The sequence below is a fragment of the Oryctolagus cuniculus genome, chromosome X, assembly GCF_051225735.1.
Source record: "Oryctolagus cuniculus isolate XC-2025 breed Fujian yellow rabbit chromosome X, ASM5122573v1, whole genome shotgun sequence".
Classification (NCBI taxonomy): Eukaryota; Metazoa; Chordata; class Mammalia; order Lagomorpha; family Leporidae; genus Oryctolagus; species Oryctolagus cuniculus.
Window position 1 is genome coordinate 88,743,997 of NC_142888.1, and position 144,179 is coordinate 88,888,175.

General features: G+C 43.3%; 4 protein-coding genes and 1 long non-coding RNA gene across 12 annotated transcripts; 3 read left to right on the forward strand and 2 right to left on the reverse strand.

Moving 5' to 3' along the window:
* Nucleotides 1-17,797: 17,797 nt before the first annotated feature.
* Nucleotides 17,798-57,639, reverse strand: FAM199X (family with sequence similarity 199, X-linked). Of its 4 annotated transcripts, none has more exons than XM_089324497.1 (6): nt 57,502-57,639; nt 37,231-37,450; nt 27,966-28,115; nt 27,564-27,725; nt 25,464-25,730; nt 17,798-24,181 (listed from the first exon to the last, which is right to left on the reverse strand). In XM_089324497.1, exons 3-6 carry the CDS (start codon nt 27,981-27,983, stop codon nt 24,011-24,013), a joined length of 618 nt encoding a protein of 205 aa, XP_089180623.1. In that variant the 5' UTR covers nt 27,984-28,115; nt 37,231-37,450; nt 57,502-57,639; the 3' UTR covers nt 17,798-24,010. The 4 variants fall into 4 exon arrangements, with proteins under 4 accessions (XP_089180623.1, XP_008271046.1, XP_002720215.1 ...); XM_008272824.5 differs by lacking the exon at nt 57,502-57,639 and adding an exon at nt 46,982-47,479 and having other exon boundaries at nt 25,593-25,730; XM_002720169.6 differs by lacking the exon at nt 57,502-57,639 and adding an exon at nt 46,982-47,479.
* Nucleotides 57,640-57,798: 159 nt separating this feature from the next.
* Nucleotides 57,799-81,575, forward strand: LOC149119698 (uncharacterized). Of its 5 annotated transcripts, none has more exons than XR_016228127.1 (6): nt 57,799-57,928; nt 58,417-58,550; nt 59,487-59,614; nt 62,056-62,174; nt 80,530-80,706; nt 80,834-81,571. It is a non-coding gene; the product is annotated as an uncharacterized LOC149119698 (long non-coding RNA). The 5 variants fall into 5 exon arrangements; XR_016228125.1 differs by having other exon boundaries at nt 57,803-57,934; XR_016228128.1 differs by lacking the exon at nt 62,056-62,174 and having other exon boundaries at nt 80,834-81,575.
* A 7,255-nt stretch (nt 81,576-88,830) lies between these two features.
* ZCCHC18 (zinc finger CCHC-type containing 18) lies at nt 88,831-91,249 on the reverse strand. The gene is given in 4 exon segments (XM_008272826.5): nt 88,831-89,120; nt 89,122-89,396; nt 89,398-89,748; nt 89,750-91,249. Coding segments are annotated over 4 exon segments (1,146 nt in total). The 5' UTR covers nt 90,128-91,249; the 3' UTR covers nt 88,831-88,978.
* A 522-nt stretch (nt 91,250-91,771) lies between these two features.
* Nucleotides 91,772-101,859, forward strand: SLC25A53 (solute carrier family 25 member 53). Its single transcript, XM_008272827.5, has 2 exons — nt 91,772-91,926; nt 99,391-101,859. Exon 2 carries the CDS (start codon nt 99,422-99,424, stop codon nt 100,337-100,339), a length of 918 nt encoding a protein of 305 aa, XP_008271049.3. The 5' UTR covers nt 91,772-91,926; nt 99,391-99,421; the 3' UTR covers nt 100,340-101,859.
* A 14,313-nt stretch (nt 101,860-116,172) lies between these two features.
* TMSB15C (thymosin beta 15C) lies at nt 116,173-118,975 on the forward strand. The gene is made up of 3 exons (XM_002720187.6): nt 116,173-116,237; nt 117,643-117,755; nt 118,534-118,975. Exons 2-3 carry the CDS (start codon nt 117,656-117,658, stop codon nt 118,569-118,571), a joined length of 138 nt encoding a protein of 45 aa, XP_002720233.1. The 5' UTR covers nt 116,173-116,237; nt 117,643-117,655; the 3' UTR covers nt 118,572-118,975.
* The last annotated feature ends 25,204 nt before the right edge of the window (nt 118,976-144,179 follow it).

Genomic DNA, 144,179 nt, shown 5'->3' on the forward strand with positions numbered 1-144,179 from the left:
ATCCCTAATATTGGTGTAGGCAGCACCTAAACCCTGGAGAAGTATTAAAGTAATGGCTAGAAGACATCATGAATGAGGCAAGCTAATTTTGCTGCAAGGGTGTTAGATATTAGCATTGTCTCCTAGTGCCCAAGCTATCAGGGCATCCATTTAATCCGTTATAAGCCACAGAGACACATTCTTTGCTATGGTTTGATTATGTCCCCTCAAAGCTCATGTGTGGAAAAACTGGTTCCCAATACAACCTTTGGAAGGTGATTGGATCATGACAGCTCTGTCTTCATGAATGGATCAGTTCATTTATTGTTTTTGGATTTTTAAAAAAAATATTTATTTATTTGAAAGCTAGAGTGACAGAGAGAAGGAGAGACACAAAGGGAGGTCTTCCATGCGCTGGTTCACTCCCCGGATGACTGCAATGGCCAGAACTGGGTTGACCCAAAACCAGGAGCCAGGAGATTCTTCCAGGTCTCCTACATGGGTGCAGGGCCCAAAGCAGTTGGGCCATCTTCTACTGCTTTCTCAGGTCATATCAGAGACCTGGATTGGAAGTGGAGTGGCTGGGACTCAAATTGGCGCTCATATGGGATGCCAACACTGCAGGCAGCGGCTTTACCTGTTGAGCTACAGCGCCAGCACCTCATTTATTGTTTTAATGGATTAATGAGTTATCCTAGGAGCAGCTCTATTATAAAAAAAAAAAAAGAGCTCCCTCTGACAGGCTTGCTCCATCTCACCACATGATGCCCTTTGCCATGTGATGATGCAGCAAGAAGACCCTCACTAGATGCTGAGCAGATGCCTGTGCCATGCCCTTGGACCTCCCTGAGTTGCTGGTGTCCCTGGCCTGCAGGTAAGGGGGCCTGATTGTCATGGATTTTGAAAATCCAGGACATGGGGGCTGTAAGACAGTGCAGCATAGAGCTGTGTGGTGGTGAAATGCAGGTGGTGCACAGGACTGCTCAGCGGAGTCATCGGTAGTGGGAAGGTATGCAGGCAGGCCCTTTGGTGCCTGTCGCATAGCACAATGACACTGTAGTAGGAGGAACACGTGGCCAGCAGGTGGTTGGGTTACGCCCTGCTGAAATCATATTTGCCCCTGGTTCTCCAGCGTCTCAAGCAACACCTCTGCTCAGCCTCTGAGGAAATCTGACAGAGCTGCACCTTCTGTCAGGGTCATCTCCCTTGTTTAGCAGGGCTATATATGGAGAAAACCACGTATCATACGAAATGTGTAATTAAAGCCACGTAAGTCAAAGCCCATGATACACAGTGGAAAAGTACACTGATAAACTGGCCTAAATGACAACTGTTTCTATCTACATTCATTTGCTCTGTACGTACAAAGTGCCGTGGAAAGAGCTGTGTGATGTCTGAGAAGCTCTGAAAAGCAGCACTTGTTGTAAGCACTGTTATCGTTTACAGATTCTCTGTTTAGAATCAATAAGAAGAAAAGGCCTGAAAGCTATAAGCTGGTGCGAATCACTTTAGATTCAGTAACTCCTTGTAGTTATGTGTTTCTTTCCCATTTGTATCTTAGTCACTGTAGCTTCTTGGACAGAATATGTAAATAATCTTTACCTATTTTACACATTCATCTTTCTTCCCCCTGCCCTTCACCGAACTTAGCATCCCTAAATTTATCGTGATAGAAAACTTTGGAAAGAGTTGCTCGAAACTGCAGAGAAAAAAGTAGCTAGTATAGACAGATCCTGAGAACAAAATAGAGCAGGCACGTAATTTTATAAGGTTATTTCATTATCTTTTTTTTAAACCCACTGCTTTCTTTTTTTATTTTTTTTAACTTTTATTTAGTAAATATAAATTTCCAAAGTACAGTTTATGGATTACAATGTCTTTCCCCCCCCCGCCCATAACTTCCCTTCCACTCGCACCCCTCCCATCTCCCACTCCCTCTCCCATTCCATTCACATCAAGATTCATTTTCAATTCTCTTTATATACAGAAGATTGATTTAGTATATATTAAGTAATGATTTCATCAGTTTTCACCCACACAGAAACACAAAGTGTAAAATACTGTTTGAGTACTAGTTATAGCATTACTTCACATTGGAGAACACATTAAGGACAGATCCCACATGAGGACTAAGTACACAGTGACTCCTATTGTTGACTTAACAATTTGACACTCTTGTTTATGGCGTCAGTAATCTCCCTAGGCTCTAGTCATGAGTTGCCAAGGCTATGGAAGCCTTTTGAGTTTGCCGACTTCGATCTTATTCCGACAGGGTCATGGTCAAAGTGGAAGTTCTCTCCTCCCTTCAGAGAAAGGTACCTCCTTCTTTGATGACTGGTTCTTTCCACTGGGATCTCACGGAGATCTTTCATTTAGTTTTTTTTTTTTTCCCCCCAGAGTGTCTTGGCTTTCCATGCCTGAAATACTCTCATGGGCTTTTCAGCAGGATCCGCATGCCTTAAGGGCTGATTCTGAGGCCAGAGTGCTGTTTAGGACATCTGCCATTCTATGGGTCTGCTGTGTATCTCACTTCCCATGTTGGATCATTCTCTCCCTTTTTGATTCTATCAGTTAGTATCAGCAGACACTAGTCTTGTTTCTGTGATCCCTTTGACTCTTAGTCCTATCATTATGATCAGTTGTGAACTGAAACTGATCACTTGGACTAGTGAGATGGCATTGGTACATGCCACCTTGATGGGATTGTACTGGAATCCCCTGGCACATTTCTAACTCCACCATTTGGGGCAAGTCCGATTGAGCATGTCCCAAATTGTACATCTCCTCCCTCTCTTATTCCCACTCTTATATTTAACAGGGATCACTTTTCAGTTAAATTTAAACACCTAAGAATAATTGTGTGTTAATTACAGAGTTCAACCAACAGTACTAGAACAAAAAAAAATATTAAAAGGGATAAAGTATTAAATTGTACATCAACAGTCAGGACAAGGGCTGATCAAGTCACTGTTTCTCATAGTGTCCATTTCACTTCAACAGGTTTCCCCTTTGGTGCTCAGTTAGTTGTCGCTGATCAGGGAGAACATATGATATTTGTCCCTTTGGGTCTGGCTTAATTCACTCAGCATAATGTTTTCCAGATTCCTCCATTTTGTTGCAAATGACCAGATTTCACTGCTTTCTATCAAGATTTTAGAATATTGGCCTCAGAGGACACTCGCTCCATCTCCCCTTTACAGATGAACAAAATGGAGTCGAAGATGGAGGTGAGTTCCCCAGCTCCCAGAGAGTCAAGCCTTGCCTTCCTTCTTCCTTTCCTCTCTCCCTCTTCATTTGCCTTAAGCTAACCCTTTTGGGTTGCTTTGTCATTCCCCCAAACTTAGGGAAACCCCATTCTTTGCATTTACTGATTCAGTCATACTTACTCTCCGAATCCTTCCCCTGCCATATCTATTGATTCTGCTTTGGCAATATTTTCCAGATCGATCCGTGCCTTCCTAACTCCTACCAGAGCAATCAAGTTCAGGCACTCATTGCCTCTCCCCTGAATTATTGGCACAGCCTCCTGACTCTTCCCTACCACCAGTTTCTGTGTTGCAAGCCCCATCTCCACTGCCAGCCTCCAGAGTTGGAAGACTAACAGCCCTGAAGCCAAGTCATTCTATCACTCTTTCTTGAAAGCTGTCAGAGGCTCCCTATAGTGGGCAACATAAAGTCTCATCTCCTTGAGTTAGTCCTCACTTACTTATCCAGCCCCACCTCCTTTACTCTCCTGATTGTTCCACATGTGCCAAACTAGAGCACTAGCCTATTGCCAAGTATTCCCATATTTCCCCTTATCCTTACTGTCATGATTAATCTTTCTAAAGATGAGCCTAAATGTTCCTTCTGCCATATAACACATTAAAAGTTTTCTTTCTTTCCTCTTTAGTGGCCCTTAATTATAATCCATCTTGGGAAATATATGATTCTTACATTCTTCCTACTCATACTGTAAGCTTCTTGACAACATGAGCCATCTGCGTTATCTCTGATTCAAGCAAAAGTCGTAGTTTAGAATGCAGCCCCTGGAGCAGAGCTGTGCAGTGGAAAAATACTGCGAGCTACATGCGCCTATGTAATTTCAAATTTTCGGTTAGTCACATCAGAAAAATAAAAAGAATTGGGTAATTTAAATATGCCTGCATTTTAATTCATATCAAAATAGAATCATTTCAACATGTAATTGTATTAAAACATTGCTATGTTTTATATTCTTTCATACAAAGTCGTTGAAGCCAACTGTTTTCTAAGTGTACAGTACATATTAATTAGGAGTAGCCACATTTTAATTGTTCAATAGCCCTGTGTGACTAATGGCTAGTGGTTATCACATTAGACAGTGAAGGGCAAGGGTTTTGCTGTTAGGATTCAAATCCTAGTTTTATAACTTTAAGCCGCCTAATCTATACTAATTGATTGCACCCTTGTGACTTGCTGTATCTCTAAGAGTGGGAACAATAATAGTACCAACCTCATACAGTTATAGTGAAGATTAAATGAGAAAATGTGAGTGGAGAGTTTTGCATGCAATTCAGCACATAAGAATGATAATCCTTATTTTTAGTACCATCTTGGTAGATTCTGGAAGGTCTAGAGAATATCCACAGTTGGCAATTAATGCACATTTATTGAATTGAACTGAATTCTGTTCAGAGTTCCTCAAATAGTCAAGGGATTAAAAATAATATTTATGAAAAATTAGCCTGAAAGTATAACATGTATTAAGGTACAAAATCAGAGTGAAATATGTTTGTCTTTTCAATGCAGCCTCTCTTCTCTCGATCTCTCTCTGGCCCCTGACTTGGAAGGACATTCACTTCATTGGTTCTCAACCTTGACCATATACTAGAATCATCTTGGAAATTTTCAAAACTACCACTGTATGGGTCCACTCTCCAATGATTCTGATCTATTTCTTATTGGGCAGAACTTGGCCATTGTTGGTTGTCTAGAAGGTTCTGAGATGATGCTAATATACAGCTGAGGCTAAGAAACACTGGCCCAGATCAACTTACTCGGAGCCATGTTTCTCAGAGTGTTCCAAAGACTACCTGCATCAGAATCATCCGAGGCACTTGTTCAAAACGCAATCCCGAGTTCCATGGGAAGTGTTTGTTAGTCAAAAGTATATGGGAGTATGAGCTATGAAGAGTCTACCTTTATAACAAGTTGCTCAAATGTTTTTACTTTTCTGGCATTCTGTTTCATGGAATGCTCTTCCAACTGCACATGCTTAGTGAAAGGATGGTCTACTGTCCTTGGTCTCTAGGCTGAAAAAGCCTCTTCTCTACTCAGTATTTTTTACCACCTCCACTCAAACCCCCTTTTGCCAAATACAGCCGCTAGATGGTTGAAATTCAAATTCATTGCTCTTCTCCATTACAGGCCTGATTTTCCTATATCCCTGTCCCAATGCAGCAGGTGGGCTGACATCTATTAAAGATGAGGAGGACGAAATCAGAGAGTGCTTCTGCATCTATGCAGCTGTCTAGTGGCAACCATTACGTCTCTTTCCTCCCAGTCCTTTGTCCTCACATGACTTTCAAAGCCCTTCCTCAAACATGGCTGCCAAATTGCTAGAAATCATCACTCTGACCAATGAGTACCCGATTTGGGATATTTTGTGGTAAATGATTTCTCGAGATCGCAGGCTTTGTAGCAACGACACCCCAAACACATAAACTCAGCTGCAAAACTGTAGTCCAGCTGCACCTCAGTCATGTACATGTGATTCTCAGTGTGGTCTGAGGAAGAAAAGCATCAAAGTCACTTGGAGAAGGATGGTAAAATACAGATTCCTGGACCTGAAGGATCCACAAGCAGGGAGCTTGGAGATCTGAGGTTACTTTTCTTTCTCAGTGGAACTTTGCTAGGGGATGGAAGGGCAAGGAGACCATGTCAGAGTCTATAGAAAAATAAAAAGGGCGATAGTGCCAAAGAAAAGTTCTGATCATCTCACTCTTGTTTACTTATTACTGTCCTGTACCCTTCCAACTAAGACAGGCAGAGCCTATGCGGTGGCAGAAGTGTTGCTGGCTATTCTGACATTGTAATCCAAAGCTTACTAGGAAGTGTGCAAGCTGCTAGGTTGTGCAAGGAGATTTCAAAAGGATTGTAGAGAAGTGGAATTAGAAGACATGTTTATTTGGGTGCAATTTTTTAAAATTCATGTATAGTTTTTTCATAATGTGCATTTTGTGAAGACCCTTCATATGCATGGACAGCAAATATTTTTTGTACAAAACAGTTATCTTTTAATTATGTTTCAATGAATTAATAATAATGAATTAAATAGTTCCATATAATCTTGAGACAATTTGTCTCATCAGGTTATAGTATTGTTTTAAAGAGAAAGTAATGGAATGATATGTTCCCCTTCCTAGAGTACAAGCTTTTAACAGGGATAGTAAGAAATAAATCTTAGGGGCTGGTGTGATGCAGTGGGTTAAGCCACCTCTTGCAATGCCAGTATCCCATATCAGAATTCGAGTCCTGGCTACTCTCCTTCTCATCCAGCACCCTGCTAATGCATCTGGGGAAGCAGTAGAATATGGTCCAAGGGCCCCTGATGTACCCATGTGGGAGACCTGTTTGGAGTTCCAGGCTCCTGGCTTTGGCCTGGCCCAGCCCTAGCCTTGTAGCCATTTAAAGGGAGAACCAGCAGATGGAAGATTCTCTCTCTCTCTCTCTCTCTCTCTCCCTGCTTGTCACTCTGCCTTTCAAATAAAATCTTTAAAAATGAGAGAGAAATAAGCCTTAAATGAAGTATAACGTATGGTAGGATTTCTGTCCCACAGCAGACTGGGGGAGGAAGAGGGGACTACTGAGAGGTTAGGATACATAAGAAGAGATAAAGGAAAATGGTAGTAATTCTGTTGCTATGTCCTATGGGGAACTAGGCCTTAAAGACACTCAATTTTGGGGCCAGCGCTGTGGTGCAGCGGGTTAACAACCTGGCCTGAAGCGCCGGTATCCCATATGGGCGCTGGTTCAAGACCTGGCTGCTCCACTTCCAATCCAGCTCTCTGCTATGGCCTGGGAAAACAGTAGAAGATGGCCCAAGTCCTTGGGCCCCTGCACCCACAAGGGAGACCTGGAAGGAGCTCCTGGCTCCTGGCTCCTGATTGGTGCAGCTCTGGCCATTGCAGCCAGTTGGGGAGTGAACCAACGGATGGAAGACCTCTCTCCCTCTCTCTGCCTCTCCTCTCTCTGTGTAACTCTGAATTTCAAATAAATAATAAATAAATCTTTTTAAAAAAAGACACTCAATTTCTGTTTCTCTCTGGAAACAACCCGCTTACAGCATCTCTAGGTTATGTGAGCAGGAGTCCCTGGTCTAAAGAGTATCTTGTTCCTGGGAAGGTGGTGCCCCTGTAAAGGGCTCTGTGGCTACACTGTGGCTCCAGGATTCCAGCTGGGCCTTGGCAAGGACGTAGGGCTTGCTTATCCAATCCACTGGTGGCTGGCCAGATCCATTTGGTAGCCTTGGAAGTTGCCCCCTCCCTTGTCTCATCTCTGTGCGTATTAAGTTAAATCTAGCATTGATCAATGATAGTGTTTGGATGAGAAGGAATTTTTTCATCATGAACACTTTTACCTGGAGGAAGAATAACCACATTGCAACTTGTAAAGCAATGGTTATAGGCAGCCATCCTTGTGTGTTCAGTTAGAATCTCCAAAGTGCCTGATTTGTATGCAGTGCTGTACTCGGGGCTGTCTCTTTGCCCTAGCAGGTTCCTTTGCCAGGAGTGGATGGCTGATTCCTAATCTTGTCTTTCTAGACAAAGCTTACATTTCTCCTCTGCAGTGTTCCTGTTTTACATGACACGTTATCCACTTTCCATCACATTACCTGATTTGACACGTTGTCCACTCTCCATCACATTACCTGATTTATCTTCTTCATAGTGCTTTTGAGCACCTGAAATTATCTCATTTGTTTCCTTTTTCTCTCCCTCTCTCCCTCCTTCCCTTCTTCCTCGTCTGCCTCCCTCACACCATAGAAAATTAACTCCAGGAAGAAAGCTGGTTTCTTCTTTCTTGCTCATTCCTATATCCCCAGTGATCAGCCACTCAAGTAGATGTTGAGTGAGTTGAGAGACACTGGAAAGATAGGAATCTTCAGCCAAATCTTACAGGAGATGCTCAACGGGGCCAACACTGTGGCATAGCTGGTAAAGCTGCCACCTGTGATGCTGACATCCATATAGGCACCAGTCCGAGTCTCGGCTCTTCCACTTCCAATCCAGCTCCCTGCTAATGCACCTGGGAAAGCTGCAGAAGATGGCCCAAGTGCTTGGACCCATGTATCCACGTGGGTGACCGAAAGAAGTTCCTGACTCCTGGATCCTGACTTTGGATCAGCTTGGCTCCAGCTGTTGTGGCCATTTTAGGAGTGAACCAGCAGATGGAAAGCCTCTATCTCTGTCTCTACCTTTCTCTGTAACTCCGTCTTTCAAATTAAAAAAAAAATATTAAAAAACCTTCACTTTTTAAAGTATTTATTTTTAAAGAGTATTTATTATTTAGAAAATGTATTTATTTATTTGAAAGAGTTACAGAGAAAGAGAAGCAGAGGCAGAGAGAGAGATACCTTCCATCTGCTGGTTCACTCCCCAGATGGCTGTAATGGCCAGGACTGGGCCAGGCCAAAGCCGGGAGTCTCATCCAAGTCTCTCACATGGGTGCAGCAGCCCAAGGATTCGGATCATCCTCCACTGGTTTCCAGAATGTAAAGTGCTAAACTACAAAAAGGACGAGGTTAGAGCAAAGGGGCAGTGGAGTGAGGCTTTGGAAGTTCCCAGTGGTGTGTGGGGGATGGTGTGTGAGGGATGGGGTGGGGGGAAGCATGATGGCACAGCAGGTGAAGTCACAGCTTGAGACACTGGCAGTGCATGTGGGAGCATCAGTTCTGGTAACTATGAGTGGGGGTCACGCATTTTGTGGAATGGCATCCCTCATGGTTTGTCTGCTGTGTTTCTCGTGCTTAGACTGGGATCTTGGAGCTTGGTGAAGTTTCACCCCCCTGGGGAAGTGTTCTTCTCACATCATCTCAAAGGACACATCCTATCAACATGGCTTAACACTAATCATGCTAACTTTGATCACCTGGCTATGGTGGTGTTTGCCAGGCGTCCTCATTTTACCCTTATCCTCTTTCCCTCTCCATGCACTATTCTTCCGAAGCAAGTCTCGGTCCACGTTCACAGGGAAGAGGGAAAATTAGGCTCCACCCCTTGTAGAGTGGAATAGCTACATATGCTATTTGGAATTCTTCTAGATAGAATATATGTTTTTCACCCATTATTTATTCAATTATGTCAGTGTAAATGCATGGATTTTTTTATACTTTGGGTTATAACCTGATGCTATGTTGTTTATTTTCTTGCTTACATTTTGCCAGATTTGGACATTTTTTAAGATTTATGTATTTATTTGAAAGGTAGAGTGACAGAGAAAAAAGGAAGGATGGAGGGAGGAGGAGAAAGAGAGATGTTCCATCTGCTTGTTACTCACCAAATACAACAAACAGGGCTAGAGCAGGCTGAAGCCAGGAGCCAGGAACTCCATGCAGGTTTCCCACATGGGTGGCAGTGGCCCAAGTACTTGATCCATCACCTGTTGCCTTCCCAGGTGCATTGGCAGGAAGCTGGACAGCCAGGACTTGACCCAGCATTTGGATATGGGATGTGGTATCCCAAACGACAGCTTAACCTGCTGCACCACAACAGCCCAGTGCATTGGGAACATTTTAAAATATTTATTTATTTGAAAGTCAGGGAGGAAGAGAGGGAGGCAGAGAAAGAGAAAGAGAGAGAGAGAGAGAGAGAGAGGACATTTTCCATCCACTGGATCACTCCCCAAATGGTTGTAAAGGCTGGGGTTCTGCCAAGCCAAAGCCAGGAACCCAAAACTCCACACTGGTCTCCAATGTGGGTAGCAGGGGCCCAAGTAATTGATCAGCATCTGCTGCCTTCCCAGACACATTAGCAGGGAGCTGGATTAGAAGAGGAGCAGCCAGGACTCCAACCATCACTCTGACATGGGACGCTGATGTTGTAAGCAGCTTAAGCTGTGGCACCACAACACTGGCCCCTGTATACCAAAATCTTTAGGTGTTTCTCCCAGTCTCTTTGTGTGACTTGTACAAGCATGCAAGCCTCTGTGTAAACCAGCAGTATGATATAAAGAAACATGATGCAATGGAAAGAACACTAGTCTACAGCTCCAGAGACTTAAATCCTAGTCCTTAAATTGTCATCATCCAGCCCAGTGACCTGAATGAAATATTTAACCTCTTGGCCTCAAGAAAGCCTATATTTCTTTCAAGTTTTAGGGTTCTGTTATCTCAGATGTGATAAACAATTCTGTGAAATCTAACTCAGTATTTCCAAAACCTAAGTGGGAGATTTTTCTCTAGCGTATATGTTATGATAAGAAGTGATAGACTATTTTAATCAATAAGTCACAGTTAACACATCTAAATTAATATCCCCATTCTATGTCATGATATACACCTAACCCCATGATGCTGTTATTGCCCAAAACTTCAGAAACTTGTTTCATTAACCAATGAAATCCCAAGTTTTCAATTCTGTGAATATTTCAATGACAGAATATTTATTTCAAAGTTATCATAAATGATATATGTATAGCTGAATTTAAGTCTCTATATGTGTCATATATATGATTGGACGTAATATTTGAAGGTATTTTAAAGTCTGTGGAAAAAATGGAAGTTTATTTTGGGGCAAAAAGTTTTTTTAAAGGTTTCATTTATTTATTTGAGAGGTAAAGTTACAGACATTGAGAGGGAAAGACAGAGGTCTTCCATCCACCGGTTTACTTCCCAAATGGCTGCAATGGCGGGAGCCGGTCCAAAGCCAAGAGCCAGGAGCTTCTTCAGGATCTCCCATGTGGGTGCAGGGGCCTGAGCACTTGAGCCATCTTCTACTGCTTTTGCTGGCCATATCAGAGAGCTGGATCGGAAGTGGAACAGCCAGGACTAGAACTGGTACCCATATAGGATGCCAGCACCATGGGTGGAGGATTAACCTACAGTGACAGCAGATACTTGAGCACCAGTCCAAAGTTTTGAGAGGCATGCAAACACATGCATATGGTGGCCGGCGCCGTGGCTCACTTGGTTAATCCTCTGCCTGTGGTGCCGGCATCCCATATGGGTGCCGGTTCCAGTCCCAGTTGCTCCTCTTCCAGTCCAGCTCTCTGTTGTGGCCCGGGAGGGCAGTGGAGGATGGCCCAAGTGCTTGGGGCCTGCACCCGCATGGGAGACTAGGAGGAAGCACCTGGCTCCTGGCTTTGCATCAGCACAGCACCGGTCCTGGTGGCCATTTTGGGGGTGAACCAACGGAAAAAGGAAGACCTTTCTCTCTGTCTCTCTCTTTCACTGTCTAACTCTGTCAAATAAAATTAAAAAAGGCATGCATACGAATACATCAAAGACAGTTTTTAGACCATACAAAAAGCCAGTGTCATTGCTTTAACAATCACACTTTATTTACCAAATCCAGCAATTTCCAGCTTTCTCACCCACATTAACCACCAGACATCCTACAAATGACCCTCAGTTGTTTTTTCAAAAACCAAAATTCCTCTAAAAAGTGTTTTTGTCATTAGGGGGAAGGAAATCCATTTGAGAGGTTAATAAAAGATATGAAGTCCTGTCCAGGAAAACACATCAGCAAACAAAAAGATTTGTCAACAATTTTGACCCTTGGACTGATTTAGGAACACAACGAAAACCCAAATATGTGAGAATATGCAGAAGAAAACTTTTGGAGCCAACTATGCATAAGGAAAAAAAATGCAGACTATAATGGGAAAATCACTGCACTGTAGTGTGAATAAGGCCCCTCAAGATTTGGATTTGGATTTGGCTATGTACTAACCAGCTGTGGGCAAAGAAATCTTTCCTCTTGGTATAAACTTTCCATTCAAAAAGGAGCGCAGATCAAAGAAGGAAGTACCTTTCTCCGAAGGGAGGAGAGAACTTCCACTTTGACTATGGCTTTTGTCTAAATAAGATTGGAGTTGGTAAACTCAAGAGGCCTTGGCAGCTCATGACAAGAGCCTAGGGTGATTACTGACGCCATAAACAAGAATGTCAATTGTTAAGTCAACAACAGGAGTCACTGTGCACTTACTCCTCATGTAGAATCTCTGTCCTTAATGTGTTGTACTATGTGAATTAACGGTATAATTAGTACTCAAACAGTACTTTATACTTTTTGTTTCTGTGTGGGTGCAAACTGTTAAAATCTTTACTTAATATATACTAAATTGATCTTCTGTATATAAAGATAATTGAAAATGAATCTGGATGAAGAATGGGATGGGAGAGGGAGTGGGAGATGGGAAGGTTGCGGGTGGGAGGGTGGTTATGGGGGGAAAAAGCCACTATAATCCAAAAGTTTTACTTTGGAAATTTATATTTATTAAATAAAAGCTTAAAAAATCCAATAGTAAAAAAAAAAGGAGGGCAGGAGAAAAATGGATAGTGCTACCTCAATAGTTCTCAGTGTGTTGATCAGCTAAGTACAATTAACATCACATAGGAACTCCTTAAAATGCAAATTATCAGTCCTCACCGCCAGACCTACTGAAACTGAGCTACTGAGAAACTCTGGGGGCAGGGCCTGGGCATCAGCATTTTAGCAAGTCCTCCTGGGGATTCCAATGCACTGCTCAAGTTTGAAAACTACTAAGCTGGATGATCTCTAAAGTTCCTTCAAGATCTCAAATTGTACAGTTTAGTTGCAATGTTAAAACACTGATAAGTTAAAAATACCCTGACTGTTGATGAGCAACTTGATATGTTATCCCTCTTAGTATCTTTTTTGTTTGTTCTACTTAATACTTTTGGTTGAATACTGTAATCAATACACAATTCTTCTTAAGTGCTGAAACTTAACTGAAAAGTGATCACTGTTAAATATAAGAGTGGGAATAAGAGAGGGAAGAGATGTGCAACTCGGGACATGCTCAAGCTGACTTACCTCAAATGGTAGAGTTAGAAACATACCAGGGGATTCCAATTCAATCCCATCAAGGTGGCATGTACCAATGCCATCTCACTAGTCCCAGTGATCAATTTCTGTTCACAATTGATCATAATGATAGGACTAAGAACCAAAGGGATCACATAAACAAGAACAGTGTCTGCAAATAGTAGCTGATAGAATAAAAAAGGGAGAGAATGATCCAACATGCGAAGTGAGATACACAGCAGACCCATAGAATGGCAGATGTCCTAAACAGCACTCTGGCCTCAGAATCAGCCCTTAAGGCATGCGGATCCAGCTGAAAAGCCCATGAGAGTATTTCAGGCATGGAAAGCCAAGACACTCTGGGGAAAAAAAAAAAAAAACAAAAAAACCTAAATGAAAGATCTCCGTGAGATCCCAGTGGAAAGAACCGGTCATCAAAGAAGGAGGTACCTTTCTCTGAAGGGAGGGGAGAACTTCCACTTTGACCATGGCCTTGTCTAAATATGATCAGAGTCGGTGAACTCAGGGGGCTTCCATAGCCTTGGCAGCTCATGACAAGAGCCTAGGGTGATTACTGAGACCATAAACAAGAGTGTCAATTTGTTAAGTCAACAACAGGAGTCACTGTGCACTTACTCCTCATGTAGGATCTTTGTCCTTAGTGTGCTGTACATTGAGATTTAATGCTATAACTAGTACTCAAACAGTATTTTTCACTTTATGTTTCTGTGTGGGAGCAAACTGTTGAAATCTTTACTTAATGTATGCTAAACTGATCTTCTGTATATAAAGAGAAACGAAAATGAATCTTGATGTGAATGGAAGGGGAGAGGGAGAGGGAAAGGGGAGGGTTGCGGGTGGGAGGGACGTTATGGGGGGGAAGCCATTGTAATCCATAAGCTGTACTTTGGAAATTTATATTCATTAAATAAAAGTTTAAAAAAAATACCAAACAAAAATCAATAATGTCAGTTACACCTGTTTAAAAAGATGTGTTAATTTATAAGGGACAACAGGATAATAATCTCTGCTTTTCCTTAGATTTTATTTATTTATTCGAAAATCAGAGTTACACAGAGAGAGGAGAGGCAGAGAGAGAGAGGTCTTCCATCCGATGGTTCACTCCCCAATTAGCCACAATGGCCGGAGCTGCGCCGATCTGAAGCCAGGAAACAGAAGCTTCTTCCGGGTCTCCCACGTGGGTGCAGGGGCCCAAGGACTTGGGCCATCTTCTGCTGCTATCCCAGGCCATAGCAGAGAGCTGGATCGGAAGAGGAGTAGCCGGGACTAGAACCGGTGCCCATATGGGATGCCAGCACTTTAGGCCAGGGCGTTAACCCGCTGCGCCACAGTGCCTGCTCCCTCACATAACTCTTTATACCCAAATGTGGGCCATTTTGGATAAAATGAAAATTCTTAGCCCCGGAGGTAGATGGGGCAGAAAAAACCTGGCTGAACTTAATCTTTTCTTTCTTTCCTTTCTTTCTTCCTTTCTTTCCTTCCTTTCTTTCTTTCTTTCTTTGGACAGGCAAAGTGGACAGTGAGAGAGAGAGACAGAGAGAAAGGTCGTTTTTGCCATTGGTCCACCCTCCAACAGCCGCTGTGGCCTGCGCACCACGCTGATCCGATGGCAGGACCCAGTCCTGGTCTCCCATGGGGTGCAGGGCCCAAGCACCTGGGCCATCCTCCACTGCACTCCCTGGCCACAGCAGAGAGCTGGCCTGGAAGAGGGGCAACCGGGACAGAACCCGGCAGCCCAACCAGGACTAGAACCCGGTGTGCCGGCGCTGCAAGGCGGAGGATTAGCCTAGTGAGCCGCAGCGCCGGCCTCTTTATTTTTTTTTTAAGATTTATTTTATTTATTTGAAAGATAGAGTTACAGAGAGAGGTAGAGACACAGAGAGAGGTCTTCCATCCACTGGTTCACTCCCCAGATGGCTGCAACAGCTGGAGCTGCGCCAATCAGAAGCCAGGAGTCAGGCGCCTCCTCCTGGTCTCCCATGTGGGTGCAGGGGCCCAAGGACTTGGGGCATCCTCCACTGCTTTCCCAGGCCATAGCAGAGAGCTGGATCAGAAGAGAAGCAGCTGGGACTCGAACCGGCACCCATATGGCTTCAGGCATGGGCTTTAACCTGCTGTGCCACAGCACTGGCCTGAACTTAATCTTGAAAAGCTACTATCTCTCCTGCCTGCTACTCAAACTATTCTATGGCTTCAGTCACAAAATAGTGAAGAAAAACAACGGGAGTTTGTTTTTATCTAAAAGCAACAGCTCACTTTCTAGGTAAATGTGCTCAAGACATCACTAAGACTTACAAACCAACATTTGAACCAACTGTTCTATTCTGGTGCTAACAAAATGCAGATGATGGGGTGGGCATTGAAGCATAGCAGGTAAAGCTGCTGCCTAAGATCCTGGCATCCCATATGGGCCCTGGTTCGAGTCTCCCTTTCACAAGCCATAAACGCACCGGTTCACTGCTCCACTTTTTTTTTTTTTTTTTTGACAGGCCGAGTTAGACAGTGAGAGAGAGACAGACAGAGAGAAAGGTCTTCCTTTTCAATTGGTTCACCCCAATTGGCCACTACGGCCTGCGCACTGTGCTGATCCAAAGCCAGGAGCCAGGAGCTTCTCCTGGTCTCCCATCCGGGTGCAGGGCCCAAGCACTTGGGCTATCCTCCACTGCCTTCCCAGGCCACAGCAGAGAGCTGGACTGGAAGAGGAGCAACCGGGACAGAATCCGGCGCCCCAATCAGGACTAGAACCCGGGGTGCTGGTGCTGCAGGTGGAGGATTAGCCTAGTGAGCTGTGGCGCCGGCTTCACTGCTCCACTTTCAATCCAGCTCTCTGCTATGGCCTGAGAAAGCAACAGTGGACAGCCCAAGTGCTTGGGCCCCTGCCCTACCTGGGAGACCAGGAAGAGGCTCCTGGCCCCTGGCTTCCTGCCCAGCCCCAGGTTGTCTCTCTGTGTCTGTTCCTCTCTAACTCTGCCTTTCAAATAAAATAAATAAATCTTAAAAAAATGCAGATGATTTTAATATTAACAAGACTAGCAATTATGATTTTGATTTCAAGTAAGTAGACCAGATATTTGGCATTAAGGAATTTAAGAAATTTAATAAATTCTAGTTGGTAAGGATGTAGACAAACTCTCCTACATTGTTGGTGGGAATGCAAATTACTACAGCCACTATGGAAAATGCTCCTCAAAAAAACAGAAACAGAACTACCAAATGATCCAGCAATCCCATAACCGGATATATATCCAAAGGAATTAAAATCAGTATGTTGAAGAGAGATCTGTAATCCTGTTTGCTGCAGCACTATTCATAATAGGCAAGATGTGGAATCAAATAAGGTGCCCACCAACGGATGTGTGGAGAAATAAAAAGTGGTGTATATACATGATGGGATATTTTCAGCAATAAAAACAAGGAAATTCTGTCATCTGCAACTGGATGAACTGGAGGACATTAAGTGAAATAAGTCAGGCATAGAAAGACAAATATAACATGTTCCCATTTTTAAGTGGAAGCCAAAGTTTATCCTAAAGTAGAGAACTAAATGGTGGGTTCCAAGCCTGGGGAGGGTACAGGGAAGACAGAGACAGAGAGGGTGGCTAATAGGTGCAGGGCAGTTTGATAAGAGAAGTCATTTTGATGTTCTATATCACAATATGGTAACTATGATAACAATTAATTGAATATTTCAATATAACTAGTAGAGGATTTCAAATGCTACCAATACAAAATCACAGATGTCTGAGGAGACAGATCTTTATCCCCACTCCGGTCATTCTACACTGTATAAATTTAAATGGCATATTGCGAACATGTATGCTTACTGTGCACCAATTAAAAATACCTTAACAATAGAGGCTGGCATTGTGGTGCAGCAGGTTCAGATGCAGTCTGTGATGCCAGCATCCCATGTGAGTGTTTGGTCAAGTCCCAGCTGCTCCACTTCCAATCTAGCTCCATGATAATGTACCTGGGAAGGCAGCCATCCACATGGGAGACCCGGATGGAGTTTCTGCCTCCTGGCTTCCGCAGTTGTTACAGCCATTTGAGGAGTGAGCCAGCAGATAGAAGATTGTCTCTCTCTCTCTCTCTCTCCTCCTGTCTTTCCCTCTCTGTGTATAACTCTGCCTTTCAAATAAAATAAATCTTAAAAAATACTAAAAACAAAAAGGAACTATTTTTACTTATGAAGATATGATGATGGTATCATAGTTTTTTATATATATATATAAAGTTTATATATATATATGCCCTTATCTTTTAAAAATCACATACTTGGGCTGGCATTGTGTCCTCTGCCTTTCTAACAATTGCAAGAAAACAAGTTAAACAACTTGGGCTTACTTCTGATCCAGCAGATAACTGGATTTATGTATTTTTCAATGTCATGTTATAAATTCTTATTTGTAAGCATAGTTTTAAAAGCTGGAGTCTTTAAAAATGTATGTATTCAGTTCTGTGTCCCAGCATTGTTGCTTACAATTGCACCAAAGGACAAACTCCCAGAGAAAGCCACAAATCATCAGACCTCTAGAGCAGCACTGTGTAACAGAACTGTCTGTGAAGATGGGACTGTTTTATACCCTATGCCTTACAAAACACTAAGTAGCCTCTAGCTACTCGTGGCTATGGGGCACATGAAGTATCTATCACTCATGGGACTAACGAAAAAATTCTTCCATTTCATTTCTCTTCACTTCTTTTAAATACCCACATGTGACTAGTACCTGCCAAAATGGGTAGTATGACTCCAGAGTATCTAAGAGAAGAAAAACAAACACACATAGTTTTACTTAATATCTAACATTTATTAAAAATTGAAAATTACAGAAAAGCATGAATGTTTGGCTGCATTAAACAAGCTGACTTAACTTACCTCTAATTAATAAATGAAAGCATTTTACTCACAAAACAAATTTTAAGAATAAGGTCTATGCCAAAAAAAAAGCAGCCAAGACATTTCCCAAAGGAGAGAGCAACCAGATCTCCCTCTAGTGGCAAGAGAGAGAGTTGATGCTAAAAAGGCTGAATCGCTCCAGTATGTCTCCTAAAACTGCCCACATTTCCTTTATAATATTTTAACTTAAAATTTTTTTTTAGATAAAAAGGAAAGATAAATCTTACCTTTGGCCAGAAAAAAATCAGATCTAATTTTCACTTACTATGAATGCTAATCTCTCTAGAAGTTTGAACTCTCTGGAAAAAAAAATATTTTGCTAATGATACTTGGCAAATTAGGGTTTTCACCAATCAAAAGTTTAGAGTCCTGGACCCAAACCGTGAGCAAAAAGAAACTCCTCTCTGTTGGGAAATGTTCTGGGATGGAGCACGAAAAGGAGCTGATGTGAAATACAAATGCAAAATATAAAGTAGGACACAGCAGCAGGGTTTGTAAAAACTGAAGACACATCAAAAGAACCAAAAAGAATGGTACTATTACCAGAGTTCCTAATAACCAAAATGACATTTCCCATTCTGCTATTCAGTTTCAAAAGACAGTTCTGCCACATTGATAGTTTTAATTACAACCATACACACTCATTTAGATCTAACTACTGAACTACTTTCAAGTACAAGGAGAAACTCAAAATAGAAATGACTTGTGTGTTATAGCTACTGTTACGCCCTCACAGCTTCAGGAAAATCAGGCTTTATATACACTGTAGTTAAGTACAGAATGTACAGAAGAAAGTTTTATGTACAAAAGTGCATTAATATAGTAATACATTTAGCAGGAATACAGGAAAAAAATCCTGGTTAACTATCTGCTACGTTACAGATTTAAGACTACTTGAAGATTCTCCAAACTAGTCAACTTCCTACTTGCTTTGGTTATGGTATTGATGCTACATGACTAATCTTTGAAACTAAAAAACAAAACAAAAAATATTCCACAAACAATTTGAAATTTTTAACCATCTGTGAAATGCTTCACGTATACTTGTGTTAATTGTTAATAGCTTTTGACAGCAATCTTATTAAATTCCCAACACAAAGATTTAGAATGGATGATACTTATCTAAATCAGGGTGCTCAAATAGGAAATTAAACTGATCTGCTACACAGGAACAGACATCATCCGCTCCATTTCTAAAAGCCTCACCTAGATAACCTAATTCCAAAGTCTCATTTGAAATCCAATAGGTCAGCTACTGTTAAAGAGCGAGCTGTACCACAAAACAAGTCATGGATTCAGGCCACTGTTCTTAGAACAATTCAGAACAGTAAGTGTTAACTTGTCATTTGTACATATTAATTCTATAACTACCTTTACATAGTTAAAATGTATATGCATAATTAGAACAATTCTCCCTTTTTTCACTCCACAAACAAAGAACATAGATTTCCACAGGTTCCAGTGACCACAAAGATTCAACAAAAATTTGACAATACAGAAAGCACTAAATACTGAATTCAGAGAGGACCAAATCAGGTTTTCTCAGTTCAGTATGAATGTCAAATTAAAATTTGTCACCTATAGGATCTAGGCTAAAAGATTAATCATCTTAATTTAAAAATGATTGGAGGGGGAAACTGAAAATAATTTTATTATAGAAGAAAATAGAAAAACTAAATGTTAGTGCATCAACTTAGAGCTTCAGCTCTACCATGAAATTTCCTTACTCCTAACAGCCAGTTACTTAGAGGAATGTTCAGAATTCCTTCTAAGCCTTTTGGAATAAGCTAATTACTTTCCAAAGAAATAAGCATTCTAAGGAGTTATGTTTCACATACTATACTGATAGAGCCTAGTTCAAAATCTCTCTCAGCTAGTTCTCACCCACTTAGCATAATTTAATTTTTAAGATAATATTTATCTTACTTTATCAGACTTAAAAACTAATCCAAAGTTCCCACAGTATGATGGTACTTCAAAAGGTTCATGGAAAAAATGGAATTAAATGTATAAATTTATTTGGTGCTGCTATATAATGTATACCATGAAAAAATTATGCCAGATTTCAAAAGTTTTTGTGCCAAAATAAACTCACACTTTCAATTCCATTTTCCACAAACTTTATGAAGCACCCTCATACATGTGTATACAAATACTTATTTCCTAACAGTCCTCTTCAGGATTAAATCGACTAGTTTAAACGTGTTGAATGTCATGGCACTCAACATCAAAACTATTATTTGAATGCAGCTGGGAATTTTCCTACCAACTATCCCAAACTATAGCTTACTTTCCATCAATTCTAAACAAGCATCCTTCTTGAAGATAAAAGTGCTAAAAGGTAATTCAATAAAAGCAAAGGGGCGAGGAGTGTTTCAGCTATTACACAAGTGAATTCAAAGATTCCCTAAAGTTAATCAGAGAAATCGACTTGCTATATAATCTCTATTCTCAAAGTACTTATGCCTATACCTTGAAAATGATCTTCCCAGGTCACTAAAAGTTAGCTGGGTTTAAAACAAATCACCTTGGTAGCTAGGATCTCTTTCAGGAAAAGTAAAAGTTTTTAAAAAAATCATTAAGCAACATTTTAGATAACTTTTAAGGTTCTTCAATGATCTAGCTAAGCCAAAAATAAGAGTTATACAAATGAAATTTAAGGTTTGAACATTTTTGTTTTGTTTTAGTCCTGTTATTACTGATTGGTTCAACTTAACAACTTTGCTTACTGATCTCCAATACTATGGGCATTTATATAAAACAAATTACAACATTTCGATTATTTTTGAGTTTGGAAAAATCTGATAATTGACAAAAAGTACAGGGTTCACTACTTTTAAGGCACATGAGGCTATACAGAGTGAGCCATCAACGAAAAAGTTTCTACTACAGAACATGAAACAAACAGGATTCTACATTGGTGTACACAAACATTTTTGGCTTAAATACAAAGACATTTAATAATTTTACGATTTTTAAAGCTCATCAGAATCTGGATACCTTATAGCTTCTTGTAATTTTTCCCTTATGAGGGGATTTATACATCTCAAGTTAGCTTTTACAAGTATAAAGAGTCAGTATTTCAGAAGTCAGTTTCCAGGTTTAATTTGGTCTTATCTAATTTACTTAAGGGACAGAGGAACTGGACAAAAGTGCCACAGCCTAACAAAAATGAAACACTAAAAAAGTGCTATTATACTCTACATTCTTGTTGGGACAGAACGAACTAGCCCTTTCTACCCTACTCACATTACACTACACTGCCTTCCTTCGATCAGCTGCAAAACTAGAAAAATACATGCCCTTTTGTTTAGTCCAAGGTTCACACTTTAAAAGCTGTGGTAGGGATCCACTACTACACAATCTCTAATAAAATGTTTCTGGATAAATCAGTGGAGACTTTTCCCATGCCCTCAGTTAACAAGATTTATTTTAAAAGGGAGATACTTATGTCTCCAATGTCAGTTTTCTACAGGTGAGCAGTGACACTGGAACAAATAAGTTTCACCTTTGTATGAACTCATTAGCTAAGGCTTATATTTTTAAAAAATACCGATTTTTAAAATTGAACTCAGAAATACATCAGGTAGAACAAATTATTACTTAGTTCAAGAAAAAGATAATTCAAATGAATTATTTACATGAGGCATCAAAACAGAAGAAGTAATATAGCATGTTGTCAAAGACAATATAACTTTTTGTTTATGTCGTTTTGTGCTGGTTTCTTTTGGGAAGGATAGAGAAATTTTAAACATGTGATTACAAACAAAGTTGAATCTTCTTGGATTATAAGCAGGCCAAGTTGTTTAACCTGCTTTCTTCTGATTGATAGAAATATTTTCAATCTCCTCCAAATCGACTTTATGGGTCACCTCTAGTTTACAAGGCTGCAAAGACAGTGCATCCAGATTTACACAAGCTCTCATGCCACAGTCTATAAGCACTCACATCCTTACAAGCTTTCAAATGTGGCTTTGTGGCACTTTGGTAAACGTGTCCAATAGTGACTTAAGCTAAATCTAAGGTAGTAAGATTATGTGACTGTTGGGAGAGTAGAACTGGTCTTAAGTTACCTCATGACCCTGTTTAGGATTTTCTTTTACTGGTCACCGTCAAGTGAATAGTTCCCAAGTATTAGATAAATGCTGTTCAGTGTTCTCCAAAAGGGGCCTATTTTTCGTGAAGAACAGGTAAAGAGAACAGGCAATTAGTCTGTGGGATTTTGCTTTTGCTACAAGCAGGTAGACAATTCAAACCTATTTGCTCTTCTCTCCATTTGCTCTTCCTAGACTTAGAAGCACAAACAAGGAGGTTGGCCCATTCCATCTTCGGCAGAGTATTCCGAGGCCCATCCCTGAACTCTCACTGAGTCCCCTAAGCTGGTTAAGAGCACCAAAAAGAGGGTAGCAGGGAAGTCAGGACTACTCACACTGAAAGTCATATGCACATACTTGCTTTTATATTAGTCAAATTTTAAATTATTACTTTAGTTGTCTTTAAAAGGTTATAATTGAACCACAGATCTCAGCTAAGCTGCACTGTATTTTCATCTTCACATTTAATGCTTCAAACCTTTAAGGAACCAAGATGAAATCAAAATTTCAAAACATGGAATTGTAAAGGTTTAAGTCTTCATACCAACTGAGAATTAACAATGCAAATCAGGATTATTTTTCTTAATGAGCTACCTGACTACAACACAAAGTTAAAAAGAGTAGAAATCCTACTTACCTCTGGACTATATAGTTTTTAAAAATACTGATTACAACTCTTCCTACAGAAAATGACTCTCTAATGTTATCTACAATAAAAACAATTTATGACAGTTGGAAAGCAGCTTGATTGTCAGTAGTATCACTTTCCATCTTTGAACATGTGAACATTCAATGGCACATGACAGAAGTAAAGGGATCACACTATTTCTGATTTCATAATAGCAATCTCTCTATGCAAACATTTGAAGTAAATTTAGAGTTCTATTAATAACCAACAGGCTACAGTGTTTTCTATATCTTGCTGCTCTGTATATTTCTAGCAATTTGTAGGGAAGTTTAGCAAAACTCTAAGGATTTCCATCAGTTAATGTTGAACAGTAACCTGTTCACATACCAGAAAAAAAGATTTATACCAAATATTTAAAAATTAGAGCTGTGCTGGAAAAAAAAATGACCTACAAAAAGAATCAGAGAGACGGATAGGGAGAGAGGGAGAGAGGGTGAGAGGTGGAGAGGGAGAGGGAGAGGGAGAGGGAGAAAGATATTGGTCTTCTGCTTTTGAGATAATTTTACAGCCTAAAACTTCAGAAAGCAATGGACAAGCAGAATTGGCTTTTTGTCTGATTGCTTTCTCCATTTTAATATTAATTAACATAGCATCAAATCTAAAATTTTAGTTCTTAGTAACAACATGATCTTCTCAGTAGTCAGCACTTATAAAAAATGGAAAACAAAAACAAATTGAACAGGAAAAAGATTAGGGCCTGTTTTCAAACCTTTGAGTTAATGAAAAGAAATAGAACTAAAGCTAAAGAAGGCACTATTGTAAACAGCAATCTACACCTTGCCCACACTTCAAAAGAGACTTCCACCAGGAACTGGGAATTGTGCTATGGCCCTTTAGAAAAAATAAACAAAGAAATCATAATATGAAGAAGGAATCTGAATTGTGAGCTCCAAGTACATACACTGACAAACTACTTGTCAGCAGTACCTTGAAATCCTCTGAACTGTGAAAGTACTAGTATTTGAAAAAGCCCACTTAACCACCACAAAGTTCAAATATTCAAAACATTTACCAAAACCAGTGGTTCTTAAACCAGAGTGTGTCTCGGAATAACCTGGCACTGGTTAAAAACAGCTGGGCCTCTCCCCCTCAGTTTTGCTATTCACTAGATGTGGGGTGGGGCCTAATAGTATGCATTCCTAACAACTTCTCAGGTGGTGATGAAGCTGCAGGCCCCAGGACCACCCACTGAGAACCACTGACCTAATTTATTAATGGTACATCAGCACAGCCCTAACCAGAATTTTGGTCATGATGCATGTAAACCAAGGAGGACACAACACTTCAATGCTTAGAAAGATTGCTGATGAATTCACCCTTATTACATCAAAACATCAACATCTGCTTCATGGTCTTCCTCAGTCACTTTCAAGGACAGCACTTCTTCATTAAGGAAGAGCCCACTGAGCCTCTCCTTCCGGGCCTGCCTCTGCTCTTTCAGCTGCCTCTTGCGGAAGGCCTTCTGCTGTAACTTCCGCTGCTTGGATCTCTTCTGTCAAAATAAAAATTCCTAAATCAGTAAGGTTTAGATCTTGGCAGATCCATGCCAAAATACTTTATGGTTCAAATTCTGATTTTTATGAGCTGTTCAAATTGCTCTGCCGTGTGATCCTTTTTCCAAAAGGTGAACCATTGGCTTAGAAGTAAGATTCTATTCTTACGGTATTTCACCAGTGACTCTTCTGATTAGAAAGGCTTGAAACTTGGTCATTTTGGCTAGTTATGGATAACCAGTCATTTCAAGACTTTTTTTTTTTAAATCAAATTAAGGTACATGGTTGTTAATGCATAGCAAGCAAAAAATTAATACTAGGGGACAATATTGAATGCAAATGTAGATTACTGCCCAAATCTCTAATGTTTATGATATCATGGTACCTTTCATCCAAAATCACCAGCAGTATTACAATGGCTGGGAAAAAAAATCAGTGCCTTTTTCATATTGGGCAAATCCCATCTTAAAAGCCTATTAGAAAGCCAGTGGGTACTGCAATCCTTGTCACTGGTGAACTGACACCAGAAAGGATGACTATAAATCCAGAGAAATCCCTAGGCAACCGACAGAGCTGGCTACATTTCTGTTACTTCATTAAGAACTAAGGATGGAATTCTTGTGTATTTTCAAGTCACCACTGGGTTTCCAAAGACCTTAAGAGATTCTCTGATCATTGTTAAGTTGACCTCTGACTCTGTTGCCACTGCAAGGAACTGAATTCTCCTGCTAAGCCAATGGAGCATTCTAAGCACACGTAGACTTTCTTTTAAGTGCCCAACAATATTTTACAGATTTTTTTCAACCATGAAAGGACTAGACAGAGATTACAGAATGTATTATTACATTTTGAGAAAAGAAGCATTCATGATTAAAATGCTAAGAGAAACATTTAACACACAACAAAAGACACACATGAAAATCGAAAATCGTAGGAGCTAATAGACAGCAACATCAGTAATGTAGTAAGATTTGCTCAGTAGTGAGTTGCAGTCAGTATTGCAAGCTTGAGAATCACTTGTTACTTCCATCAATTTAGCTTATTTAAAACAGACACAAAAATCAGATAAAATCGAATGATACACTTGTGGGTCCAAACAGTATTTCAAAGCACTCAGCTTAGAGTGCTTTGTTTAACAGCAGAGCTTCCTACTTGTTCAATTAAAACCAAACCCACAGGCATCTAGATAGCAGGATTATTTTCACGTTCCAAGAAATTTATATGAAGGAGTACTAATGTTAATATTGAAAGGGAAAGTTTTGTATTGATGAGACATTTTACTTTTGAATCCCGAATCCGCTCTGCTGCACTTGCAGACAGGTTGCTGTCACTGTGTGCTCGACTCATGTTGGCACTGGAGTTTGAAGCAGAGTTTCCAACACTGGACCCACTGCTGCTTGCAGAACTGACCATGCTGGCACTGCTGCTGCTGGCGCTGGCGCTGGCACCGCTCACTCCACTGGTGCTTGCACAACTAAAGTTGCTTCTCTTCCAGGCCTCTCTTGCAGGCCGTTGGCGAGGGCTATGCTCCTTGATATAGTTTCTGACCTTGAGACACATAGACATAAACTTACTAGTGTTGCATCTTCACATTCTGACCTCAACATTCTGGGGAAAGAAGTCATACTGTCTTGAATCTAAAAGACTGTCAAAAGTTCTGCAGATGTGTCAATAAGACAGAAGGGCAAAAGTAATCTTTAAATGTAGACACAAGTACCAGGGGCCGGCATTGTGGAGTAACAGGTTAAGCTTTTACATGTGACACAGGCATCCCATATGAGCACTGGTTCAAGTCCCAGCTGCTTCACTTCCAATCCAGCTCCCTGCTAGCATACCTGGGAAAACAGTGGAAGATGGCCCAAGTGTTTGGGCTCCTGTCACCCATGTAGGAAACCCAGATGGAATTCTAGGCTCCTGACAATAGCCTGGTCCAGCCCCAGCTATGGCAGCCATCTGGGGAGTGAACCAGGGAATGGAAGATTAATATTTCTCTCTCTCTCACTGTGTGTGTATCTGTCTGTCTCTCTAACTCTGCTTTTCAAATATGTAAATCTTCTTTTTTGAAAAAATACAAATGTCAGAAAATTTGCCAATGTTCACCATTCCAGAAAACTTGTTATGGAGTAAGATTTTAAAAGGCTATAAAATATAACCAGTAAATGGAAATGTACTAGCTCTCACATTTTAGGACTGTAAGAAAATAATACTCTGACATAGAAACTAACAGCAAAACAAAATACATGATATTAGGCATTTGTTAAAGATTCCCACTTAAGATGACTGAAATAAATTGCTGATTATATCTAAGATCAGGGTATTTCCTAAATCTTAGCTAGAAGCCAATGATATCTTCTTCAAATGCAGGGCATCAACTTGCAAGACTAATGAAAAATGGACTCGAATGTAGAAAAAGTATACTATGTCCACTGGGAGAAACACTGAAATGAAAGAGATTTTTCATAAATAATGATAAACACAAAACAAATAAGCAATCTAAAAGCAGAATATAGTATTCATTTTAACCATGTAACAGAAAAGAGAGCAGCAAACACTGTATTTAGAATATACCAGAAATGTGGGCTGGCAACGTGGCTTAGTGGGTAAAGCTGCTGCCTGCAGTGCCAGCACCCCAAATGGGCACAGATTTGCATCCTAGCTGCTCCATTTCTGAGCCAACTCCCTGCTAATGGCCTGGGAAAAGCAGTGGAGGATGGCCCAAGTGCTTGGGCCCCTGCTACCCACGTGGGAGACCAGGAAGAAGCTCCTGGGTCCTGGCTTCGGCCTAGACCAGTCCTGGCCATTGCAGCTTTACCTGGAGAGTAAACCAGCAGATAGAAGACCTCTCTCTGTCTCTCTCTCTCTGTAATTCTGACTTCCAAATAAATAAATCTTAAAAACAAAGAATATACCAGAAACGCATGTTTCAGAATAGCAAACGGGAAATTCATTAGGTTTTGTCTTAGGCAGGCTTAATTACTCCCTAAGACTATTCAAAATTCTCAGTTCAGATGTTCACCAAAGTAGAGCTCTTATTAATTAATACTAATTACTATTTTGATTCTGTAAACTCATTTCTTTTACGAAAATATAAACCTCAGCTTAATGACTCCTTAAATGCTGAATTAAGTTTCAAGGCCTATATAATTGACAGGGAGGTTCTAGATTGACACTGACCCAGAAAGGCATTGCCAGGTGAGATCTACATAAACCTATTAAAAAACCATGTGTTCTCAAATTTTACCATCATTTTTCTACCATTTCACAGCACTGACTTTGACCTTAATTATCCATATTTTCACATATGATTTACTTATGATTATCCAAGTCTAGTGGAAGATGGTGTTTTTCAACAGGTATACAATCTGCATTTTCTTTACATACCTGCTTCAGTTTTTCATCGGTGAGACAGTTAAGCTCAATAATAAACTCACTGTCTGTAGGGGAGATTTGAGCAGAAGGATCAATTATTTTAATAATATCAAGTTGCTCTCGAAGTCCCATCTCAGTACTGACTTTACGACTCAGATATTCAATATATTCCACCTATGTGATGGAAAATGACAGCAAACATTAATGCTCAAAACCTCTGAACCTTTAGCACATTGATTACAACATGTTCTATATATCTGAAGTACTTAATGTATTTGTTCCCTGACAAACACTTAAAGCTCAAATTCAGATTCCCTAAGAAAGCCACATTTATCCACTAGCTGTAAATAAGCAATAAACAGCTTTACATTTTTCCCACATACTCCATATGCTTTTAAATGTTGAGGTCTTTACCTGCTCGTCATTTGTCATTGCACTCCAAGGAAGTTCATCTAAATTCCGGTGCTTGTTTTTCTTTTTAGGAAGCAGGCAAGGTGAACTTGGAATACTGGGTATGACATCAGAAAGTACATCACTTCCACTGGCAATGTCACTACCTGGTAACTATAAAAATAAGGATGGTGGAAGTAGGGAAAGTATTTTGAATAAGGCAATATATTTCATACACTAACTAAAAGTTACTTTACTATAAGACTAGTGGTAAATACAGAGTCAGAGGACATTAATGGTGATCTATGACAATTTTATGCAAAGTAGCAACATCATTACACTCTGTGTATAAGTTCACTTCTTCAATGAAAGTTATTTTAATAGCTTAAAATCATAATCAAAAGTTGTTAAAATGCTAACATAAGAGTCAATCACCATTAGTTTTTAATTCATAATGCAAATGTGAATAGGGCCCACATAGCATAATGAGTATAAAGACAAATAAATCATGGTCCTTATCCTGAAGTCTGTCTTAACAACCTCAAGACAACTAAAATAACATAAAATGTGCTGTTAACATAAAGCCAACAACTCTAGAGATCAAAAATATTAAGAGAAAGCATATACAGGAAAAATAAAAGCAAACCTAAGCACATGGAAATCAAAACAGTTTCAAATGACACCAATAGCTAAAAGTGAGGCTTAATTTTATATAGCCTGCTTAAAAAGAGCAGATTTAATTTTTAACAACTTCACTGATGTATATTTGACAAACAAAAGACTGCACATATTTAATGCATACAATTTTATGAGGTTGGATATATGCATATGCATATACCTGCAAAACTATCAGCACAGGAGAGGCTCCAAGATGGCAGAATAGGGAGGGAGCATACTGCTCTAGGCAAGGGGAAGATAGTTAAAAAACAAAAAAGGTGGAGACAGTGCATAGTCAGGAGACAGGGAGAAAACTGCAGTGGAAATTCTATGGAAGAAGAGGGATGTTATATATCTACGTGGAGGATATAGATGTATAGCATGAGCAAGGACACAACACAGACCCCAGCAGCAGAGAGCCTGAGAGAGCACCAGCTTAGGAGAGTGAGGTGAGATCACATTGCAGCAGCCCATGCCACCGGTGATTTAGCCAGAGGGAGAGCCTGGCATGAGTCTGGCCTGGAGCCCTGTGGAAGACAGGGTACCCGCTAAACTAGACGAAAAAGGGGGCATGTTTCTCTCTTCCCATGTCCTCTACAACAGCACCCGATAACTAGCTGAGAGGGCAGGTACCATTTTGGACCTATGTAGCAGCTGTGCCAGCTCTTGTGCGCACACCCAGCAACTTGCTGAGATGAGATGCCATCTTGTCAGTAGCTGTGGCAGCAGCTCGGGTGTGTGCAACTGGCCATCAGTAGGGCTGTGACCAGTGGCTCTTATATACGCGTGTGGTCCAGGGATTTTACCAGAGGGGAAAATCCATGTTCCCCTGGATCACACGTGTATACAAGAGCCACCGGTCACAGCCCCTTCTCGTTTGACCATGGTGCTTTCTCCCCACTGGTGGCCAAGTTATAATCAAACAGCCTGGTACTGGCACAAAAATCGATGTACAGACCAATGAAACAGGATAGAAACTCCAGAAATCAACCTATGAATCTACAACCAACTTATCTTTGACAAAGGAGCTAAAATCAATCCCTGGAGCAAGGACAGTCTCTTCAACAAATGGTGCTGGGAAAACTGGATCTCCATATGCAGAAGTATGAAACAAGACCCCTACCTTTGACCTTACACAAAAATCCACTCAAAATGGATCAAAGATTAAATCTATGACCCGACACCATGAAATTACTAGAGAACATTGGGGAAAATCTGCAAGACACTGGCATAGGCAAAGAGTTCTTGGAAAAGACTCAAGAAGCACAAGCAATCAAAGCCAAAACTGACAAATGGAATTACATCAAGCAGAGAAGCTTCTGTACTGCAAAAGAAACACTCAGCAAAATGAAGAGGCAGTCAACCAACAGAATGGGAAAAAAAATTTGTAAACTACAAAACTGATAAAGGATTAATATCCAAAATCTATAAAAAGCTCAAGAAACTCAACAACAGAACAATTTAGTTAAGAAATGGGCAAAGGGCTTGAACAGGCATTTTTCAAAAGATGAAACTGAAATGGCCAATAGACACATGAAAAAATGCTAAGGATCACTAGCCATCAGGGAAATGCAAATCAAAACTTCAATTAGGTTTCACCTCTTCCCAGTATGCTATAGAATGGCTCACATACAGAAATCAACAAATAATAAATGCTGGTGCAGATGTGGGGAGAAAGGTACCCTAATCCACTGTTAGTAGGAATGTAAACTGGTGTAGCCATTGTGGAAGACAGTATGTGGATACTTCAAAAAGCTAAAAATAGATCTACCATAGGACCCAGCAAACCCACTCCTGGGAATTTACCCAAACCAAAAGAAATCAGCATATGAAAGAGTTATCTGTACCCCCATATTCACTGCAGCTTAATTCACAATAGCTAAGATAGGGAATCAACCCAGATGTCCAGCAACTGAAGACTGGATAAAGAAATTATGGCATATATACACTATAGAATGGTACTCAGCAGTAAAAAAAAAAAAAAGAAATCTTGCTTTTTGCAACAAAACAGACGCAACTGTAAATCATTATACTTAGTGAAATAAGACAAATACCATGTTTCCCCTGATCTGTGGTAACTAACAGAGTATCTAAAATGTAATGTATTGGAGTAAAAATGACATTTTGAGATCTGATGATTACAGCCCTAATCTCTACTGTTGAGGAACAGTGTTTTTTTTCTTCATAGTATCTGTTGAACTCTTTACTTGGTGTAGGGTTAATCTTGTGAGTATAAAGTATACTGAAAATAGATGTTTGTAAAAATTAAGAGTAGGAATAGGAGAGAGAAGAGGATGGGTAGAAGCAAGGGCAGAAGGGAGGGTAGGGTGTAAAGAATCACTATGTTCCTAAATCTGTATACATGAAATACATGAAATTTGTATACCTTAAATAAAATTAAGAAAAACAAAAGAAAAGAAAAAATCGGCACAATCAAGGTGATAAACACAGCCATCACCTTCAAAAGTTAAAACGGATTTCAATTTAAAGCATTCATCACCACATTAATGTAGAGGAAAACATTATGTTTTCCACTGCCTGGAAAAGCAGTAGAAGACGGCCCAAATGCCTGGGTCACTGCACCCACATGTGATGAAGCTCCTGGCCCCTGGCTTTGGCCTGACTCAGCCAGGGGCTGTTGCTGCCATTTGGGGAGTGAATCAGCAGATGGAAGATCTCTGTCTCTCCCTCTCTCTCTCTGTAACTCAAACTTTCAAATAATTAAAATAAATCTGAAAAATAAAACAGGTAACATAAACCCTTAGGCAATGTCAAGCTGCTGAAACGGTTGGATTAAGTTTTACAGGGTAGTGTTTCAGAATGACCAAAGAGGAAAAAAGAAAAGGCACTTAGGTAAGGAAAATAAATTACTAAAATCATAGATTAAAAAAGCAATGAATGAGGTGGAAAACAAGATGATCAAGATATAAAATCAGCACTAGAGATTAGAAAGTTCAACAGAAGAATCAGAAACTGTCATACAACATGTAGAAGTGGGCCAATAACACTTTCTAAGTAGAAATAATTTGATGAAACTACACTTTAGGATAGGTTAGAAAACACAATGGGAACAAAACAGAATAAGAAAATATTGAAATTTGATGGGAAACTCTTGTGATTGGGCTTAGTTTAAGCAAAAATGGAAATAAAAATGGGAAGAAATATAAGCATTTTTGAACAAAAACAATTTTCAAAGCTGTTTGATAACCTAAAGGATATGGGTAATAGGATGTTTAAATCAGAATAACACTGATAACATTTCAGGATCATACTCCCTATCCAGGTTGATATATTTAAAGATCTAAATTTTACAGCAAGATAACTGAAATAATGTTACTGAACTTCTAGTACAAAACCCTCATATTTTTAAAAAAGATTTTTATTTACTTATTTGAGAGGCAGAGTTACAGACAATGAGAGGGAGAAACAGAGAGAAAGGTCTTCCATCCACTCCCCAAATGGTCACAATAGCTGGAGCTGAGCCAATCCGAAAAACCCTCATCTTACACAGAAGAAAAATTAGGTCCAAGGAGGGTCACACAACTAAAGACAGAATCCAAAGACAAGTGCAGTGATTTCAACTACTGCAGTCTGGCCTTTGAGGTAGCTTGTAATGAAGGAACGTCATTTGGGATATGGAGAGTTTGTAGTGATCGTGGGAGAAGCAAGCACAAAGTATCCTTTGAACAGACAACAGTCACTCTTTTTACTATATGCTATAAAACATGTCACAAAGCAGTCTATTTTTTTCATGGAAACACTGTAATTGCAAGTTACATCTCTGACCCAGGACTCAGCATCAGATAACATGTTAGTACTAAATAATAAGGTCATCCAAGTGGAAATGTCAAGTAGTCAATTAGAGATACAGGATGAGCAGCTGCATGGTGGAATTCATTGTATGGACTCCTGTATATTTATGATACCAGCAATTTTTCCAGGTTATAACTGGTAATATATTTCAGGATAAAAATGCTTAATGATTCCCATCTCATATTTTTCATGAACAATATTTGGTATATTTATATTATAATCAGTAATTGTGACACATAGGGAGAATTAAATCAAACCTCTGCCATATTTTCTGCAGGGTGCAGCAGAATTTTATGAGTAAGCTCATTGTTGTAATAGCTGATGTGTAATTTCAGATTGTACCTCTACGTTTCAAGTGTGACAGCTGAATTACTCACTTTTTAAATTTTATAAGCTTTCCTGCTCAGCAATGGAAATAATTTCTCAACCTCTAAGACTAGTCAAATATATCTTCAATAATAAAAGGACTGCAAGCAAAGAAAACTATCAGCAAAGCAAAAGGCTTTAATATTACTTCAAATGCTAAGATGCTCCTTCATTCTAAGGTTAAAAATCTCACCTAATGGAATAGCTAGAATTTCTCTTCCCAGAGAAATCTATGAATCATTTACACTTACTTTAGTTGTAACTAAAACATGTTAAAAAGATAGATTTACGCAGATGCAGTTTTTAATCGCAACAAAGGTAACACACATTTTTAAACTACAAGTAAATGATTTTTAGTCTGTATAAATCCCAATATATAATTTGTAATTATCCTCTTGGATAATTTACTGCTCGTCATTATGAGGTCCCACAAAGACAAGACTGCATTTAAACCTTTCAGCATATTTAAATAGCAAATATCCATGGTAACAGAGTACCCATACTACAATTTCAGAGGTGGGAAAATACATTACTAAAGCAGGACTGATTTTTTGTTCAAAAGTGTAGTCATTCATGTGCATTAACAGTCAGTGGATAGGGATGGCTTTCCACTTGATCTACTCATGAACTAAGTGAAGAATTCAGCAATTACAATTTCAAAATGCCTGCCACCTTGCAGTGTTATATACAATGCAAACTCTAAATAAATCACATAAGTGGAAAAATATTTCTTAGAATTATGAGGACTCCATCTGATTGCACTTTATTAAGATTCATTGTAATCTGATTTTAAATATAAAGTATGCACTTGACATATGAAGCACTGAGAATAAAATGGTACCCACACAAAAAAATGATGACTACTGTCACCTGTAATAGAAAAACAAACTGAAATAGGTGTAAAGAGAGGAATGGTTTCTCAAGTTCTGGTGTATCTAATGGCAGGAATGGTATGTAGCCATTAAAAAATTCATTATGAAGATCATGAAAAACTCTGATATTTAAATGATAAAATCTTACTATAAAATTTTATGCAAAGAGGAAGGACTATTCCCTACCTCTTTCTATGAGGCCAGAATTACTGATACCAAATCTAGACAAAAACAGAATAAAAGAACTATAGACCAATATCATTTACAATATAGATGCAAATATCCTTAACAAAATGCTAGAAAACTGAATCTAGAAGCATATGAAAAGGATTATACACTGTGACCAGTTAGGACTTATTCCAGGAATGCAAGAGTGCTTCAATATATGAAAGCTAATCAATATAATGCATCACAGAATAAAAGAAAAGAAATCACATGATCATCTCAAATTCTCAGAAAAAGCATTTCACAAAATCCCACATCCTTTCATAAAAAAAAATTTCAAACTAGAAATAGAAGGGAAATTCTTTAGCATGATATAAAGCATTTACAAAAAAACTACAGCTAACACTTCAATGGCAGAAGACGGTAAGTTCTCCCACCAGGATCAGGAAAAAGACAAGATGCCCATTTTCACCACTTTCATTCAACACTGTATTGGTGATCTAGCCAAAGCAATTAAATAAGAAATAAAAGTCATCCATATTAGAAGGAAAAGAGGAAAAGTCTCTCTATTCTCAGACAACTTACATATAAAAAAAAATCAGAAAAAGAGGTTATAAAAGCTAACAACAAGCTCCAGCCGTTGCTGCAACTTGTAGAGTGAATCAGTGGATGGAAGACCTCTCTCTCTGCCTCCTTCTCTCTCTGTGTAACTCTGACTTTCAAACAAATAAAGAAATCTTTTTTAAAAAAAGAAAATATATTGCTACAGTTGCCTTAAAAAGAATAAAATACCCAAGAATAAACTTCATCAAGGAAGTATGAGGCCTCTTCAAAGTATACATGGAAAATTCATATTATAAAAAAGCTAAGCATGGATTTCCAATATTTTTGCACCAAAATAAACTTAACCCCATTTCTATGAACTTTCTAAAGTACCTTTGTACAAGGTTTGAACACTGAAAACTGCAAAAGTAACACTGAAAGAATTAAAGAAAACCCAGATAGAGATATTCCCTCCCATCCTCATGTATCAGAGTATTTAGTGTTGCTGTTAAGATAGCAATATTCCCCAAAGTGATCTACAGATTCAATGTAGCCCCCATCAAAATTCCAACTGCCCTTTTTGCAGAAATGGTCAGCCTGATCTTCAAATTCATATGGAATTGTGGGAGATCTCAAAAAACCAAAGCAACCTTTATAAAGAACAAAACAGAATAATTCACATTTCTCAATTTCAAAACTCAGTACAAAGCTATAGTAATTAGAAGTATTATACTAGCATGAGGTCAGACACGTGCACCAATGCAATAGAACTGACAGTCCAGCAATAAATCCATGCATCTATGATCAATTATTTTTAAAGATTTATTTATTGGCCAGCGCCGTGGCTCAACAGGCGCCGGCACACCGGGTTCTAGTCCCGGTCGGGGTGCCGGATTCTGTCCCGGTTGCCTCTCTTCCAGGCCAGCTCTCTGCTGTGGCCCGGGAGTTCAGTGGAGGATGGCCCAGGTCCTTGGGCCCTGCACCCTCATGGGAGACCAGGAGAAGCACCTGGCTCCTGCCTTCGGATCAGCATGGTGCATTAGCCGCAGCGTGCCAGCCACAGCGGCCATTGGAGGGTGAACCAACGTCAAAGGAAGACCTTTCTCTCTGTCTCTGTCTCTCTCACTGTCCACTCTGCCTGTCCAAAAAAAAAAAAAAAAGATTTATTTATTTATTTATTTGAAAGTCAGAGTTACATTGAGAGAGAAGGAGAGGCAGAGAGACTGAGAGGTCTTCCATCTGCTGGTTCACTACCCAATTTGCCACAGTGGCCAGAACTGTGCCAATCTGAAGCCAGGAGCCAGGAGCTTCCTCCAGGTCTCCCACACGGGTGCAGGGGCCCAAGCACTTGGGCCATCTTCTACTGCTTTCCCAGGCCACAGCAGAGAGCTGGATCGGAACTGGAGCAGCTGGGACTCGAACTGGGGACCGTATGGGATGCAGGCACTGCAGGTGGCAGCTTTACCTGTTACGCCACAGCGCTGGCCCCTGATCAATTCATTTTTGGCAGTGTGCTAAGATCGTTCCATGAGGAAAGAATAGTCTTTTTCAACAAATGGTACTGGGACAACTGGGTATGTGTATGCAAAAGAATGGATTTGAACCCCTATTACACAACATAGACAAAAAATAATTCAATTGGGCTTCGTTAAAATTATAAATGTGTGTGTGTGTGTGTGAATGTACACTATCAAGTGACTAGACACTATCAAGCTAAAAGAACCCACAAGAGGGCCGGCACTGTGGCATAGCGGTAAAGCTGTCACCTGCAGCACTGGCATATGATTTGAGTCCTGGCTGCTCCACTTCCAATATAGTTCCTTGTAGATGTGTCTGGGAAGGCAGCAAAGGATGACCCAAGTACTTGGGCCCCGGCACCCACTTGAGAGAGACCGGGATGAAGCTCCTGGATCCTGGCTTTGCCCTCGCCAAGCCTTAGCTGTCACAGCCATTTGGGGAGTAAGCCAGTAGATGGAAGATTCTCTCTCTCTCTCTTCCTATCTGCTTCTCCCTCTCTGCCTCTGCTTCTCCATCTCTGTAACTCTTTCAAATAAATAAAATAAATTTATTTTTATTTGAATTTTATTTAGTTAAAATTTATTTTATTTATTTGAAAGACAGAACTACACAGAGAGGTCGAAACAGAGAGAGAGGGAGAGGTCTTCCATCCACTGCCTCACTCTCCAAATGGCCACAACAGCAGGAGCTGAGCCAATCAGAAGCAGAAGCCAGGAGCCTCCTCTGGGTCCCCCATGTGGGTGCAAGAGCCTACGTGGGATGCCGGTACTGCAGGCCAGGGCTTTAACCTGCTGTGCCACAGTGCTGTCCCCCTAAATAAATCTTAAAAAAAAAGACAACCCACAAAACTAAGGTTTTGTAAATCATATATCTGATAATAGTCCAGCAGGCAGAATAAAGACTTCATAATTAAAAGACAACACAACTAAAGGATTATGAACAGATTTTCTCTAAGATATACAAACAACCAGTAAGAACCTGAAAAGATACTCAATACCATTAGTCATTAGGGGAATCCAAATGAAAACCAGCATGAGATACTGCTTCACATTCCACTAGAATGCCTGTAATCAAAAAGACAATACCAAGCTTGGGCAAGGATGTAGAGAAACTGGAACTTTCATAAATTGCGAGTGGAAGTGGAAAATGGTGCAGACACTCTGGAAAACATGTTGGCAGTTCCTCAAAAAGTTACATAGAGTTATCGTATGACCCAGCAATTCTATTCCTAGGGATATATTCAAGGGCATTATAAATATACAACCACATGAAAGCTTATACTTAAGTGTATATTATTCACGAAATTATACTGTTACTTATGTAGATATGATGCCAATAAAAGAAAAAAACCTTACCTGCCATTCAAATTCACTATCTGACCAATCCCAATAAGTGCTAATAGAAGAGGAGACATCACTGCAGACACTCCCCTCAGGGAATAAATCAAAAGAAGTGAAATCTTGATCATCTAATAGGGAATAGCAATCATCTTGATCTCCAACAGAAACTGATGAAAATAGCTCCTCGCTGCATTCTGAGCTGGCAACGCTTGTTCCACAAGAAGTCAGGTTCCACCTTCAAAAATACAACACAAAGGCAATCACAAGAACTACAGGATCCACACAATTTTGAGATATTAATATGCATAGTTATGAGGAATTTATTTTAGGTATGATGATACTGTGTTTATTTTAAAGGAACCCTTAGCTTTTAAAGAAATATTAAAATATTTATGAGTGAAACATGTCTGGGATTTACTTCAAAATAATAGGGAAGGTGCTGGGGTGTTTGCTAGGGTATAGATGAAGCACGAGGTCACATATGAATAATTGTTGAAGCTAGGTGATGAGTACATAGGATTCATTATGCTATTCTCTACTTTCTTAGTCATCTTAAAACAGCTATAATAAAATATTTAAAAAAAAGATATTTGAGTTAGGAATAAAACATAACCTTCATCCATAAACAATATATATATATATCATAGTGGTTATGCATAAACTCTGGAGTCTGGCTGAGTTCAAATTCTTGCTCTGTCATTTGCTAGCTATTTGATCTTAAGCAAATCAAATCCTCTGCAAACCTCCGTCCCCATTTTAAAAATGGATTTATTGTGAAGGCTACATGAGAACGCATACAAAGCACTTAGCACATCTAAAATGTGCTCAGTACATGCATCTATTCTTATCAAATTGAAAGAGGAGAGGCTAGCCATTGCAAGGCAAAGAAAAGCACCAGAAAGAATGAATGCAGGTACAAGTTCAAGAAGTTGTTTGCTATTTATGTTAATGTTGTACAGGCTCAATGCAAAGAAGTTGGAATAAAAAAGGGCTGAAGATCAAAATGGTCAATTGATCCATTACCCAACAAGAACTTATCCATAACATTTTGTTATCTTTTTCTATGTGCATTTGTATTTTTTTTCAGAATCAACATTCACTTTGAGTATCTATATTTCAGTATCCTTTTTTCACTGAATATTTTCCTAAGCACATGCTGAGTATGCCTAATCTGAAATGTTCTGGATTAGAGATGCTTTGGATTTCTGATTTCTAATTTTTTAATTTAGATTTGGAATATTAGCACATACATTGAGTTATCTTGGGGATGAGACCCAAGACTAAAGACAAAATTCATTTATGTTTCATAATATCTTATACACATAGCTAAAAGTAATTTTACACAATATTTTGACTGCACATATCACATGAAGTCAGCCGCAGAATTTCCCACTTGTGTCATGATTGCCCTCAAAAAGTTTCAGATTTTGGAGCATTTTAGATTTCAGGTTGTTTTTTTTTTTTATTTTGACAGGCAGAGTTAGACAGTGAGAGAGAGAGACACAGAGAGAGAAAGGTCTTCCTTCTTCCGTTGGTTCACCCTCCAAATGGCCACTGCGGCCAGCACGCAGCGCAGATCCGAAGCCAGGAGCCAGGTGCTTCCTCCTGGTCTCCCACGCAGGTGCAGGGACCCAAGCACTTGGGCCATCCTCAACTGCCTTCCCAGGCTACAGCAGAGAGCTGGACTGGAAGAGGAGCAACCGGGACAGAATCCAGCGCCCTGACCAGGACTAAAACCCGGGGTGCCGGCGCTGCAGGTGGAGGATTAGCCTAGTGAGCAGTGGCGCTGGCAGATTTCAGGTTTTTTAAACAGGTATGCTCAATCTTTATATTACCTGAAGCCATTTTACTACTGTGAATAGTCCACTGATTGAATATATCCTAGTTAATCCTATTCTCTCAACAACAGATATATAGGCTGTTTCCATTTTTTTGTATTAAAAATAATACTGAGGCCAGCGCTGCGGCTCACTAGGCTAATCCTCAGCCTGCGGTGCCGGCACACCGGGTTCTAGTCCCGGTAGGGGCACCGGATTCTGTCCCAGTCGCTCCTCTTCCAGTCCAGCTCTCTGCCATGGTCTGGGAAGGCAGTGGAGGATGGCCCAAGTCCTTGGGCCCTGCACCCGCATGGGAGACTGGGAGGAAGCATCTGGCTCCTGGCTTCAGATCGGCGCAGCGCTCGAGGCCGCAATGCACTGGCCATAGCGGCCACTTGAGGGGTGAACCAACAGAAAAAGGAAGACCTTTCTCTCTGTCTCTCTCTCTCAGTGTCTAACTCTGCCTGTCAAAAAAAAAAATTTTTTTAAATAATAATACTGAGATAAGACATTTTGTTAATAATTATTTATCCAAACATGAATTCTCTCAGGATAGATTGCTTGAAAAGTAAACAGAGTCAAAGAATCTGAATGCTTCTAAGAGTCATATACTGTTCTGAAAGGTCATACCAATACACCCTCCCTAAGGCAAGTCAGAAAAGTGTTCATCTCTCCACACCTTAACAGCACTGAAATTTTTATTTAAAATTTGTTAATCTGCTGGCGCCGTGGCTCACTAGGCTAATCCTCAGCCTTGCGGCGCTGGCACACAGGGTTCTAGTCCCGGTTGCCCCTCTTCCAGGCCAGCTCTCTGCTGTGGCCAGGGAGTGCAGTGGAGGATGGCCCAGGTGCTTGGGCCCTGCACCCCATGGGAGACCAGGAAAAGCACCTGGCTCCTGGCTCCTGCCATCGGATCAGCGCGGTGCGCCGGCCGCAGCGCGCTGGCCGCGGCGGCCATTGGAGGGTGAACCAACGGCAAAGGAAGACCTTTCTCTGTCTCTCTCTCTCTCACTGTCCACTCTGCCTGTTAAAAAATAAAAAAAAAAATAAAAAATAAAAAAAAAGAAAATTTGTTAATCTATCTGATAGGACAGAAAGATTTCATATCGTTTTATTTCATTGATTAATAGCAAGATCAGAATTTAAAATGTTCATTAGCTATTTTGCTCAGTGTTTTCTATGTATGAATGTTCTCCTTATTGATTTTGTAAGAGCTCTTTATGCACTAAGGTCATATACATTTTGCCTACAGTACTTGTTGCAGGGATTTCTCATGTTTTATTTTTTTGGTTTTGAAATATTTCAGTTTTCTCTTGTAAATTTCCACTAGGTACAGACTGTTAATGAGATAATCTTTACTGCTTTGCCAGTAGCATAGGGAATTAATCCTGAAGATATTGATTTAGTGTTTCCGATACTAATAAGCTACTGAAATGACTTCCTGAAGAAAATCCTCTTATTTCTCCATTATTAGGTTGTTTCTCATCCTTCATTAAATCCGGGGGTTTTTTTAATGATTTTTTTTGAACTTCCTCCTTTCTATTTTATATGGCTAATCCAAACTCAGAAGTTCTTGGTTTACAAAATTAGGATGACACAAAAAATTTTGTGGTACCTTTTTCTTTTAGTTGAAGGTGGAGAATTTCAAAGCATTGAGACACATATACAAAATTATTATAATTCTGTTAACAAAAAGCAGATGTTAATAAATTTTTATAAATAGATAATCTAAAACTCATCTGAAAATCCTAGAATACTTTTTTTTTCATATGCTTGCTAGGTGGGCAGTAACTGAACTTAAAAAAAAATAACCGATTGAGCAGAATTAGGCAAACTGTCCAGGTCTTGCATTAAAAGCTATGAACAGCAATCAAAAGTTCTGTCCTAGACATAGTAAACCATAGCCACATTGTGTCTTGAGCTAATACTTTTCCTGACTTCAAATTCCAAATGAGTCTTTTCCCCTTTATTTGTTCACCATTCCACAAACATTTATTCAGTATCTTCTATGCGTCAAATACTATGTACCATGCTAGGAAAAACTGTTAGATAATTATTTTTAATTAGAATTTCTTTTCAGCTCCACTGACAAAGGAGTCATACATTTGCTTTTTTTTCCCCTCTCATCTTAGGGCAAAATCAGTATGTCCCTTATTTTTTCAGATTTGTAACTATGTAAGATTCTAGAATGTTCTCAAAAGCCTTTAATTTTTAATGATCTGTGCCAATCAAACTAGGTTCACCCTTCAAATAGTTTGCCAAATAGAAAGAATGTTTTTTACTATTAAATATTTTTAAGAATTTTAGTTCTTCCAATTTGCAAATATTAATTACTATTTCCAGGCAGTGTAGAAAAGAACAAACTAGGAAGTATCTTTATCCATTGCTGGTGGAAATGTAAGCTGACATAATTTTTCTGAAATGCAATTTGGTAGTATATATATATCAAGAACTTTAAAATGGTTCACTCATTAGGAGTCAGTAATTTCCCTTCTAGGAATCTATTCCCTCCCTTAAACAGCAATTTGAAAAAAAAAAAAAGATGTATATACAAACACATTCAAATGGTATTATTTATAATAATCAAAAGGGGAAAATAAAGGCCTCCAAACCCTGGGGAATAATTCTGTGATACAGCTGAATGATGGACTTCATAATCATGAAAAAAAAATCATAGTTTCAGAATATTGAGTGAAAAGGAAAACACTCAACATTATGAGCAAAAATAAGCAGGTCACAAATTATATATATACAGTCTGATCTTGATTTTTAAAAATTCTATAGGACTCAGAACATTAAAAGAAATAGCATCAAAATGTTGAGAGTATTTACTTTTGGGGAAAGGGATCATGAGTAGTAGCCTTGAAAGCCTTTTATATGTCCACAATTTTATATATTGATATTTTACAATAAAAATCTAAATGTGATTCACTTAGATGGTTCCATCAGTTTCAAACTTACAATGAGTGTCCACTGTGTGCTTACCATTGAACTCTCCAAGTTTGTATACCCTCACATCTTATTCCACCAAGAAAAATCTGCCTAGCACTGCTTCTACCTAAAAACTATAACATTATTCTCAGAGAAGACTTTCTTTCACATCTTAAAAGTGTTGAAAGAAATCCCAATGAAATTATGTTTAACTCAATAACTAGGCTTGCTGCCCACATTTTAATTAAATAGTAAAGCCAAGAACATTTCTCTGCGAGGCTTTTCAGCAAGAAGACACAGACTAAGGACTTTCAGTGGTATTTTGGTAATCATTTAAATGTTAAAATTAAGAAAAGCATGGACACCTTCCTCTGCAGCCCCTGCTCCTTTCAAGATGACCTAACCATCCCCTCTCACAATGGGAATCCAGAAAATGAGGACTACTGAGTAAAATCTCAACAGTCAAGTCGAGAAATGTCATTCCGGATCCATGCTATGCAATTATTCTCAGGGAACAGCCCCCCACCATTTCACTGACTCCCTGCCATAACCCCCACACAGCCACCATGACTTCTGCAACCTCTCTCTTAGAGCCCAACATGCCAGCAGGGTTTCAGGCTAGCACAGGTGACAATAACCCCCTACCCTCATCCCAGCTACCTCAACTGTCATGAGGCCATTATCCATCATTCTACCCACTCTACTGTCCTGGAAGTAACCTTCTATGTCTTTTCTAAGGCTAATCCTTTCACATGAGCTTCTGAGTATATCCCCCCCTCCCATCTCCCCTCATCCCATCTTGTATTTTTCAACTGCTCCTTTTCCTGTAGTCTGCTTCCAAGAAGCTAAAATCTCTATTCTTAGAATATAGAAATTCAAATGAAGCAAAAACCAAGTGAAGAAATTTTCACTTCCCTTCCAAATTATCATATCTCCTCCTTCTTTTCTGTTAAATTTATTGAAAAGTTTCTAGTCTTTTCAACCTGTGGAACTCATGGTTCCACTCCTATCATGCTAAAGGAATTTCTGTTAATTACTCCTTAGTCTATATATCTAGCCTAGACATTCTGTCAAAGCCTGACCTTCATTCTCAATTTGTTTCAACAAGTTCCCAAATCAGATTCTATCAACATGGCTCTCTCACCTGGAACCCACGGCTCTTTTTGCACTTCCAGTTCTATATCTAGATAATAAACTGTGGGTGGCACCAGAGGCTCACAAGAGTCTAGGGGTTTTTCTCTATAATGGTGATTGAAAACAGAGTTCTAAAATCACAAAATGGAATAACTGATTTATACAATAGTCCATTTCATAGCCTGCCTATACAAAACTAAGGCACTGTCCTCCACACTTTTCACAATTGTTCAATGTCAAGGTAATGATACACACATGAAAGAAGAAGAACACTTCTCTACTTCATGTTAATCTCTGTCATCTCACAGTTTAATCACATGATTTACAAATGTTGTTATAGTTTTCCAACTTTATAAATATCTTTTTTAAAAATTATTTTATAATTGAAAGGCAGAGAGAGACTGATTTTTCTTCTGTTGGTCCACTTCCCAAATGCTCACAAAAGCTGCTGCTTGACCAAGCTGAAGCCAGGAGACTGGAGTTCCTTCCAAGTCTCCCATGTGGGCAGCAGGGACCTAACTACTTGAGCCATCATCCTCTGCCTCCCATGGTACACATCAGAAGGAACCTGAATTCAAAGTGGAGGCAGAGGCAGGACTCAATCCTAGGCACCTGCAAGGGATATGGGACTCAGGTGTCCCAAGTGGCACCTTTATTGCTTTGCCAAATGTCTGCCCCTATATGACATCATTTGTGGTTATGATGGTGCTTGTAGGAGACATGGCTACTGTGAAAAAAACAAGTCCTGACTGAAGTGCCTGGAGAAAACTATTTACATCAGAAAAATGTTATCCCCCAAGCCAAAAAGAAAAGTCTTAAATACTAAATATATTCCACATTGACATTTCAATTTTGTTTGGTCAAAAAGATTATTAATATTTAATATTTATTAACAACTGAAATTTATTCTGTTTTCCTAAAGTTCTAGATAAAACCAACTTGGCAATACTATCCTAAAAAGCACTCCTAGGAACGTGTAAGTTCTTAGGAAACTGGCTGTGGCCCTGTAGTGTATTTCCTACTGAACCTGTACCAGTGACACACCAATGTACATCACAGAGGACTCTATTCTGAACACACATGCATTGAACTTCAGGGGTCAGGAGCCATTAGTGAGTATTAGTGCTGTGGCTCTCTTGGTTAATGAAGATTGCAGATATAGCCCAGAGTATAACAGAAACAAAATTGTCATCATCACAAAGCCCTTATCAAGAACACTCCTTAAATATCCTAGTCCACAATTTTCTTACAACGTAACAAGAAGGAAGCAAAATTAAGGTAAACCACTTACCTACCATTAACAAGATTTCTACTTTCAATGAAATTTGTTTTGCAGTGACTAAACTCAAGGCAGAATTTCAGACAGACCTCCGCTATTCAGATCTGATTTGGGGATTGTTACTTGAACAGGTGAATGATGTGATGTGAAGGACAAAAATGAGACATATATCTCAAAAAAAAAACTCTCTAAACTTAATGTTGCTCACATATATGATTTAGCTATTTGCTTCTCCCAGAAAAGAAATGGCTGAAAGCATATGGTCCTCTCAAAAGCCATCTTGAGAAGGAGTAAGAAGGCAGAAAATTCCAGAAGGAGAAAAGATATAAAAAGCAGGATAGCCTAGGGCAGTAACATCAAATCCTGTAAATACTGCTAATTCAGCTTCCCATTCTCTGGTGAAAGGATAGAGACCATTAGATTCCCTGCTGCCATTCAAAGCCTTGTGAAAAATCGGGTAGGAGGAAGATTTTAAAAAAGTAGTCAGTTTCAGCTCTCTGCTGTGGCCTGGGAAAGCAGTAGAAGATGTCCCAAGTCCTTGGGCCCTTGCACCTGTGTGGGAGACCCGGAAGAAGCTCCTGGCTTCGGATCTGCGCAGCTCCGGCCATAGCAGCCAATTGGGGAGTGAACCACTGGATGGAAGACCTCTCTCTGCCTCTCCTCTCTCTGTGTAACTCTGACTTTCAAATAAATAAATAAATCTTTAAAAAAAAAGTACTATCTAGGAAAAATATTGACTTGACTTGAAAAAACTGGAGCTTTACAGGAACCTCCCCCTCCACCTTCACTGCCCCATTCTGGAAAAAAATTAGCCTTGACCTACCACAGTTGTCAAGAAAAGAGGAAGAAAACACAAGGGAAAAATGGGGAGGAGTAGGAGGAACGGAACAAGCTGTAAAAAAAAAAAAAGAAACAAAAAACCAAACCACGTTATCATTCTCATCCCTTCACTCCCCATTACCTCCACCAGTTCTGGCAGTCCTCACCCTCAACCTCCATCTCCACGCCCTCGCCCTCACCACCAGAGCAAGCCAATTCTGGAATCATTTAAATCACTTTTCCTGTGTATGGGACTTGGCTGTAACCCTGTAAAATCTGAATACCAAATATGTGCAAAGGTATTCTTTTTTATTAGGACAGTTTAGTTCACAAATATGTTAACATTTATGTGACAGGGACATCCTAGATTCAATAGGCTTCTGTGAGTTAGTCTAAGAACCTATAAGGACCACTCCTAACATCAGACCCATTAGTTTTGTTCCAAGTTTCATCACTGGCTTCATAGAACAGTCTAGGCCTGACTAGGTTTTATGACCTTCAACTCAGTCTTTTCTCTCTGGGCCTCAGTTTCTTCAGTTTTGCAATGAGGATTTGGAATAGCTGTAACACATCTGTCACTTCTTTTAGAACATATTACACTGCTGTTCTGTTTCCAAAGAGACTACATAAGTTTGTTTTAGGTTAGAATACTTTATACAGACCTGTACCTGGTAAAACTCAATAAATTTGTAAAATGACTTAAGGAGTAGGATGGGGGAAAATATGCAAGATAATAAAATGTAGGAGGATCTGATCATACTCATAGCAGTAAACTCAGATCAAAAATCAGAACTAAACTCCTTCGTTTCTCTCTCCAGTGCTTTCCATAGCTGAACCCCTCTCCTAGTCCTTGGAGCACATACTCTCTCAGTCCCGTGAATACATTTCTCAAATACCCACCTATATTAAAAGTCGAGGCTATATCTAAAACATCTTTAAATCCCCCATAACATCTGCCACTAATTGCTCACATGAGAGAATTCTCCAGAAAACTACCATGCAATAAAACCAGTCAGGAGGAGATGGACCCTGTGAATAAATCTGTGTAAGTTCAACCTAAACCTTGTTCTGTTTGCCTCTCACTCCATAAACACACACTGGGGGAGCAAACCAAAAGGTATGTTACATGAAAGAATCTTCCAGATTTAAGCTTCAACACTTCAGCAGGGCCTAAAGCCCCTAAGGCTAAGAGTTCATAAAGGAAAGAGGGAAACAAAATTGACTTGTTTCCTGGGGGTGGGGAGTAGGGCTGAAAGAAGGCAGGTTAAAAACAGGGAAAGTTCTAGCTTCATAAGTGCCACCTTTCAAAAGACCCACGGACTGACTTGGAGTCATTCCGAAAGCCGCTCTGCAGCTCACCGGAAATGGAAGGGGTTAAACTTTTGCAGATGGATGGGGAACGGGAAGTCTCTAAAAATCAAGGGTGAAGGTGTGGGACTCACAGGGGATAGAGGTGGAGGAAAGAGGGGAGAAGGTGAAGGGTGAAGAGAGGCGATAGGGAAGGGAGGAGTCGCGACAGCCAGAAGACGAATGGGGAAAACAGAAAGAGTAAGCTGCCGGTAGAAAGGAAAACCGGAGGGCAGGGGTGAAAATAAGGAGGAGGAACAGGGAAGGAGCCCGGGAATGAGCGCTGGTCCAAGGAAGGTGGGGGAGGGGGCGGTCAGAGACACAGCCTTGGGCGAAGTACTGGGAACTGGGAGGCGGGGGGGGGGGGGGTCCCGTCCGTTCTGCAGCCAAGAGGCAGGGGTTTGGGAAATGAACCCTTGCCCTCAGCGACGGTTCGTACCTGTTGGTATGGAAGCGGTGGAGGGGGTCGGTGCGGTGGCAGGACGACAGCTGGCAGCCAAAGTCGCTGATGTCCAGGCATCCCGGCTCCTCGCTGGGGCAGGTGCTCACCCCGCGAGGGGGTCCCAAGAGCGGGAAGGGTTCCTCAGGGGTTAGAAACTTCTCGTACGAAGTGGTGGCCGATGCCTCGTCGGACATGGTTGGACACGGCCTGGCTCGAGCTCCCTCTCTGACTCTGGGCTTCTCCCGCGCCCGCCCCCTGCCCCCACTCTAACCTGCCCGGTGTCGCCGCCGCTCCCGGGTGTGCCCGCCGCAGCTCACTGGCAGGCTGAGGGCCCCGGCCCGCCGCTGCCCGAGCTGTGCGAGGCCAGCGAAGACGCCGGTAGAGGACACAAGCAGCCCGCCGGCCACCGAGTCAGCGCCACAGTGGCCTCTGCAGCCGCCGCCGCCACTGCCCGCCCTAGCCCTTCACAGCCGCCCCGCCCTGTCCGGCCCGCCCCGCCCACTGCGCTCCCGGCTCGCTACTGCTGCAGTCCGCCCCGCGCCAGCCAGGAGGGGAAGGGCGGTGGGGAACCGCTCCGTGTGCCCCCTGCTGGAGCGGAGGAGGAACTGAACCTCCGTCCGCCGCAGCCTCGCTCCCTAGGCCCTGCCCACCCCGCCCTTCCTGCAACAAATCAGGGATTCCGGGCGTTGGAAAGGCCGGGCACCTCCGTCCAACCTCCTCCGCTTTCTCGCTCGCTTAGGATTACTAAAGGAGCAACCCCAGCCCCAGGAAAAGGGACTTGGCCAAGGTCATACTGCTGGTGCGTGCGAAAGAATCCAGATGTGTTAATTCGCAGCATACTCGATCCCCCTGTCCCAATTCAACAAGTATTTATTGAGCTCCCTGCAGTGTGTGCGTCCAGCACTGTGTAGTGAGCTCTAGGGGCGATAGAGCAAGTAGAAAAATAGTCCCTGCCTCACCCTTGATCACCTAACTCCAAGAACACCACACTACAGCCAGCAGGCTACTCAGAGCTGCTGGACACGCAGTGTTCTTTTGTGCTCTGTGCTTTCCTGGCATTATGCGCTCTGATTGGAATGCCTTGCCTTTTCTCTCAAGCTAATCCTTAAAGCCTCAGCTCAAATGTTACCTCTTCTGTGAAGCCTTCCCTGACTCACGAAGGGGACTTAAGCACTCCCTCCTAATAACTCTCTGCTCACCCCTGAAAGTAAGCTACGGAGTTGTTCAACATAAATCAACTTGTCATATACTGTTCTTTCTTCCTATCACTTCTTTTCTCTGTATTCTACACAAATGATTCCAGATCTTGGATGTGTAAAATTTTAAACTTATATTTGGAGGAAAACCCAAGATTGCCGATTTTTTATTTGCCAAATGAAGACAACCTTTTAGATTAACGACTATTTTATAAAAGGAAGCACCTTTTCATGTAAAATTATCTATTTATTTATTTATTTATTTCACAGGCAGAGTTAGACAGTGAGAGAGAGAGACAGAGAAAGGTCTTCCTTCCATTGGTTCACCCCCCAAATGGCTGCTATGGCCTGCATGCTGCGCTGATCCGAAGCCAGGAGCCAGGTGCTTCCTCCTGGTCTCCCATGCAGGTGCAGGGCCCAAGCACTTGGGCCATCCTCCACTGCCTTCCCGGGCCACAGCAGAGAGCTGGCCTGGAAGAGAAGCAACCTGGACAGAATCCGGCGCCCCGACGGGGACTAGAACCCAGTGTGCCGGCGCCGCAGGTGGAGGATTTGCCAAGTGAGCCACGGCGCTGGCCTTTCATGTAAAATTATAAGGATATAGTCTTCAATTAGCAGTACTCTTTGCATTAAATATATTTGGCTTCATGTAAGAACTCATTACACTGATCCTTGAGTGTTAGTTGGAAAGAAGGGGTAAGAATTCAGGAGGAAGAGGGGAAAGTGGGAAGAAGAATTATCACACAAACAAGCCCCAATGAGTTTTAAACCCTGCCTTGCCCTGTGCAACTTACAATGAAAACAATTCTTCAGAGACTCCTTTAAAATTTATATATACAGTTGTTCCTCAGTATCACAGAGCTTTTATTCCAGGACCCCTGAAGATACAAAAATCTATAAATGCTCTGGACTTCCATATAAAATGGCATAGTGTTTGTACATAATCTGTATATGGCCTCCCATGTACTATAAATCATGTCTAGATTATTTATGCTTGCTAATACAATGTAAATGCTACGTGAATAGTTGTCATGGTGTATTGTTTAGGGAATAATGACAAGAAAAGAGTCTGTATGTATTCAGTACAGATGCAATTCTTTTCAAATATTTTCCATCTGTATTGGAAATTGCTATGTGGAACCTATAGATACAGAGGTTCAACTGTATTATCTTGCTTTAGTTCTTTGGTTGCCTGCTGTGAGTATTCTTGCTTTTGTTCATTTGTAGAGCAAGAAGGTGTGTTGCATTGTGAATGTGGCCTTCAAAAATCAACCATTCACTACTATCTAGTGGGTTTGTCCAATTTAAAAATTGGGAAGTGAAGGTGGGGATGGTTTGACCTAGGATCCCCAGTGCACCATCCCCAGGGCCCTGAGGTTAAACTGCCCATGGCTTAGTCCCCACAAACAAAGAGACTCAATTGTCTAAATGAAACAAGAGTCATGTACTGCATGATAATGTAGGTACTCAGGTAACAGCACCAGAAACTGTTAATAAGAAGCTAACAAAACAGTCTAAATATACACACATTTTACACATACTCTAAGAAGCAGGTGTTTTTCAAGCTGGAGCCTAATGACAGAGTCTGCAAGTTTTCTACAAGTATGTTTTATTTTTGCATTTAATTTTAAGCATATTCTGGAGTATCTGGATGACCTCATGATGACTAACTGCTGTCACATAATTAGGACATGTATTTAAGTCTGTTTTTACAATCAAGTTGGCACAAGGTAATACTACTTTAATTGTCATGAGCTAGTGAGAAAATAAATGAAGCGAACCTCATACTTTACAGCTGGCTATCTAAATGAAGGTTTGCTTAGTTTTTTTAAAAAAATAAGTGGTCCGGAAGTGAAAGCCAAGAATATATGTCCGCTACTAGGTAGTATGTTTGGTATTATTATGACAGTAATTCATATACTACGTGCACTATATGTATAATGCTCACTCAAATTGTGTATTTTATATATATATATATATATATATATAAGTTCTTAATCATTAGGGATTGATGACTATAGTGCATCTTGCTTTCTTACCTTAGTTTACTTGGCTTGTCCCTTGGCTGTGCCTCATTATGAATGGATTTACCCAATTCATTCCCCCCTTTCATTCCCCACTAAGATTTCTATTTCTATTTCCCTGAAAATGTGGGTAGAGTAGTTCCCCCATCTTCTCTGAAGGTCTGATCCCGGGAGGAAACCCTGGTTTAATCTGCCTGGAATTCTTTTGGATGTATAATTTACCTACCAGGTACCAGGGAGCTGATAGGCTGCAAGAAGGTTGTGAAGAGACTGAATGGTATTGACAATTGTCAACCAACCTTTCTCATTTGGTTTACTTTTGGACATAAATATATTGGATCTGACCCAATGATTGGTTATATAACTGTTGTAATTTTTTCATGTGATTGATGGGTGCAAAGTTTGTGTGTGTGTGTGTGTGTGTGTGTGTGTGTGATTAGCTACTCAAATATCAACATAATCTACAAATAAAACAGAGATTGAGCCTATTGCTTACTGTGGCAAAGGAGGACACCACTTCCATAAGCATGGGCAGTGTTTCAGAGGGTAAAGGTAAGGGTAGAGTTTATTAATAGTTGGAAGCCTGGCTTAAAGTGGGTTATACATTATCAGTCCATTGACTTTCTTCTTCAACATTGTGCTGTCCTAGGTCTTTTTCTTCTCCATACAAGCTTTAGAATCAATTTGTTGATATCTATAACATAAATTTCTGGGCATTTGGGATTGAATTGAACCTATAGGTCAAGTTGGGAAGAAGTGAGATCTTCACAATATTCTTACTATCCATGGACATGGAATCCTCCCCCATGTATTTAGTACTTTGATTTCTTTCATCAGACTCCATAGTTTTTCTCATATCAATTTTGTACATATATTGTTAGGTTTGTACTCAAGCATTTCTTTTTGTTTCTCTTTGGGTCATTTTGATATATGAGAGGTCTTCAAAAAGTTCACAGAAAATGTCCATTGTGTTTTAACTCTATTTTCCATGAACTTTTTGAAGTATGTTCATATTTTAATAATGCATTGTAGGTTTTTTTTTTATTTTAAATTCCACTTCTTTGTTGCTGGTATATAGGAAAGCAATTGGCTTTGGATATTATCCTTCTATCCTGGGAAAGTTTTTTTTAATAAAGATTTATTTATCTATTTATTTGAAAGGCAGAGATACATACAGAGAGGAAGAGAGAGAGAGAGAGAGAGAGAGAGAGAGAGAGAGAGAGAGAGATCTTCCACCTGCTGGGTCACTTCCCAAATGGCTGCAACTGCCAGGACTGGCCTAGGCCAAAGCCAGGAGCCAGGAGCTTCTTCCAGGTCTCCCCTGTGGATAGCAGGGCCCAAACACTTTGTCCATCTTCCATTGTTTTCCCAGGTGGATTAGTAGAGAGCTGGACCAGAAGTGGAGCAGCCAGTGGATCACAATGGATCATAAACTGGTGCCCAAATGGGATGCTGTTGTCACGGGCAGTGACTTAACCTCCTAGGCCACAGTGCTGGCCCCAGTGGGGAAATTCATGTAATGACCAAACTATTTGCTTAGCAGGACAGTCCTGGCAAATAAAGAATGGCTAATAAAGACATCAAAATAACAAAATTCCAATAACGTAGATAGTAAAGTGTGGCTTCAGTTCTCACTCAGAGTTCAGGCTGAGTGTGAGGCTAGTCAGTTCTTATCCTCAGTCCCTCCTGTGCCTGTTCATCAGTCCAAGACAGAAAAATCATTAATATCTGAGTATGTGATCATTCCAGACCTTCACTGTCTGAGGCATCCCAAATGCACGTTAAGTTTCTGTCTATGGTTGTTTTAATATCCAAGTTTCTAGTGGCTGCTGTCTAAATCTCTGTTTTGCTACACTTTCTGCAGTATGACCAATTTCTAGATCATTCAGTAGAGACCACATATCTAAAAATGCAAAACAGACAAAAGGTTAAAAAGGGATTATGATCAGAGTTTTAGCCCACGTCTCAGTCAGGAGCCAAGAATTCCTATATTAGGCTGCTGCCGTGGCTCACTTGACTAATCCTCCGCCTGCGGTGCCAACACCCCAGGTTCTAGTCCCGGTTGCTCCTTTTCCAGTCCAGCTCTCTACTGTGGCCTGGGCAGGCAGTGGAGGATGGCCCAGGTCCTTCCTCCTGGGAGACCAGGAGGAAGCACCTGGCTCCTGGCTTTGGATCGGTGCAGCGCGCAGGCCATGGCGGCTATTTGGGGGGTGAACCAATGGAAAAATGAAGACTTCTCTCTCTCTCTCTGTCTAACTCTGCCTGTAAAAAAAAAAAAAGAATTCCTATATTAAACCAAGGTTAAAAATCCCATCCCCAACCCCAGGGGTCTGCAGAACCAGCTATGATGTAATTCTCCAAATTACCCAATTTTTGATTTCTTGGTTTACTTTCTGTTTTTTTTTTTTTTTAAGATTTATTTATTTACTTGAAAGTCACAGTTACACAGAGAGAGAAGGAAAGGGAGAGGGAGAGAGAGAAAGAGAGAGAGAGAGAGAGAGAGCAAGCAAGCCTCCCATCTGCTGGTTCACTCCCCAATTGGCTGCAACGGCCGGAGCTGCGCGGATCTGAAGCCAGGAGCCAGGAGCTTCTTCCAGGTCTCCCAAGCGGGTGCAGGGGCCCAAGCACTTGGGCCATCTTCTACTGCTTTCCAAGGCCATAGCAGAGAGCTGGATCGGAAGTGGAGCAGCCGGGACCCAAACTGGTGTCCATATGGGACATTGGCGCTGCAGGCGGTGGCTTTACATGCTACGCCACAGTGTTGCCCCCACTTTCTGGTTTTAAAAATAGTATTAATGATCACAATGAGGTCTGCAGGAACATATATTCTACATTTTTCTGTGGAAACAGCCCACATTCTGCCTCCACAAGCCAAATTCTATGCCCTAACTCAGATCTGTTCTGAACCACACTGCCTTTGGATTTCATGAACTTCTGGGGTAAGAAGCTCTATAGTTTTAGGGGTTGTATTGGTTTTCACAGTTACTATACATAAATGCCACGCACCTGGAGTCTTAAAACAATAGAAATGGATTCTCACACATCTCTGGAGACTTAAAGTCTGTAAACTGTCAATGCTACACACTGTAGGATCTTGAGGGGAGAAATGGCCCCTTGCCCCTTCCAGCTTCGGGTAGCTGCCCTGCCATTCCCGGGCCTGTCACCTCATCATTTTACTCACCAACTGCATCTTCTTGTCATCCTCTTCCCTGTGTATCAGATGTCCCTCTGCTTCACTATTATATGAACACTTGTCATTGGATTTAAGGTCCACCCAAATCATCTAGGATGAAGTTCTCCTCAAAAAACCCTTAAGGTATCAACTCTTCTGCCCTATACAGTAATAAGACTCGCATGTTTCAGGAATTAGGAAGTGGAAATAACTTTGTGTGGGACAACCATTCAGTCACCTGCATTCTCTGAAGCATAGCATATAGGATTTTATATACTTCCCAGACCTGTAGTAAGGCATTAACTTAAGAAGACTGAGCAGAGGGGCCAGTGCTGTGGAGTTCTGGATAAAGCCTCCACCTGCAGTGCCGGCATCCCATATAGGCACCAGTTCAAGTCCTCGCTGCTCCAGTTCCGACCCAGCTCTCTGCTATGGCCTGGCAAAGCAGTAGAAGATGGCCCAAGTCCTTGGGCCCTGAACCTGCGTGGGAGATGCGGATGGAAGATCTCTCTCTCTCTCTCTCTCTCTGCCTCCCTGTAACTCTGCCTTTCAAACAAACAAAAAAATCTTTAAAAAAAAAAAAAGATTGAGCAGAGAAAAAAAAATCCAGAATTCTCCTAAAGTAGTGAGGGTTTCAGTTCCTGAATCAGAGCTCCTCTCCATTTTTTTCCTGTCCTAAATTAAGTTACCAATTGATTCTCGTTCCTAGAGGACAAACCAACAGGCCAAATGGTGTAATGTTGGAAATAATCCCAATAATAAAGCCAATTCATAATGTTTTCAACAAAATATAAGCATAATAATTAGTCATTTCCAATTAAGATAATAAATGTTACATTTGATTTATAAAAATTATACAAAATGGGTAAACACACTTTGTATGGAGGAAAAACAAAATACAACATTAATTCAGAAACACCATGTTCATACTATGCCATGACTACACTAAACACATAGCAAAATATATACTGACAAGAGTATCAAGAATATCAAGTAAAGAGATTTAGCAAGTCTGGAAAAGGTCTAAAAATCTGTATTGTAATGAAACTCTATAAATAAGTCTGATATACATCTTTAATTGAAGGCTAATGGCCTAAAATATGCTAGATTCAAGTGAATAAGAAGTAAATGTGCTGCTAAGTAAACATTAAAACAATAGCTGAAATTATGACTGTTAACACTCTGTTGGCTAATATCCTTAGGCAAAGCACCAGGAGGATTCAGGAAAATAGAAATATTATATAGAGCAAAGACACTATGAAATCTCTATATAATTCTTACAACTCTCCTCATACAATTATCAATAGTAATACCAAACAAACATGACTTTGAGGACTCTCTTTTTACAATTAAAAAAAAACAAAAAAACAAAAAGCTTTCAATTGTCCAAGGGCCTTCCAAAAAATCTCAAAGACAGTTTTAGTTGTAAAAGATATCTTGAAAGCTATTTTATGACATTTCACATTGAAGATTTAATTGTAAGGAAGATGAAGTCTCCAGAATGGGAGTAGGGGGTTTAGGGTGAATGGAGCTGTAAAGGCAAAGTCACTTGTTGGTGTCTAAGACCCACTCACCAATACTCCCTACTTCGTTTATTTCAACTTGCTTTTGATACAGTCTTATCTGCTTGCCATCCCTCTGCCAACATTTTTGCTTGGCAACAGGATTTTTATCTTTCCTGGTCTCTGGAACTGAACTTCTCACAGCTCTACTGCTACACAGGCATTTTCTAATAGTTTGACAGTCAGAAATCATGGGGAAAATTCCGTAAAAACCATCCCACACTCTCTTTTTGCATTTAAACAGCTACTTCAGGTAGAAGGCCAAGCCCAGACATGTGTGTTCTTGTTGGGTTCTGGGTCTGAGAAGAGGAGATGATTTGTCTGCAACTGGAACCCAGAGACTGTCCTAGGTGTGCAGGGAGATGAGCTCTGAGATGCCAAGAGGGAGCGGAAAAGGCCAAGGAGCTGCAAACGTGGTACAGAGGTGGCACAAGGTAGTAATGCATTTACCTGCCACAAAGTTGGAAATTTACCTCCCTCCCCCCACCCACTCCCACCTCCTGTCTCTTAACCACCACCAGCCTTCCCCCGAAAGCCAACCATGAACTGCCGGAAGATAAGTTGGGAAGAGAGAGTGGGGAGGTATGAAGCAAAAACAAGACAATTCTGGATATCTGGGTCCTGTAGACTCTAAGGGAATGGAGGGAATTACTGTGTTTTTTAAGCTTCTAAAGAGGATTTCCCTGTTCACTCTCAGCCAAGAAAGTAATACCAGACTCTAAGGACTATCAGTGTCAGTATGAATATTAGTACTACTTTGACTGGAGTCAGAAGAGTATTTTATCTATTCTCTTGGTACTATCCTAGTTTTTTTTTTAAAGCTTCAATGATATTCAGGCTTTACCGAATGGTTGGGTGAAGTTAGGACCTTGCATCTTTGTCCCCAGTAGCCTCATGTAATATAAGTAGTGACAGGGCCTGTGTGGCACAGTGGAGAGAGGTGGTTGTGACTGCTGCCTGCCTTCAAAGGAGAGATCACTGCTTTACTGGTGGCTAACTTTGTTCTGAAGAGAACCCAGTCTTACTGACCAGTATGGATATTCAGGCAACTCTTAAGGATAAAAATAGGAGCACTTGAAACCAACGTATGCTCATTTCTTCAGTGATATTTGAGAGAGGATTGAGTTTATCTCAGTTTAAATCTTGGCCCTATTTGTTACTAGCTCTGTGACCATGGGTAAGTCACTGAGTTACCTGCTGACTGATTTTTCTCACCTACATTAAAAAAATAGAGTAGGGGTGATATCGGAGATGACTCCCTAAAATCTATACGAAAATGTGGCCCTTTAGAGTTCCCCAGAAGCGCCATCTGGGATGCTACATATCTTACCGGAATTTGGGGTGACATACGATATCACCATATGCTTATTAATAAATCCCCAATATTAATAAGCCTGAGAGGGTTCTTGCCTAATATTTAGAGGATTCTAAATACTGGCACAGATAAACGAGGCAGCATGGTACATTTTAAGCTTTTATTCAGTGAGAGAGAGCTCACTGAATTCATAGGAGAGAGAGGTTTATCTAAGAGAGAGAGGTAAATCTGGGTTCATACTGAGCACCAGGAACCAGCTACCTGGAGGAGCATCTAGGTCAAGAAGCCTAGGGCACCTGGCCAGAAGGCCATGTGCCCTGGGGGCGCAGGGCTACAGCAAGCCCCCCCTGGCAAGAGGCCAGGGAAAAAGAGAAGGGCTGGGACATACCATGTCCCAGGCTTTTAACCCACTTCCAAAGGGGAGTGGTTAATTAACCTGATTGGCTGGTGGGCACCCAGGTGTGGCCAGGTAGGGGCATGAGGTCACACAGGGGCGTGGCGAAGGCATGGTCTTCCAGCTCACAAACCTAATCGATTTTAACCTGTATGCCTGCCTACTTCAGGGGAGAGGATAATATTGTTAACTACCACCAAAGGGTTATTGTGAGGATTAAACAGCAACAACAAAACGGGTTTAAAGCTCATAGCGCCTCTCCCATAGATCTTGAAATGTTAGCTATTATTATAATTAAGTTTTTACTAGTCAGAAAGTCTTAGGTGATCAGCGATTTTCATCAGACTCAATGATTATCACTTCTATTTCAATGTACTACTTCACTCTGTGTATGACAACGGTCTAGGTGTTTCTCACATGTGAAACGTTAATGTCCTTACTGCAGTCCTGAAGGTAAGTACTGTTACTATATCCGTTCTTCATTTGAGGAAACGCAAGAGCGTGCTTGAATCACTTGCCTAGGATCCCATCGGTCGTTAGCAGTAGAGTGGTGGTTCAGACTCAGAAACTCCGTTTTTAAAGTCTGTGCTCTTTACGTACGCAGTTAAATATTCAGACAAGAACCAATAGGAGGTAGGGAAGGGAGAGTACGAAGGGCACAGGTTCACGGTGGAACAGGTCAGAAACTGCAAATTGGGTTGAGGTTGGCTCAACAGCAGTTTAAAGGCAACATCATACACTAGTCAGCTAACAAGTAAGTTAAGCTATTCAACTATAAAGTAAGTTCGCAATTCAACTTATACACAAATTGGAGACATGCTCAACAGATGAAGTGGATAGGCCTGATCTTTTACCAGATAAATCTCCTGGATCTCCCAACCACTCTAGGTGGAAGAAGTCCGTGGACGCGAAAGGGTTAATGCGGCGGTTTAAGAGTAAAGAGAGCTGGAGCGAACAGGAGTCTGGGAGCTCCTTTGTACGTCACCCCTTGGGCGCTGGGGAAACGTCCCGAGCTCTTCGCTATCCTGACCGAGCGTGTCAGTGAAGGCGACCGGCAGGTTCGGGTCTGGCCACCGCCGCCGCCGCCGTTGATCGCCGAAGCTGTACGGCAGGGACTGTCCGCCACCACCGTACGAGCGGCCGAGGCGGAGGGCCATGGCACTCCCTAGGTGTACGTCCTGCCTCCAGCCTCGCCGGGAGACGGGAACGGAAGTGAAGGAAGATGAGTACGGGGGAACTACGGGATTGGCGGACCCGGCGGCGACCGTTGATGACGTGGTTGTAGGCGTGAGAGGGAATTTTCTGGTTACTTATGACTGGGGGCTTGGCGTGTTGCATGGGGGAGGCGGCGAGCAGACAAACGGGGGCTAAAATCGAGCACAAACATGTTGTCGGCCGGGTGTGACACCTGGGTTCTTAAAAACAGATTCTGCTACTGATGAGGGGATTGATTCCCTTGACACATACTAATACAGTACCTGTTTAGTACAGCGTGCTGCACGGGTGATGTGGCTGAGGAAAGTAATTAGCCTTGATCCTCGACCTTTTGCATTACAGCGTGCCAGTGGCTACCTCAGTTTGGACACAGGCAGTTAGAAAACAAGGAGAAAAAGATGTGTTATGAAATCCTACTGGAGGCCACCAAACTCACTTGAGGGTGGAGTCTGGGATGGCTCTAAGGTTGTGTTGATTTAACATATCTTTGGAAGATAAACAGGGCAAACCTTTACAGCTTTCCTCCTGTTATGTCCTCTCTCTGTTTAATCCAGGTGCAGCTTCTCAGAGAAACTCGTGTATTCCCGATGAGAACGTTTGCCCATCACAGTGGCACTGCCAGGACGTGCCTGGGAGAGTCGGTGTTATGCAAGAACAAGGCCTCCCCGGAAAGTGGAGCCCGCAGGCCGTGAGTAGGACTACAGTGTGGGACTCACAGGCTCTCTAAGCATTTGAAATACTTCTGTGCCACTGACGTGGTTTTCCAGCAAACTCACAACAGAGAATTGCACATACACCAGCAATCCTAAGCAAATCCTTTCAAGCTCCTGAATCATCAGACTTGCTGCTTCGTTAGTGAAAGAAAACAACAGTAAAGCAAACAGGTTGAGTCAGTGGTTCTCAAACTTCCTTGTGCCTCAGAAGGAGCCAGAGGGCTTTTTAAAACATGGACTGCTGGGCCTCATCCGTGGGTTTTTTTTTTTTTTTTTTCAGTTAGTCTGGAAGAGACCCCCAGATTTGCATTTGTAATAAGTTCCCAGGGGAAGTTAATACTTCTGGTTATGGGTCCACACTTGGAGAACTACTGGTCTAAATAGAACTGACATTGATAAGCATGAAAAGATATGTTGTATAGGGAAGGCTAGGCACACTCCTAAAAGTCAGGCATGTCTGAATTCAGTTATGGTGGACGTGAAATAAAATGGGTATTTTGGACACTATAGAAGATGCTAAATTTTTATATTTGTGTTATGTTATTGTATATTGGCAAATTGTAATTATACATATTTACAGAATAAAAGTGATGTTATATGTATGCTGTGAGATAATTAAATCAAGTTAATGAATATAGCCATCACCTCAGATACTTATTTTTTGTGGTGTGAACATTTGAAGTTTATCTAGTAACCATCAGTCTGCACTCTGCTTCTATGAGTTAAACTCTGTCAGATTCCACATGGAAGTGAGAACATGCAGTATTTCTCTTTCTGTGCCTGCCTTATTTCACTTCACATAATCTCTAGGTTCACCCCTACTGCAAGTGACAGACTTTCCTTCTGCTTAAAGGAGGAAGACTAATCCATCGTACCACACTTTTAATCGATTCCTCTTGATTGACACTTAGGTTGACTCCATAACTTGGCTATCAGTAATAATGCTGCAGTGAACACGGGAGTGCAGATATCTCTTCAACATATTGATTTCACTTCCTTTGGATATGTATATACAGAAGTCAGATGGCTGGATCTTATGGTAATTGTATTTATCATTTTTTGAGGAACCTCTCTACAGTTTTCCATAATGGCTGAACTGATGTATAGTCTCATCAGCACTGTATAAGTGTTCACTCTTCTCCACATCTTCTCTAACACTTATTTTGTTATTTTGATAGTAGCCATTCTGACAGGTATGAGGTGATATCTCATTGTAGTCCTTCAAAAATTTTATTTATTCAGGGAGCGAGACAGAGTTTCTATGTGCTGGTTCACTTCCCAAATGCCTACAACAGCAGGGGATGGGCCAGGGCTGAAGACTGGAGCTGGGAATACAATCCAGATCTCCCAAGGGGGTGGCAGGAGTCCTATCATTTGAACCATTACTTGTGTCACCCAGGGTATGTATTAGCAGGAAGTGAGAGTCAGGAGCTGGAGCCAGGAATTGAACCCAGGTGCTCTGATGTGGGATGTAGGTGTCCTAGCCATTTATTAATTGCTGGGCCAAACTCCCATCCCTCATTGTGATTTTAATTCAAATTTATATAACGATTAATGTTATTAAGAATTTTTCACATATCTATTGCCCATTTATATATCCTCATTCGAGAAATGTCTATTCCAAGTCCTTTGCCTGTGGTTTAGTTATTTGATTTTTTTTTTGGCATTGAGCTGACTGCATTCCTTATATATATATTTTAAAGAGTTTATTTTTAAAAGATTTATTTATTTATTCGAAAGTCAGAGTTACATAGAGAGAGGAGAGGCAGAGAGAGAGAGAGAGTGGTCTTCCATCCCATGGTTCAATCCCAGATAGCTGCAACGGCCGGAGCTGTGCCGATCCAAAAACAGGAGCTTCTTCCAGGTCTCCCACGCGGGTACCGGGGCCCAAGGACTTGGGCCATCTTCTTCTGCTATCCCAGGCCACAGCAGAGAGCTGGATCAGAAGAGGAGCAGCTGGGACTAGAACCGGCGCCCATATGGGATGCCAGTGCTTCAGGCCAGGGCATTAACCCATTGTGCCACAATGCCGGCCCCTCCTTATATATTTTGGATATTGGCCCCTGATCAGATGTATGGCTAGCAAATATTTTCTCCCAATCTGTGGATTGTCTCTTAACTTTGTTAGTTGTTTCCTTTGCTGTGCAGGTGCTGTTTAGTTTGATATGAGCCCACTTATCTGTTTTTCCATTTGTTGCCTCAACTTTTGGGGTCAAATCTAAAAAAAAAAAAATGATTACCCAGACCAATGTCATTTAGTTTTCCCTCTGTTTTCTTCTTCTTCTTCTTTTTTTTTTTTTATTTTTCTTTTTATTTTTTTTTTTTTGGACAGGCAGAGTGGACAGTGAGAGAGAGAGAGACAGAGAGAAAGGTCTTCCTTTGCCGTTGGTTCACCCTCCAATGGCCGCCGCGGCCAGCGCGCTGCGGCCGGCGCACTGCGCTGATCCGGTGGCAGGAGCCAGGAGCCAGGTGCTTTTCCTGGTCTCCCATGGGGTGCAGGGCCCAAGCACCTGGGCCATCCTCCACTGCACTCCCTGGCCACAGCAGAGGGCTGGCCTGGAAGAGGGGCAACCGGGACAGAATCCGGCGCCCCGACCGGGACTAGAACCCGGTGTGCCGGCACCGCTAGGCGGAGGATTAGCCTAGTGAGCCGCGGCGCCGGCCCTGTTTTCTTCTAATTACACTGTTTCCAGTCTTATGCTTAAGTCTTTTATAAAATAGACTTTTTGCTGTTTATTTGCATATTTTAGATGGTCTAGCAAGGATGATGTGAACTAAACAAAGCAAAACTGTTTTTTCTTCAGTTGTGTCAGGTGGCCTTATACCATAAACTGTTTAAAAACATAAAGAAGCTATTTTCTAACCAAATCTCTTGCTAATTTATAATTCAAGTAACTAGTTATTTACAGTGGACTTCACACTCCCATTTGTGTTATCAACAATCAAAAAATAGGATTTCCTAATTTCTGGTAATAAATAACATTTCAAGGTAAAATAAGACAGTTGTGACAATTGAACTGACAAGAAAAATTAGTACAAAAGGTTGATATTGAGAGATATGAGGGGCCGGTACTGTGGCGCAGTAGGCCATACCTCTTCCTACAGCACTGGCATGCCATATGGGCACCAGTTCTGGTCTGGCTGCTCCTCTTCTGATCCAGCTCTCTGCTGTGTTCTGGGAAAGCAGTAGAAGATGTCCCAAGTGCTTGGGCCCCTGCACCCACATGGGAGACCCAGAAGAATTTCCTGGCTCCTGGCTTCAGATTGGCCCAGCTCCAGCCCTTGTGGCCATTTGGGGAGTGAACCAGCTGATGGAATGCCTTTTTCTCTGTCTCTCCTTCTCTCTATCTGTAACTGTACCTCTCAAATAAATAAAGTCTTTAAAAAAATTTAGAGGTATGATAGGCATTTTCCCCACCTTAAATAAAACCCCTCCCTCCTCAGAAGAATCATTTTATTTACTCTTGAACACAAAATCAGAGATCCTGCTGTGTCAGAGCTGAATATGAGGCCTTAAGGATTGACCTTAACAAGTCTGCTGTTGGGAAGCAGTTCACAGCCATACCCACCCTCAACACCCTCACAGGACCTGAAAAAAGGTAAGTGAGTGTTTTCAGAAATGTCACTAATTATTCTAGACTCCCGCCGGTGCTGCATTTTAAATATCCCCAGTCTGGCTACAAAACGAAACAAATGAAACCCAGAACCAAACATGCAGAGACACACATAAAACAACAAAAATGTCTACGAGTATACACATATGAAAAAACAACAAAAAATGTCCAAACAGACTGACCTGTGTCTACTAAGCCATCGAAGGGGTCAGCAAGATGTCAGGATGACCGATGCCCTGGATGTTTTAGAAGTTTGTTATCTGGGCTGGGTGTTTGGCAGAGTGGATAAGACGCTCTGGTGGGATCACCTGCATCCCATACTAGAGAGCCTGGGTTTGAGTCCCAGGTCTGCTGATTCTGTGTGTTTTGAAGCAAGACACATGATTATTTCCAAAATTCAAGTTCAGATAGGATTCTTTTCAATCCAGATTTTCTGCTTACTACAGCTAATTTCTTTTAAAAATATTTATTTATTTGAAAGTCAGAGTTACACAGAGAGAAGGAGAGAGAGAGAGAGAGAGGTAGAGAGAGAGAGAGAGAAAGAGAGGTCTTCCATCCAATGATTCACTCCCCAATTGGCTGCAACGGCCGGAGCTGCACTGATCCAAAGCCAGGAGCCAGGAGCTTCTTCCAGGTCTCCCACGCGGGTGCAGGGGCCCAAGGACTTGGGCCATCTTCTGATGCTTTCCCAGGCCATAGCAGAGAGCTGGATTGGAAGTGGAGCAGCCGGGACTAGAACCGGTGCCCATATGGGATGCCGACCCTGCAGGCGGAGGCCCCTACAGCTAATTTCTTAAACAGCTCTAAGTCAGAATATGTCTCTAACTTGAAGTGTGTTGGGGGTGGGATGTGTTTCTGGTTTGGAACTTTAGTACCAGGCTGTAGAAGCCAGTGTTTTATTTGGAACAGTTTTTTTAAATAATTTTTTTTATTAGACAGGCAGAGTTAGACAGTGAGAGAGAGAGAGAGACAGAGAGAAAGGTTTTCCTTCCATTGGTTCACCCCCTCAAATGGCTGCTTCAGCCGGTGTGCTGCGCCAATCTGAAGCCAGGAGCCAGGTGCTTTTCCTGGTCTCCCACGTGGGTGCAGGCGCCCAAGCACTTGGGCCATCCTCCACTGCCTTCTCGGGCCACAGCAGAGAGCTGGACTGGAAGAGGAGCAGCCGGGACTAGAACCCGATGCCCATATGGGATACCGGCACCGCAGGCAGAGGATTTACCAAGTGAGCCATGGCACCGGCCCCTCTTATTTTTTTTTTTAATTTGAAAGGCAGAACTACAGAGAGAGAGAGAGAGAGGGATCTTCCATTTGCTGATTCACTCCTTAAGTGGCTGTAACAGCCAGGTTGAAACCAGGAGCCAGGAACTCCATTTGAATCTCACATGGGAGTGGCAGGGGCCCAAGTACTTGAGCCATCATTGGCTGCCTTCCCAGGCACATTAGTAAGGAGCTGGATCAGAAGTGGAGCAGTCAGGACTTGAACTGGCACTCTGATCTAGAACTCTGGCCTCCAAAGCTGTGGCTTAACCTGCCCACCACAGTGCTGGCCCCCAGAACAATTTATCTGAAGACAAGAGTCTTTACATCAAGCAAATGAAAATTGTGTGTGTTGGGGGGGAGGAGGGTGATTATCATAATTAGCATAATATTTTTCTTTACAAAATAAAATTGGGAGAAAAATGAATCCTCTTAGTATGAAGAGAAACAGAAATATGTCCTAGAATTTACGCTGATGAGCCAGATGTCCTGTGTATACCTATTACTTTTCCTATGGCCAGAGGCCTAAGCACCCTGAATGTCTGAAGCCAAGTTGCCCTTATGTTCTGTAACTGCTGGGGACAGGACAACTTGCCACTGTTATCAAGATAACATTTCTGTCCTTTATTAGATGTTGATGAAGAAACGTGGAGAACCAGACCCTGTATAAATACATACTTTTGACTGTAGGGGAATTTTAATAGCTTCTGGTGAGCTAAGGAATTTATACATAGTGCTGCATCACTTTGGGACTGATGTATATTCTGAGAACTGTGTTGTTAGGTTATTTCATCAATGTACAGATATCATAGAGTGTACTTAGAAAAATCTAGATGTTGGAGCCTACTTCACACCTAGACTTGATATACACATATCTCTAGATACAGGCATGGCATAGTGTACTGCTACCAGTGCGAAAATGAAAGAAACAACCCAAGAGTAAATCAAGCACAAGAGAAAAGAAGGCAATCTGGAGATGCAGCAAACATGAAATGTTTGAGGCTGCTAGTGTGACACAGTATACAGCTCTATAATCAATTTTTAACACTCATGTAAGTTGAAGGAATACACTGTAAAATAACAAGGAAAAATATAGTAAACACACAAGCCAGTAGCATACTTGTTTCTTGGCAAGAATTATAGATAGTGCATACTGGCTGGCTGCACAGTAGGTTTGTTTACATTAGCATCACCACAAATCTGTGAGTAGTGCATTGTGCTACTGTGGCTACAACATCACTAGGTGATAAGGATTTTTCAGCTTCATTCTAACTTATGGGACCATTGTTGTCTATGTAGTCTATTGTTGGCCAAAATGACATTATGCTAGATATGGCTATAATTCCAAAATTGCAGTGAGGAGGTTCAAAGCCAAAGTCTGACACAAAGCTGGGCTTCAGGAAACAGAAAATGACTTCAGATAGGTTCTGAAATTTCAGAGTTCTTAGGGGGATTGTCCATGCCCTCTAGCCAAAGACCACCAGGAGCACGCTTGGTGGCTGAAAGAAGCTGTGTTTATTAGTACATCGCATTTAGGGAGAATACACACTGGTGTGGGTAGGGGGACTGGAGTTTAGCTCACAGGCGTGAGAGGTGACTTGTTCTAGTATTCAAAACTGTCTTAGGGGATTTGGAGGAGGATTTAAAGAAGTGAGGCTTTGCTCCAGACTGGATACTGTTAGGAAATAGGTGTAATTCTAGGATCGGCTGCTTTAATGAATGTTATCTAGATGTGGAAAGACTAGGAGGCTACTTGGTAAACTAGTGACAGTCGTTGTTAGCCAGTCATTTTTGTGGTTTGGTCAAAGGCTATATTTTATCTCTTTAGGAGTAATTCTGCAGTGGTCTTGCATTGTGCTCGGTCATGATGGTCATGTCTGATGTTGGTGGTCTGACACCAAGTCCCAGCTGTGAAAGCCAGGCCAGCTCCTGTGTGTCACTGGTTGTTTTTCACCTCAGAGTGATCAGTGCAGGGTCCAACAGCCTTAGGAGATGAAGTTTCCTCTCTGTTGGGAGCCATTTATCACAGAAAAATGGTTAGATATGCTGAATGGGAAAGCTCGGGGCTGGTTGTGAATGAAAATATTTGGTTTACATTCTAAAAGGGCTTGGGAGGGCTAGCACTGTAGCACAATAGGTTAAGCATCTGCCTCTGGCACCGGGATTCCATATGGGTGCTGGTTTGAGCCCCAGCTGCTCCACTTCTGATCCAGCTCTCTGCTATGGCCTGAGAAAGCAGTAGAAGATGGTCCAAGTGCTTGGGTCCCTGCACCCACATGGGAGACTCTGCAGAAGCTCCTGGCTCCTGGCTTCAGATTGACTCAGTTCCGGCTGTTTCGGCCATTTGGGGAGTGAACCAGCGGGTGGAAGACCTCTCTCTCTCTGTCTCTCCCTCTCTCTGTAACTCTGCCTCTCAAGTAAATAAATAAATCTTAAAAAAAATAAATAAATAAATAAGAGAGCTTAGAAGCCTCCGGTAAAATATTAGTTTCCCGAGGTGGTTTTTCCTTTCAAAAAAATCAAAACATACTATGAGGGCACTTAAAATGTTTCTGGAAAAATTGAATTGAAAGATAAGTTTATTAGGTGCAAAGATTTGAAATTCATGCATAAAAGGGTCTTAAAATTTGTGGAAAATGCATATAATGAAAATACTGTACATGGATTTCATTTTTTTTCACAGAAGTAAACTTTTAATTCCATGTTCCTGTGAACATTTGGAAGTCCCCACAAATACTTAAGCAAGAGAAATATGTTGGAAAAGGTGGCAGATTGTAGTTTGCAAATATGGCTGTGACAGTAATGCCCATCCTCCACTCTCTTCTGTATCATGACCTTGCCACCTTTTCATTGAGGAGTATGGTCAGATGTCCCCTTTGCTTTGAATCAGGCAGGCTTTGTGCTAACCGATAGAATAGAGGCGAATGATACTGATTTCTGAAGCTAGGCCTTAAGAGACAATGCAGAGCTGCCTTACTTGCAGGGATATTCACCTTTAGAGCCCTGAGCGACCCCATGGGAAGCCAGCTACCCTGAGGCTGCCGTGCTGTGGGAAAGCTCAGGCCTATGGTGAGACTGCCTATAGTTCCTCTGATCTCAGTCCTAGCTGAGGTTCCAACTAATAACCAATGTCAACTAGTAGCCTATAAATCAAAGCACCTCTTTTGCAATATGTGTGTGTGTGTGTGTGTGTGTGTGTGTGTATTTGAAAGGCAGAGTTACACCTTCCATCTTCTGGTTCACTCCCCAAATGGCCACACTGGACCAGATCAAAGCCAGGATCCTGGAACTCCATCTGAATCTCCCTTGTTGGTGGCAGGGGCCCAAGCATTTGGACCATCCTCCACTGCTTTCCCAGGCACATTAGCAGGGAGCTAGATGGGAAGTGGAGCAGCTGGGACTTGAAACAGCACTCATAGAGGATGCTGGCATCACAAGAAGTGGATAACCCACTGTGCCACAATGCTGGCCTGGGATACCTCTTGCTGATTATAAACCCTTAGCCATTATGGGGCAGAAAGAAGCCATCCCTGCTGTATCCTGTTTCATTTTTTGAAGCACAGAATCTGATAGAAAAATAAAGTGGTTGTTTTATGCCACTAAATTTTGGATCGATTTATTAGGAGTAATAGTAACCCAAACAGAGGTGGGAAGTTTGGTTAACAGAAGGAGTGGAGCAAAAGGAGCAAGGCGTAAAAAAAATGCAGTTAGCAGCCTAGCTGCTGCTGAGGGCTCTTTGGCCACAGAGATTGCAGAGTGGACAATAGGAGCAGTAGTTGAAAGAGAAGTTATCCAGTATGTAAATAAAACTTCTGTCTACAGAAGTTGTACCTCCTTTAAAAATAAGATCCTGAACTATTTAATTATTTATTCAGCTATACATCTTGATTTAAACTACCAGAAGTGTGTGCATGTTTTTTGTAAGTAAAAAGTAGTAATAAAATTCATGCTAGCAAACTATTCATAAAATGAGATTGGATTTTATAGTTGCTTGAGTTTTTTTTTAAAGATTTATTTATTTATTTGAAAGTCAGAGTTACACAGAGAGAGGAGAGGCAGAGAGAGAGAGAGAGGCCTTCCATCTGCTGGTTCACTCCCCAATTGGCCGCAAAGGCTGGAGCTGCACCGATCCAAAGCCAGGATCCAGGGGCTTCTTGCAGGTCTCCCACGCTGGTGCAGGGGCCCAAGGACTTGAGCCATCTCCTACTGCTTTCCCAGGCCATAGCAGAGAGCTGGATCAGAAGTGGAGCAGCTGGGTCTTGAACTGGCGCCCATATGAGATGCTGGTGCTTCGGGCATTAACCTGCTGCGCCACAGCACCGGCCCCAGTTGCTTGAGTTTTGCACTGGTTCTACAAGAACAGGTGAAAGTAGGTTTGTTGGAGAAAATGGGTGATAGGAAGCAGTTAAATGTAATAGAGCCCATTGAGATATCTCATGCTTACCACTGGGAGAAAGCCAGAGACTATGTAATGATCATAAAATAATGAGGAGGAGGAGAAATAGTATATCATAGTTGTCAAAAACCCAAGATGTGATGTCAGACAATTTATGTTCAAACGACATACCTGCTTACTAGCTGTATGACCCTGGGTGACTGACTTAACCTCTCTAGCCCTATTATCTTTATCTGTAATGTGGGAATACCTACCTACAACACAGGTTTGGTGCGAAGGTTAAATGAGATAATGCATCAAAATTTCAGAGCACATCTACTGAGTGTTTACCAAAAGGCAGCCACATTTCTAATCTATGAGTCCAGCCATGAATCCAGATACCTAATGCATAAAGCCTGAAGACCATCTAAGTATCGTCAGAATAAAATATTTTGGGGGGATAGGGGAGTAGGTGTTAATCCAGCAGTTAAAATACTGATTAAGATGCCTAAATCCCATATCAGAGTACCTGGTTTTAATACCTGGCTCTATCTCCTGACTCCAGTTTCCTGCTGACAAAGACCCCGGGAAGCAATGCCTCAAGTGCCTCAAGTAATTGGGTCCTTGCCACCCATGTGGGAGACCTGGCTTGGGTTCTTGGCTCTAGGTTTCCATTCTGGCCTAGACCCAGCCTTTACAGATATTTGAGCCAGCGATGAGAGACCACTCTCTATCTCTGTGTATCTTTCTGTCTCTCAGATTAATTAATTAATTAATCTAAGGGTAAAATCTTTCTGAATGCTTCCTGCAATTGCTTTGTTTCTGTCCTTCACCTTCAGAATCTGGTAGCATCTTGGAAATGCCACCATGTCTCCATCATGTTAGAATCATATAGAGTGTTTGGGGGTCTATATTTGAGACAGACAATTAAGTGGAGTGGCAGGCATTTGGTACAGTAGTTAAGATGTTGCTTGGGATACCCACATTCCATATCAGAGTGCCTGGATTTGAGTCCCAGCCCCACTTCTGATTGAGGTTTCCTGTTAATGCTCACCCTGGAAAGCAGCAGGTGATGGCTCAGGTACTTGGGTCTTTGCCACCCACGTGGGAGACCAGATTAAGTCCATGGCTCCTGGTGTTGGCCTGGCCTAGCCCTAGCTGTTGTGGGCATTTGGCGAGTAAACCAGCAATTGGAAGACCTACCTCTTTTCTCTCTCTTAAATAAAATGAACATAACAAAATTTAAAAATAACATTAAAGGAAGATCACTCACATTTGGTGTGGAGGGTGCAGAGTTACAGTAGAGGCAGGGATCAAACAGTGAGAACCCCCAAGGGCTAAGAGAGAGTTATATGAGTGGAGTCTGGGCCAGTGTTGTGCAGCGGGGTTAAGCTGCTGCGTATGACACCAGTATCCCATATGGGTGCTGGTTCAAGTCACTACTGCTCCTCTTCTGATCCAGCTCCTTGCTAATGTGCCTGGGAAAATAGCAGAAGATGGCCAGAGTATTTGGGCTCCTGACACATGGAAGACCTGAATGGAGTTTCGGGCTCCTAGCTTCAGATTGGCCCAACCCTAGCCATTGGGATGATTTGGGAAGTGAACTAGCAGATAGATAGATCAGTTCAGATACCTGGACCATTTTCTGTTACTTTTCCCAGGCCATTTTCATGGAGCTGTATCAGAAGTGGAGCAGCCAGGACATGAACCAGTGCCCATATGGAATGCCAGTGTCTCAGGTGGTGACTTTACCTGGTATGCCACAATGTCGGCCCCAAGTAATTCTTTTTTAAAAGGATTTTTTAGAAATTTATTTGAAAGAGTGACATAGGCATTACTCCCCAAATGACCACAATGGCTGTGGCTGGGCCAGGCTGAAGCCAAGAGCCAGGAAATCCATCCAGGTCTCCCACTGGGTGGTAGGTGCCCAAGTACTTTGTTCATCTTCTGTTGCTTTCCCAGGTGCATTAGCAGGAAGCTGGATGGGAATTGGGGTAGACCTTGGGATGCCGGCACTGCAGATGGTGGCTTAACCCACTGCATGGCCACACCATACCCTGGCTAATTCTTTGTTAACATGCTCAGTTGTTCTTGTTTACTATTGTGACTCCTATACCTAACTCAGTGTAAATCTTAGGCATGGAACTTGTGAAAGTCAGTTTGGTGGGTGAATAAATGAATGTTTACAGGTAACCAGTTCTAATACAGTGAGCAGTGCTATAACAGGGTTTGAGCACATGTCATTTTCCAGGATGTGAGGAAGGATGTGACCAACTTGGAGCAGTTAACAGAGGGGCTGTTTCCTTAAACTTTCAGTGCAAACTGCTTCAGGAACTAAAGGGAAGCTATAAAGCCACTAGGTGGCGATATTGCAGAAGGATTCAAGCCCAGAGGGAAAGCCTCGCCCTATTCCAGCCAAGAGTCCCTGCTTTTGTCTGTCGGTTTTGCTCTCCTGGCCGCAGAAATTAGGGCTGTGATTTCATTCCCTTTGTCCCACTAATCTTGGAGCATTGCCATTCCTGGCGTTCTAGGCATACTGTCAATACCAGGAAAAGAAGATAAATGATGCTGAGTCTATTTCCAGCTCTTCAGATGTTTGGCTTCTAATTCCCAAAGCACTTCACCAACTGTTTCTCTTGCAGTGCCCCCATAGATGGAATGAAAGCAGTGAGGAGAGAAGCAAAGCTGACTTTTTTGAGACATCATGCATCATATCAAACAGTTTCATTGAGTCATTTAATTGCTACGAAACCTTGAAAGATTTTGTCATTTTTTTTAAAAAAAGATTTATTTATTTATTTGAAAGTCAGAGTAACACAGACAGAGAAGGAGAGGCAGAGAGAGAGAGAGGGAGGTCTTCCATTTGCTGGTTCACTCCCCAATTGGCTGCAACGGCCGGAGCTGCGCCAATCTAAAGCCAGGAGCTAGGAGCTTCCTCTGGGTCTTCCCACATGGGTGCAGGGGCCCAAGGACTTGGGCAATCTTCTACTGCTTTCCCAGGCCACAGCAAAGAGCTGGATTGGAAGATGAGCAGCTGGGTCTCAAACTGGCGCCGATATGGGATGCCAGCACTGCAGGCGGTGGCTTTACCTGCCACACCATAGTGCAGGCCCACCAATAAAACTTATTTATTTGGTTTCTTCTAATCTGGCTCCAAACAAAATCTGTAGATTGCATACATTTTATATGTAAGCTATGTTTGTTTTTTGTTTTTTTTTTTTTTTTTACATTTTGCAGGCTCTTACACCCAAATTTTCTTTTCTTTCCATTGTTCTTCCCAAAGAAACTTTTCATTTAAGGAATACAGACTTCATGTATTTAATAATAAGTACAACTTTAGGCATATAGTGATTATTTCCACCATACCTGCTCTCCCACCCCTCCTCCTCCCTCTCCCATTCCCAGTCCCATTCTCCACTGAGATCCATTTTTGAATAACTATACATAAAAGACTAATTCTATACTAAATAAAGAGTTCAACAATTTGAACGGTAAAAAAGAAATACAAAACAAAAACAAAACAAAAAACTCTTCCTCAACAGTCTAGACAAGGGCTGTTCAAAGTCATTCCATCTTGAAGTTAATTTCACTTTTTTTTTTAGAAACCTAATTAACTTTAACTAAACACCCAAGGATGATACATTGTTATAATACAACTCTTTGAGGACAGAGGTCTTGCATAGGAAGTTAGTGCACAGAGACTCCTATTGTTATTTTAACAATTAACACTCTTATGTATGATGTCAGTGACCACCTGAGGCTCTTGACATGAGCTGCCTAGGCTGTGAAAGCCTTTTGAATCCACAAACTCCATCACTATTTAGACAAGGCCATAAGCAAAGTGGAAGATCTCTCCTCCCTTCAGAGAAAAGTACATCCTTCTTTGATGACCACCTCTTTCTACTGGGGTCTCACCCACTGACATCCTTCATGTAGGACATTTTTTGCCTTGGCTTTCCATGGCTGAAATTATGAGCAATTTTTTATAAAGTGCAGGTGAAACTTTCCAGTGAATCAGACCTGGTATCAGCTGTTGGGGATACGAAGATTATCAAAACAGTCCTGTCTTAAGGAACTCAGTCCTGTGGTCATATAATTTTCTGAGAACATGTCTACTTCAGTGATTACTACACAGTGTTATTCAAATGTGTTTTTATAGCTGTCTTCCCTGATAAATGGTAAATTCTTTAAAAGATAGGAGTCTTTTTTTTTTAATTTATTTTTATTTGAAGGGGAGAGTGACACACACACACACACTTGGGGGGGGGGTGAGAAACACACCCAGAGAGAGAATCTGCTGCTTTACTCTTCAAATAGCCTCAATGGCCAGGACTGGGACAGGCTGAAGCCAGGAACCCAGAGCTCCGTCTGGGTCTTCCACATGGGTAAATGGGTGGCAAGAGCCCAAGGACTTTGGCCGTCTTCTGCTGCTTCCGAGACGCATCAGCAGGAAGCTGAATCTGAAGCAGAGCAGCTGAGACATAAACCAGTGCTCCAATATAGGATTGGGCTTTGCAGGCAGCAGCTTAGCTAACTAGTACCACAATGCTGTTGCACTTGGGAGACATTTCAATATTGCATTTTTAACAATATTTATTTATTTGAAAGATAGAGATACAGAGAGAAAAGGGAAGGGGGAGAGAGAGAGAGAGAAAGAGAGAGAGAAACTTCCATCTTCTGGTTCAGTCTCCAAATGGCCACAATGGCCAGGGCTGGGCCAGGCCAAAGTCAGGAGCTAGGAAATTCTTCTGGGTCTCCCACATGGTTACAGGGGCCCAAACACTTGGGCCATCCTCCGCTACTTTTCCAGGCATGTTAGCAGGGAGCTAGATCCGAAGTGGAACAGCTGGGACTTGAACCAGCACCCATATGGGATGCCAGCACTGCAGGTGGAGCCTTAACCTTCTATACCATAGCACTGGCCCCTCAATATTGCATTATTTTTCATAGGCCCCAGTATATGTAGGTATTTAACAACTATGGTGAACAGAACAATTTTGTCTGGGCAGTAGGAACCAGTGAAGAGTTTCAAGCAGGGAAGAGACATGATACAGTTATCACTGGAGGTAGGCTAAAGGTTGCCAGATGGTCTGGAGGCTTGACCGACAGGAGGCAGGGAGGAGACAATTGAGTGCCCGTGCTGGAGAGGATGAGAACCAGAAACAGGGCAATGGAAGTGACTGTGGTAAGAAGACAGACTAGAAAGTTACTGAATGGTCAGGATTTGGTGATTTCTTAGACATGGAGGATGAAGTGTTCAGGGCTTATGTGGTGGAGGTGTCACCAACAGATTCAGAGCAAAGAAGAGAAGCAGGTTTGGGGTGTAGAAGATTGTCGCTCCCCGTCTTCATGGGGGAACGACACTAAACCCTGCCTAGGCTTCATATCCAAGTCACGGCACCATTATGTCGCTCCCCCTCTTCGTGGAGGAGCAACACAGGACCCTGCGCTGTTCCTTCGTCCGCTCGGCCCTCCCCGGGTTGGCTGCTGGTTCTTCCCGGGTTGGCTACTATCCCTTCCACCTCCGTGGAAGGGCAGTTCCCCCTGGCCGCATTCCCCACTTCCGCAGGGGAGCGGCACACCGCCGGCCGGCTTTCTCGGGGGCTGCACGGGTTCCCTTAGATGTTCCCCTTAGATGTTCCTGGTGCATGCCGTCTCTCTCCTCCTTTATAGTCCTCCTCCGCCAATCCCAACTCGGCTGCCCACACGCCGAGTACGCTGCTCTCCAATCAGGAGCAAGTCCTACAGTTAATTGGTTGAACTGGAGGCAGCTGTGCGGAAGCTGTTTACTCCTCTCCCAGCGCCATATTGTGGGAGAGCAGATGCATAGAATAAGTCTTAATTCCAGTAACTCAGTCTAGTCCGGTTTGCTCCCCACAGAAGATGAGTTCAGTTTTTGACATGCAGAGGTTGAGGTGATCTGTCAGGTTGTATAAAACCAAAACTTCAGAGAGAGGTCGGGGTGAAGATCTGGGAGGTATGAGCATGTAGTGGAGCTTAAAGGTAGACACCAGGGCCAGCGTGTGGCAGAGTGGATTAAACCACCATTTGCAATGCCAACATCCCATATCTGAGGGCTGATTCAGTCCCTGCTGCTCTGCTTCTCATCCAGCTCCCTGCTAATGCTGCTGGGAAAACAGCAGTAGATGGTCCAAGTTCTTGGGCGCCTGCCACTCGTGCAGGAGACACAGTTGGAGCTTCAGACTCCTAGCTTTGGCCTGGCTCAGCCCCAGCGATAGCCACCAGTTGGGAGGTGACCCAACAGATAGAAGATCTCTGTCTTCCCTCTCAACCCCATCAAATAATAAAATATTTTTTTAAGAAAAAGTAGGAGCCAGCATCGTGGAATAATGGGTTAAGCTACTGCCTGCAACACCAGCATCCCTTATGGGCTCTGGTTCGAGTCCCAGCTGCTCCCTCCTAATGCACTTGGGAAAGCAGTGGAAGATGGCCCAAGTCCTTGGGCCTGTGCACCAACATGGGAGACCTGAGTGAAGCTCCTGGCTTCTGGCTTTGGTCTGGCCCAGCCCTGGCCAGTGTAGCCGTTTGGAGAATAAAGCAGCAGATGGAAGATCTCTGTATCTCTTTTCTTTTCTTTTCTTTTCTTTTCTTTTCTTTTTTTTTTTTTTTTTTTTTGACAGGCAGAGTGGACAGTGAGAGAGACAGAGAGAAAGGTCTTCCTTTTTGCCGTTGGTTCACCCTCCAATGGCTGCCGCGGCTGGCGTGCTGCGGCCGGTGCACCACGCTGATCCGATGGCAGGAGCCAGGTACTTATCCTGGTCTCCCATGGGGTTCAGGGCCCAAGTACTTGGGCCATCCTCCACTGCACTCCCTGGCCACAGCAGAGAGCTGGCCTGGAAGAGGGGCAACCGGGACAGAATCCGGCGCCCCAACCGGTACTAGAACCCAGTGTGCCGGTGCCGCAAGGCGGAGGATTAGCCTAGTGAGCTGCGGCGACGGCCCTGTCTCTCTCTTTCACTCTATTTGATTCTGCCTTCCAAATGAATAAAATAAATCTTTAAAAAAAAGAGAAAGTAGATGCTCTCACTAAGGAACAGCACATGTGGTGCAATGTGAAATGGGCTAAGGATATAACCCTAGGGAACCCTGACACAGAGGAGTTGAAGAGTGAGAAGTTCATGAAAACGATGGAAGATGAATGGCCAGGGAGATAGGAGGAAAACCCAGAGAGTGTGGGTCCACAGCAACCAAGGGAGGAAAGGGTTCAGGACAAAGGGGACGGAGTGGCTGACATGTTCAAGGCAGTTAGGGAGATGATGGTAGAGAACAGTTCCGTTTGGGGTGTGGGGCATCATGGAGCAGTAGCAGGAGGAGAGCCCAGGAAAGCGTCAGGTCCTCATCCAAAAGGGCCTTTATCACTAGGCTAAGGAATTAAGGCTCATTCTGTAGGAAAGGTTGTGCCACTGAGGGATTTCAAGTTGGAGCGGCCTGGTCAGATCTTGTGTTCTAGAAAGGTCAGGCTGAGCCACTGTGGAGGAATGAGCCTGGAGCCAGGACTCACCGGAGGGAAGTAAAATGGCACTTGGGCTGTGATGGAAGGGATAGTCCTCTTAAGATCTTGTAGATGAAATCAGCAGGCCTTGAAAGCTGTAGGCAAAGCTCATTGCACACTAACATATGCCAGATAGTATTCTGAGTGCTCACATGAATGATCTTACTTAATCCTCACAACCAGCCTGTGGGATAGATAATATCATTATTCTCATTTTAGGCATGAGGAAACAGGAACATAGAGAGCAATCTGCTGAACAAAGATAGTAATTGATAGAGCCAAGACTCAAACTCTGGTGGTTTGGTTCTAACCTACACTAAAGGTCAGTATTGGTTTTGCCTTGGTTAGATGGGAGCAAGAGGCGGGTACCAGTTAGGATTGGGTTTAGCAGTGATTGGTCATTGATCCAAAATAACAACGAGTCAAATGCAGTAGAAATTCACTTATTTTCCATGTTAAATCTCAAAGGCCTTACTGTCCCCTCATCTCCACTGTGTGACACGTGTTATCAGGGCACAAGATAAAAGTCCAGCTATTCCTTCCGTGTTCCCAGAAGGAAATCCAAGGAAGGGAGAAGGGGGGAGCAGACACTGAGGGACAACTGGCAGTCCCTGCTATGAGAGAAGTTCCAGGACTCTGACATTTGCTTGGAGGATTGCACCGAGTGTGGCACTATCATCAATTAAAGTAGAGAATACAGGACACTTGTTACACTTTTATTGTTTGATTATTTGTCTGTCTTTCTCTCATCTCTGCCTTCCTCTGGAAACAAAACCTTCTGTTTTATTTAGGTGTGCTGCTCCTCTTCTGTTCAGTCATGCAGTTCTAGTAGGGACTCCCAATCCTAGTAGCATGTCTCCCTGGCCACAGTTGATTTGATTGATTGAGGTGTGGCCATGTGATGTAGATCAGGATTATCAGAATCCTTCTCATCGATTTGTTTATAACTTAACTGGGAGATAATATTGTGTCCCCCTTCATGGCATAGCTGGGAGCTGTATTGCCAGAAACTTCTGGTCTTACCTGTCCTTGAGGCCCACCTAACTGTGATTTTGTGAGGCTTCCAATAAACTCCCTCTTTTGCCCAAGTTCAAGTTGTATTTCTGTTAATTGCAATCATTCAAGTATCTTAAAGCTATATTCTTAAGGGTAATTCTGGAATCAATGTAAATGTCTTTGTGTGTGTGTGTGTGTGTGTGTGTGTGTGAGGGGTGGGGGTTTTATAATAAATAGTAACTAGAAGCAGGAAGAAAATTTATGAGACTGTTTCAGTAGTATATATGAAAAACCATGAATGTGAATTAAAGCAATGTCAAGAGTATTGTAGGTATACCCATGGGTATATTCAATAAGAACATCCTGGTGGTGAGGTAGAAATTGTTCTCAGGATCTACATGTTTCATTCAGATGATTTGACTTGATACAGGCAGTTTATACAATCATGTAATCTATATGTGATAATGCTTTTAGGGTTACATGTTTGCAGGTATGAGAAACTTGATAAGACCTCACTTGGGTCTTCTCATGAGCTGAAATTGCTTCATGTTGTAGACTATCAGAATTCCACTGCCACCATTCTGAATGACTCTCCTCATGAAGACCTTCACTTGTTAAATGTCCCCTATCCTGATATTTGTGGATTACCTCTGCCTTAAAGGAAAGAAGTATTTGAGGTTATTACAGTAAACTATAATCCCTATTCAGTTTATAGACCAGAATGACAGACCAAAACTCCTTCCCTCTGCCCAGTCTAATATCTAGGATGGAGAGAAGTAGATAAATGGAAATACTTTTTAGCAGATTAAATAGTCAGGGGTTGGTGACAAAGTATATGCAGGGGAATAAGAGAGATGATAGACTTAAGGATGATTTCCAAGTTTCTGCTTTGGTCACCTGGATGGATGGTAAATGCAGGAGAGCAAAGACAAGAAAGAGAGCAGATTTAAGGGAGGTGAATTCAGCTTTGCCCATGTTTGAGGTATTTGTAGAACAGCCAGGCAGAGGACAGAGCATCTGCAGGACTAGAACAGAAGAATGGGATGAAGATATATATTGAGGATCACCAACAGATAAATGATAGATAAGGCTATGGATGTAGACGATATGACCAGATAGCAGAACTGGTATCAAAGCCCAATAGTTAAAGGTAGAGTATACGAAATGAGTCACCTCAGAGACTTCAAAGCAGCCAGAAAAGTGAAAGGCAAACCAGGAAAGGTGGTATACAGAAGCCAGGAAAGGAGACTTTTAGGAAGGAGTTAGTGGTCAACTCGGAGAAAGCAAGCAAAGCCAGTGCTGCCGTGTATCCGTTGGGTTTAACGACTAAGAGGTCTTCTTTACCTTGGAGGTTGTCAGTTCAGTGAAGTAGGAAGTGTGCCCAGGTGGCAGTGGTCCGAGAAGTGCTTGGGGTGGTAGATTATAACGTACTGCTCCTATTAGGAATCACTTTCAACATCCGAACAAACCCCTACTCTTGGTTCTGGTGGGCCCCTGTAAATCAACTTCCCTGCAGAATGCAGGGAACTGATGCTGCTTGCCTGCCAAGCCTCAGCAGCCAGGTAAGAAGTCTGAGTGCTCCTCTAGAGAGAACAAGTAGAGAGGGCCTCAGGGGACATGGAAGAGAGAGAGAAAGGAGAGAAGGGAGAGAGAAAGAGAACAGTGTAGCTGAACCCAACTTTCTAGACATCCCCACCAAAGTGCTAGGCATGTAAAAGAATCTGTTTTGGACCCTCCTGACCAACGCAGCCAACTGACTAGATACTAGTGACCCCAGAAAATGCCATGTGAGACAGCAAAATTGCCCAGTGAGCCTTACCCAGATTCCTTACCTACCCAATCATGAGTAACATATAATTCTTGTCTTAAGTCTCAAGTTTGGGGGTGATGCATTACACAGCAACATTCAAGCACTGGGTGTAAAAAGCAATAGAGAATTTAAATGCATATACCTCTAATAAGCTTTGAAAGGGAATGATCTGATGGCATCCAGAGAATTATCTAAGATGTAGGAAAGATTTTTATATAGACTTGGGAGTGTACATATGCTGATGGGGAAGAGTTATGAGAAAGAGAAGTCTGAAGATACAGAAGAGAGAGGAGATGGCTGTGGCATGAGCTTTCTGAGAAGGGAAGGGATGAGATCCGAAGCTCTGGTAGAAACACTGATGTTGGATCCAAATGTAGCAAGACACTTCAGCCTCTAAAATATGAGGTGCCTTCCTTCTGCTGGATCTTTAAAAACATCAAGCTTTTTCGGGTCCTAGACTCAAGAGAAAATATGAAGATTAGTTGGACAGTGATGGATCTTCCAAGAATTGGTAGGCTGGAGCCCTTTCTCTGGATTACTTTAGCCCAGGCTGGAAAGTGACTAGAATCTACTCTTGAGCTAGAATCTGGGTTCCTTTTGGCCAAAGCCACGCATAATACTTCATACTTCCATGGAGTGAGCTGGTCTGGGCTCGGTGACCTCTCAGAATAATAGAGGGTTTAATTCCATTGCCTCTGGGATAATTTTCCAGAAATCCACTCAGAGAAAGAGCTATTGACCTTACAACTCTGTCTGTTCACTGTCCCAGTAGGGAGTAATTACTGGATAAGTAACCCCACCCCCATGCCCTAGGAGGATTTGTGGGTATGTTGGGTTGGTAGTGGATAGCTGTTTGTACCATAAAGTCACTTTAACTTAACCTTTGGCACCTATAGACTTTCACATGCTAGTAAGAAAAAGTTGAGGAAAGTGGAAATGAAAATCCAATGCAAAAATAAACTGCTTTTTGAAAATTACTATTATGGACCATTTCAAACGTTAAAGAGAATGAACCCCCGTATACCTGTCATCCACTCTCAAATTTTTCTGCCCATCATTTAAACAACATGGATGTGCACACATGCACACACATATGTGTGTGGATATGTGTGTGGGGTATATATGTGTGTGGTTATCTATATAGTTGATCTTTATTTGCAGCTTCCGTGCTTGCAGATTGACTGCTTGCTAAAATTTATCTTTAACCCCCAAACCAATACTTGTAGTGCTTTCATGGTCACTCATGGACCTGCAGAGTGGCAAACAAATCCAGTCAGCAGACACTCAGTGTTTGCAGCTGAGGATGGATAGGGCGATGCTCTGCCCTCTTGCTTCATCTCTTACAGTGTGAGCAAGTGTCCTGTTCACTATCTGTTTAGTGCCTTGCTCTTGTGCCTTTTGGTGGCAGTTTCTCTGTTTAAAGTGTCTCTAAATCATACTGTTGATGTGCTGTCCAGTGTTCCTAAGAGCCAGAAGCTGTGTTGTGCCTTATGGAATAAATAAGCTTCCGTCAGGCAGGGGTTATTACTGCTGGCTGTGAATTCAGTGTTAAATCAACAACATGGAGCTCTGGAAAGAGCTAAAATAACATCTTTAGCATGTGATTAAATTATGGACGATATGGAAAAGCAGCTAAATTTGTGGATTCATGAAAGGAGGACTGACTTCAGAAAAGCATTGTTGTGGGGCTGGCGTTGTGGCGCAGTGGGTAAAGCCACTGCTGGCATCCAAAAAGGGCGCTTGTTTGAGTCCCAGCTCCTCCACTTCCTATCCAGCTCTCTGCTATGGCCTGAGAAAGCAGTAGAATGTGGCCCAAGTGCTTAGGCCCCTGCACCCACGTGGAAGACCCGGAAGAAGCTCCTGGCTTCAGATCTGTGCAGCTCTGACCAATGTGGCCAGTTGGGGAGTGAACCAGCAGATGGAAGACCTCTCTCTCTCTCTCTCTCTCTCTAACTCTTTCAAATAAATAAATAAATCTTTTTAAAAGAGAGCATTATTGTGAGGCTAAAAAACCAAAGAAATATATGGTCATGTTACTTAGCGGGGTTAGGAAATTGCTAAACCTCCCTCAGCTGGTGTTTTATTATAGATAAATACCGCATGTGGTTCATTATTTTATGAAATACAAAGTAAGGTTCTTTAAACACAGAAAACAAAGTTTATATATTGATCATTTTAAGGTAACATATCAGAGGCTTACAGGAAACTGTGGATTTCGACTGGGAGCATTGGCTCAATATTTACAAATTTATTGCTTGAAGTGACCTTATAGAATGTAAGTATCACAAATAACGAGAATCAGCAGCCATATACACACGGTCATATATTTTGCAGTACTTTAACACAAATTACAGACTAGATCCTAAAATTTTATTTGTAAATATTTCAGCATGTCTATCCAACACAGTGATTTGCAAAGCACAATCAGAAGAATCCTGAAGAGATCCTAGGTTCTTCCAGAGTATTTGGGGAATACTCCTTTTGCAATGCTGTATCTTCATGAGGTTGGCTTTTCTTCATCTAGTTCAACCAAAACAACATAATACAACATTCAGTGCAGAAGCAGGTAAGAGAATCTGGCTGTCTTGTTTAGTTAAGGCAGACAGATATGAGAGTTGAGAAAATGTAAAGCATTTCTAAATTATTTTGTGTTTTAATATTATTTTTTAAGATTTTATTTATTTATTTGACAGGTAGAACTACAGACAGTGAGAGAGAGAGAGACAGAGAGAAAGGTCTTTCTTCCATTGGTTCACTCCCCTAATGGCTGCAACGGCCAGCACTGTGCCGATCCGAAGCCAGGAGCCAGGTGCTTCCTCCTGGTCTCCCATGCGGGTGCAGGGCCCAAGCACTTGGGCCATCCTCCACTGCCCTCCCGGGCCACAGCAGAGAGCTGGACTGGAAGAGGAGCAACCGGGACTAGAACCGGAGCCCATATGGGATGCCGGCACCACAGGCGGAGGATTAACCTAGGGTGCTACGGCGCCAGCCCTGTGTTTTAATATTATTTCATGGTATTTTTAATCTAAAAAAATATTATCTGTTAATTGATAGGATTATTGTTATTTCATGAGTTAATAAATATCCAAATTTTATTTTTATTTGTAGTATGGTAACTATCGATAGATCTGTCACCTACATAAGCAAAAACTCCTTAGTATCTAAAAATATTCTTTTTACCATGTTCATAAAATTTTATCTTTAAATATATCATAAAAATAACTATCAGTATTTAAAATAAAGCACTAGAGCAGTTCCTTTCAGCGTACCTGAGTGCAAAGCTTGTCAAAAAGAAGAGAAATTTTTAAATTACTCTAGTTTTTGCATGGAAAGCAGCTAACATAGAAAGAACAATTCTAGTGAAGAAATTCACCACAGCTATTTTTTACAACTCTGGAAATTCCACACTAGCTTTTTTTAAAAAAAAAAAAAAAAGATTTATTTATTTTACTTGAAAGGTAGAGTGGGGGGGGGGGTGGGGAAGGAAATCTTCTATCTATTGGTTCACTCCACAAATGGCTGCCATGGCTGGAGCTGGGCCGATCCAAAGCCAGGAGCCAGGAGCTTCTTCCAGGTTCGTGTGGGTGCAGGGCCTCAAGGACTTGGGCCATCTTCCACTGCTTTCCCAGGCACATTAGCAGGGAGCTGAATCAGAAGTGGAACAACCAGGACTCAAACCAGTGTCCATATGGGATGCCAGTGCTATAGTTGGTGGCTTTACCTACTACAGCACAGTGCTGGTCCCCACACTGGCTTTTTAAAAATATTTTTAAAAACAATTATAGACTCACAGGCATTTGCAAAAGTAGTACCTAGAGTACCAGATACTTGTTACCAAGCTTTCTCTGATGGTGGCATCTTGTGTAACTATAGTACAATATTGAATTGAGGACATTGATGTTGGTACAGTATCGTTAACCAGAATATGAAATAGATTTTATTCCATTTTTACACATGTTTATGTGTGTGTGTGCGTGTGTGTGTAGTCCTATGAGTATGTGGTTTTAGCCCATGTATATATTTGTGTAACCAAGACTGCAGTCAAGATATAAAACCATTTAATACCCTCCCTTGTGCTTCGCCTGTATATTTGCACCTACCACACCCCATCCTTGTACCCTGGAAATGATTAGTCTTCTCTCAATATCTAAAATGTTATAACCCTGAGAATGCTATATAAATAAATCTAATATTATATAACCTTTTGAGATTGACTTTTTTCACTAAATATAATGCTCTTGAGGTCCATCTGGTTGCTGAATTGATAAATGTGTTCCTTTTATTGCTCAGTAATATTCCAATGGATGGATGTACATATTTGGGTTCTTTTATGGTTTTGCTATTACAAATACATTTGCTATAAACATTTGCATGCAGGTTTTTTTTGTGAAAATAAATTTTCATTTCTCTAGGATAAATACCCAAGAGTGTGCCTCCCCTATACTATGGTTCTTGTGGAATATAGTCCTTGATCCAGCAGCTCCACTTCTGTGAATGCACACTTGGAAAACAACTGGTCATGTATGCACACCTGTAGGATGCTTTCTCAGTGGGTTTAAGATAGTGAAACCATGGAAACAAAGTAATGACCAACTCTAAGGAGACTAGCTTAGTACATCATGGTGCTGTGGTTTGAATATATACCTTGAAAGCTCATGTGGTGAAAACTTAACCCCATATTCACATATTAGTGTTTGGAGGAGAGACCTTTGGGAGATAATTGGGATTAGATGGGATCATGAGCATGGGGATTCCTTGATGGCATTAGTGGCTGTATGAAAGGAAGAGAGACCTAAAGTGGCACAGTTGCTTTGTCTTGCCACATGATGTCCCATGCCATGTGATGATACAACAAGAAGCCCCTTACTGGATGCTGGACAGATGTTAGTACCATGCTCTTGGACTTGCTACCTTCTAGAATCATGAACCAATTGAATTTCTTCACAAATTACTTGGTCTCAGGTATTTTGTTATAGCAACAGTGAATAAATTTAAGACATATGTTTACTGGGGCCAGCGCCATGGCTCACTTGGTTAATCCTCTGCCTGTGGCACCGGCATCCCATATGGCCTCCGGTTCTAATCCCGGTTGCTCCTCTTCCAGTCCAGCTCTCTGCTGTGGCCCGGGAAGGCAGTGGAGGATGGCCCAAGTGCTTGGGCCCTGCACCCGCATGGGAGACCAGGAGGAAGCACCTGGCTCCTGGCTTCGCATCAGCGCAGTGCCGGCCGTAGCGGCCATTTGGGGAGTGAACCAATGGAAGAAAGACCTTTCTCTCTGTCTCTCTCTCTCACTATCTATATCTCTACCTGTCAAATAAATTTTAAAAAAAGAGACACATGTTTAAAAGCAAATTATTGTATATAATGTAGTTATTAAAAATATTTATACCCCTTGGACTTCAGTTCCTTCATTTTTAAATGGAGAAAAGAAGGTCTGGCATTGTAGTGCAGCAGGTTAAACCATGGCCTATGAACCCAGCATACCATGTGAGCACTGGTTTGAGTCCTGGCTGCTCCACTTCTGAACCAGCTCCCTGCTATTGTGCCTGAGAAAGCAGTGGAAGATGGTTCAGGAGCTTGGGTCCCTTCCACCCATGTGGGAGAACTAGATGAAGCTCTCGGTTTCAGCTCAGGCCAGCGCTGGGCCATTGTGGCCATTTAGAGAGAAGATTCTCTTTCTCTCTCTCTCTCTCTCCCCAGCTACCTTGAAAATAAATAAATAAATCTTTTAAAATATTTAGAATTTTAAGATATTTAGAAAAATAGGGCTGGCGCCATGGCTCACTTAGTTAATCCTCCGCCTGCAGCACTGGTACCCCGGGTTCTAGTCCCGGTTGGGGTGCTGAATTCTGTCCCAGTTGCTCCTCTTCCAGTCCAGCTCTCTGCTGTGGCCTGGGAAGGCAGTGGAGGATGGCCCAAGTGCTTAGGCCCTGCACCCGCATGGGAGACCAGGAGGAAGCACCTGGTTCCTGGCTTCGGATCGGCACAGAGCCAGCCGTAGCAGCCATTAGGGGAGTGAACCAACGGAAGAAAGACCTTTCTCTCTCTCTCTCTCACTGTCTATAACTCTACCTGTCAAATAAAAAAGAAAAAGAAAAAGAAATATATGACCTCAGTATCAATATATCAATTATATTTCTATACTCCATCAATAGCACTTAGAAAATGAAATTTAAATGATATTACATTTAATGATTGACAAAATCAAAAAATAAATAAAAGATGTGCAAGACTTCAACCAAAAGTTTTACTGATAATATCAAATGCCTGTGAGGACCAATAGGAACTCAAACATTGATGATAGAAGTGGAAATATGGACACACTAGTATACAGATTGGTAGTATCTAGTAATGTTGAAAATACACATACTCTATGAGCCAGTAATCTCTCTCCTGGATGTATGCCCTGTGTGTGCACATTTGCACCAAGATACATAAAAAGATGTTCACAGCAACATTTTTTTGAAAGATTTATTTATTTGAAAGGTAGAGTTACAGAAAGAAAGAGAGAGGCCTTCCATCCACTGGTTCACTCCCCAAATGGCTGCAACCACCAGAGCTGAGCTGATCCAAAGCCAGGAGCCAAGAGCTTCTGGGTCTCCCACAGGGGTGTAGTGGCCCAAGGACATGGGCCATCTTCTGCTGCTTTCCTAGGCACATTAGCAGGGAGCAGGATTGGAAGTGGAGCAGCTTGGACTTGAACAGGCACCCAAATGGAATGCTGTTGCTGCAGATGGTGGTTTAATCTGCTACACCACAGCACCGGCCCCAGCAACATTTTTCATAATGCCCTCAATGGAAACAAACCAAATGGATTTCAACAGTAGGATGGATAAATAATTTCTTGTAAAGTTATAGAATGGAATTGTAATGCAACACTGAGAATGAACCAATGCTACATACAACAAACGCTGAATCTCACAAACATAATTGTAGGGGAAGTGAGACAGATACAGAAGGATGCATGTGTTGTAGTTCTGTATATGCAAAGTTAAACCTATAGGAGGGTACTTCAAGAAGTTCATGGAAAATGAATAGGTGGCAGAGGTTCAAATGCTTGAGCTTTCATTGGCTGCTTTCCCAGGTACATTAGCAGGAAATTGGGTCAGAAGCAGAGGTGCCAGGACTGGAACCAGTACTGGGATATGGGATGTAAGCATTGCAAGTGGCAGCTTAACACCCTGCACCACAACATGGGCTCCTCCTTCATACTTTGTTTCATCACTTGACCATAGAAAATCCTCTTCAGTGATTTCATAAAAAATGGATTTTATTGTAGTTTTAAAAGAGATTGCTTTTGAACATTTGATTCTTTTAATTCCTTTCATAACAGGAAGATTTATTATAAAAAAAGAACTAGTAAACAGTTGCATACAATTTATACCTATTTCTCAAATGTACCTGGAATTCATATTTAGTGTCATAGGAGAAAGTAAACGGACCATTTTCCCAATCAGGTAATGCAGTTCTTCCTAGCACCACCAGCTCTGTACCTACCCCCAACCCCCACTGGCTTCTGCAGCTATCTCCTCTTGCATATGCTAAATTTACAACCACATGCACTGAATGTGAAAGCATAGACTGGAAACATGCTACTTGAACTGAATTTGATAATGTATCTCTGAAGGGGAGAGGGGGATGGTTTCTAGGCAGCAGGAGTGGGGGTAGGAGGATGGCTCCAACAAGGAGGGGAAAAGAAAGGTAGAAAAACACTCTATCAAACAGTGTTCTTCAAAGATTCTAGTCTTGTGTGGGACATACAAGCCACTTGCTGCTGTGACATTCAGCTGATTATGGCTTTTGACCTCAGTTTCCTTATGACTTATATGCATATCATAATAACACCTACCTACATCACAGGGTACTCTGCACAGAGAAGCTAACCCAAAAAAGGAATACAGGCTTTGGAGTTAGTTAATCCAGTGTTTCACCCTTAGCTCCATCACTAAATAGCCACATGATCCTAAGTAAGTTTCCTAACTTAACAGACTGTTTCCTATTCTGAAATATATACCAATTAATTATAATTAAACTGGCATCAATAATAAATTATAAACAGAAAGTAATAATGCTATCTTAGCAGAATTATGAGGATTTACACGCTAATGATGCATTTAAAGGGATTGGCACAGGATGCCTGGCATATAATAAGTTTTTAATAAGTCATAGTGATTTTAATTTTTAATCACTATTATGAGAGGATCAGAAAGAGAAAGAAAATTCATCAAAGAGGGATTGAGAGATAGGCACTGCAAAGATCTGGGAACGGGAAGCCATGAGACGGGTGTCATGGAAACAAGGGAAAATGCTATGAAGAAGGAGCATGATGATGCAAAAGGAGGTCACTCAAAGTCTAGTTTCTCCTGACCAGACAAAAGAGTATTTTTCATTTCTTTACAGTGAATGACAATGAAGGGAGAAAGAAAGTGCGGGGATGATTATTTTAAACGAAAGGCAGCAGGCTCAAAATTTTCCAAAACGTGTTTAACTGCATTAGCCCGGTGCTCCCAGTGTCATCCAATTAGGGAAGACACATATGTATGCTTCTTGAATAAAGGGAAAACTGGCATCCCATAAGGTGAGCTGAAAAGTATCAGTTTGGCAACACCTTTTAGTAAAGTAAAAATTTTATTTCAAGTTTACAAGACAGAGAAATGGATGGGGAGAGAGGATAAAGTGAATTACAAAGCAGGTTTTGAAAGCAACCATTTATACTGAACCTCCAAGCTAGCTCCAGTGACAATGAGGGGGTAAGGCTAGGTGTAGCATTTATTTCTCTGTTTATTCCCCCTTGGCTTTACAAGCAAATTATGTCAGCAAAAACTATATCTGGGTAAATCATTCAGCAGCATTTATAAAACTGAGAAAAGATGAGCAGGAAATGGAATGATATTCTGATCTGGGATAGATGACTGAGCAGATCTTCTCCAACGATGCATTTAGGAAGGGGGAAGAATATAGAAGCAATATCCCTATTGGAACCCCGGAGGTGTTGGGGTCCCCTGTGGCTTTGGGTACCTGAGTGGAGCTGCCTCCTGCCTGGGTGTGGGGGAGGGGCCCCGTTTGGCTTGGAGGGTGGGAGGTGGCCTCCATGGACCATTGCATGCCCTAGAAGGATGCAAGGACTGCGCCTCTGGAGTCCTTGTGCCTCTGAAAGGTTCAGAGGCTGAACAGCCCTCCCAGTCTCCTTCTGGCCATGAGGGGTAAGAAGACTGAGGCTTAAGGCCAACATGGGATGCTGGGAGGGAGCTGGTGATGGGCAGAGCAGGAAAGGCTGAGCCTCCTCCCCTCTCCGCCCAGCCCTGAGTGTGGCTCCAGGAGAGGGCCGTGCTGAGATGGGGGGGCTTTGGATGCAATAGCAGCAGCAAGAGGCCAGGTCAGAGCAGAATTGCTGGGAGTGACTCTGGAAGGAGAAGCACTTGAGGCAGATTCTGGCCTCCAAGGCCGGGTGTGACAGCCTAGGAAGGCTCACTGGCTTCTTGCAGTGCCTGTTGCTCCTCCTCCTTTGGTGCCTCAGCCTTGCATCCCCTTTGTCCCTAGTGGGCAGGCTGTCCCTTGCTAGCATAATTCAAGTCCCATCACTCCTGCCTCCTTGGGACCACAAAGCCCAGGGTTATGTGTGAAATCTGTGGTCTGTAGGCAGTTCCTACCGGGCTTCCTGTCCTTGTGGATCTCGATGTGAGTCCTCCAGCCAGCTCATGGTGCCCTCTCCCCTTCTCACCCCATAGAGCTCCCTGGTTCCTCTCCAATGAACCAGCTCTCATTGGTGCATACCATGTCTCCTTGACCCAGTGGAGCTGCTATTTCCTTCCTGACAAACTCCCTCAGTGTCATCGTGTCTGCATTCATTTCACTCCACTCTCTGCTGTAAACGAAATCATCTGTTCCCCACGTGACACAACTCGTCGTGCTCATGGGACCCCCAGGAGTAGAAGGCATGCATCATCTTTTGGCACTCTCCAATCTGAGGAGAGGATGTAAAATAAGAGCAGCAAGTGTCCCTTCCCAGTGTGAACAGCAATGGAGCCTTTGGATCCCACATTTTCTGCTTTTCCCATGGTCACACTTCTCAGGATACATCCAAGAAGAGAAGATGTGAATGTCATTATTTAGTGGTGAAGAGGTTGGCTGTGCTTCCTAAGGGGTCAGTTGTGACAAGAAACTCAGAGAGAGATTCAGTCCATTTCAGAGTCCCTTCTCAATTTCAAATAAGGCTGATAAAATCCCCACCTCACAGTATGACCCTTCTCCTGAAAGTTTCTGTACTTTGTTTTATTTTCCTTTATCTTCCTAAAGGTAACATATCACACACACACACAGACACACACACACACATTAAATTAGATACTTATATATATTCATTGACATGTAAGATCACAAGATATAGTTTGGTGAAAAATACACAGTATAGAAGATTATTTATGTTTGATCACTTTTCTTTATACATATAATCTATGTGGTTACACAGGAACAGGAAAATATCTAGGACATTCGCCAAAGGGTTGACAATGTTTATGTAAGAGAGAGGAGTTCCAGGTAATTTGTACTTGAGTTTTTGTTTTCTTTAGTTTTGGAGAATTTCACAAAGATAGTCTTTCCTTAAAGAGAATGAAGTCATCAAAGATATACACATACAAAATAGGGAGTCAGAGGAGGTAGCAGGGACTAAGGAAAGGCCATCTCCCTCCACTGTCCTGGAATGCAAGACCTCCTCACCTTTCCCAAAAGAGAACTGCTTTATGGATTAATTTATGCAGTTAGAAGCCCACCCTCCACTCATTTCCCACCACCTGATTCTGAAAGTAATTAAAGGTTCATTTAGGGCTGAATCTACCACCTTACTGTGGTTGAACCAGGTCCTTCTGATGTGTGAAGAGGTTCTCAAAAACTTGTGGGTTGCTGCTCTCATGGTTACAGGTTTCTCTTGAAAGGTACTCCTCACCACAATATGAACAGAGGTCCGTGTATTTTCGCTTTCTGCATATCCCCAGGACCAGCATTCTCATACCCAGAAGCAGCACTGGTGGAAGGAGACTGAGCCCTAGAATTATTGGGGGAATCAATCACTAGCACTTGATCCTGAGGTCTGGCCCTGACTCTGAAGGGAGGAGCAGTTGAGGATGAAAGTGGAGGGTCCCTAGACTCCACTAGAATCACATCCTCATCTGAGTCATCAAGCTTATCCTCTGTTTCTCTCACGTTGCAATGGCAGTTAGCATTGTCAATCACTATTGGCTGGGGGCCCTCAAATGCCACATACAGGGCTGGCTGCCCTCTCCATTATTGGCTCAGATCTTCTGGGCCGCTTTCCCATAATGAAAGTGTCATCCCAATCCTCTTCCTCTCTTATTATCCTGATTAACTCCAGGAAATTAGGAAGTCGATCATTTGCATAAGTCCTGAGAAGATGCTTAAACCTGAACTGCCCGTCCCTATTCAGCTCAGCACCTAAAAGGTGGTGCAGGCGAATCTGGTTTGCATTTTTCTGAGCTAGGATGCCTGCCTGAATGGCATTCTGCAGCTACACCTCTAAACAGATCACATATAGGGAGCCTTTCTCCCTCTGTGCCTGCAGGGTATTAAAAAATTTACCATGGGCAGTCATACATACTACCAGATTTCCCAAACACCAATGTCATGGCCTGCAAGAAATCTGCCACACCTAGGTTGGGGTTGGCCACCTGAAGCAGACACAAGACCTCCCGGGGAGGGCCCCTAAGGGTTTTCATCAAGCGCTTGAGCTTTTCCTCCCCAGACATACTCCAGTCTGGCAGGACCCCATTGACTTGGATCAGCCAGTTTTCAAAGGTTTCCTCCCCTGGGGCTGGCACCGCCCTTCCCGAAAACATCCTCATGTTTTTCTCTGCCATGTTGGCCATTAAGGGACCGAGGCTCCTTCCCAGAGTTCTCAACATGGAATGGGCCCAAGGCAGCAAGTGCACGTCCTGCCGCAGGCATTTACCCACACATGCAATGATGCTGACCATGACTAATCACGATAGGGTATCTGAATATAAGAAGATGCTCAGGCTTTCTAGAAAAGCCTAATCTGCAGAAATCGCCAACACAACATTCCTGGGCTGTGCCTTCCTCGTATTTCAGTAGAGACTGTTAAAAAAAAAAAAAAAAGCCAATAAGGTAGTGGGCTGCGGGTAGCATTCTGCTGTCACATCCTCTACCTTCTTGAATCCTCTGCAGTACATTTTGTATCTGCCCACTGCCCTGAAAAAAAAACTGCAGGAGTCTGGCAATTACAATGTCTAAGAGCTGGCAGGTGTCTGTGTGCTAGCAGCCTGAGTTTCAGAGCCCCATGCAGCCCCTCCTGGAAGCCCTTCGGCAGGGGCAGCAACTGTTGTTAGGAATTACAGGTGAAACGGTGTTTAGTAGAGCCAGTACTGGGCTCTCAGAATAGAGCTCATTAATGTATGTCACACAGATTTATGTTAAGATCTCCACTAACCTCATGGTCTGAGATCCCAATCACATCCCCTTCTGCAAGTTTCCCCGGTTAGTTCTTAGATTCTTACAGGATCTCTGAAACTAGTGCTCGCCTTTATTTCGCTGCTCGCCTCTGCAACAGGTGCCTCCTTGAAGAACCTTGCCTATGGGGTATCTTTGACCTCTGTTCACAGGGGATGCCAGATCCAAGTCCTCAGGGTCTCAAGACTGCACCACAGCAGAGATGGAGGAGAGCGGAGGGGAGGGGAGGGGAAGGGAGGGGAGGGGAAGGGAGGGGAAGGGTCAGAAGCATCAGAAGCTGCTGTCATCCTATCCTGGTACCCTGTGCAGTCTCCCCTTGTTGCCAGGTGGGAAATTCCCCTGCCAGCTTCTGAATTCAAGTCAAAACTCCCCCTCCCATTACATTGCCTCCTCGGGGAACCGTCGGCCTACCCACTCTGCCATCAGCCACACAGAATTCAAGTTCGGATTCGGTTTGGATGGCCTGCCACGAATAAAGGGATCAGAAGTTGGATGCTCCCCACCCCCCATATTTTTTCCAGGAAGAGATGAGGAGATGCAAAGTAAGTTCAAAGCAAGACAGCTTGCGATTCCCCTCTCCTGCTCCTTGCTACCTTCTTGAAAATTCCTTCCCCACTCCCAGCCTCAGCCCCAGCCCCAGCCCAGCATTCAGGGGAAACCTACCCAGTTGGCAACATCCAAGTGAACCACACCTCCTTCAGGGCGCAGCCTGGCCCCGGGAGGGTTTCTTCCCCTGCCTCAGTTATCAATTCTCCAAGACTGGAGCCTCCCAGTACTGGCGGGGCTTTCCCCTCCCCCGTCCGTGTCCGGCAATTGAACCTTCTTTACCTGGGCCAAGCAGGTGGGCAACGGATGCTGCAACGTCACTAACAGCGCTCTTTCGCTTTCCCTTCCCCGCGGCCCTGCAGGGGAAAGAGGATGGCGCCTCCCCTCCGCGACTAGACCACCCCGAGCTGCCGGAGCGACTGAGCAGAATCGCAGGACCGAGTGGTGAGGGGTGGCCGGGTAGACTAGGCATCGTTCCCAAGGCAGCCGTGCCTGCTCCCGCCCTCCACTTGGGTCTTCCCAGGCATCCGCGGCGGCTTTTAGCCTCTGCCCATTGAGACAAAAGAGCGTGACGAGCGGGGCGGCGCGGCCAATCAGCGGGGCTCGGGGGCAGTCTGAGCGCGCAGCCCTCCGGCCCCCAGTGCTAATACTAGCGCGAGGGGGGAGCCGGCCTGCAGGGGCTGCGGCAGACAGCGCGGGAGCCGGCTCGGCGTCAAGTGCAGCTCGGACGCACCGAACGGGGCCCGTTTACCTTTCACCCGTGAGTTTGCTGTGCTTCCCCTCTCTTCCCTTCTCTCTGTCCCCTTCCGCTTCGGCTCTCCTCTGCGCTTTGAGACCGGGTGCCTTAAACACGAGGTGGGACAGAAACCAAGTGAACAATGAGAGTTCTTCACCTTTGTATTAGGGGGGAGGGGGAAAAGCATTTACCGAGAGAGAGCTTTCTAAATGCAAATGTATGTGCTCGCAAGGACGACTCATTTATTCCAGCCGGCATGAATGTGAGGGAGGTCGCCATGTGCCCATTTAATGGAGAGGGCACAGAGAGGGGACGTAAGCGCCCAGGCAGTATGGTTAGGAAGTGCAGAGCTAACAGCTCACACCCAAGAAAGCTGTCCCTCCTAAACGCTCCTTTCTGCCCTCAGAGTTGAGGCTGGTGGAGAAAAGCCAAAGTAGGTATGGGAATTTCAATGAGACTACCTAGAATTAGTGAGCAAAGACTCTTATCTCCATTTTACAGAATGGGAAATTGAGCCTCAGACAGCTTAGGGGTCTTGCCTGGTGTCATGCAGCAAATAAATAACAGCACCGGAGTTTACAGCCCAGGCTGGTTTTCATTGGGTGCCAACTCTTTTGCCTTGCTGCACTGCCTGGAGAGCATTTTGACACAGGTCATCTCAAACCAGCTCAAGAGAAGGCTTGATATGAGGGCAGTGCTGAGGGAGGGGTGAGGAGGCAGCCGAGGGAAATGGCAAGACCAAGGCAACCTTTTTGTCACCCACTGTAGGAAAAGAAATCTGAGACACTTTTCTTTCCCTTTCTTACACTTCTTTTTGCATTACAACAAGCTGCCTGTTGATAAAAAATCACACTATTTCTGTAGCCCTTTATGATCAAAAAGAGACCAGGCTCAGGGAGGTGGAATAATTTGCCTGCAGTTCCAAGGAGAGGCCCAAATTTGGACCGAGTCTCTGAATCTGGAACCCACACTGTTAATGAACGTATGGGTCCCAGGCTGACTGCCTGAGAATCATTTTGGAGAACTTGTTAGACATGCAGATTCCGGGTTCCCACCTCAGGAGGATTTTGACTTACCAGGACCTACAGGGGTGAAGAGTGTGGTTTGTGTTTTTAACCAAAACTACAGTTGATTCTGAGTTATAGAGAGGTCTGTGGGCCTCTGGTAGAAACATCATGTCCTGCTGAAGGTTATATGTAAGTAAATGAGCCTGCCCATGGCAGATCTGCCCACAATTTCATTGCCAGGAAGTATAACTCCAGGGCAGTGGTCCTACCTGGAGGGCTCCCTCCTTCGGCAAGAAACTTGGTCTCTGTACATTTCTCTGAGTCCATAGCTTTGTACATTTTCAAATGGGTCTGTAGCCCCAAAGCTGTTAAGCCCTACTCGCCCAATAGCTTTCTTCACAACTGCTTCCTCCTTCAACTCATGCTTGAGAGAGAGGGTGAGAAATGAAACACAGTTTAACCTAACCTCTGCGCCGCAGCTCTCTGCTGCTGATATAGCTCTTTCATTTCCTGGCTGAAGGATAGGTTGCTAGGTTGCCCTTCTGTGAGCTCTTCAGGGGACTTCTCCTTTGCTGCAGTTGGCATCGGTGGCGCCAGAGTAGGGGCAAATCCATGGAAACGGCATACACGGCTATCCAGAGTGCACAGGCCGTGAAACCAGTGGCTGCAAAACCTGCTCCATGTCCCATGCGTTCTGGTTCTTAGAGAGCAGGTGTCACTTCCTCTATGCAGAATGGCAGAGTGGACAGTGAGAGAGAGAGAGACAGACAGACAGAAAGGTCTTCCTTTTTCCGTTGGTTCACCCTCCAATGGCCGCCGCAGTCAGCGCACCGCGCTGATCCGATGGCAGGAGCCAGGTACTTCTCCTGGTCTCCCATTGGGTGCAGGGCCCAAGCACTTGGGCCATCCTCCACTGCACTCCCTGGCCACAGCAGAGAGCTGGCCTGGAAGAGGGGCAACCGGGACAGAATCCGGTGCCCGACCAGGACTAGAACCCGGTGTGCCGGCGCCACAAGGTGGAGGATCAGCCTAGTGAGCCACCGGGCCGGCCCTTCTGCCCTCTTATTTACAACACCTACCTACAGTTCCTTGGAGTAAATGATCCTAATTTTGAGATGAAGTGCCTTCCATCTACAAGTGTGGAATGGAAGACTGAGGTAGAGGTAGCGGAGAGTGGAGGGCGTTGGGGATAGAGAGAAAGCAGTTTAATTCATCTTACACAGTCAGGTAGTGGCAGGAAGTAGCTGTTGGGTCTTCTCCACTCTCACTTCTCTTTCCAGTACCGTGACATTTGGTCCTGGCCCTCAGAATTGTTTTGTCATTAGATTGGCTTCATTTGCAAATCAGACATCTGCAGTTGAACCTAGTAGGAGTAGGATCAAATAGAACCAAAATAGATCTCAGAGCGCTGACAAAAAAAAAAAATAACCAAAGGAGATGGATTGTGTAGAGACCGGGGTTGGGTCCTGAGAACAGAGTGAGAATCTTTTTGTACAGGGCAGAGAGGAGCATCTACAAACTGTCTCCAATTTGGTACAGACGATCCCTTAATTTCTGGTCTTTCATGTGGGAGTGCGTTCTCATTCGTTCATACTGATAGCTCTAATGAGAGCACATTTTCCAATTTCAACAAAGAAACCTTAAAAGCTGGAAGGTTAGGAGATAAAGCTTTCAGATGAAACAATAATAGCTACCTTTGGCAGCCTGCCTCCTCTGTGCTGGGAACTTTTTGTCTGTTTATTATCCATGTAAGCTTCTCAGTAATCCTATTGAGACGGGCATTATTATTCCATTTTGCAGATAGGGAAACTGAGAGTCAAGGAGGTTAAATAACTTGAGTAATAAGGCCCTACAGCTTGGAAGTGGAGGCATCTAGACTCTGGCCCAGGCCTGTCAAACTCCAATGCCCAAGAAAACTCCTTTGCTGTCTTCTAAACAAGCAATTTAAGGCATGTTCTGCAGAGGATTCAGGGCATTCCAGCAATTTGCAGCCTTTTCAGAATAAGGATTTCTGTTATCACACCTTTTTTATTATTTTAAAGAGGAAGTTGGTTTTAAAAATTTTTTTCTTTTTTTTTTAATTCTAAAGGTAGAGAGACAGAGACAGAAAGATCTTCTATCCACTAGGTCCATTCACCAAATGCCCACAACAGCTTGGGCTGTGCCAGGCTGGAGCCAGGAGTCTGAAACTCAATCGGGGTGTCCTTTGTGGGCGGCAAGGACCCAAATACTTGAGCCATCATCTGTTATCTTCCAGAATGCACATCAGCAAGAAGCTGAAATAGGAAGCAGCGCCAAGATTCAACTCCAAGCACTCCAATATGGGATGCCGGCATCGCAGTGGGAGCTTAACCCACTAAGCCACAATGCCAGCCCTGAGAATTTTTTTTTTTAAGATATATTTTATTTATTTTACTGGACTGGAAAGGAAATGGAGAGAGAGAGAGGGAGATAGAGAGGGGAGGGGGAAGAGAGAGAGGAGGGAGAGGGATATCTTCCATCTGCTAGTTCACTCCCCAAATGGCTGCAAGGCTAGATTTGGGCCAGGCCAAAGGCAGGAGCCAGGAACTCCATCAGGGTCTCCCACCAGGGTGGCAGAGGCACAGGTACTTGGGCCATCTTATGCTGCTTTCCCAGGTACATTAGCAGAGAGCTGCATCAGAAGCAGAGCATCCAAGACTCAAACAGGCCCCTAAGTGGGATGCTGGTGGTACAGGTGGCGACTTAACACACTGTGCCACAATACCAGCCTCTCAGAGAAATTTTCTGGGTGCTTCCTGTTCCAGCTAGACTAAATTGTCTTTCAGCTTCTACTTTGATTAACACAACCTTTATTTTGTCTTACCCAAACCTTGAGGGCAGGCAGTATGTTCTATTTATTTCTTACTGCACAGTGATTTACCATAATGATTTAGTAGATTATCAGTGCATGTTTGTGAGCGCACCAGAGGATTGGATGACGGGGTGCCCCGAATGAATGGACAGATGTGGGGCCGGATCCTCATATAGTCACCCAGGCTGCCCACTGGGACTAGAGTAGACAGTGGATTCAAATCGCCTGGGCTCATTTTACCCAGCTGTGAACTTAGGAGGCAGATCATAGGGTACAGGTGATGAATGCTCAAGGCCAACTCCATTCTGTGACCTCTGGTTTGGAATTCATGTTAGGGGCAAGGCTCTCCCAGATTCTTTAGGATGCAACTTTGTGGAAGAAAGGTCCTCCCTGCTACCCGTGGAAACACAAGATTTGTTCCAACCTGCCTCTTCATCTAGTTGTGGCTGGCCGGAACGTGTCCTGTAGGAGCATGTGCTCTGTTCACATTGTGAGGTGGGCAAACATCCTTTTTGTTTTGATACTTTTAAAAGCAAAGCCAGGGGCCTCCACTGTAGCACAGTGGATAAAGCTGCTGCCTGCAATACCGGCATCTCATGTGGGTGCTGGTTTGTGTCCTGGCTGCTCCACTTCCAATCCAGCTCCCTGATAATGGCCTGGGAAAGCAGCAAAAGAGAGCCCCTGCTATACCCACGTGGGAGACCTGGATGAAGCTCCTGGCTCCTGATTTCGGCCTGGCTCAGTGCTGGCAGTTGTGGCCACTTCAGGAGTGAACCAGTGGGTGGAAGACCTCTCTCTCTCTCTGTCTCTGTCTCTCTCTCTCTCTCTCTCTCTGTAACTCTGACTTTCAAATAAATCTTTTTTTAAAAAAGGCAAAGCCACCATATCTCAACTACTCTATCATATTTTATGTTACTAATCCTTGCAACAACCTTTTGAGGTAGGTCTTGTTGTCCCCATTTTGTAGCTTAAGAAACAAAGACTGAATGGACTTACACATCTTGTCCAAAGACACAGAACCAAGTACGTGGTGAAGGCAGAACTCAGTCTCACATTTATCTGTCTCCAAAGCTTAGCATCTTAACAGAAAAATGCACCAGAAAAAAAGTGGACTCCCCCCCACCATAGATTCACAAAGTGACAAATTAAGATAAGATATTTCTAAATATTGTGCACCATTAGCCCCTCAAGATGGTTTGCAAAAAACAGCAGAAGCAATTGGGGATGGGAAAGTACAATTCCTCTCTTAACTGATTGGCTGGATTGCTCCGTATCAACCTCCTGTGATACACAGCTCGGAGTGCTTGCGGAGCATGTTGCCTTGACTGCTCATTGTATAGTTGAAGTGGCTGAAGTTCCAAGCTGCCATTGAAGTTCTAGAGGTCACTAGGGAAGTGAATACTCGAACTGGCTCTGAAACGCTGGCCCGCCGAATCCTAGCCCAGTTTTCTCTCTGTTAAATGAGCCTTCCTTCTGGAGTTAGTAAATCCATGGAGTTAGTAAATCTCCCCCTCTCCCCCACTTACCAAAAAGGTGGGAAACAAGCAGAACGTTATGGTAGTCTGAGGTAAAAGAGGGTACATGTACCTCACTACCTGTCCTTATGCAGCTGCTGGTAGGACTTGGGAAAGAGGAACACACTTGGAAGAGCTGGGGGAGTGTTGGGGTCCCCTGTGGCTTTGGGTACCTGAGTGGAGCTGCCTCCTGCCTGGGTGTGGGGGAGGGGCCCCGTTTGGCTTGGAGGGTGGGAGGTGGCCTCCATGGACCATTGCATGCCCTAGAAGGATGCAAGGACTGCCCCTCTGGAGTCCTTGTGCCTCTGAAAGGTTCAGAGGCTGAGCAGCCCTCCCAGTCTCCTTCTGGCCATGAGGGGTAAGAAGACTGAGGCTTAAGGCCAACGTGGGATGCTGGGAGGGAGCTGGTGATGGGCAGAGCAGGAAAGGCTGAGCCTCCTCCCCTCTCCGCCCAGCCCTGAGTGTGGCTCCAGGAGAGGGCCGTGCTGAGATGGGGGGGCTTTGGATGCAATAGCAGCAGCAAGAGGCCAGGTCAGAGCAGAGTTGCTGGGAGTGACTCTGGAAGGAGAAGCGCTCGAGGCAGGTTCTGGCCTCCAAGGCCGGGTGTGACAGCCTAGGAAGGCTCACTGGCTTCTTGCAGTGCCTGTTGCTCCTTCTCCTTTGGTGCCTCAGCCTTGCATCCCCTTTGTCCCTAGTGGGCAGGCTGTCCCTTGCTAGCATAATTCAAGTCCCATCACTCCTGCCTCCTTGGGACCACAAGGCCCAGGGTTGTATGTGAAATCTGTGGTTTGTAGGCAGTTCCTACCGGGCTTCCTGTCCTTGTGGATCTCGATGTGAGTCCTCCAGCCAGCTCATGGTGCCCTCCTCTCCTCCTCTCCCTGTCCCAGATAGCTCCGCTTCCTCTCCATGACACCCCAGCTCCTTCTGCTGCACACCATGTCTTCTCAGCCCAGTGGAGCCCCTGTTTCCTTCTGGACTCCCTCAGGTCCTTGGGTCGGTACTGAACATTCATTTTTTGACAATCCCTAACTTCCTTCATGTGTCTCAACTCCGAAGGTGCTTCTCATAGGACCCAACCTGCTTCCTGGCCTTTCTGGGATGGGAACGATAGTTTAGAGTCCTTGCACTGCCTCTTTCCTCTAGCACGGGGGCCCTGAACTGGGGGCAGTTTTGTATCCCAGCAGATGTACAGCAATATCTGCAGATATTTTCAGTCATCACACCGGGTAGGTCACAATGGCACTCAAGGAGTAGAGGCGAGGGATGCACTAAACACCTGTGATAATGAAGAATTCTGCTGCCCCCAGTGTCAGTGGTACCAAGCTTGAGAGACTCTGCATTCTCTCTGAAGGGTCTTGGAAAAACATTCCCACTGTGTAGGTATTTCTATTTATTTGTGCCAAAATAAACTTATCTTTTCATTTTCCTTTCCTAGAACTTTTTGAAGTCCCCTTGTAGCTGTGGGCCTACAGGTTTTGGTGTGGAACTTGCCAGATGCTGAGCCTTCTGCCACTGAGCTTTCGGGAGCAGCTGCTCTTTCCTTTCCTCAGCTGGGGGAGGGGGAGGGGGAGGAGGCGTTGCCAGGAAACAGCTTGAACTCGGGCAGGAATCCACAGAGAGAAAGATGAGGGCAAGTCCCCCCTCCTCGAATTTACTACCAACTTTGGGAGAAAATATTGCACTACAACTGTTGAAGTCTTTTCTGACCCTACAAGATAGTGCCACTTTTTTTTTTTTTTTTTTGGAAAGAGAATAACAACTGATTATTGTAGTAGTTTATAAATTGCAATGTTTCATGTGGTGAAAATTGAATGTAACAAGCTTTGGAGCCCTTCCTCTCCTGATGTCATATTCTTCAGTTGTAATCCTTATTTGAATATTGGAATATTTGTCATTTCTCTAAAACTACATAGAGGTGACTTTGTGCTGAAAAACTAATAGCCTTTGTTTTAACTGAATGGTATTGAATTCCTCATTTCTTAAGAGTATGCCTATTTCTCAGAAACTGGCCCAAAGAGTTGCTTGTTTCCTTAGACTTGAGTTTCTTAGGGCTCCATTTCTAACTAAGCAATGAAAATGCTTGCCAACAGGTTTAAATGGTCAGTCTAACCTCTTTTCTTCCCCCTCTCGCCAGTTTCTTCCATCTGTACCCAGTGGTCCTCGGCATGGGGGAAGAGAACTGCTCTCCCAGGAAGCAGCTACAGCACAAGACACAAACGGAGGCTCCAGGAAAAAGCTGGCACTCCCAGGCCTACACCCTTGGGGCCATTTCCAACTTTATGTCTACTTTTCTGACCTTTCCCATCTATAAGGTTGTGTTTCGACAACAGATCCATGCCCTGGCAGTGTCAGAGGCCGTGAGACAGCTTTGGCATGAAGGTCCTCAGTGCTTCTACCGGGGCATCTACCCACCTCTCCTCTCCAAGACATTGCAAGGGACTCTGCTGTTTGGGACTTATGACAGCCTGCTCTGCTCGCTCTGCCCTGTTGGCCCGCATTCCCTGGGACACCGCTGGGCTGCAGGGCTCATGTCTGGTGTGGTGGAGGCTGTGGCACTCAGCCCCTTTGAAAGGGTACAGAACGTGCTCCAGGATGGTCGTAAGCAAGCTCGCTTCCCCAGCACCTTCAGCATTCTCAAGGAATTCAATTCTTATGGGTTTTGGGGGCGGATGTCGCTGGGCTACTATCGTGGCTTCTGGCCTGTCCTTGTCAGAAATAGCCTGGGGAGTGCTCTCTATTTCTCGTTCAAGGACCCCATCCGGGATAGCTTGGCAGAACAAGGCCTGCCCCACTGGGTCCCTGCCTTGGTATCCGGCAGTGTCAATGGAACAATTACCTGCCTAGTTCTATATCCTCTGATTGTGCTGGTTGCCAATATGCAGTCCCATATTGGCTGGCAGAGCATGCCAAGCCTGTGGGCCTCTGCCCAGGATCTGTGGGACACTCGGGGCCGAAAGGTGCTCCTAATCTACCGGGGAGGCTCCCTGGTCATCCTGAGGTCCAGCGTGACATGGGGCCTCACTACTGCTATCCATGACTTCCTGCAGAGGAAGTCTCACTCCAGAAAAGAGCAGAAAGACTGACTAGCTACAGCAAATGTGACCATGGCATCATTCTAATTCTAAACCTTCCCTGGCCAGTTCTCTATAGTTTACTTTGGCTTGGCTATCTAATACAGTCATTCTTTAGCATCCATAAACTGTCATTGCATGGGAACTCTTCCCAACTTCCAGCCTGCTGGGCACAGACCAAGCCCAACAAGATTCCTTGGTCAGAAAGAGAAAGTCACCCCAGTCTGTCCACAGCTTCAGTGGCCTCAGAGCCAGGCCTTTAACTTGCAATCCAGATTCAATGTCATTCCTTTACGGAATTCCTTGACAATAAGAGATAAGTGATAAAGATCACCTAACACAGGCACTGTGAGTTCTGAGACCTCTCTAGGTATCCTCCAGATCAAACTGAGTGGAAGTCTATTTTCCAAGAACTATGCCTGACTCTGGGGCTGGGGATTCCATAAAACTTCTCAGATGGTCATATGTTCATGACATTGTTCACTGCTTCTATCACCACCACTCTCATTTCTCAAGGTGGTAGGTCCTGGTTTCAAGGTAACAGCTGTGGGTAAAAATCTTAATTCAGCTTACCTCAACTCATCAGGTACCATAAGAACTGGTGGGACTGGAGATGAGAGTTAGAAGATGTGTGGTCCTTGGACAGAAAGGATAAAGACTTTGTAGAAAGACATTTAGTTACATGCAAATTAGAAAAATTTACTGTATGTAAATGATTTGATCTGCTGAGACATTTTTGATAACATTATCTAGAAACCACTTGAGTTTTACTAAGAAATCTGGAGATGAAATGGCCATATCTCTTCACAAATAATTGTATATGCTGTTGATGTGATTAAATATAGTTACTACGATGTAAGGATCAGACATCTTAGCTTGTCATTCAAAACCATTCAAAATATGGCCCTCATATAACTTTAAACATATGACCACACCACTCCCCTTTACATGTATCTCATACATCAGCCAAAATGAGCTACTGTTCTCCTCTAATATGCCATGAACTTTCCTCCATGTGCCATTCTCCTTCTTTTGGCCAGTCTACCAAAATCCTTCTTGTTCTTCAACCTCCAGCTCAGATGCTACCTTTTCTGTGGCATCTCTTCTGATTTTCTCCCAGTAGCCTGAGTCCTCTGTGATACCCCTTTCTAACAACACATTGTGTAGGGCACCGATTCCATTACATCATTAATCTCTTGGGGCCCTGAGTTTTTGGTGTTCTTCAATACCTCCTACTAGACTGTAAAACTTCTTGAAAGCAGGGATTCTTGTATGCATTTTAAAATCCTTCATGGTGCCTAGGTGCTCAGTAACATTGGTTGAATTAGTGAATTGACTATCAAGCTGTGATATAGTCTGTATCCTCAGGGTGCTGTTCCTTGTACACAAAGGTAATGTTCTTGATTCACTGTCAGCAAGACACACGCCTTTGGGGTATGTTTTTGTTTTCTTTGAATAGTGGATTTTGTTTTGTGCTAATAATAATGATGCTAGTGATAATAACAATAATTAAAAATTACTTTCAATGGGAACATTTGATGAGTTGGTATTATTTATGGCATGATCACACTGCTTCAGGAACTGAAATTTCAGTACCTGAAATCTCCCAAACAGAATCATATGGCATAAATATCCCATTTATTTCAACTCTGGAATTTCGAGAATTTCCAAGATGACGTATACTGCAGTTTCCCCCTTATAGATGACAACATGATGATGCCCTCCATTTGCCTCTCTTGACCAAATCAAATTTATCCTCTACAAACATCTGATTATAGCTTTAGCAGTGGAACTTCTTCACTGAATGACACAGAAATTAAAGCTACAGTTGTTGGTGATACATCAGAGAGCATTTACCACCAGGGTTAACAGAAAAATGGCTGACCCAGAAGGACTGTAGATGAGTTTCCACATCTCCAGAACTCCCTATCCACTGGTTCTTACATCCACAGATTCAATCAACCACAGATGGAAAGTCTTTTAAAAACATTGTCAACTGAGCCAACACTTTTATCATTATTCCTTAAACAATATAGTCAACTATTTATATATTACTTACTTTGAATTAAGTATTATAAGCAAAATATAGATGATTTAAAATATATGAGGGTAAATACTATGCCTTTTTATATGAGACACCTGAGCATATGCAGATTTGTATACACACAAGGAGTCCCGGAGCCAATCCGCCATGGATAATGAAGAAGGATTCACTGTACTTGGTTTGTGGACTTAAGAAAGTAGAACAGAATCAGTACAAGCAAAAACAAAGGAAAACAGTAATTAGTTGTATTCCAAGGTTAGCTCTCAGAAGGAAGAAAATAATTACAACAATTCACAACTTAGCTTATAACTTTGGTTTTTAAACCGAACAGGGAGATTAACTACCATTATCTTCTCAGTTTTTTTTTTAATCTAAGACCTTTATCTCCAAGTACACTGTCAATCTCCACTTAAATCAGAGTCAGTATATGCCCCTTTCTTCATTTTAACGTCTTATTTAGACACAGTTTCATACTTAGACACATGACAAGCATAAATAAAGCATAAAGAATTCATATACCCTGCGCCCAAATGCACCGATTATTAACACTTTATCCCATTTGCTTTATTATTTGTCCATTTTCTGCCTGTAAACTTACCAGGTATTTTTCTGAACTAAGAGTTGCATTCAGCAATTTTCAACATTTCTAGATTTACAGATCCAAATTCTTTAAAAAGCACTGTTCTATTTCTATGACAATGATCTAGTTTCAACAAAATATTATCAAATGAAAACTCACTTGCCAATATTTTAAATCTAAACTGGTAGAAATTGTCTCAAATTCCTGTATTTCCATTTATAAAAACTTTAAATTTACTTTATGAATGTTGGAAATTGAAGCTATGGAATTATAAACATGGCTTTATAACTCAAGCAAATTAAAATTTCAAATAAAAGATTTTTACAATTTTTATGTATAAACCTGGATCATTATTGTAAGATTATATAGACTTATCAACTTGTTCTATTTAAATCTTTTAAAAAATCTTTTTATTTATTTTACTTGAAAGAGTTACAAAGAGACAGAGGCAGAGAGAAAGAAAGAGAGAGAGAAAGGTCTTCCATCTGCTGGTTCACTCCCCAAATGGCTGCAATGGCTAAGCTGAGCTGATCTGAAACCAGGAGCCTGGAGCTTCTTCCTGGTCTCCCTTGTGGGTGCAGGGGCCCAAGGCCATTTTCTACTGCTTCCCAGGCCATAGCAGAGAGCTATATTGGAAGTGGAGCAGCCAGGACTTGAACTGGCGCTAATATGGGGTGCCGGCACTGCAAGCGGTGGTTCTACCTGCTTCGCCACAGTGCCAGCCCCCATTTAAATCTTTTGAGTAAAGCTTAAGGGTATGATTGTTTTCTAACAATTTTAAATGTTCATATTAATATTTAGCTTTGTGATATTGAAGGGGCTGCATTTTCCGACATTTTAAAAAATAACCTTTAGGACTTGAGATCAATAACATAAGGAGGTAAAAAATATCTATATCTGTTTAAAGCCTTATAAAATGTAAAATTTAACACTAAAGCTGGGGGGCTTCTCCGTGGCTCACTTGGATAATCCTCTGTCTGCAGCACCGACATTCCATATGGGCGCCGGTTCTAGTCCCGGTTGCTCTTCTTCCAGTCCAGCTCTCTGCTATGGCCCGGGAGTGCAGTGGAGGATGGCCCAAGTGCTTGGGCCGGTGTGCCCCCGTATGGGAGACCAGGAGGAAGCACCTGGCTCCTGGCTTCAGATCAGCATAGTGCTGGCCATGGTGGCCATTTGGGGAGTGAGCCAATGGAAGGAAGATCTTTCTGTCTGTCTCTCTCTCTCACTGTCTAACTCTGTCAAATAAATAAAAATTAAAAAAAAAAACACTAAAGCTACTTGATATAAAAATTGAAAGAAAAAGTCATCATACAATCCCTGTATGGACAGTATATTTTTAAGCAGTAACCTCTATTTCCACTTTTTAATCAATAAATATAATCATTGCAGAAACAACATGTTGAGTGATGCATCAATAACAAGAGAAATCCTACGGTCAGCATTGTGGCACAGTGTGTTAAGCTGCTGCTTGGGATATCAGCATTCCATTTCCTAATGGCAGCTCAAGTCCTGCTACTCAGCTTCTTCTTTTTAAAAACATTTTAATGAGATGCAACATACATACATAAGCACACAGATACATGAGTTTTTTTGTTATCTGATCAGACTCATAATCAACATCCAAGAGAAAGTATTACTAGTGAAATTGGACATGACACCCCTAAAATTTATACAAAAATGTGGCCCTTTAGAGTTCCCCAGAAGTGCTATCTGGGATGCCATATATGCTATCGGAATTTGGGGTGCCATACAATTTCACCATATGCTTACTAATCCCCAATATTAGTAAGCCCAAGAGGGTTCTTGCCTAATATTTAGAGAAGAATTCTAAATACCGGCACAGATAAACGAGGCAGCATGGTACGTTTTAGGCTTTTATTTAATGTGAGAGGTATCTAGGAAAGTGAGGGTTTAGTTCAGGTTGGAGAGAGGGGAAAGTCGGGAAACTGGGGCAGCATCCATACCAAGCAGGGAGCAGGCCACAAGCCACGTGCAGCAAGCACCTTGAGCTGCTATCCATTTTAAGCTTTTATTTAGTGAGAAAGATGCATAGGAGAATGAGAGCTTTATTAAGAGAGAGAGAGGTAAATCTGGGTTCATACTGAGCACCAGCCATGTGAATGAGCATCTAGGCCGGGAAGCCTAGAGCACATGGCCCGAAGGCCATGCACCCTGGAGGCACAGGGCTACAGCCAGCCCCCTCCTGGCAAGAGGCCAAGGAAGGAGAGAAGGTAGCCACATTGTGTCCTGGCTTTTAACCCACTTCCAAAGGGGAGTGGTTAATTAACCTGATTGGCTGGTGGGCACCCAGGTATGGCCAGGTAGGGAGATGAGGTCACACAGGGGTGTGGTGAAGGTATCAGGTAGGGCGTGAAGTCACACAGGGACATGGCGAAGGCGTGGTCTTCCAGTTCACAAATCTAATCAATTTTAGCCTGTTTGCCTGCCTACTTCACTAGTACCCAAGAGTCATCACTATTCCCCTCCATTTCTTTTTTTAACATGTGAAATAAGTATACACTGTCATTTACATGGTAGGATTCAGTGAGGCATTATTTATAACTATATACTAAATAGTACTCTATATATAATAACTACCACAAATAAGAGAAAATGTTATATTTGCCTTTTGGGTATGGATTATTTCACTTAGCATAATGAACTCCAGTTACATCCACTTGATTGCAAATATCATAATTTCATTCTTTTTCGTGGCTGAGTAATAGGAGTTGGCAGGAACCCCAGTACTTGAGCCAGTACAACTGTGTCCTAGGGTGTGCATTAGCACAAAGCTGGAGACAGGAGCAAGAAGTGAGAACCGAACACAGCCACTTTGATGTGGAACATGAGTGTCCTAACTGTTAGACTAACTGCCTGTCCCTTAAAATATATTTTTAAACATTAAACAGTATTTTAATTTAATAGGTGTTCAGGATAGCTACATAGTATAGTTATTAAAGTTAATAAAATAATGTTATGTATGAGAGAAAAAGTTCTTATAAACGAGTAAGATTTTTAAAAATGCTGTATTTCCTTATTCATTTACTCCCCAATGTCTCTGTTGATTTCATATAATCAACTTTTCCTGAAATCTTTTAACACTTCTTTCCCTATAGTTTCCAACTAAGGATCTTTGTATATTTCATTCAGAAGGGAGAAGCATTCAAGAGAACTGCCAGTCAAAGCATTTATAAAACTATCACTCTGTTGCTCAGTGGGTTAAACTGCCGTCTGTAGCACTGGCCTCCCATACGGGCATCAGTTTGAGTCCCGGCTGCTCCACTTCCGATCCAGCTCTCTGCTATGGCCTGGGAGAGCAATGGAGGATGTCCCAAGTCCTTGGACCCTGCACCCTCGTGGAAGACCCGGAGGAAGCTCCTGGCTCCTGGCTTCGGATCGGCACAGCTCCGGCCGTTGCGGCCATCTGGGGAGTGAACCAGCAGATGGAAGACCTCTGTCTGTCTTTCTCCCCCATAACTTTGCCTTTCAAATAATAAATAAATTTTTTTAAAAAATAATCACTCATATAATAAAAAAATCTTAACCTCTTCCCCTCTTGTGTGTCTCTCCACCACTAATGACATGCCTCCCTCCATTCTAGAACTAACTCCTACCCTGAATTTTGTGATAATCATTTATTTGCTTTTGTTTATAGGTGTATGTTTTTTTTTTTTTCAGGACTCCTTTAACAAAAGTTTTGTTTACAGATGCTTGAACTTTCTATACATTATAAAGGTAGAATCATGACTACCTTCTTTCATCCCCCATTGTCTAAGAGATTCAGTCATGCTGCTGAAGGTGGCTGTAGTTGTTTCATTTTTATTCTTGTACAGCATACCACAATTTATTCATCATAACTTTGAGGGACGTTCTGGTTGTTGCTGGTTTTTGAATGCTACAAAACAGTGCTACCAGGAATATTGTTAGTAGTGTACATGAACGCAGGAGTCTCCAGGGAATTTACGTGGAATGTAATTACTGCTGTATGGAGTATGGACACCTTTCACTTCACTAGATGATGCCTTACTTTTTCTTATGGCTAACTTCCTTATGACAGGTACAATTTACGTGCTTACTAACATGTTTAACAGTTCTCATTGCACCACCTGCTGGCCAACAGTTGTTATTAGGCTTCCTAATTTTTGCCAATCTAATGGGTGTACAATGGCATCTCAAAATTTTATTTTCTTGATTACTGATACTGTCAAGTATCTTTTTATGTAGCTACTGGACATTATTTCCTCTTTTGTGAAGCATTCCTTCAAGTTATTTTCCAATACTTTCTTTCGGGTTTTGTGAAATTTTCAAGTTAGTTTGGAGGAATTATTCTAACTTTACTCCTTTGTCCTTTATATGAGGGGGCTTCAAGAAGTTCATAGAAAATGGAATTAAAAGAAAAGTTCATTTTGGTGTAAAATATTTTGAAATCCCTTAATTTTTTTCATAGTATGCATTTTTTAAAGATTTATTTTATGTATTTGAAAGACAGAATCACAGAGAGAGGTCTTCCACCCGCCAGTTCACTCCCCAGATGGCCGCAATGGCTGGTGCTGCGCCAACCCGAAGCCAGGAGCCTCTTCCAGGTCTCCCATGTGGGTGCAGGGGCCCAAGGACCTGGGCCATCCTTCACTGCTATCCCAGGCCATAGCAGAGAGCCGGATTGGAAGTGGAGAAGCCAGGTCTTGAACTGGCGCCCATATGAGATGCCGGCACTGCAGGTGGCAGCTTAGCCCACTGTGCCACAGCTCCGGCCCCGATACAAGTCTTTTTAGTGTATCTCCTTGTTACCTTCCAGTGTGAGTAGGTGACAGGATAAAATCCAAACCACACAGAATGACATTCAAAATGTTCCATACTCTGACATTAGCCTACTTTTCCATCACATTTCCCCTAATCAAAAATCATGAATCCTGATGTTTCAACCACAAAAAACTAGCAGGTGTTTCCTGATCGTGCCCCATACCACCCTAAGCTCTTACAGCCCTCACTTACTGGAATCCTACTACTCTTATTTCTCCCTCATCAAAGCTATCATATTTTATGAACCAATTCAAATATGATTTCCCCTATGCAGGCTTCTTTTTTTTTTAACTTTTATTTAATTAATATAGATTTCCAAAGTACAGCTTATGGACTACATTGGCTCCCCCCCCACCGATGACTTCCCTCCCACCCGCAACCCTCCTCTTTCCCGCTCTCTCTCCCCTTCCATTCATATCAAGATTCATTTTCAATTTTCTATATATACAGAAGATCAGTTTAGTATACATTAAGTAAAGATTTCAACAGTTTGCACCCACATAGAAACACAAAGTGAAAAATACTGTTTGAGTACTCCTTATAGCATTAGATCTCAATGTACAGCACATTAAGGACAGAGATCCTACATGAGGAGTAAGTGCACAGTGATTCCTGTTGTTGACTTTACAAACTGACACTCCTGTTTATGGCATCAGTAATCTCCCTATGCTCCAGTCATGAGTTTCCAAGGCTATGGAAGCCTTTTGAGTTCTCCGACTCTTACCTTATTTAGACAAGGTCATAGTCAAAGTGGAAGTTCTCTCCTCCCTTCAGAGAAAGGTACCTCCTTCTTTGAAGACCTGTTCTTTCCACTGGGATCTCACTCACAGAGATCTTTCATTTAGGTCCTTTTTTTTTTTGCCAGAGTGTCTTGGCTTTCCATGCCTGAAATACTCTCATGGGCTTTTCAGCCGGATCCGAATGCCTTTAGGGCTGATTCTGAGGCCAGAGTGCTGTTTAGGACATCTGCGATTCTATGAGTCCCTATGCAGGCTTCTATTATACTCCTGGGTACAATTACATTTCCCTCTCTTCCACTTTCCCCCAGTACTCATTGATTATGATGTAGCAACTTACAATCAGAGAAATCATGAAATTATCATGTTAGACTTGGAAATGATCTTTTGGTTATATGGCCCAACTTCCTCATGCTATGGAGGACCAGTGCAAGAACCCGGTTTCTTCAATCTGCTGTGTCTCCTGATTATTGTGTACATATCTTTTTGTTCTCTACTTAATGTCATTGAGGTAGAGATGGGGTCTTATTCATCTTTTTGTTCTTCATGATATCTAATAAAAACAAGTGATGAGGTGTGGAAAGATATATGCAACACATATGACAGTGTTGAATATAAGCAACACATATGATAGTGGATACAAAGTGTTGTAGTTTGAACGGGATTTGACTCCCCAAACAGATGTTTAAAATCCCAAATCATGGAGCAGGCGCTGTGGTGCAGTGGGTAAGTCACCTTCTGCAGCGCTGGTATCCCACATGGGCATTGGTTCCTGTCCCTACTGCTCCACTTTTCATCCAGCTCCCTGCTAATGCGTCTAGGAAAGCAGCAGAAGATGGTCCAAGTGCTTGGGCCCCTGCACCCACATAAGAGACCTGGAAGAAGCTCCTGACTCCTGGCTTTGGCCTGGCCCAGCCCCATCCATTGTGGCCATTGTCTCCATTTGGGGAGTGAACCAGCGGATGGAAGATGTCTCTCTCTCTCTCTCTCTCTCTCTTTCTCTCTCTCTCTCTCACCTGTAATTCTGATTTTAAATAAATAAATAGATCTTTAAAAAAATCTTATGCTAATGATGAATGGAACAGCATTTCTGGTTGATGGATTAAGGGTGGAGACTTGATCTAATTATGGTGTCTGGGAGGCGGCCTGGTGGAAGGTCTTTAAGTCATTGGAGAAGTGCTCTTGTACAGTAGCGCTCATGAAAGAGCTGATTATATTAGAAGAGTGCATTTCCCATCTGGCTCACCATGGCCATCTTCTGGCCTCACTAGATCTCTGAACCAGTGAGTCTGTCTGATCTTGGACTCTTAACCTCCAAAAATGTAAGCCAAAATAAGCATTATTCCTTCCTAAGTAGCTCCTACCATGTATTTTAAAGGTACTAAAACCTAACAAAAACATACAATACATGTGTCATAATTGACTTCAGAATCAGAAGGATGGATAAAGTAGATGTGTCATTCATAATAGCTTATTGAGTGTGTATTATGTCCTATTTACTATACCCAAACTACAAGAATTATCTAATGGGCCACAAAATCCCATGAGATAAACACTGTTTCTAGTTTTCATTTGCACAAGACTTCATAGCCAGTAGTTTTCAGAGTCTGGAATAGAATCAAAATTTGTCTGGCTCCAGATTCCTTGCTATTAATCATTGTGAATACTGCAAAGCTACAAGGTGGAAACTCAAATTCTATGGCTTTGAAATATAGTTGATGGGGGCTGGCACTGTGGCATAGTGGGTAAAGCTGGCGCCTGCAGTGCCGGCATCCCATATGGGCGCTGGTTCAAGACCCGGTTGCTCCTCTTCCGATCCATCTCTCTGCTATGGTCTGGGATAGCAGTAGAAGATGGCCCAAGTCCTTGGGCCCCTGCACCTGCATGGGATAGCCAGAAGAAGCTCCTGGCTCCTGGCTTCGGATCAGCACAGCACTGGCCATTGAGGCCATTGGGGAATGAACCAGCGGATGGGAGACCTCTCTCTCTCTCTCTCTCTCTCTCTCTCTCTCTCCCCTCTCTCTGTAAATCTGACTTTCAAATAAAATAAATAAATCTTTAAAAAATAAAAAAGAAATATAGTTGATGGATTAATTTGGCATGAAAGCTTAACTTTTATAATCTTGAAGACATAGCAGCTGAGTCTGGGGAGGTGGTTTAGGGATAAATTGTGGAAGGCCTTCTATGTCAGGTATAGTATGAGAAGTTACCTCCATTTCCTAAATCTGCATCTGCACCAGCCTAAATAACCTTCTGAGACCCAACTCAAACACCACTTACTGTATGAAAACTTACAGAATCCTCCAAGTGGCAATTAATTGTCTGTACTCCCATAGTACTTTGTGCAAATCTCTGTTATAATGCATAATATTATTTTCTTTTTTAAAGATTTATTTATTTATTTATTTGAAAGGTAGAGTTTCAGACAGAGAGAGTTATATATATAGAGAGAGGTCTTCCATCCACTGGCTCACTTCTCAGAAGGCCGCAATGGATGGAGCTGGGCCAATCCGAAGCCAGGAGCCAGGAGCTTTTTCTGGGTCTCCCATGCGGGTGCAGGGGCCCAAGCACTTGGGTCATCTTCTACTGCTTTCCCAGGCCACAGCAGAGAGCTGGATCAGAACAGGGGCAGCTGGGACACTAAGCGGCGCCTATATGGGATACTGGCACCACCAGAGGAGGCTTAGCCTATTGCACCACAGCACTGGCCCCAGAAACAAATCTTTTTACATGCCTTATACACAATAAATTCTAGATGTATAAAAGACCCATTCACCCAATCAAAATTTTAAAACCAATAAAAAATTAGTTCTAATCCATCTTTCTGCTAAGGCACACTCTGGGAGGCAGCGGGTGATGGCTCAAGTAGTTGAGTCCCTGTCGCCCACACTGGAGATCTGGCTTTTTCTGGCTCCTGACTTTCTGATCAATCACGGTTGTTGTGGGAATTTGAGGAGTGAACCAGCAGATGGAAAATCAATCTCTCTCTCTCTCTCTCTTTCAAATAAATAAAAATAAACTTTAAATAAACATGCCTAACAGGATACTTTCTTATAAGATTATATGGCTCAGGGGCTGGCACTGTGGCATAGTGGATAAAGCTGCTGCCTGTAGTGCTGGCATCCCATAAAGACACAGTTTCGAGTCCTGGCTGCTCCACTTCTGATCCAGCTCTCTGCTATGGCCTGGGAAAGCAGTGAAGATGTCCCAAGTCTTTGGGCCCCTGCATGCAAGTGGGAGACCCCAAAGAAAGTCCTGGGTCCTGGCTTTGGATCGGCCCAGCTCCAGCCATTGCGGCCATTTGGGGAGTGAACCAGTGGATAGAAGACCTCTCTCTCTCTCTCTCTCTCTCTCTCTCTCTCTCTCTCTCCCCCTCTGCCTCTCTGTAACTCTGCCTTTGAAATAAATAAATAAATCTTAAAAAAAGATTATATGGCTCTCACCAGTCAAGTTGCATGCATACCAAAAGTCATTTTTCTCCTCAGACAGGTTTGTTCTAGATGCACTTGCTGTAAACCAATAAAAATATGAATGTAAAAAAAAGCCAGCAACAGATTTAGATATTTTTTGCAAAATGCATTACTGATCAATAATTGGAATACAGACTATGTAAAGAACTTATAAGAAGCAGTACTTCTTTTAAGTTGCCAAACAACTAAAACCAGAATGGGTAAAAGATATGAAAAAGGTACTTCACAGAAGAGGAAATATCTATGACCAGGGAACTTTATAAAAAGATGCTGACCTGCATTAAATAATATAGGAAATGCAAATTCAAACATGAGGGATATACTCATTTCACCTATTAGGTTGGCAAAAGAAGTTTGAAAATACTAAATATTGGCAAGAATGCAGGGAAAATGGAACTTTTATACAATTCTGTGAGTGTAAATTGGTGCAATTACTGTGGAAAGTTATTTGGCAATGTGTAGCTATGTTGAATATCTACATACTGCATCATCTAATAATTTTAATTATAGGAGACATCGCTTCTCAGCCTTTTGGCTAAGATCAAGTGTAATTATAGGTGACACGTCCGTAGACTAATAGGACAGATTGCAGTTTTAATTAAGATGGTTCAGGAAGGCCTTATTGATAAGGTGAGGTTTGAGTCTTGAAGGAGGTGAGAGTTTAAACAATTAGACATCTTGGAAAAGACCATTCCTTCCAGAGGAAAGCTGTTATAAATGTACTATGGCAAAGGTAAGCCTGGGTTGTCTGAGGAACAGCAAGAAGGGCACAGCTGGGGTACAAAGAGCAGAGGAGATAGGAAGTCAGAGATAAAAGGGAGAATCCAAAAGTGTCATGCTTTTGGGAGGACTTTGGCTGTGACTGAATGGAATAGGATGTCTTGGCAGGCTTTTGAGAAGCGCCACGTTTGATTTATATGTTTAAATAATCACTTTAACTTTTGTGTTGTGAATGAACCAGAGGGGAGCAAGAGTGGAAGCAGAGAGACACATTAAAGGGTTGTTCAGGTTATCCAGCTGAAGATGATGGTAGGTTAGACCCTATGTGTACCGATGGAGTTGGTAAGAAGTGGTTGGATTTTGGATGTATTTTGAGGTAGAGTCAAAATGATTTCCTAGTGGATTACATGTGCAACGAGAGGGGAAGGGGGGAATTGAAGTTTATGTCAATTGGTCTGAGCATATGGACTGACGGAGTTGCTATAGAAGTAGATTTTGGAGAAAAGATTACAGTTCAGGCTGTGATGTTTTGACTTCGAGGTGCCTATTGAATAACTGAGTGGAGGTGCTGAGGAGGCAGTTGTATATGTCAGATTGAAGTTTAGGATGTAGATCTGGCCTGCAGACATGAATTTGGAAGTTGCCAACATAGGAATATTTTTATAGCCGTTGTATTGGAAGGTAATCAAGGAAGTACAGATAGAAGTGACTAGAAGAATAGGGACTGAGTTTGGGGGACTCCCTTTTAAATCATCTGCAAGAAGAGGAGGAGTTAGTATAGGAAGCAAGAAGGAGTAGCTGGTGAGGCTGGAGGAAACAAGGGAATGAAATGTTCTGGGAGCCAAGTGAAGAAAGTGAAATAATTAGGATGCAACATCTGTGCCCAATGCTGCTGATAGTTAAAATAAAATGAGGGGCCAGCGCCACGGCTCAATAGGCTAATCCTCTGCCTGTGGCACCAGCACACCGGGTTCTAGTCCCGGTTGGGGCGCCAGATTCTGTCCCGGTTGCCCCTCTCCAGGCCAGCTCTTTGCTGTGGCCCAGGAGGGCAGTGGAGGATGGCCCAAGTGCTTGGGCCCTGCACCCGCATGGGAGACCAGGAGGAAGCACCTGGCTCCTGCCTTCGGATCAGCGCGGTGCACCGGCAGCGGCAGCCATTGGAGGGTGAACCAACGGCAAAGGAAGACCTTTCTCTCTATCTCTCTCTCTCTCACTGTCCACTCTGCCTGTCAAAATAAAATAAAATGAGGGACTAAGAATTGCATTAATCATTGGGCTGAATAATCTGAAAGTCATTCATGACCTTGCTGAAAGTAATTTCAGTGGAGTAGAGAAGGTAGGTCCATGATTAGAGTGTGTTCGAGAGAGAATTAGAAGAGAAAAATCAGAAACAATGAATAGAGGCAACATTTTTTGAGAGACAGAGGTCTTCCATCTGCTAGTTCACTCCCCAAATGGCTGCAATGGCTAGAGCTTGCCTGATCCGAAGCTAGGAGCCAAGAGCTTCTTCCAAGTCTCCCACATGGGTGCAGGGGCCCAAGTACTTGGTCTATCTTTCCACTGCTTTCCCAGGCCATTAGCAGAGAGCTGGATCAGAAGTGTAGCAGCTGGGACTCGAACTGGAGCCCATATGGGATGGAGCCCATGTGGGATGCTGGTGCCACAGGTGGAGGCTTAGCCTATTACATCACAGTGCTGGCTCCTAGAAGCAACTTACAAGAGGGGAAGAGAGTAGTCAATCTGGGTATCTGGGGAAGACTTTTCCTGAAAGATGGAACAGACATCGCAAAGGTCCAAAGACAACAGTGACAGTGCATTGTTTGAGGAACAGCAGGGAGACCTCAGCTAGGGTAGAGTGAGTGAGGAATAGGACAGGCAGAGAGAGGGGGTGGGGTAGGGAGAAGGACAGCCATCTGGGGCTCCCTCTTGACACCAGACTGATGTAGATAGAGGGCCTGAGGAGTGCAGTCTCAGGCCAGGAACACTGTTTCAAATGATGCCTTATGTTGTGCATGGAAATGTATATCTATGCCACCACATGTCAACTAACAGGAGACCATGGAGTGCAAGCTAAAGACACAGTACTACCTGCATTTTACCATAATGGCTCTAAGATTCTGGGAAAATCTCCAGAAAATGACCTTGAACATTTAGTAACTGCTGGATCCTCACTTCTCTCCTAACAGACACTGGGTGGTGCTGCTGTCCAAACATTGTGCTCAATCGTGGATTTATTATTTCAACCTACAGACATGTATCTATCCAGAGTCTTCAGTCAGGTAAGCAAAGTACTTGGGACTGGAAATATTATGTCCAGGGCCCAAGAAAGTAAAAAAAAAAAAAAAAGTGACTTTTACTAGGAGAGCACCACTGTCACAGAAATGCGTAGCTGTGGGAGTGGATGACTCTGAATCACCCGTCTTCTCCATGAGCACCCTGACTCCATGACCTGCCAAGCACAGACAACACTGTGGCTTCCAAACCCCCGTTCAGTCATCATGGCTTACCTGTGCTGCACAGCCTAGAAAAAGCCCAGAGTCTGAGCACAGTTCAATCAGCTTGGATCTCTGAGTTCCAGACGTTCGATGATAACTGAGCACCACGTGTTCTACTTATTGCAAGGGCCCCTGTTACCCCGGGCATTCAGAAAGGACAGGGTCCAGGTGTGTGACCACCAAGCCCCTGTTGCAATGCATGAGAGAGTGGACTCAAGCCCCACAAGACTTTTCTTTTCTTTTTAAAGATTTTTATTTATTTGAGAGATAAAGTTATAGACAAGAGAGAGGGAGAGACAGAGATTGATCTTCTATCCACTGGTTCACTCCCCAAATGGCCACAATGGCCAAAGCTGGGCCAGGCTGAAGCCAGGAGCCAGGAGCTTCTCCTGAGTCTCCTACGTGGTGCAGGGGCCCAAGGACTTGGGCCATCCTCTGCTGCCTTCCCAGGCCATCAGCAGGGAGCTGGGTTGGAAGTGGAGCAATCAGAACTAGAACCGGAACCACAGGCAGGGGCTTAACACACTAGCCACAACACCAGCATCACCTCACAGAACTAGAGGATGGGGAGCCTGAGCTGCCATACAGGGGGTTAAGCTGCAATACCAGCATTCCAAACGGGTGCCAGTTGGAGTTCAAGGTGCTCCACTTCTGATCCAGCTCCCTGCTAATGCACCTGGGAAAGCAGCAGGAGATGGCCCTTGCCACCCACGGCCACAGTGGAGACAACGTTGGAGTTCCTGGTTCCTGGTTTCAGCTTGGCACAGCCCCGCCCCGGCCGTTGGGGCCATTTGCGAGTGAACCAGCCCATGAAAGATGGCTCTCTGCCTCTTCAGTAACTCTGCCTTTCAAATAAATAAATATATCTTTTAAAAAAAGCAATAAAATATAGCGGAGGGTGGGGCAGGGAAGAGAGTCTGGGAGCCCTCGGCCAATCAGAGAAGGCTGGGGCGGGGCCTGCCGCGGGCTTTATAAGCAAAGGGTTGCAGGCGGGAACCCAGCCTGGTCCTGAGTGAGCCGCGGTGCACGCCCGGAAGGCCGCTTTTGTCCCTTCTTGCGTCCAGGTGAGGCCGGGCGGCCCCGCCGTAGCCAGATGGGAAGGGGATCGGGAGGGCGCCGGCCCGGAGTTTGGGAGCGCGGGAGGGGTCGCACCTTCCGGGGCCGGCGGGGCCGAGGTTGGGGGTGGCGTGTCGCGGGCGGCGCCTCCGGGCGGCTGGCGCCTTTGTCTTCCAGTGGCGCCGCCTTGGGCGATGCCGCGCCCTCGCGGGGTCGGGCCCTCGGCGGGGGAGCCCCGAAGCGGGCGGCGGGGCCCTGAGGACGGGGAGGCGCGTGGGGCCTCCCGGCAGCGCTGGGGCCGGGGCCGGGCCCTGGCTTCCCCGCGCGGCGGGCGGGCTGGGGGCGCGCATCGGCGGTCGCGGTTGCAGGAAGCCGGAGCCCAGCCGCTCCCCACAGACCGGCCTATTGTTCAGCTGGTTCCGGCTTCCTCTGCTGGAGACTGGGTTCTGGCTCGCGGCCGCCCAGGGTCGTGGGGGAACCTCGACCGCAGGGAAGCGCTTGGGGCTCTCCGGCTGCCTGGGGGCGTCCGCCTTCGGTTCTGGGCCCGCGACGGGACGGCTGCGCCCCGGCCGGGGTGGGGCCGGGCACGCGCGCGAGAGCGCTGCCTGCCGGCGCCTGCCGCCTCCCATTGTCTGTTCCCTCCGGGCCCTGCGCTTCCTGGTCCCCGGCCGCGCTTCTCCGAGCCTCCTCATCGCCCTGCTCGCCCGTTCCAGAGAAAACCTGCCGAGCTAGGACTCGGCTCTGCTCGGTTGACTGCATTCTTTGGGGTCCTGGGGCTGAGCCTAACAGCTGGCCCTTCCTGCAGCGTTTGCAAACAAACGTGTGCCACAAGCAGCTAGTAGGAGACGTGCCATCACTTAGGATCAGGGTAAATACTCTCCCTCTCTCACTGCAGCCCCTTAGGCTACTGTCTTTGGGCATTTAGCGTGGCAAGAAATGAGTCCAACTATGCCACGCTTCTTTGTGTGCTGCCCCCATGCCAGCCCCACCTCCACCCAAATCCCCAAGCAGAGTAATTGAATGGAAAGTGAAGATGCTCAAATAGCGTGTCTCCTGCTAGCAAACTCACTCCCCGGTTAACCCACTCTTCCTTTTTCCGTCTATGGCTGTCTGCCCCTGGGCTCCTATCACCACCATTTTACCTTTGCAGACTCTGATTTTAAGAGTCAGACATATTGGCTCTGGGTTTCTGGTGTCTTGGTAGGAACCTCATGCAGTAGCATTGGCTGCCTTTGAGAAATGGCCTACTGATGTACAATTGAAACTGTTCTCATAAAAATATGACTTTTTAAACATATCTTGCTGTTTTCCTATAGAGACCAGAAGGTAAAATATACATTAAGTATGAGAATTATTGGGTTAACTTTTTAATCTGATAATATTTCTACCAACTAAGGTTTAAATTTTTTTCAGTCTTTTAGCCAAGATGAGTGACAAGCCAGACTTATCAGAAGTGGAGAAGTTTGACAAGTCAAAACTGAAGAAAACGAATACTGAAGAAAAAAATACTCTTCCCTCGAAGGAAAGTAAGTCATGGGGTTTTCTAGTGGAGACAAACAATAGTGCGAGTTAATAGGTTCAGTAAATAAAACTGTCTTCTAGTAAATGTTCCCACAAAATCAGCAATAGTTAGAGAATTATTATCTTTAATGGAACAGTTAAGACTATCAAATCACTGTCTTATTTGGGTTAAATAAAAGGTTCTCACATGGCAGGCACTAGTAGTAATGGGGGGATAAAAAACTAGCTTTGTGTAAAAAAAAAACATTAAAACCAATCTTGAAATATTAGTACTAGAAAAACCATAGCTTTGTCTGCTTTTGGTTATTTGGAATTTTTCTCCTTCTAAATATTGGAGTCCATGATCTCATCCCTGAAGAGCCTTCTGTATCTGATAAGGCTGGAAAATTAGTTAAGATCATGAGTGTATTCAAGGCTCCCAGATTCAAGGGGTCAATTTTGCCCTTCAGAGCTGAAAGTCTGCTAGAGAAACTGCAAGCATATTCAGAAGAGGTGAGGGACACTTTTTGTCACATCAGCTTTATTTGGTAGTTTCATCTATAGAAAAAAAGGCAACAGCATAGATCTACCTCTCAAATGGAAAAGTAATACAAAGTGGACGTAAATTCTCATGATTGTTCAGGTAATCAGCATATATATACATGTACACACACACTGACTATGAGGATTTGTGGTTAATGCCTTGGCACATTATAAAGCATATATGCCGAGCAATTTTAGAAGAAAGTGATTGAATCTTAAGAAAATACTCTAAATAATTTTTGGTTTGTTTTTCCTCTTCAGCTATCCAGCAGGAGAAAGAAAGTGTTCAAACATCGTAAAATGGAAATCTCCTTTCAAGAGCAAATTTCGACATTGCTGAAGAGTCTTGGTTTTAGGCCTGTTTTTGGTTAACCTATGTGTTTGTAGAGATTTTAGGCACCTGATGATGATTTCTCACATGCACTCCTTGCCTAAGAAGTCAGAGGTGGTCTTTGTCCTCTGAAGTTTGTTTTTACACTTCCTGTTGATACTTAAATTCCAGATGGCACATGCTGTTAAAAATATCACCACTGATTACCTCTGTGTGTGTAGTCCTTGTACTCTTTGCAAGATAAGCCAGTTTAACCTTCCACAATGTATGCCTCCATTGGTTCTTAATCTTCAGGAAGTTGCATGCTTTTGCAGCTTCTCATAGCTTATTTTCATTTCTAATGTAGCAATAAAATAGTAAATAGCATCATTATCTTGAGACTCCTGTGGTTTGTTCTTGGTGGTCCTATTTTCATTTACCGTTTCAGCTAAACAAATTAGTTGAAGGGAAACCTCTAGTATATTATTTGCATGGGGAATGCTCTTCTCTGTCTAAGCCCAGTGGGTCCTAACTTGGGGATGCTAGGTGCTTTTCTCCTGGAGAGTAGGAGTCATAATTAGAAAACCTTGGGAAAAGAAGTCATGTGGACTTACACCTTTATCTCAGAATGAAGTAGAAACACAAGATTGAAAGTGATCTGCTCAAGGTGAATAAGGGTTGGAATTCAAGCTGGGTTATTTTGCCTTCTGGAAAATGTTTTTCACTGTAATGAGATGTAACATTTCAGGCTGGGGTTAGATGGGGAAGGGAGTGGGAAGTACTAACATGCACCTTGCTAAGCACATCAGGATCTCAGTCTATTGAGTGTAAACTCAGATACCTGATACCTGCTAATGACCTATAGCATTGAACCCGTGTTCTGGTTCTTGCACTAAATAGAATTTACTGTCTTATGAACCAAGAATTTTTTGTTCACTCATGAGAACTAATTCAATCCAAGCATTAATCCTTTCTGAGAGCCAATGCCCACCTTTAACTAGGCTCCACATCTTAGCGGTTCTCTCACCTGCTAATATTAGCACATTGGGAACCACGCCTCTTAGATGAACCCTTGGGAACAAACTATATCCAAACTACAACGAAACCCTAACCCCTAATGTGAGTATACCTGGACATAGGGTCTTTAAGAAGTAATTAAAGTTAAATGAGAGGCAGGCACCGTGGCTCAATAGGCTCATTCTCCGCCTGTGGCGCCAGCACACCAGGTTCTAGTCCCAGTCAGGGCGCCAGATTCTGTCCCGGTTGCTCCTCTTCCAGGCCAGCTCTCTGCTGTGGCCCAGGAGGGCAGTGGAGGATGGCCCAAGTCCTTGGGCCCTGCACCCGCATGGGAGACCAGGAGAAGCACCTGGCTCCTGGCTTCAGATCAGTGCAGCGCGCTGGCCTTGGCAGCCATTTGGGGAGTGAACCAACGGAAAAAGGAAGACCTTTCTGTCTCTCTCTCACTGTCCACTCTGCCTGTCAAAAAAAAAAAAAAGGTTAAATGAGAGCTTGGGGCTAGCACTGTGATGCAGTGGGTTAAAGCCCCAGCCTGCAGTGCCAGCATCCCATATGGGCTCTGGTTTGTGTCCTGGCTGCTCCACTTCCGATCCAGTTTTCTGCTATGCCCTGGGAAAGCAGTAGAAGGTGGCCCAAGCTCTTGGGCCCCTGCACCCATGTGAGAGACCTGGAAGAAGTTCCTAGCTCCTGGCTTTGGATCAGCCCAGCTCTGGCCATTGCAGTCATCTGAGGAGTGAACCAGAGGATGGAAGACCTTTCTCTCTCTCTGGCTCTACCTCTCTCTATAACTGTCTTTCAAATAAATAAAATAAAAAAAAGTTTTAAGGTTAAATGAGGCCATAAGGGTTGGAACTTAACCTGATAGGACTGTGACCTTATAAGATGAGGGAGCAGACCTTGACCTAGAACTTCTAGCATCCAGGACTATGAGAAAATAATTTATTTTTAATTAATTTATTTGAAAGGCTGCAATGACCAGGGCTAGGCCAGGCTGAAGCCAGTAGCTAGGATCTTCCTCTGGGTCTCCCATGTGGGTGCAGGGGTCCAGGGATTTGGGTCATCTCCCACTGCTTTCCCAGGTGCATTATCAGGGAGCAGGATTGGAAATGGAGCAGCTGGGACTCAAACCAGTGCCTATATGGGATGCCAGCACTGCAGGCTTTACCCGCTGTGCCACAGCGCTAATCCTGAGCAAATAATTTTCTACTGGTTAAGCCATTCGGTCTATGGTATTTTGCTATGGGAGCCTGAGCTGATTAATACAACTTTTAAAAGTCAATTACCTGGGGCCAGGCAGTGGTGTAGTAGGTTAAGCCTCTGCTTGAAGTGCTGGCATCCCACATGGTCACCGGTTCGAGTCCCAGCTGTTCCACTTCTGATCCAGCTCTCTGCCAATAAGTCTGGGAAGGAGGCAGAGGATGGCCCAAGTGCTTGGACTCCTGCAACCTATGTGGGAGACCTGGAAGAAGCTCCTGGCTCCTGGCTTCAGACTGGCCCAGCTCTGCCTGTTGCTGCCATTTGGGGAGTGAACCAGCAGATGGAGGATCCCTCTCTCTGCCTCTCCCTCTCTCTCCAGCTCTGCCTTTCAAATAATTAAATAAATCCAGCAATTAGAAGTATGAGTCATCTAGTATAACCACCCAGAATATGATCTATTAATATGCTCATCTTTCTCCAAAAAGGAATTATACTATCCATCCCTATTTGCAACCTCATGAATTATCCTACCTTTTGCTTTCTTAGGGCTCACATCCTTAAATCATCACTGGGGTTGCAGGAAGTGCAAGCTGTAATGTAGATTTCCAAAAGCAAAACTGTAGGTGAGTCAACTCAGATAAAGTTTGAATGAGGATATCACACAATCACAGGGCTTGTTGTAACCAGAATATTTGAGCCTTACAAGTAACTACATTGGTTACCAATATCTTTCCTATTGCCTGCAGCCATTGTCCAACACAGTCCCTCTGCCCTTTGCAGTGATAGGCTGCTTTCATTGTGCCCAAACCTGCTTCCCTGTCGCTTCTATTTTTGTTAATTGATCTTTCAGTATTTGAAGTCAGCTGTCGTGTGCCTGCCTTCCATTCCTTCAAGTCTTTTCCATCTGATACTTCTCAGATTGTTTAGACTCAAGTTACATGGATGGGGAACCATCCTGGTTGCACTTTACATCTACTCTTGTTTGCTCATTATCAGATCTCTTTGGATCCTGATTTTGTCATCCAACAATTTCCTTCCACTTCAGTGTCACCATTAGGAAATCTGGTAAGGATGCTGCATATGGAAGGCAGATTCAGCAACATCCACGTTTGCACATAATACAATGTAAAGGAGAGCACGAACATACTAGGTAAGCTGGGTTTGAACAGTGACTCCTTTTGTTCAGTTGCATCTAGTAGCCATCCTTGTCAGTGGAGTATTGATTCCACCCTGTGAAATATAAGTGCTGAACTGAATGAGAGCAGCTGAGTGGTTTATGTCAGGAGGTGAAAGAGTTACTAAGTGAGTACTCATGGAGATATGAGATGGGAAAGATAATTGGTCACTTAGGATCATTTTTTCCTGCATTTCTTAAATAAATAATGTGAGCCTACTCTTCAAGTCACAAATTTCACTTGCCTTTCCAATGAGAGGGAGATTTTTCCCCAAATAAGCAGAGGTTGAAATGTAGGGCCCCAAATCCATTTCCAGTTAGCAAAACTGCCAGAACTGAGGTTTTATAGCAGTTACATTTATAGGTAAAGGAAAAAAGCTGGAGTTAAACGGTTGTCTTCTCATATGCATCTACAGCCTTTTAAAGATCACTGGTCTCTGGTTTTATACCTTTTTCTGTCAGTGTACCTATGCAGATATGACCTTAATTATTAAGAACATAAAAAGGCAAAATGTCAGAAAGAAATATACTGTATGTTAATCAAAGGAGAAAAAAATCAGCCAAATACAATTTCATGCTCACTTCATCCTTACAAAAGGTAAAAAAAGCTCATTTAGTATCATGACCAAATTCTAATCCTAGAATTTAACCAATGTATATTCACAACCAATAAGAATATCTTGCCCTTGTTCTCTTAAACGCATGTAGATATATTTAAGTCTTGCTTTCAAAACCTTCTACCTATATGATCTTGGGCAAGTGACAATCATTGGTCGGTCAGTTTCTTCATCCATAAAATGGAGATAACACCGTTCATAGGAATGTTGTGAGAAGTAATTGAGATATTCCCCATAAAGTGCTTACCATGATGCCTGGTGCAGTTACTGTTCAGTAATGATGATTTTTCTTAGTATTGTAGCAATGTCTGGTTTAAATGGTGCCAATATAAAAATGTCAGCTACAAGGGTGGTAAGGAAAGAGAGTTCAATAAACTGGCAAAGTCAGAGGTAGGGTAAGTTGATTCATTCTTCTGGTTAATGCATGCCATATGGACTACCAATGTCCAAGGAAATTTATTTTCAGTAATAATTTTAATGAAATCCTCAGCTTTTCTACTGCAATGAATATTTTATTCTCCTTAGTCACATAAAATGAGAAAACACCTTTTTTAGAAGAAAGGATACTGGCATAACTATGTGGTCACTGATTAAAGGCAAAGACATTGATGGACTCACCATTATAGTTAATATATAACTGAATATTCTAGATGTGGGAACACTCAGATATCTTTAACAACATTTGGGTGTGCATTTCTTAAAGTATTTAGGAGTTTTAGAAAAATAAAATCATCTATAAATCTATATTAGAAATTGGCTCATGGGGCCGGTGCTGTGCTGCAGTGGGTTAAAGCCCTGGCCTGAAGCGCTGGCATCCCATATGGGCGCCGGTTCTAGTCCCAGCTGCTCCTCTTTTGATCCAGTTCTCTGCTATGGCCTGGGAAAGCAGTAGAAGATGGCCCAAGTCCTTGGGCCCCTGCAGGCACGTGGGAGACCTGGAAGAAGCTCCTGGCTCCTGGTTTTGGATCGGTGCAGCTCCAGCCATTGTGTCCATCTGGGGCATGAGCCATCAGATGGAAGACCTCTCTCTCTCTCTCTCTCTCTCTCTCTCTGCCTCTCCTCTCTCTGTGTAACTCTGACTTTCAAATAAATAAATAAGTCTTAAAAAAAGAAATTGGCTCACATGATTATGGAGGCTGGAAAGTCCAAAATCTGCAAGGTAGACTGGCAAGCCACAGACCCAGGGGCAAGGTGACGTTACTGTTCAAATCCAAAGGCCATGAGGCTGGATACCAATGAGAGAGCTGATGCTGCAGTTCAAGTTAAGACACTTTTGCAAAATTCACTCTTTCTTTGAGTTCTGTTCAGACCTTCAGCTTATTAGATGAGGCTCACCCACAATGTGAAGGAAATCTACTTTACTGAAGTCCATTGATTTAAATATTAATTTTATTCAAAAATACCTACACAGAAACATCCAGAATAAGGTTTGACTATATATCTAGGCACCGTAAGTTAGCCAAGTTGACACCTAAAATTAATCATCACAGAAATGAGTGTGAGTCATCAAATAATGGCTGTTAAATCCCTTCCTGAAAGGGGAGAGAGAGCGGGAAAGGGGAGGGTTGCGGGTGGGAGGGAAGTCATCGGGGGGGGGGGGATGCCAATGTAGTCCATAAGCTGTGCTTTGGAAATCTATATTCATTAAATAAAAGTTAAAAAAACAAACAAACAAAACAAAACAAAAATCCCTTCCTGAAATCTTTCCCTACATCCTGCTTCTAACACTTTCTCCCACCAATTTGTAATATAGTATGCTGGACATAACTGTGGAACACAGAATAACTTTGCATAGGTTAGAGACACCTATTGAATATGAAATTGAACATAGGAATATCGAATTTGCTAATTGCTGCTTGAAAAATGCCTACCCTGGGGATAAGCATTTGGCCTAGAAGTTACAATGCCAGCATCCCATATTGGAATTTCTGGGTCTGAGTCCTGGTTTGGCTCTCAGTTACAGCTTTCTGCTCATGAGGAACTTGGAAGGCAGCAGATGAGGGCTCCTGTAGCTGGGACCCTGACACCCACGAGGAAGATCTGGGTACATTCACAGCTCCTAGCTTGAGCCTGGCTCAGCCCCAGTCCAAGAGGGGAAAATATATGATTGAACTGGAGTGATTATTTTTTTCCTGTTTGGCTCTTTGGTTGTATACTTTTTATCATGTTGATTTAGGGATTTTATATTAATTTTCTAGGACTGAAGTAAGTAATTTCAGAAAATAGGCATTTCAAACTGTATTAGCTCCCAGTTCTGGATGCCAACTCTCATTTATAAGGGTATAAGTCCTATGGGGTTAGAGCCTACTCTCACGACTTTGCTTTAATATGATAACCTCTGTATAGAGTATGTGCAAAATAAGGTCACATTCTCAAGTACTGAGAGGACATCAACATAGGAAATTTAGAGGGACACAATTTAATGTATAATAGTCATCCTTCTTATCCACTCCAAAATACTTAATGGACTCACATGAAAAATGCATTAACTACAACCTTACATCACCCAAAGATTTAATTAGTTGCAGTATCAACTGTAAATCTAACATGTAAACTGAAAACATTATAGTTGGGGGAAATGTTTGGTACAGCAGTTAAGACACTGCTGGGGGAAGGGAAGGTGGTATTGCGGCAAAGCCACTGCCTGAGGCACCAACATTCTTTATGGGTACTGATTTATGTCCTAGCTGCCCCACTTCCGATCCAGGTCCCTGCTTATGTGCCTGGGAAAGCAGCAGAGAATGGCCCAAGTCCATGGGCTCCTGCATCCACCTGGGAGACCCAGAAGACGCTCCGGGCTCCTTGGCTCTGGCCTAGCCAAGTGCTGGCTGTTGCAGCAATCTGGGGAGTGAACCAGTGGATGGAAGATCTCTGTCTCCCTCTCTCTCTGTAACTCTGACTTTATAAGTAAATAAATAAATCTTTTTTATAAAGACACTGCTTGGGATGTACACATCCCGCATCAGAGTGCCTGATTCGAGTATGGACTCCAAGTCCAATCCAGCTTCCTGATAATTTGCACCCTGGGAAGTCCACAGATTATGGTACAAGTACTTGGTTCCCTGTCACAATTGTGGCATGCCTGGATGGAGTCCTGGCTATTGTGGACATTTGGAAAGTTAACCAGAAGATGGAAAATTTCCTTCTGTCTCTTTGTCTGTTTTTCAAATAAAATGAAAATAATTTTAAAAATTTAAAATTAGGCTGGCGCTGCGGCTCAATAGGCTAATCCTCCACCTAGCGGCACCGGCACACCGGGTTCTAGTCCCGGTCGGGGCACCAGATTCTGTCCCGGTTGCCCCTCTTCCAGGCCAGCTCTCTGCTGTGGCCAGGGAGTACAGTGGAGGATGGTCCAAGTGCTTGGGTCCTGCACCCCATGGGAGACCAGGAGAAGCACCTGGCTCCTGCCTTCGGATCAGCGCGGTGCGCTGGCCGCAGCGCGCCAGCCGTGGCGGCCATTGGAAGGTGAACCAACGGCAAAAGAAAGACCTTTCTCTTCGTCTCTCTCTCTCACTATCCACTCTGCCTGTCAAAAAAAAATTTAAAATTAATAGGGGTGATATTGTACCTATGAATACACCGTTGAGACAAAATTCCTCTATATTAGTGAATATGTGAAACAAGACACCAAGTTTATAAAATACAGCAGAGAGACATGCATAGAACAGACTTTAACATTCCAAAAGAAGGAATTCGGGAGGAAAATACAGTTCATGAGCTATAAGCAGGTTTGAAACTTAATGTAGCAAATTCCACTTTTTTGAGATTTACTATTTATTTTTTTTAAATTTTTTTACAGGTAGAGTTAGACAGTGAGAGAGAGAGACAGAGAGAAAGGTCTTCCTTCCGTTGGTTCACTCCCCAAATGGCCGCTACGGCTGGCTCGCTGCACCGATCCGAAGCCAGGAGCCAGGTGCTTCCTCCTGGTCTCCCATGGGGTGCAGGGTCCAAGCACTTGGGCCATCCTCCACTGCCTTCCCGGGCCACAGCAGAGAGCTGGACTGGAAGAGGAGCAACCAGGACAGAATCCGGCAACCCAACCAGGACTAGAACCCAGGGTGCCGGTGCCGCAGGCGGAGGATTAGCCTAGTGAGCTGCGGTGCTGGCCTATTTATTTATTTGAAAGGCAGAGTTGAGGGAGGGAGGGTGGGAGGGAGGCAGGGAGAGAGAGAGAGAGGAAGAGAGAGAGAGAGAGAGAGAGAGAGAGAGAGAGAGATCCTCTATCTACCGATTCACTCTCCAAATGACCTCAACGGTAGGGGCTGTGCCATGTTGAAGCCAGGATCCCAGATCTTCCTCTGGGTCTCCCACATGGATGCAGGGGCCCTAGCACTTGGGCCATCTGCTGCTGCTTTCCCAGGCACATTAGCACGGAGTTGGATTAGAAGTGGGGCAGCCAGGACTCGAACCAGCGCCATCATATGGGATGCCGGTGTCACAAGTGGTGACTTAGCCCACTACAACACAATGTCAGCCCCTCCATTCTTTTTGAAGATGGAGAATAATCTTCTTTGACTTGATGATATGAACACTGGAACCACTAGGGCAGCAGCTTCAAACCCTACAGCCTGGTCAGTGGGAGGCTCTGCCACTGGTCTGGGTTGCTGCAGCCCATCCTTCAGAAACTGAGCAAGAAACACTAACTACTGCATCTCAGGGGGTGACTTCAGTCTCTGGCATTAAAAAGGAGATGGTTCCATCCCCTACCACTGTGTCCCTGTTCTATGTTAGCATCAAGAGCCTTGTTGACCTATAAACCACCGTCAGGATCCTTCTATCCATTTTGGAAGATTATGGAATATTCACAGAAGTCTACTCCTCTCTTGCCTGCCGAATCCTACAACTGTGATAGTCTTATTTCATCTTGTCCCATCTTGGTCCATTTCAATTGACACTTGCAACAGTTCTTTTGATATACATTTCTCAAAAACTTGTCCTCCCATGGATTCCATATGGATCTAGTTCGAAAGCCAAGAAGTTCCTCCTGCTAGGACCTATGAGCCACATCACCTCTGTAGTTAGTGGTTTTCTAGCCTCACCTTTGGACCTGTTTCTCAGTCTGTGTGCATAGGCTATCTTCCAAACCACCGAGTGCTGGCTTGCCTTCCCTCAGTGGTATCTTCCCTTTTTTTATTTGAAGGGCAGAGTTATAGAGAGGCTGAGGCTGAGGCTGAGGCAGAGAGAGAGTGGTCTTCCATCCGCTGGTTCACTCCCTAAGTGGCCACAACGGCCAGAGCTGCGCTGATCCAAAGCCAGGAGCCAAGAGCTTCTTCCGGGTCTCCCACATGGGTGCAGGGGCCCAAGGACTTGTGCCATCCTCCACATCTTTCCCAGCCCATAGCAGAGAGCTGGATTGGAAGTGGAGCAGCTGGAGAGCCCATATGGGATGCTGGCATTGCAGGTGGCATCTTTACCCACTACGCCACAGTGTCGGCCCCAGTGGTATCTTTAATTTCTCTCTGCCTTCTCACACTTATTATAAACAGCAAAGGGGGTGGGGGCCGGCACCATGGCTCATTTGGTTAATCCTCTGCCTGTGGCATCAGCATCCCATATGGGCGCCAGGTTCTAGTCCCGGTTGCTCCTCTTCTAGTCCAGCTCTCTGCTATGGCCCGGGAAGGCAGTGGAGGATGGCCCAAGTGCTTGGGCCGGTGTGCCCACATGGGAGACCAGGAGGAAGCACCTGGATCCTGGCTTTGGATCGGCATAGCTCCGGCCGTAGCGGCCATTTGGGGAGTGAACCAACGGAAGAAAGACCTTTCTCTCTGTCTCTCTCTCTCTCACTGTCACTGTCTAACTCTGTCAAAAAAAAAAAAAAAAAGCGCATTCCAAAAACATTCACATTTAAAAAAAAAGCAAAGAGAAATAAAGCTGATGCTTAAGTACTTTGCTAATTTTGCTAAAAATCCCAACTAAATGTCCATGTTCATCACTTACAGTTCCTACTTCCACAAAATACAGGCACACACAATTCAGGCCAATTCTTCGCCACTGTAAAAAATGGACAGCCTTTTTCTCAAGCTTCTAATAACATATTCAGAAGTGCTGTTTTCAATCTCACCACAAGAACCTTTAGCACTCATAGTTCAAAGCATCCTATTGTTCATTATGAGTGTGTTCTCTAAGTGAAAGATTCCATCTTTACTGCAATCCTTCTGTCTCCTCACTTGAAGCACATTTATTGTCCACGTTTCCCCTAGAAATTTAACTTCTTGAAGGCACTCTAGATTTTCTCTAATATGTGCCTCCCAACCCTTCCAGCCTCCACTCATTACCAGCATACAGTGTCTCTTCTACTTTTCTCATCTGTTAGAGCATCACCCACTTACTGGAATCAAAATCTATATTACTTTGTAAGGGCAATCTTAGCAAAGTAGAGCAGAAAGAGTGGCTGAAATATTACCAAAACATATTTCACAGCCTGGAGGCTGGAAAACCAATCAAAATGTGAACTGGGTTGGCTCCTTCTGAGTGGTATGAGGGAAGATTCTCTTCTTCCCTTGCCTGATAGATGATGGCTTTTCTTCATGACTCTTCAAATTTCCTTCCTTGTATGCATATTTATCTATGTGTCCAAATTTCTCCTTTATATACAGAACTCGTCATTTTTTAGGGCCTTATGTAATGAATACTTTATTTTTATTATTAAGATTTATTTATTTGTTTGAAAGGCAGAGATACAGGGAGAGATGAAGAGAGAGAGAGAGAGAGAGAGAGAGAGAGAGAGAATGTTTCACCTACTGTCGCTCCCCCTCTTCGTGGAGGAGCAACACTAAACCCTGTCTAGGCTTCATATCCGAGTCACGGCACCATTATGTCGCTCCCCCTCTTCGTGGAGGAGCAACACAAGACCCTGCGCTGTTCTTTCGTCTGCTCGGCCCTCCCCGGGTTTGCTGCTGGTTCTTCCCGGGTTGGCTACTATCCCTTCCACCTCCGTGGAAGGGCAGTTCCCCCTGGCCGCATTCCCCACTTCCGCAGGGGAGCGGCACACTGCCGGCCGGTTCTCTCGGGGGCTGCACGGGTTCCCTTAGATGTTCCCCATAGATGTTCCCTGGTGCATGCCGTCTCTCTCCTCCTTTATAGTCCTCCTCCGCCAATCCCAACTCGGCTGAGTACGCTGCTCTCCAATCAGGAGCAAGTCCTACAGTTAATTGGTTGAACTGGAGGCAGCTGTGCGGAAGCTGTTTACTTCTCTCCCAGCGCCATATTGTGGGAGAGCAGATGCATAGAATAAGTCCTAATTCGAGTAACTTAGTCTAGTCCGGATTGCTCCCCACAGATCCCCCTTTCTTTTTATTTTTTGGCGTTGATACGCGCCTGTCTTCGGTGTCCCACGGCACACACTCTGCTCTACTTGCTAGCGTTGCCACAGGCTCTTACAAGTCCTATCAATCAGGAAAACCGAATCCGGGTCCTCTCTTCGCCATTGTGAGGAGGTTTTTAGGCGCTGATGCGTGCCTGTGTTCGGTGCCCTGCAGCGCATGCTCTACTCTGCTAGAACTGCCTGCAGGTGTTTACAAAACCTATCAGGCAAACCGAATCCAAGCCTTCTCATTGCCGTATTGTGGGGGAGACTTATTAGTGTTGGTTCGTGCCTATCTTCGGTGACCTGCAGCTCATACTCTGGTCGAGCTTTGCTGGCGCTTACCGCCTTAAATCAGGCAGACCGAATCCAAGCTTAATATTGTTGTATTGTGGGGAAGCCTTACTGATGTTAATTCGTGCCTGTCTTCGGTGACCTGCGGCGCATAAGCTGCTAGCTGCCCGCAGGTGCTCATCGCCTCACTTGATTAGGCAGACCGAATCCAAGCCTTCTAATTGGCATGTTGAGGGGAGGCCTTATTTTTCTCTATTTCTCTATCTCCGGGCATTCCTACCTCTCCCATTTCACTTCTATCTTCCAGCATTCCCATTTCTCTTTTACTTCACTTCCAAACTTCTGTTTCTCTTATCCCTGCGGCTTTCCGGCACCTCGCCCCGCCGGCGGGTTCCCGGCTCTGCGCCGCTTCAGCCTGCGCGCCTCTCTGCGCGGCTTCCCGGCTTTGCGCGGTCCGCGGTCTCCACGCTTAACCCTTTCGCGTCTGAACCACGGCCTACGCCAGCGTTCCCTATCTATTCACGCCCCGTGCTCTCTCTGCACGCGGCGGCTTCCGCGAGTAACACAGCGTAGCTTGCGTCTCCGCCACTAGGGTTCAATCTAAGTTCCCCGGGCTAGCCTGGCGAATTCAACCCAGCGTACGTCTCCGCCCCACGATTTGGCTTCCCGTCCTTTGCTCCCCGGGCTAATCAGACGGATCCCAATCTGGCTTACGTCTCAGCTTCTGGTTTCAACTTTTCGCCCCCTATTCCCGGGCTAACTTGAGAATCCCAAAGTGGCTTTCGTTTCCGCCTTGGCCTGCCCCCCGCGGCTTCAATTTCCCTAACATTTTTCTCTACCCGGTATGTTTCCCCAAGCTTTCCTCCAACGATATTCCTCCCTCATTTCTCCTGGCCTCTCCCCACAGTCCGCATCCGAGTCTGTTTGTTCTAGCTTTCACTTTCGCTTTCGACCTTAGAGATTTCTCCCAGCTTCCCCCCGTAGTCCGAATCCGAGTCTATGCCTAGGCTTTCAATAGCTTCTTCCGGCTCCTTTTTCGTCCGGCTTTTCCCTAGGCTGTTTACTAGTCTCTCTCTCCGATATTTTGCACCTCTTCCCGGTCTTTCCCTCCTAGGTTTCCTATCCGAGTCACGGCACCATTATGTCGCTCCCCCTCTTCGTGGAGGAGCAACACTAAACCCTGCCTAGGCTTCATATCCGAGTCACGGCACCATTATGTCGCTCCCCCTCTTCGTGGAGGAACGACACTAAACCCTGCCTAGGCTTCATATCCGAGTCACGGCACCATTATGTCGCTCCCCCTCTTCGTGGAGGAGCAACACTAAACCCTGTCTAGGCTTCATATCCGAGTCACGGCACCATTATGTCGCTCCCCCTCTTCGTGGAGGAGCAACACAAGACCCTGCGCTGTTCTTTCGTCTGCTCGGCCCTCCCCGGGTTTGCTGCTGGTTCTTCCCGGGTTGGCTACTATCCCTTCCACCTCCGTGGAAGGGCAGTTCCCCCTGGCCGCATTCCCCACTTCCGCAGGGGAGCGGCACACTGCCGGCCGGTTCTCTCGGGGGCTGCACGGGTTCCCTTAGATGTTCCCCATAGATGTTCCCTGGTGCATGCCGTCTCTCTCCTCCTTTATAGTCCTCCTCCGCCAATCCCAACTCGGCTGAGTACGCTGCTCTCCAATCAGGAGCAAGTCCTACAGTTAATTGGTTGAACTGGAGGCAGCTGTGCGGAAGCTGTTTACTTCTCTCCCAGCGCCATATTGTGGGAGAGCAGATGCATAGAATAAGTCCTAATTCGAGTAACTTAGTCTAGTCCGGATTGCTCCCCACAACCTACTGGTTCACTTTCCAAATGGCCCCAATGGCTTGGTTTGGGCCAGGCCAAAGCCAGGAGCCAGGAGCTTCTTGCAGGTCTCCCATGTGGGTGCAGGGGCCCAAGGACTTAGACCATTCTTCTATGCTTTCCCAGGTGCGTTAGCAGGGAGCTGGATCAGAAGTGGAGCAGCCAGGGTTCAAACCAATGAACATATGGGATGCTGGTACCACACACAGGCAGATTTTTAACCTTCTACTCCACAGCGCCGGCACCTGTAATGATACTTTAACTCAACTACATCATTAAAGACCCTAAATAGATCACATTTGAGGAATTAAGATTAGAGCTCTTATACATGATTTTTTTGGGGGGGGAGGTGAAATTCAAATCCTATGAACTATGAAACTTACGATATAGGTGAACATACATCCTGTCTCTCCCATTATGTTAAGAGAATTTGGTGACCAATTAAAGGAAATGAGATTACTGGCATCCACAATTTTTTGAGATTATTTCAATGTTGAGTAATCGTGTTTTTTTTTTTTTAAGTTGTATTTTTCTCTCTTCGTGGTGAAAGAAATGCTTTGTGATTTCAGACCTTGGAAATTAATTGTGGCTTGCTGTACAGCCCCAAAATTAGCTTAGCTAAGTGTTTCATTTTCACTTTTTATAACAACTTGGAAATGGCCTTATTAATTAGGATGTAGCAATCTAAAAGGGACATCACTCTCAGCTAAACAAGACAAACATTGGATCATCTACAAAGATCAAAACTGTTTTTGAGCTCATCAGAAAAGACATAGGATATATCAGGAGAGACAAACACAAAGGCTACTAAACTTTGACCAAGCTCCACAATCTCAAAAGAAAGAACAGATTGGGAATGATACAGTAGAGAGCATCCCTGAATAGCATAGGCATGGATGGACACATGGACAGCACATGATCAAGGAGTCAGTACAGAAGTTTCCTTTTTAAGTAATTTATTTTTCAAAAATACACAGAGACACAAAGGGAGACAGAGACAAGAGAGATCTTCAATATGTTGGTTCTCTCCCCAGATGACTGCAACATCTGAGGCTGAGCAAGGTCAAAGTCAGGGGCCTGGAAACCAAGCCAAATTTCCCACATTGGTGGCAGGGACCCAAACACTTGTGCTATCACCTGTTTCTACCCATGGTATGCCTTAGCAGAATACTGGAATGAGAAGTGTAGCTTGGACTCAAACCTAGGGGCTTGAATATCTTAAATGCTGTGTGAAATGCCCACCTCTAATTGCTTGCTTGATCTTGTTCAGAAGAATCATGATGGAACATGATACCTCAAGGGCTCTCTTATGGATCATGACTTAGGATAAATGACCCATTTATAGAATTCATTCTTGTTATTACCCTGGGATATTGCAAGATTTGGGAAAAATATAATATATGTCCTAACAAGACAAGGGGGAACCACTATAGTTCAATGCAAGTATATTCAATTGGGTGGTGCCTTGTGATTTTCTTCCACATCCATCAGCATATTTTTGAAACAAAAGGATCAATGCAGAGCTATCCACACTTTCAGAGACACTTCTTTGTTCCAGTTGAGAAACTCCATTTCACCAAAACTCATTCAATTTCATCCATGCTCATTGTTACCACTTCAAAATGCCAATATTTGCAAATGACATCCAAATATTTTTCCCAAGTCATTCTTGCATACTGTTCTCATAAATGCCATATTATGTGATAAGTCATTTTAAGAAGTGAAAATCATTGACATATTTTGGGGATTTTGTACTTGTCAACTGAAAAATCAAACGGCAGCATGAAAAAAGCATTAAGATGCAACATACTAAGATTGTTGAATCAAGACTGGAGGTGCAAGGTGGGCTCACTGAAATGAAATATGGAAGGAGAGAGGAAAACTGGGGCTCGACATTGCCAACCCAAAGGGGAAGTGGCTACATCTGATCGTTTATTTCCATAAGATTGAGGAAAATGGGCAACTAGTGAGCTTTTGTGATCTAATGGTGTGATTTACTGAAAAGAAACATCAAGGGAAAGAGATTTCCTACTTAAATAATAAATGGTCCACATCAACCTGGAGAAAATGGTATGTGTAAGAGAAATGTAACATACTATGTTTTTTTCAACAAGACCTATATTTCGGAATCAATTTAAATGTATCACAAACCACTCACAAAGCAGAAATAAATATGTCAAAATTTCCAGAAACACTAGTTATCCAAGCTCCCTTGAAACTGAAGTTACATTCCAATGTGTTTGGATCTATCAGATGGCATTTGGCAGGCTGCATGGTTTTGGTTTTGAAAACCCGAACCTTCCTGACTGGCACCTGTGCATCACTGGGAGGGTGGCAGCATCCAATCAGAGATGCTCCAGTCCTACCTCCACTGTCTCAGCTAATGATGCACCTGCGGCCGTTGACCCACAGCCATGAGCACAACGCCTTTTTCAAAGAGCCTGGGGTGGACACAAAGAGAGAGATGCCTCACCATGGAACTTTCAGAATTTACAAGACCCTGAAGGAAGAGGATGATGAAGAATACAGGAGAATGTAGGGCAGACACTTGGGGCAATCACAGATTGGCAGCAGATTCCAGTCCAGCTCCAACCACAAAGTCCTCACACTGCAGTCTCTTTCTCTGGTTGTCAGGACCCCACAAGTGGGAAAGCATGTCTATAACGGTTACAAACTTGATGTCATTTCAGGGCAATGACTCTGACACAGAAAACAGAGATTCCCCTAATAGGACACGCCATCCTGCTGGAAAGCTCAAGGATAAAACCTGTCAGAGTCCACTAATGAGGCCTAGCAAACTGAGCACTTGCTCACATGAGCATGCAGTGTGTGGCTCCAGTACCAGGTCAAGAACTGCGTATCTGTACTGTGGCCAGGCTCAGGAAGGCTGCTCATTCCTGGACACTCCTTCCACTGAGAGGTAAGGTCCCTTAGCCTCTGCTCTTCACTCCAGGCAAGCGTGTGATGGCTCTGATTCTTGGAGAATGGTGGACTCGATATGAGGCCAGTACCCCCACTGCTTTCTAAGTGCGGTGCAAGGTAGAGGCTTCCTCCTTGCTTTGAGATTCCTGAACTGCCCCATAGGAAGTGAGGACAGGGTGGAGGGCTCGTGAGAGAGAAGGATGTAGTATAGTTGGATGCTACTGTGGCAGGCCTCTTGAGACAAGAAAGATATTGTAAGTTCTGTTCTCTCCCACTCTGTCTCTGAGACGACCCAAATCCCAATGCCTGGATGGCTGGGTTTGGCAGTGTTGTAAACTCTGGAGCCCATTCAGAGAAGCAATCCCCTTTGGTCTAGGTAGAGCCCTTGGGAGATCTGTGGGAACCAAATAACCACTTAGGGAACCCTGATCCCAGGCTGTCAGGACACTGAGCTCTTGTGCTCCTGCAGCATAGTCCCATGACCCTGAAGTGCTGAGCCCCTGCCAATGAAGGTGGTGTAGGGTGTTTTGTCCCAGGTTAACCAGCCCTCCAGCCTGCTCAGCAAGGTCACAACCATGGGTTCACAAGCCACAAGGCTCTGCTCAACTAAATGGCAACCTGCCCCCACCCTGGTCTCCCCATCATTGCCCCAGTGCAAGAGTGCAGTGAGGCTTTTCTCTCCATCTAGTTGTAATGGCCGTGCTTGATACTGTGTCCTAGTTCCTTCCCAAAGTGCAATTGGAGTGAAATACCTGCCTTGGCTGTGAGGGGACTCAAATCTTACAGGTGGATCCCACTCTTCAAAGGAGGCTCACTTGATCCATGCTTATTCTACAATGCATGTTGAGAATGGCCAATCAGTTGGTCCTCCACTGCTAATTTTCGAGATCCTGGAGCTACTGTGGAATTCCCTGGCATGATTTCTCTCAAGTTTATCTTGACCCATCACCTATCTCTATCACCTAACAACTTCCCACGTCTTGGAGACAACACTATTCTGTATCTAGGCTCAGGAACTGATTGAGTCCAATAGCTGCATTACCTATAGCTTGTACTCTGTTTTTGAAACAGAGATTTTATTTGTTTATTTAAAAGCAGAGAGAGAGAGAGAGAGAGAGAGAGAGAGATCCATCTTCCATCCACAAATGGGCTGCAATGTCCGAGGCTAGTCCAGGCCAAAGAATCAGGTGCCTGGAACTCCATCTGGTTTCCCATGTGATTGTCAAAGACCCAAGTACTTGAGGAACATCCACTGCTTTCTCATGCACGTTAGTAGGAAGCCAGACCAGAAGCAGAGCAGACAGGGCTTGGACCAGCACTCCTATATGAGATGTTCATGTCCCAGGTGGTGGTAGCTTATCCTGCTGTGCCTCAACACTGGCTCCTGTAGCTGTCCCCTCTCTCTCTCCTAACTGCAAAGTGGTGCAGGCTCTCTTATTCTTTACAGATGTCTATCTACTCGCATATGTCCCAGCCATCTAGTCACAGACATTTGGAGCAATTGGGTGTGGGTGGAGAGCTTAATCTAGGACAAGAATTGGAGTAAAACCTAGATTTGATTCCTGGCAAGATCACTTACCAGTTATGGGACTTTGGGTAATTTAGTTGATCCAAACCAATCTTCACAATTCAGAGAATTATGCTTGCTGTTTTTTAAAATGAGGGTAATTTTTTAAAATATATTTATTTGAAAGTCAGAGTTACAGCAAGAGAAGGAGGGAAGAAAGGAGAGGGAGAGGGAGAGGGAGTGGGGGGGAAGAAAGAGAGAGAGAGATATTTTTCATCTGATGGTTTACTCCGTACCAAATGGCTGCAATGATCTGGGCTAGGCCAGGCCAAAGCCAGGAGCCAGGAGCTTCATCCAGGTCTCCCACGTGGGCATACAGAGGCCCAAGCTCTTGGGTCATCCTCCGCTGCTTTTCCAGATGCATTATCAGGGAGCTGGATTGGAAATGGAGCATCTGAGACTTGAACCAGTGCCCATATGGGATGCTGGCACTGCAGACATTTGGTTTAACCTGCTACACCACAGTGCCAGCTCTTTATGCCTGCTTTTACATAAAAGAAAATATAGGGTGGAAATGTGAAGACTAAATGTGTAACATATGCATCAGGGTATGTGACACCGAGTACAATATAAAACCCAATTAAAAATGGCTATTGTACTGTTGACTCTAGTGCTGGATTGGAGAAGGTCAGAAAGGATGAGATGTGGCCCCTGTCCTCTGTTGTCATTACAGTTGAGTGGAGAACTGGCCTGGTCATCAGTCCCAAAAACCATTGATAAAAGGCAGCATCCAATCAAGGCCATGATGCCTGTACCTGCTGTATCAGAGTAGGAAGTCAATAAGGCAGGGGATTCACACAGGTCTGTGCAGACACTACACCTGAAAGGCTACTTCTAACCTCCCATTCCACCCCAATCACAACCCTTCTGTGTGGGTTATAGTTGGTACTCCCATTTTACCTTTGGAGAACCTGAGACTCAGGGAGGTAGCAGGTACTGTAGGCTGGGGTGGTCAGGTCTTCTTACGGAAGATGTAGGATTTGAGCCAAGACTTGAAAGCAAGTAGGCTTTGGCTCGGTTTGGGAGGTGGTGGTGTTGGTGATGGTGCTGATCCAGGTTTCTTTGGAGTAAAGAGCAGTAACTTGCTACAAATCAATGAATCAGCAACCCCCAAGCCAGTGAGAGAACAGGCACTTTCCGATTGTTCCTTAGCAACTTCCCATCCTGACTCAGAGCAGCCTTATCTCTGCCACTTCCCTTATATGGGACTCAGGAAGGAACCGTCTTCTTCCCTAGTTTCAAGGTCAGCCCTAAGCAAGCAGATGGACCTAGGCATCCTGGAGAGTTGGTCCATAGAGCTGTTTGGCTTAGATTCTCCACCCCCCCTCCCCCAACTGCCTGAGGCCACAACGCTCAGAACAAAGGATAAGTACAGCCACCATCCAGTGATTGCTGAATGTGCACCCAGCTGACTATCTGCTTCATTCCACTGAACCCCCTCAACAATCTTCTGGACCCTTGTTCTATAGAGAAGAGAATGAGGCTCAGAGAGGTGAAGGCATGCCACAAAATCTCTGGGTTTTCATAATTAAATCACTATGGTCAAAAAAGAAGAAAACAGCATAGGCATTTGGCTTCGTGGTTAAGATGCTTGTGTCTCACATTGGAATGCCTGGGTTCCATACCAGTTCTGGCTCCTGATTCTATCTTCCTGCTAATGTAGACCCTGCAAAGCAGCAGTAATAGCTCAAGTACTTGGCTCCCTGCCACTCATGTGGGAAACCTGGGTTGAGTTCTCAGTTCCCAGCTTTGGCCTTGCCCAACTGCCAGCAGCTGGGGCATTTCAGGAGTGAACCAGGGGATGGGAGCACTTTCTCTCTCTCCCTCTTAAATCCTGTTTTCTCTGATACGTAGTAGTTAATATAGAATACAAAAAATTTAAAGCTATGAAACAGAAATTTTTGCACTTTGATTGTTATTTTTAGCCCTTGTTTATACTCCTGTGGAACTGAGGTCTTTCTACTTTTACTTATTGAATATTAGGTTAGTGGTGCATTTAATCTGTGACTAAAAAGTAAATTAAAGTTATGTTTTTGGAGCTGGCACTATGGCGCAGAGTTAAAGCCCTGGACTGAAGCACCGGCATCCCATGTGAGCACCAGTTCTAGTCCCGGATGCTTATCTTCCAATCCAGCTCTCTGCTATGGCCTGGGAAAGCAGTAGAAGATGGCCCAAGTCTTTGGGCCCCTGAAGGCACGTGGGAGACCCGGGGGAAGCTCCTGGCTCCTGGCTTCAGATCAGCTCTGCTCTGGCCATTGTAGTCATTTGGGCAGTGAACCAGCGGAGTGGAAGACCAATCTTTCTCTTTCTCTACCTCTCTCTGTAACTCTGTCTTTCAAATAAACAAAATAAATCTTTATAAATAAGTTATGTTTTTGCAAAAATTAAGGGAATAAAGAAAGTAAGGAGGAGACTTAAGAGAGGGAGTGAAGCAGGGAGGGAAGTATGGTTATCTTCTTAGAATTGTACCCATAAAATACATGAAATATGTTTTCTTTATAGTATTAAATTTTTTTAAAGAATGGGATTGCAAAGCAAGCACGCAAGCAAACAAGCACGCAAAAGGAAAGAACCACACCAATTTCCTCCACTATCTACAAATCTAAACATCCCAGGAAGTTTTCTTCATCTTGGATCATCTCCCCACATTTTGAGCCATGGATGTGGCTCAAGTACAGTGAGTCCTTTACGGTCTAAGACTAGTTCTGTGACCACTGAATCCTCTCATCATCCACAGGAAGCATGGCTACAATGTATAGTTCTACCTTGTTCACTTTACAGTTTAAAGATGTATTGATTTTACAAGGAGAGGGGGAGAGAGAGAAAGAGAGAGAGAGAGAGAGAGAGAGATTGTCCAATTGTCCATCCACTGGGCCAGGCCAAAGCCAGGTACCAGAAACCCCACCTGGGCATCCAGCATGGGTTTCCAGGGGCCTGAATACTTGGGCCATCCTCCACTGCCACCCCAGCACTTTAGCTGATAACTGGATTGGAAATGGAGCTCCTGGGACTCAATAGGTGCTCAGATTTGAGATGCCGGTGCTGTGAGTGTAGCGGGAATCGTGAACAGAGGGGGAGAGCAAGGCCTAACACTAAGGCCTAGGAAGTAGTCTTTTATCAGCCAGCATAAGGCTCAGCTGGATTCTTATCCAAAAGATGGAGCCTGGAACAAAGAGGGGCATTTCCTTATACAAGTTTTTAGTTTTTTTGTCACCCATACATGGTTCCACGCCATTTTTGATTGGATGTGTTAATGCTACACGCAGGGTATAGGAATTGGTCCAAAAACTGTGCATGGGTGCATAGTAATGGATAATGTTTAAGTAATTTCCCTTAATACACCTAATATTTCTTCCCCACATGTACTGAGCAGTACACTGTCTGGCAGGAGCTAGCACCATGCTCTGTACTGCCAGGCAGAAACAGAAATGGTTACAAGCTAGTAGATAATGGCTGCATTCCATTCCCAGGGTTTTTTTTTTCTTTTTCTACTTTTGGAAGGTCTCTCCCACACAAGCAGTGTCTTAACCTACTGTGCCACAACATTGGACCCTATTTTGTTCACTTTCTTCTTCAAAGAAGCCATAATCTTTATTGCATCGTTTAACACAGTCATTGCTTTTCATTTACCCCTATTTACTAATTGGTTCTGAATACATTTCTGGATCTCCAATCATCTTCCAATGATCAATTATATCTGCTAAAATGACATTCTTTACTTTTTTGGACAAGATTTCTGGAGTATGAATTTTAACTTTCTCTAAAATATCTTCATTCCTGTGTTGGATTCTGCAGGAAACTGACTCTGAACCAGAATTTAATGTGCAGGATGTTTACTCCAGATCAGTATCTCAGGAAGGGAGGAGGAGTACAACAGAGCAGGCTGAGGAAAGTAGCTCCTACATGCAGGCTCCTGGAAAACCTCTGCCGAACCCAACAGGAGCTCTGAATGTAAAGTGGCCTGTTAAATTTATATATCATTGAGGACAAATAGCCACGTCTTTAAAGAATGTTCCTGAGCAACTCCCTTTCCTAGTAGGAGAAAGGTCAAGTTCTCACTGAAGATGTGGTTGCTTACAAGTCCAGATTTAAACGGCTGTTTCTGCAAAGCAGGCTCACTGTGTACTGGGAATCAGCTTGTTTAGGTTGGTGGGGCAGAACCCCCACACATGCAACCAGTTACATGAATAGAATTTGTTACTTTCAGATAGGCAACAAGAGACAATAGTCCCTTTAATTCCCCAAGAGCAGGCCTCCAGGCTCAGGAAATCCCTGTAGGATGGACGGTTTCTCATCATCACGTGCAAAGCTTGCACTGCACCTGAGGCCCTGCAAGGAACTCGCCTTGGGTTAACCCCCAGGGGAAACTGAGTGTGCTGGGCAAACACATTGGAAGGCACCATGTTTGTAGTGGGACTGGAATGGAGCCTGAACCGTTCTGCCAGTCCCTTCTTGTCTCAGGATTTTGTGTGCCCAGCACCGTCTGCAGCTGGTCTTGACAACGAAATGGCAGAAAGAGGAGAGAATTGGGCCAGTCCAAGGCCATCTGGATGAACATCCTGCATTCTCTGTGGACTATTAATTTCTGCCCATTTAAAGGTTACCATTTACAACACTCATATCAGTGGGCAGATCCTATTTTTGGTACCTAGAATGATCTCAAGATGTTGTTCCTCCTGGGAACTGTGTGTCAGAGTCAGGGAGATTTCACATTCCTAGACACTACTCCTGGTAGAGGTCGTGTCTCTTTCCCCTTCCTTTTGACTTGCTGAAGAACTCTGCTGGGGTTCATGGGTGGATGGTGGTGGAAGTGATGTTGTGTCGATGTCAGAGAGAATCTTTAAGAGGACTAGATATTTCTGCCTTGCCATGTTTGGTTGTTCTACTGCCATGTAAGGAATCTGCTTATGCCAGGGTAGGCATTTGGTGCAGTGGTTAAACAACAGCTTGGGACATACAAATCATGTATTGGGGTCCCTGGGTTCAAGTCCCAGCTTCATGCTCCATTCCAGCTTCCCGCTAGTTCATACCCTGGGAGGCAGCAGGCAGTGTCCCTAGTAGTTGGGTCCCTGGCACTCATAGCAGAGACCTGGATTAAGGCCCGGGTTCATGACTTTGGCCTGGCCTGCCTTATTTGTTGTATGCATTGAGGAGTGAACCTGCAGTGGGAGATCTCTCTGTATCTCTTCCTCTGTCTCTGTCTCTCTGAATTTCTAATAAGAAAACAAATATTTTTTAAAATAAGGGACTTTATGGGGGCTGGTGATTTGGTACAGCAAATTAAGCTGCTGTTTACAAGATTGGCATTCCATATCAGAGCACTGGTTTGAGTCCTGGCTGCTGCACTTCCAGGCCAGCTCCCTGTTAATGTCCTGGGAACGCAGCAGCAGATGGTCCAAGCACTTGTTCCCCTGCCACCCACATGGGAGACCCAAATGGAGTTTATTGTTCCTGGTATCAGTCTGGCCTTTGTGGTCCCAGGAACGATCTCTCTCTCTCTCTCTCTCTCTCTCTCTCTCTCCCTCTCTCTTTGCCACTCACCTTTCAAATCATACAATACTTTTCAAAAGAGGAGTTTTGCTGTATACCTGGAGAGCACATCCGCTGGCTCAGAGAAGGGGTAGAGAAGCACAGGGTCCCAGCTGAGCCTAGCCCTCCTGCCAGCCCCTCCAAGGCAGAGGGGAAATGAATTCAAGTTATCTGGAACCTTTCATAGTCCATCCCATAATTGTTGGGAGCCACTGTGCTGGTTTCCCTGTATAGGCCTTTGTTTAAACTAACCTTCAGCTGTGTTCCTGTAAGGAGGATTCACTAGAAAATTCCATTTGTACAACTCACTGATATGGTTAGCGCTTGGCCTTCTGGCTTCAGTGCTCTCTTTCTTGTACCTTGATAAGCACATCTGGTAGCTGTAAGACCTCGCTGTAACTCCCTTTGTCAAATTGATACTGGTTCCTGTGAAATTATTCCTTTGATCTATGTTGTGAGATGACCCCTGCTTACCCTCGACTGTACAATTCTTGCCTTATACTATATAAGCCACCTCCTTCTCCAATAAAGTTGAGACCTTGATCAGAGTACTGTCTTGGTCTCCCTTCTCGTGTCTGGTTTGTCTCTCCATTCAGGTCTGCCCTCCTCATGTCCTAGTTGATTACCCCGCGGGCTGGGGCACATAATGAGAATGCCACTGAGCGACTGTCATCCAATGCACATTTTTATGGGTGGATTACACATACTGTTTTGACACTATTTAGAAGAGGAAACATGACACTCCTCTGATGTTATAGATGTAAAATTTCATGACAAAATTATACAGTCCTTACAAAGAATCTTGAAATTGTATTATTTAAATATGCCTGGATTTAAGAGTGCTTTGCACCAAAACAAACATTTCAAGTTTTTCTATTCATCCATGTATTTTGAAGTTAACTGTTATTATTCCTCTCAAAAGGGCTTTCCCAGGGGTGAATGATGAAATCCTTCAAGTTGTGTATTCCCTGTGGAATCGCAATACCAAAGGCTGCTAGCATCCCATATTACAGTACTGGTTTGACCTGGATCATCCACATGTGATCCAGCTTAATGTTAATGAGCTTGAGTAGGCATTGGATAAATGCGCAGGTGCTTGGGACCCTGAGCCCTGGCTCCTGGCTTCAACCTGGCCCAGCCCTGGCTATTGTAGCCATTTGGGAAGTGAATAGGAGAATGAGAGTCAGTCTCTCTCTCTCTCTCTCTCTCTCTCTCTCTTTCTCTCTCTCTCTCTCTCTCGTTCAAAAAGATAAATGATTCTTTTTAAAACAATGCATTCACCCTATCTTACATCAATCACCTTCTTATGCTGTTGCAGTCAACTAAGTCCAATATCTCAACTTAACCTGATATCTGATGATGAGGGAAAGTACAGGCAACTGACTCTGATCTAGGGTTTAGTGAGCCCGATATTTACTCCAGATCAATAACTCAGGAAGGGCAGAGAAGGCCACAGGAGTGGGCCCAGGGAAAAGTACATCCTATATGCAAGCTCTTGAAAAATCTTTTCTGAGCTCAATAGCAGCTCTGAAAGTAAAATGGCCCATTAGATTTATGTACATTTGAGGACAAATAGCCACAGCTTTATAGAGTTTTCCTTAGTGTCTCCCATTCCTAGTGGGAGAACGGTCAAGTTCTTACTGAAGATGTGGTCGCTTACAAGTCCAGATTCACACAGATGTCTCTGCAAAGGGGGTTCTCTGTGTACTGGGAATCAACTTGTTTATATCAGTGGGGCTGAGTGCCCACACAGCAACTAGTTACAGGAACAGGATTTGTTACTTACAGATAGGCAACAAGAGACAATAGGTGGGACCTTGGATGTGGAGAAACAAGCATACAGATAAACAGAAAAGGGAATGACTGGACTGCTTATTGAAAGGGAGCATGGCCAGAACCTGGTCTCAATATCCAATCCTTCTGATTTGTGATTCCTCAGTGTAGGAACTAGATTAAAGAAGCATTTGCTTGTGAATTTCTATTTGAAGTAGTCACACAATAAAGATTAAGGTAAATGGAAGCACATCAACACTGAATTTCCTTTTATTTTAGGGTATTTCTTGTCAATTAGGTTAATGCACAGCAGCTTCTAAGCCTCTGGTAGGAGTACACACTGACTGAAGGGCTGCTGTCATGCC

Bases quoted from the DNA above. Each gene is read 5' to 3' on its own strand.
- FAM199X (XM_002720169.6), bottom strand. From the start codon at position 47,178: ATGTCCGACGAGGCATCGGCCACCACTTCGTACGAGAAGTTTCTAACC. The intron at 37,451-46,981 runs GTACGAACCGTC...GTATTTTTGAAG, and splicing joins CACCGCTTCCATACCAACAG to GTGGAACCTGACTTCTTGTG. The intron at 24,182-25,463 runs GTAAAATGTCTC...TTATTTTGACAG, and splicing joins AGCGGATTCGGGATTCAAAA to AAGAGATCCAAGCAGCGGAA.
- SLC25A53 (XM_008272827.5), top strand. From the start codon at position 99,422: ATGGGGGAAGAGAACTGCTCTCCCAGGAAGCAGCTACAGCACAAGACA.
- TMSB15C (XM_002720187.6), top strand. From the start codon at position 117,656: ATGAGTGACAAGCCAGACTTATCAGAAGTGGAGAAGTTTGACAAGTCA. The intron at 117,756-118,533 runs GTAAGTCATGGG...TTTCCTCTTCAG, and splicing joins TACTCTTCCCTCGAAGGAAA to CTATCCAGCAGGAGAAAGAA.